A 124,424-nucleotide genomic window follows, 5' to 3' on the forward strand; every position below is an offset into this window, starting at 1 on the left:
GCATTAACGTCTAACGAAGGTGTCAAAAAGGACAAAGAGAATGATATTTGCCATCATTATGACAAACTTAGGCATTAGAGGAGGAACTACAAGGAGTACCTAACTATTGTGAGCAAGAAAAATAAGCTTATTAAAGTTCTTAATTCAGGTACTATTTGCTAAATAATTCCACTTTATATATTAAAGGTGATACCTCAAAGTTGGTTCTCGTATGTTTGAAATATTACAAGGACCAAAGATAAAGATGAGTAGGATCTGGGCTGAAGAGTGGACCACATGGATAAACTACCCAAAGCATTAAATGCTATATTAGATGGTTACACTCTTATTTATCTTGACATGTTGGATAATTTATTGGGATGTTTTTGAAGCATTAATTATGTTATTGCCATGGTAATGGCTAGTGAAACATTGGTCTTTAGCATTTGGATGAGGAAGCTGATATATTTCAAGTTTGAATAATTATGTCATATTTAATTATCCATTCTTCATGTTTATCCTTGCAATAATATTTGATCAATTATGAATTTGTTCAATTGATCAAAAGGTTGAATATTGATTCATATAAAATGGGACTTTCTTAAGAACAAAACATAGAGATGAATGTTCAAGAAAGAAACCAACTTCATATTGCGATATGATTTGGTCCATTTCTCTCCAACATATAATGCCCATTATAATATTCTAAACCAATATGATTCCAAGCATACATTGAGATGTATATATATGTGTAACATCATGGAATATTCAAAAGAGTTTGAATATTACTCTCACAAAAGATCTTGGATTTAGTGAGAGCACATGATGACAATAAAAATAATAATTTAAAAGAAGCCAAATGGCATAATACAGAGCGACATATGCATATGACGCATGCAGTTAGTCTAGTTGGAATAGTTCCAAGGAGCAAAAGGGACTATACGTGTATACAAATAAAGTCATATACATCCTATTAACAAGGGCTCTAATAGGAAGATATTCAGATCGTTAGTCCATGGAACTAATAAAGGGTTCGAAACATTGTTAATGTAACAATGGAGCCACACTACTAGAACCTGAGTCTCATTGGATCTAGATATAGTAATATAACATGATGTGATGCATAGACATCACGAAGATAAATAAAAGTAATTAACCACATTGAAAGGCACAAGTGAATCTACATGGATACACAATTGCTAAATGGATTAAATCCACATACAATGAGGTAGCAATTGGCTTTGTACTAGTGGGAGATGTTGGGATGAGCGTTGCAACCAATTAGGATTGGTTAAGGCTTGGTTCCAATCATGCAACAATATCATTCACGTTGAATGATTAGAGGTTTTCCTTCATCAATAAGACATCAATTATAATGAGTTATAAGTCTAATTGGATGAATTCTATGAGATTAATATGCCTTGCAAGGGAATTGTAATGGGTTGCAGTTATGAGATCCTTATGTAACAAAGCATATACTCAAAATGTTCCTAGTTAATGTATCAATGAGACTAGACATCAATGATGCTTATAGATTGGTATGTTCTATGTTCTTTACTTTGGAAGTAAACAATCAATCTTATAGATTGAAGTATAAAGATACCTGGAACTAAAATATAAGTGTCTACCTAAGAGAGCAAGTATATTGAACATGACTTGCTATGAGAAGTGCACTTGGCAATACATGCTAGTGTCTATGCAACACTTCTCATGTGTTAGTCGTGTAAATACTCTCTAAACTTGAGACACCAAGTTATCTTATATATGGAGTGCTATACTTTAATATCATCCTTACGGGTGCCTAACGAAGGATGCCTAAACAGGATACTTTGGGTAAACAAGTTACTTGGCAAGGTAACTTTCTGAATAATAATTAATTTTGTGTTTTTATGTGTTAAATATCACTAGGGTGATCTATAGGCGGAGGTATGTTTTGGTTGTTTAGTTTTAAAGTTTTAATTTTCTTTCCGTTGCGTATTTTTTAGCATGCCGTCCATAACCAAACCCATCACTAACAACCCTACATCAACTTTTTTCAAAATGTAGTTCTTTCAACAAATTTCCAAGACACAAGACAATTGAAGAGAAGAACTCAATGTTTTTTCCTTAGAAGGAATGAATGAATTGTTTTGAGTATCATTTGCGAGACGTCCAATGAAATAAGTTCATGCCAAAAATAGTGAAGAACATGAAAAGAGGAAGAAGCTATATCAGAAATGGTTGGATCTTGGATACTATTGGCCTACCATGGAAGCGGATGTGATTAATTACGCAAGGAAATGCCATGAATGTCAATTCCATGGAAACACCATACATGCTCTAGTTGTAGTACTCTACCATTTCTTAACTTGTATTCCTCACATCTTGTTACAAATCACTTAGCATTTCAAGGACTACTCTAATCTTTTTCTTTGCCACCTCTAGTGCATCTTAGTTTACTTGTTACAACAAGTCCTCTCTTATTACTAGAAGAACCCTTTTACAATTGGTGACAAAGACAACAACAAAACTGACAAAAAAAGTTAAAAAATCTTTATAAAAAAAAAAGAGAGCCTTGTTAACTAATTATCAATCATATTCCCTAAGTAACCACCGTCACCTTCTGCCATTCTCCATCCTTCACTGTCACTCATTTACCACCACTTAAAATCATCCTTAAAAATCCTTAAAACTAATTACTATGACACTCTCAATTTATAAGTAAGGGTAAAATGGTAAAAACTTGCTTATTGAGCTTAGGAAACCTACATAATTAGAATGAGTAGTGAGATATCTCATTGAAAAAATATGTTTTGAAAGATTATGAGTTAAATGGGACACGAGAGGAGGAATGAAGTTGAAAATGATAAGTTTTGGGAAGAAAAATTATGTTCTGTTGCAAAAGTATCGATACCTCAAGAACAAGTATTGATATTTAGAAGACAAAATGCCTCAGAAAGCATTCTGTGTCAAAAGTATCAATACTTGAAGATGAAGTATCAATACTTAGAAGACATAATGCCTTGGGAAGTATTATGTGTGAAAAGTATCGAGATTTGAAGAGTAAGTATCGATACTTAGTGGTTAGGATACTATGGAGGAAGCATGCCATGTGGACAAATATTAATACTTATAAAAAAGTATCAATACTTGAGATGCTGAGAGCCGAAAAAAAAAAAAGAAAAATATAAAGGCCTTGGGTTGAACGCCCATTTTATTTTCTCTTCAACCTAAGGAACACTCAACTCCTTTCTCCCCAATTTCAATCAAGCTTGATTTAAGGGACTTAAGCTAACATTCTAAACCAATTGAGGTGAGTTTCTTAAGCCATTGCACTTCTACCGATTAGTTTTGAAACTTAATTCTCACACTAAGGGTTTGTTTGGTAATCGTAAAATAACTTGTTGAAGGAAAATTTTTTATAGGTAAAATATCTTGCTAAAAAAAAATATTTTCTATTGTTTAAATAAACTGTCAAAAATATTTTTGTTATTTGGATCATCTTATAAAAAATATTTTTTACTCTTCATTTTAAAAAAAATATATCTTCAAAAAACATTAAAAACATTATAATCTAAAAAAATAATACCTTATCAATTTAATTAAACTCAACAAATAGATTAAATTATGCAGTTAGTCCTTATAATTTGACAAAGTAGTAGATTTAGTCCTTATACAATAATTTATAAAAATTGAATCCTTGTTTTTTCTAAAATTAACAATGTCAGTCTCATTGTTAATAGTATTAAAATTTTTTGTTATTTAAGTTGACATGGTATTTTCTTACTGATGTGACGTTGACTACGATAATTTGTAAATGATGATGTGGTATTTTTTTTATCTATTTCACAACTTTAAATTATCGAACTCAAAAATTCAATACTTCTTTGTCTCACAATACCTTTTCCTAAATCCTAAAAATCTATTCGTATTTTTTATTTGTTTATTTTCAAATTTTATTTAAAACCATTAGCTTATATTAGATAATTCCAGCTCTGCACTTATAAGATCTATATATGGTAATGTTTAGCTATGCCATGTTGGCACTACTATTACATCATTTGTGTAAATGATGATCGTTGTCATGTAATCAAATTTAACGTCATATCAACAAAAAAAATATCACATTAATACAACCAATCTCTATATCAATATAGATAATAGAAATTTTAAACATATTATACTGACATTATCAATTTTAAAAAGTATAAGGACTCAATTTGTATACATTATTATATAGAGACTAAATCCACCATTTTGATAGTGTATGGAGAATAATTGTATAATTTGATCCAACAAATATTATCCAAATACAATAGAAAAATGAGGAAAGATTACTCAAATTGCATACATATTAAGCCTACAATCTGCATAATATGTATTCAAGAAAGCAACAAACCATTGCAAATAAGATAGAACATAAAAACATACTACGTGACAGTTGACATAGCATTGAATTGACGATTATTACTTTATCGTTAATAAGAAGACTTAAAATAAAAGTACATGAATTTAATTGAATGTGATAAAAGTATAAAAGCTTAATTGACTTTTTTTTATATAATTTAGAAAATTATTTGAGTATTATCATTATTTTTTTATTGTGTTAAATTAAATTTTTATATTTTATTTTAAGCTAAATAAACTTTTATAATTAATGATGAACTACTTATTATTAGTTAAAATGTCATTTTGAAATTGTATGTCACATGACATGCTGACACTTTATAATTAATGATGTCAACACCACGATAGCGTCATATGAATAGCATGTGAGTGTAAAAATGATAATTAATATTTTAATTATTGATAAGTAATCAATAATTAATTATAAAAATTTATTTAAATAAAAATATAAATATAAAGATTTAATTAAACTCAATAACAAAATAAAAATTTATTTAAAATTTTTTAAATAGTTTTAAGACTTAAATATAATAGGGATGGATGGTTTGATACAATCATTTTCGTGAAGGATGATTATTGCAATTTCGAACTTGAGGCGCCAAAAAAATTACACCCCGTCCCGTTGCCCTTTTGCTAATATTTATCTATCTTAAAATATATAAATAAATAAAATAAAATCCTTACTGTGACACGTGGCCGAAGTTCGTTATCATCTAATCCATTTTAGACAATTTTCCGTCCCCCTACTTCTTCTCTTTCAGCAAAACCAGCTGAGTTCCAACGGCCATGACTTTCATGGCCTTGTCTTTCTCTTCACCTCTCTCTATCTATCCGCCTCGCCCCGCTTTCATTCCTCTTCATCTCCCTTCTCATCATTTTCCCGCTCTCTCTCCAAAACATAGGATAAGTATCCAATGCGCAACCAGAGACAACACAGAAGCAAACCCACCCGCAGCATCCACCCAGAGCTATGATCCGAAGAAAGGAGTGCCGCTTTATAAGCCTAAGTCATACGATGTTCTTGTAACCGACGCTGCTAACTCTCTCGCTTTTGCTCTTCAAGATGGCAAAACCCGCCTCGAGATTGATTTCCCGTATGTTATTCTATACTTCTCTTTTTTATTTTTTTTAATTCTTTTGGGGGTATTTTGAGGCCTACATAAGCTTTTTCTTGATGCCCATCTCCCCTTTAGTTATGAAAAGCTATTCCATTTTCTCTGATTTTATGACAAGCTTTGCCAATTTATGTTCACGAAATTTGCTGGCCAAAGTTATTTAGGCTGTTGTTTTGCTATGTACTTCATTCTATGCCCCCATTGTTTCCTAAAATTTAATGCAAAAAAAAAAGTTATAATTGATTGAAAATGAGTAACTTAATTAATTGTTATATATAAAAATAAAATCTACATTTTTAATTTCTAAAAGTTTCAAAAATATTGTTTGCTTCTGTATCCAAACGTGTTTTTTGCTTCGGAAATTAGTAGAAGTATCAAGTAAATCATAGCATTTCGATTTGTGATTGACTTTAGGAGTTCTGTTCCTGTAATGTCAATGTCGTGGTTCGCAATTGTTAGGGAAATAGGCAAACCTTGAGCTCATGCTCATGGGAGCACATTAAAAGTCCCATAGATACATGTTGCACACCATTTGAATCTAAAAGTAAAAACTAATAGGTTCTGGGGTACTTCATGTGTATATGCCACTTTTACATTCTACTCTTGGGAGGACACCAGAGGGGCTCAAAGAATGCGGTATCACCATAGTTGTCACACTCAAATGGAAACTTTGGCTTTGATATCACTTTTTTAGAATGCCGACTCAAGCAAGTCAATATGATAACAAATAAATTCGCTAGAATGATAACCAAACATGCTTAATAAATAATACATGATAAAAAACAGCCAACAAGAACACTAGATTTTATGTGTTTTGGCACTAGGTCTAAATCCACAGGCAGAGACAATGAGATATACGGGTGTTTCAAAACCCAAACCATACCCAAAGACCCTACACACCATAAAACCTGTAAGCCAAACTCTCAAACCCCTTAATTCCCTTTACTTACCAAAGGAACCAAGAAAGCTCACTTCATTTTTGCTCAAATTGCAATCCCAAAATTACCATTTTTTTTTATCTTTACAACCTTTCTTTTCCAATCCCATAATGTCCTTTGTTTTTTTCTCAAAGTGCCCTTAAGGCAAAGAAACATAAATCAAGGGAGTATGGGCGTGAGAGAATTTTCAGGGAGACAACAAGGACAACCAATTAAAAGTGGCAGGCATTATTGAAGGCAATGGGGACAAAGCTTTAAGTCCAACAGGCTAAATTTTTTCAACCCATTCAGGAAAAATCTGTACTTAGCTTGAGAAAGTTTCCTCCAAGCCAACTGTCACAGCAAAATTTCTCAAACATTGCTATAAAGGGTTCTTCCAAAAAAGAAAGCGTTAAGGTTTTCCTAGAAGTAGTTTTTGGGTTCTTCTGGAAGAGGCAGGGTTAGGAGTTCTTCTGGAAGAGGTAGTGTTCAGAAAAGGTGGTGTCGAGAGTTCTTTGGAAGAGGTACCGTTAAGGTTCTTATGGAATAGGCAGAGTTGCAAAGAAGTGAAACAGGATGGAGCAGACCCTGAAGTAATGAGTGTTATGGTAGGCGTTGGAACAAGATATAGGAAATATGAAATAGGAAGTAGGAAGGAATGAAGGAAGAGAGGAGGTAGGGAGAATTCTTGAGAAAGGATATGTGAACTTGCCAAAAGGTTGCAAATGAGTTGCCAAAGCCCCCCATGTGTATAGGCTGGAGGGTGTAATCAATGCAACCAAGGAAAGGATGCCAACTCATGAGCCATTAGAGTATTTTTTGATAAATGTTAAGGTTACTGGGGTTATTGTGAGTCTTATGACAGCTCATCTAAAAGCGAGCTAGAAAAAAAGAAGAAACGGGTAGCACTTGTGTGATTTAGGGAAAGGTTAAGGTGAAGAGCTCCTTAGTCACTTGTATGTTTGAGCCACCAAGCAAAGCTCTCTAGAACATCTCAAGAGCAGAAATAACCAAGAACCATGCCACTTGTTCCAGGGTTATTTTCACCATTCCGACCTTGTGTTCAATATGGTAGTGTGATACTTGTAAGACAACCTTACATAATATTGAGAAGATGATATATTAGTAGCCAAAATAAAATATCTACATTTGCATTGCCTCATCCTCTTGAACCAACATTGCACTCATCTTGGTGCTCCAAAGACTGGAGCTATTCTTTTCGGTGAATTTTCTTGACCTCACATTTGGCTTAGCAGATTTTGGTTACAGTGTGGCAGGTGCCATTGAGTATTGTCGGCACTACTGTACTTTGTTGCTGTAGTAGTGTTATGTGTTTTGTGGTCTTTCTAGAGGTGCCATTAGTTGGAAGGCTATGTTGTGGTATATCATGGCCTTTGTCTATGACTGAGGTGGAAAATATGGTGGTAGTGAAGGTAGTGTAGGAAGCTTTGTGTGCTAAAGGTCAGATTAGCAGTTTGAGTTGCAACAGGGTTCTACTGTTGTATTTTGTAATAGCCAAAGTGCTGTTCATGGGAAGACCAAACACATAGTTGTTAAATATCACTTCATAAGTGAACATGTATTGCTTTGTGATGGTGTGATCAGTACTTTTTTTTTTGCTGTGAAGAGAATCCTGCTAGCATGTTGACAAAAGGTTATCCTTGCTTGCAAGTTCATCTAGCATGCACTTGGTCATCATTTGCAGTTTGTGACAGCTGGGCATGTGTGGACGTGATGTAGTTTTGAGAAATTTGCTATAATGGTTAGCTAGAAGGAATTTTTCAAGCCAAAGTGGAGATTTGTTGTAAATTAACTGGAAAAGTTCAGTCTCTTGGAGTTAAAGCTCCCATCCCATCACCTTCTGCTCTGCCACTTCGAGTTAGTTGTCCTTGTCTCTCTTGAAATTCCCCTCATGCCCATAATATTTTGGTGCATTTTTTTTTTTTGCATTTTAAGGGCAATTTGGGAAAGAAAGGGAATTATGGGAATCAGAATAAAGAAAGCTGTGCAGATAGAAGGGGTAGTGATTTTTTGGATTGCAATTTGAGCTAGAAGGGAGAAGTGAGTGCCAAACCACATAAATCTTGGTGTTTTTGTTGGTTGTTATTTTTCATAATATTATTCTTGTGCATGTTTTGTTTTTCTTCTGGTGAATTTATTTCTTTCATGTTGACTTGCTCAGATCATTGCTCGAACAAAAATATTTGTTCATCATCAACTAAATTGTGTATTTCCATACAATTCTTTTGGTAATTTCTCTTTTTTCTGCAGTGAGACTTCTGGGGAATATGTTAATAGACATTAGGCACTAGGCAGTTAGCTGGCTATAGTTTCATGCAAGTAAAGATGTTTCTCTTAACTTATAGAACTTACTGGTATGAAACTGCATGAAGGGGTTTTGTGGTGATTCCTGTAATTCTCATGTATGCTTATTTGAGTGGATTATCTATTTGCCTTTTTATTTCCCTAAAAATTTGGTCCATTTTGTGCTTTTCTGCCTTTTGCAGGCCCTTGCCAAGCAACATTTCTTCTTATAAGGTATCTCTTTCATTTTTACATTTCTATATGGCTAGTTAATGGCCCTTCATGATTTTTCTTGCTCATTTTTAAAATTTTACTGCAATTATTTCTTTGATGCTGTCTTTAGCATTGCATAGGATGTTGCTTTGTTAAACTTCATTTCTTGCATCTGTTCATAATCTGTCCATTTGTTGAAACCAAAATATGGTATTATTAGCTTTGTTCTTGATGCAGTACATTCATGGATCATAATATATTGTATGATGATGATGATTATATCAAGCTGAAATGTTATTTTCTCTGAAACTAAGAGAAAGAAAAATAAAATCCTTACTACATAATTTTCTCTAATGTCTGAATATGTGAAGGGATCTTCAGATGAGTTCATTGATGCCAACATTCAACTTGCCTTGGCTGTTGTCAGGAAACTCCAACAAAAAAGGGAAACTCGAGCTTGCATAGTAAGAAGACGCTTTCATTTGCAGAAATGTTCCTTTTTTCCATTCCGAAGATGAGCTTAATTTCTTACTGCCTTTTCAGGTGTTTCCTGACAAGCCAGAAAAACGCAGGGCCTCTCAGCTTTTCAAAACAGCTCTTGACTCGGTAATAAAATGACTTAGGCAAGATTACCTTCTATATTTGTTGCTATTCTAGGTGGGCTCTTTTCATAGTGAGGGTTTTGTTGTTTATCGTTCACTGAAGTGTATGGGACATCTCATTGGCCCATTGGCATCATAAGCATTTCAGTCCATAGATAGTTTTGAGGGATTTATTCGATTTGCTTTTATATCAATAAATACTGACGCTAATATTTAAAGATGTGACCTGTAGAAAACTAAAACCTGTTTATTGATCCAGTTACAGCTTTCACATACAGTCACTATATTCTTTACCCTCTTGCCCTAAAATCAAAATCCTTTACTGATACGCAGAGTTGCCTTTTGGACTTTAAAGTGATTTTAATTCTTGATTCTTCACTTTCAGATTGATGGTATATCTATAGGTTCCCTTGACGATGTCCCTAGTGGTGCTGTCACTACATTCTTCAAATCTATCAAGAACACTCTGGATTTTGATTTTCAAGATGAAAATGAAGGTTTGTTGCTGAAAATCCAGGTCTATGTGAGAATTTTCCTCGCCATCCTACTAATCAATGAACTGGGTTGCTTCATAAGCTTCAAATATCCATCCTACCAAGCAATGAACTGGCTTACTTCATAAGCTTCAAATATTAATATCCTCTTGCCATTTTCCTACCTTCACACACAGAGAGATTGACTTTAACATTCTGCCATCTCTGGTGAATGCAGGTCGTTGGGAACCTAAGGAGCCACCAACTCTTTATATATTTATTAACTGTAGCACACGTGAACTTTCTGTTATAGAGAAGTATGTGGTATGTTCTTATACCGTATTCAGCCTTTAACCCTTTTCATGTGCCTATTTATTATCTAATTATACGTTGGTTCATGCTTGACCTTGAAACTGTTGGCTATTTCAAGTTAAGCTCTTCTGCTTTCTTGGGTCTGCAAATCTGATCAGTTTATATACTTGCATAAACATGTCAGGACACTGAGTATTTCAAACAAGAAAAAACTTGATGCCTTTCACCATGGGATATATTGATCAGTAAACTTAGTTCTAGGGGCATAACATATCAACACAAGATTGTGGGCGGTCTTGATCTGAAATTCTATTTGCAAATTATGAGAGCATTCCTGAATTTTATTGTGCTTAATATAAGAAGTTGAAAGAAGCTTGTAATAATTCTGACCAACTTTATGCTAAAAGTTAAATTAAATGATGGTTTTGTTTATCGTGATCTAAAATTCTTTTTGTAAATTATGAGAGCATTCCAGAAATTTACTGTGCTTAGTATCACAAAAAAATTGCCAAAAGTTTTTTTTAACTTTTCTGACCAACCTTTTGGCAGCTTTGTTTTCAGACTTCAATATCTAGTTGCAAGTGAATGCTCCTTTTTTCTTTAACCCCCCCACCTGCCTTCCTTTTTTCCTCTTCTCCTTTGTGTGACTGTGGTCTGAATGTGCAGGAGATATATGCCCTGTCAACCCCAACACTTCTATTCAATCTTGAACTTGACACTTTGCGGTATAAATTTTTCTACTTGTTCATCTTTTAATGATGATTCAATGATGAGTGAATTTACTTTTGACTGTCCAAGGCTGCTTATCTTTGCAGTGCTGACTTGGGTCTTCTGGGATTTCCTCCCAAAGATTTGCACTATCGATTTCTTTCTCAATTCATCCCAGCATTCTATATACGAATCAGGGAGTACTCCAAGGTAGTTAATAGATAATTAGCCTACAGCTTTTTGCTCCATTGAGTTTTATTTCTGATACAGTTTTATAATGAACATTTTCTTTTCAAATATTGTAAGACAGTAGCAGTAGCACCTTTTGTTGTGAATTACAGTGGAGCGCTATTTCGCCAATATCCTGGTGCGCAAATAAACCTTCTTAGCATTTATGCCATTTTAACTGTTCTATTTTTGTTCCATCATCGAGTGAGTATAAAAGAATGATTGGAAAAAGTTATACAAATCAACTATAGGCAACTTAATTCTTTTTGTTTCTTTTGTAAAAGAAAACATATGCCACAACATCCTTTTCCCCTCTTCAGTAATAGTTCCTCAAGTTTCATGTTTATCAATTTGTACATTTCTGAATCCTCATTTCTCAGAATTTTGTTTATTGATAAATAGAAGGTACTAGGTTTATTATCTTTAAATATATTTTTGGGTTTGTAAATGATAGGAAATAATTCTTTTTCACAAACTTATATTGCATAGCAATTCGGACTGCCGTATTGTTTTGGTGGAACTTAACAGTCCATGTCCTGCTTGGATGCCTGCACCTCTCAAAATCAATAAGTTCTTTTCTTTATGGACTGCTCCACTACTTTGGTGGCACTAGTTATGTACTGCATTTTGCACTTGCTAACAAAATTCTCTGCTCCCCACCAAGTTAATTTGGTGTCAATAATCTTGAGAGTGGGAAAGCCTGAATGCAGATAGGATTGTAATGAGAGCAAGAGGTGTATTCCAAATGAGAAAGATTATGAGACATTTGAAAGAATAGATGTCAACTGTTTAGCATCAGCTGCTTGTTAAACCTTTTTCCATCCATTAAGGAACTGGAGGATCCATTTTAGAGCAAGTATTTTCTGCTGCTACCCAAATGAGTAAAATATAAAAAGTAAAAGAATAGAAGAGAAGTGTAAACTCTTATGTTAAATTCTGGGAATTATCTAACATTTAGAATGACCTATTCGACATGTAATTGAAAAATGACAAATTCAATGAGATCACTTTCCATTTAACTACCAAGTGGTCTTTGAACTAAGTTACACCAATCCTACAGGGTTATGCCATCTATGCAAACAATTTTAATAGTGGGCATTATCTTTTTCCATACTGTTTTGCGTCTCTCCTTTAAATCCCCTGTTTTTGTCATTGTCAATGTGCAATATTTGACCTGAAAAAGGATGCATATTCCTTGGAATCAGATCTGGATGGGACTACATGTAGTTTGCATATCTCCTCATCTAGCTCAGAATTTGTGCAGGACCTTGGCAGGTGATGCTTAAGCAATCAGATGGTTCTTATGCCTGTGTAGCTGAGAGTGCAACACGCTTCACTCTTGGAGAGGTATGTACCTTCTATAACGTTTCAGCTCCAGGTTGTTTTCTCAGTTAAACATTCTATGCTTTTGGGCTTTTTATTTGGTTTTTTCTAGACCAAGGAAGAACTGTTGAGGGTCCTTGGATTGCAAGAGGAACAAGGAAGCCAACTAGAATTTCTTCGCAGAGGCTACAAGGTTCTCATCTATTTTAATTTCTCTTATATATATATATATATAAATTACTGAGTATTATTTTGAGATTTTTAAATTAAATGCTCAAAGCAATATCCTCTATACCTCTCCGAACAAAGTTTCAGCCTTGTTTTTCCTTTCAATATGGCCTCTTCAGGTTGTAATGTTCCACTGAACTTGAGCTTCTAATTCTCAGAAATTAGGTTCACATCTTGCGTGGGATTACTCAAAAATACACATATATTTTGGCAACATAGCGTGAATAGAAAGAACCTAGGGAAAACAGGTTGGAAATTAGGTTTCCTTTCCTGTAACCAAGTCATCTATTGTTGCAGACTTCCACTTGGTGGGAAGAGGATGTTGACTTGGAAGCATCTTCAGCATGGCGTAGTTGAGTAGCCGAAGGACAGTTAACCACAATGAGATGTCACCGTATATAGATGGTGAAGATGCTTGATATCTTCTTTCAAACTTTTTCTCTTATATTTCCCTGTAATTTATGCCCTTCTTTTACTCATGAGAATAAGTAAAAAGAAAATTCTTTTGCTTTCTTATAGTCTTCTTGATTCCCTCTAGTGGAGAAGACATTAATGGGGGGAAGAGAACTGCAATTCAAGTTTGTTCATATGACTTATTGATAAAACATCAGTCTTATGTAAGGTTAAACTTAAATTCCTGTTAGTTTTTGCAGTGAACTGTTTCATGCCATGTTGAACTAGTCTTTCCTGTTCTAGCTTTTGAAATGTGGGCGACTAGAATTTGAAGGTTTAAATACTAACCATTCAATGTTTAATGTAAAAGTGGACAAATTTTATATATATTATTATTCATTTGAAAGGACAAAATTTTCCCTATAATTTTGTTTCAGTTTTATTGTCTCAGTTGACTTGTTAATCTATTCATTTGATCGTAATGTTTATATGTATGGATGAATTGAGTTATCTATGAATGGATTACATTATTAAATTTATTTAAGGTATAATGCTTGAAAAAACCTTTTGAATAATTAAAATAAAATTCAAATAATTTCTTATTCTTTTGTTGCGTTCAATTAAGTTTATATATATTTATTATGGATCAAATAAACTTTTATAATTAACGATTGATTGATTATTATTAATCAAAATGTCCGTTATTATTTACTCATATGATGTTGACATGCCACTTGTCATTTCATGTTTATGTGACTACCATGGATGATAAAAATAGCATATAATCATGTTATTATACTATATTAATATATATTATGTCATTATTTACTATGACATGTCAACATGTCACATTAGTCTCATGTGATATAAAATGACAAATGAAGTTTTAATTAATGGCGATTAGTCAACTGTCAATCGATTATTTAGTCCTAAATAAACATATAAGAGTTTGAGATTTGAATGAAATAAAAGAAAAGTTCATATACATTATGAATTATGAATAGTAACTGTTTTCTGGTCAAAATTAATGTGAACTAAGGCAGTATTACTATACAAGGTTAAGTAACAGAAAACAAAAGAGGTTTAACATCTAGTATACACTTTTGTAAATTTTACAGCAACATTGAGCAAGATTAGCTCAGTCGATTTTATGGCCAAGTTCATCTGTGTCAGGATCATTGAAGTTTGGTTCTGGTGGCTTTGGCAGCTTCATCAAACTCTTAGGACTAGTTGTGCCTCGGTTCTTATTGCCGCGAACGTTTGCTGCAAAACGTGATGCAAATATAGTTGCACCAAGGCTGTAGGATTCTGCAGTGTTATTTCTTTGCTCAACCAGGGCCATTTCATCATCATGTTCTTCATCATAGTCCAGTTCCTTCTCTTCCTTACGACGAAGTTCTACAATTTTCCTTCTGGAATACTTACGCCATGCTGTTTGGATAAAGCAGGCAGCCCAAGTCCTCCATTGCTGTGAGTAGAATCGGAAGGTGTGCTGAACCTGCCTACTATGAAGTCGCCTAAATTGACTGGAAACAAATGTCAACTCCTCAGCTTCCAAGGCAAAAGCCTCCACCTCACTTAAAGCCTTCACTGTTCGAGTAGATGATGGTAAGTTGGAACCAGCTTTGGGGTCAAGCGCCCAAGTCAATAGCTCCTCGCCACAAAAGTCCCCTTCCTTCAGTAAACCTCTGTTGAAAAAGCCACTCCTCCCACCATCCGTGGTCACACTCTCAAGGCGGCCTCGTATAATGAAAAGCATCTCATTTACTGGATCACCTTCTCGAACTATGTAAGTATGTTCTGTGTATAAACTTGGTTTGAGTCGCTCACAAATTGCATCAAGTAACCTCTCGTCCATATTGGCAAACAGAGGAACCTGCATACCATATCATGCAATATAAGACAGACAAAGAACAAATATTAATACACTCACAAAGGATATGGTATACTTGCACCAAAAGAATTTTGTCTGTGACAGCACTGCTGCAGTTTTCATGACAATGAAATTGACAAAATCACTAGCATGCTTAAACCGGCCATCAGTAGCCAGAACAGCAAGCAATATCTCAGATTTGAAGAATATTTACTTGGCAGCGTTTAGTTATGTTCAATAACATGAAATGGTTAAACTAAGATTCGGTTACAAATACACATTCCCTTACAAATAATCATGCCGATAACTTTGGCCATACTCTTTGAAGCATACAGTTCTTCTATCTAGTGGCATAGCTTAAATCTCATAGTTTACAAGTCCATGAAAATACTATGTAAAGTCATATATGACCATAAAATAACATGAAAAGATTATTGATTGAAATCAAGAAAAAAATCTACAAAGATCCTTACCCTTCGCACCAAATTCAAACAGAGATGACGCTTAATATCCCTCCTCAGATCTTTTGGTAAACTCTGGACTAAGTTTTCTTCATCAACTCCTCTCGTCTCTAACCATTTGTATTGGTCATAACGCCTAACTCGCTCCCTGAGATCCTGTGGAAGTGCACGATGATGCATCCACTGCTCAGAATCACGCCTTTTGATCCTCATTTCCTCAAGACGAACAGTGAGAGACTGAAGGTAGGTCTGTTGCAATCACAAGAGACCTCAAACTTCAGCATTGTTGTATAGCTAACATTTTATTTTGTTTGTTTGCTCTTCTTTCAAAGATAACCATATAATATTCACTTGGAAGTTTACTGTCAGCCATTTCTGGCAGCTATGAGGAAATCATGCTCCTAAAGTAGCAAAGAAGAGAATTTAGAATCAAACAAAGCCAGATTTTGCTAATTCACAAAAGAAGAGGTATATGCAATCATACCCAACATAAGTTCTATAGAGAAATTTAATGTTTGGTCTATCCTTTTCTGTCTTTGCAATGGACATTGATTAGGTATGTAAGGCTTCATAAGCAACCCTACCGATTACTAATCTGAAGTCAACCATACTTGGTTAATATACACTGGAAATTAAGGGGATAGAAAGCATTTATCTAAATTATCCAAAAATACCATTCTGAAGCAACTTGTAGCAACATGGTATCTCAATAACATTAATCAAACATTTTATCTCAACTTATAGCTAACATTTTATTTTGTTTGTTTGCTCTTCTTTCAAAGATAACCATATAATATTCACTTGGAAGTTTACTGTCAGCCATTTCTGGCAGCTATGAGGAAATCATGCTCCTAAAGTAGCAAAGAAGAGAATTTAGAATCAAACAAAGCCAGATTTTGCTAATGCACAAAAGAAGAGGTATATGCAATCATACCCAACATAAGTTCTGTAAAGAAATTTAATGTTTGGTCTATCCTTTTCTGTCTTTGCAATGGACATTGATTAGGTATGTAAGGCTTCATAAGCAACCCTACCGATTACTAATCTGAAGTCAACCATACTTGGTTAATATACACTGGAAATTAAGGGGATAGAAAGCATTTATCTAAATTATCCAAAAATACCATTCTGAAGCAACTTGTAGCAACATGGTATCTCAATAACATTAATCAAACAATTAACTGACATGAGCATATCTAGCATCTGGTAAGTTGAATGCTATGGGTTTATGGTCTGAGTGGCATATATCCCCCAGACAAAGTGCTGGGTTCATGGTCTCAATGCTAGGTTCAAGCACTCCCAGGCTCATGACCCCCAAAACATTGCTTATCAGAAAAAAGAAAAAAACAAAAAACAAAGGATTTAATACTCATCTTGCAAGGGTTTTCAAATTTACCTGCATGTTTCCAATCAAAAGTGCAAAAAGGATAAGACCAAAAATAGCTATAGCTATGGAAAAGAGAACCTCTCCAGGATATGTGCTGGTTATAAGCCCCTGACCAAGTGTACTGCAGAAAATAAAATGGATATCAATGAGCAAATACAACTTCCAGGAGTCCAAGAAAAATGCAACGAGAAAGAAAAGAAAAGGGAAAAGAGGGCGTTAAACAGAAACTGCACAAAATCCGCAGGTGATAATAATTTTACCATGCAAGAAGCAACATCATGCATACGATTGGAAATATATAGAGAAAGTTGCCAAGAAAAATAAAATTCATTTTCCAGTAAACAAGGCCTTAATTTTCTTTGTTTCATCCTGTGCAGAATTGTCATTGAGAGTCTTGGCCTTATAGCTGTTTAACAGAAGTGAGATTCAGATTTACTCATTGAACACAAACATACAATCGACAATAAGATATGGAACATCTACACTTATGTCTGTAAGTGTTTGAAGACAAAGTGCAAACCTTAGATTCTGTAGGCCCCACCATAGGCAGTAACAGAATTTAGTGAAAAAGATGTTGGATGAAACAGTGCCAGATTGTATAGCTTGTGTGTAGATTCCGTAATTGAAGGGTGATGGTTGATCATGATCATCTATACCAGAACATTTACTACCAAGTATATTTTCACTGACCATTCGCCAGTCTGCGTAGCCCTGCATATGCTTGTTGCCACAGTACAAGAAATCTATGTTGCACTTTCCACTGCCGATACAAGCATTTCGCCAGCATGTGTCATTTCGCTCTACAGCCAGTAAGTACCAAAAAGCCCCCACTATCTGCACATTCCATCTCAAAGTAGTCAGATATTTGCTTCAAAACTGTCATACAAAATTGAGCTGGCACTAGCAAATTCAGAAAATAAGGAGGAATACAGGGTTCAAAATCAATCAAACATTTTAATCTTCCCAGGAAATTGAGTCAGACCATTGTGCTGACACAAAGACATGAGTGCTTGTGCTATCAATAGTTAGACATCCATAATGAGAGATCCAGGTCATTGTTGATCAGTTTCATAACAAATTGGGAACACCAAGACTATTGTTACATCTAAACTTGCCAGTGCACATAAGGAGCAGAAGGTGAGAGTCATATATTGCAAGAATAATGCACTCACTTGGACTTCTACTTACAAACCCTGGGATGTTCAAGCATCCAGAGTTCTCATGATCCATGGCTGCTTTCTCATTTACTCATGGATCCATTTTCTTTGAAATGGTTTCAGTATAACATTTAAAAAAAAAAAGGGCTACGAGTAAGATAAAATTTGACTTAAAAAATATACCAAAAATTACAGGTCATATAATTCTTGCAACACATCTAGATGAGTTCTTAAGTAAAAAGCAGCTGATATATTCTCATCTCTTTTCTCCCTTTTTCTTTTCCCTCTCTCTCTACAGATAAGGTGGAGGCATCCAGAACAGAAGGAAAGGAGAAACAGAAATTATTTAACAGCTTGTGCATACCAATTGCAAACAAAAACTTACATGACTAGCAAGCATGTACCATAGCAGATAGTATGCAGCACCAGACCATGCGCCTTCAGCAAAAGTACCAGCTGTCTTTTTCAGTTCTGAAGTTAATGGTATAAAGCGGACGAACCTAGGGACATACTGAATAAACACAATGAGTAGCAATGCCTGTTTCGTAGCCCATACCTCTGAACCTTTTGATCTGTGAAGAAATCTCCACACCACAATCTGCAGACAAGAAAGCAGTTAAGGGAGATGAAGCACCATTTCTCTTACTAAGCGATTCGGAACAGATACAGCTGTATTATGTTATACGTATTAATGCTACATTTATAATTTTACAAGGGAAAAATAGAAAAGAGAAGAAACTATAACCTGTAGGAAATGTAAGGATTATTTAGCAGGATGCTTATCATATAAACAACTATAATGCTACTTTTACAATGGAAATGTAGACTTGAATCTTTTGGTATAAAAACAACATCTTTTAAAGTCATTGCGACTTTTGCATGTGCAGATTAACTTAACAACTTACAATTCATTTTTCTGAAGCATTTAACAATTCAGAGACGACAAAGAAATGACAATATTAAGGCCGAACTTTTCGACATATTCAGTAAGTTTCAAGAAAAATGCTCACTTTTACCATGCATTAATTCTGTCTCTGCTAAGAAAGGCCAATGGCTTTTTATCCAGTGACATACTAAACACTATGCAACAATTTAAGTTAAGCTTGTCCAAGGTACTATCATAATATCTCTTCAAGACATTAGAATGGAGTTTTCACGTACAAATTGTTTTTCTCAATAGGATATATGAATGATCAGGATTCATGACTCATGGTAAAATGCAACAATGGAAACGTTCCCTGCTAATTTCACATTTTGATCTTTGGAATAAATGTAACAAAGCCTAAAGTGTAGGCAAGAATGCTCAGATCATCAGCATCACTTCTCAACCAGAATCTCTAGGTAAAGATATTCTCCAAACAACTAGGAATATCAATCAGCAAATATTGCGTAGTACCAGTGCAACTGGATGATTATACTTCCAAAAGAATTTTATAAGGTAGCTGATTGTAATTGAATTTTCTAATTGACTAGCAGAACTCTAGATATGTTATAAACATCTAAAGATTGGTGAAGCAAGTAGTTTCTCAAACCTGTGGCAGGGGGAGCACAGAAAGAAAATCAACAATGAAGTAACGACTTAAATATCGTGTGGCTATCTGTGCAGGATCTATCACAAGTTCACCTCGTCCAAAAACCCGTGATGATGGGGCAATATATGCTGTGCGGAACTGGAGACCCATGCGAATAAGGTAGAAAGTATCAATAATTGTCCGAATGGTTGTAGTTGTGACTCCCAACTTTACATCAATACCAAGGCAATTTGATACATGATTGAAGATGGGAAGATAGAAAAAAAGTGGATCCACAGCTACTGAAAGAATGCAGGATACAACAAAAAACTTATTCCATAACAAAAGAGATCTATCTTGGGGGTCAATTATCATTTTGTCTGACACTTTGAGATCTTCTGGGAACACAGCTCGTGTGACTCCAGATCTAAGAGAGCGACCAAATGTTAGAAGTCCTTCCGATCCTCTCTTCATCCCCATTCTAAAAGATTTTGATGCATTCTTCTTTCCACGGCCACCAAATGTCAAGCCCTCTATATTAAATCTACATTTCTTCATTACTCCAGTCCCAGATTGCATTGACATTGTGGAGTCTAAATCATCCAACCTAGAGTTAAAACATATGCAACAATCAGGTGCTAATATAAAAAAATTAATAATAGCCAATAACTTCAACCTCACTATATCATTTACTGAACCATAAATTCAGATAGCAAAGAACTACAAATAGATTGTCACAGTAAAAGATAGCCCGCTTTCCCAAAAATTCTTTCATGAGGAAATATCATAACTGTTAGCAATCGTTATCAGGACAATCATATTATATTTAGTTTCATAGACTTCACTCTTCTGTTTCACAATGCAACTCACTGTCAACTAACGACCAGTTTTAGTTGATAACACTCTTTTGCATTAGAGATAACCATGAGCACCATTCCTTTCCCTCCAGAATCATAGTGGAAACCTGCAGACTCTGTCAAAATGCTGACTATTCATAACAGTTGGACTGAAGAAGGATTAATTGTAGTAATTCTCCATCTTGAGTATAAATGGGGAAGTGTTAAATTTTCATATGAAGGGTAGCCTTTATTCAACAGTACTTGATAATCTAATTATAAAGTTTATGAGGTTGTTAGGCCTTTCAATTAGATCAAAGCTGCATTCTAAGGTATATGAAAGAAATAACCTTAAGCACAGCCTTCGTGAGAAGAAAGTAATAAAAATTCAACTTCTAAAATTACATTTGGTAAAAAAAAAATGATGACACTTTCATTTACATCCACTTATCAACCTTAGCAGGTGTTACAAATACATCAGCTAAAATGTGAATGAAAAACTAATAAATCATCTGAAGCAAACAGAAAGCTGTATACTATATGTTAATACCTTACAAATTTCTCCTTCTGACCTCCAATAAGCTGAGACTTGTAAGCACAATCAAACATTTTGCACAACTTATTACATATATGCCAACATTGAATCCCGGTTTTGTGGATGTATCTATTATTACATCAACTCCTGTGCAACAAATTTAAAGAACAATGAATACAAAAAGCACTGAGGGTAAGTTCCAGCCAATGGAATTGTGATCCTTAAATAAGATGTTAATACTGCAATGCTTTGGGCACCATTGCCAGGCTAGCTGATAAAAATTGCAGTAAACTGTGGTAAACTTAAGCATAATTTTGTGAGTTTATAGTACAGCGGTGCAATAACCTCAAGAAGATATATTATAAAGTAAAACAGAATATTAAGGGGCATTAATGAGACAATTGAATTTTCAAAGTTGTATTATATTTTCTAGAGTATCAGCAACAGCATTCTCACCTATTGCTTCTCTGTAACTTTCAATGGCACATGCATCATGACTTTCTTGATAAGAGATGTTATTCATGCAATCATGTAAAGTATTGCAGTGAAACTTCTGATCTTTAATTACAGAACCTCGAAGTCAAGTGTCCTAGACAAGAAAATATTCCCAGCGATCTTTTAGAAGAATAACCCTTTTATTGCAAGAGACTCTGACAAACAAATCATTGACTCCAAGAGATGAGGTTTTCACTAAATGTTTGGCAATTGGTAAGCAAGCAGAAATTCAATAAAAGTATAAATAAAATGTAGCAAGGGACCAAAAACTGATCCTCAAATGTCTCAACCTTGTCTGTTTAAAGACATACTCAAATGATAATTGACAAATATTACCCCTTAAAATTTTCACTAAACGATTTCTTGCATAAAGCTCTTTCTGCCAGTCCTCAGCAGTACTTAAACCGAAGAAAGTAGTTCTCCCCTTTGATTCAAGAGCAGAACAAACGATGGAGGTTATCATCAAGAACCAAGGCAGGGGCTTTTCAAGACACTTAAAATTGAATTTAGGTCTAAACTACCTAAACATAGCTCTAACTTACCATAACAACATCCTGAATAGCAGAAAGAAGGTTAATCCTCCACATTAATATAGTATGAAGAAGAATTTTGGCATTTTCAATTTCTTCTCAAATTAGGTGCAAAATTGGCCTAACATTTATTCAAGTTTTTTCCCTGGAAATTGAATCCCAACATCATTATAAATCTATGCCATCTTAATGCATTAACGGGTTATCACTCCTGAAATTCTTAACATTGGGTTTCTAAATTTTTAAATAGGAAAATGATTTCAGGTTTCATTTGGTGTATTAGGGAAAACCATTGTGAAATGCAGCAAATCTTTTCTTCTTAATTTTACTAGTTTGTGGCACTCTTTATCTTTTTCCATTTTACAACTATAATTACAAACAACTCTTCATCTTGTAGCACAGTATAGGCACTTGGGATTCATTAGAAGGATGCTGATCTTTAAAAGAACAGAAAAGACAAATAAAATAAAATAAAATAAATTCCAATTTCATCCATATTGATCGTAGATTTGGTAATATGTGGAGTATTCTTATTCATTCTACCCTTTCACATGATCCAAAATTTTGGGAATGTTAACAAAGATTATATAACCAGATAGAACAAAAAATGTAAAAGAAAAAATCTGGTAATCCAAGATAAATCATATATAATTCCGAAAGATTATCCGGCTTTTATGCAAGCTAAAAGAAATTGCATCTAACATGGTAAATTGTTAAAAGGAGAAGACATATATGTTACATTGCATAATATTGTATATGAAATCTTCTAAAAGCAAAAGTAAATTATGTATGAAATAACTTACAGCAATAATTTCCTGGTTGGTGCTATGTTGATACACAATGTAGGAGGATGATAGATGAAAAAATTAGGGCTTGAAGAAGGCAAAGAATGTGCCAAAAGAGAGACAAAAGTTTGTTTTATGGGAGGCTTGAGAGTTTGACAGTTATTATGGTTATTGTCCTTCCCAAAAGTTCCATGCAAACACAGGCATGGTTTCCATTCATATCAACATGTGTTGTGCCAAGAAAAAAGGAAAGGGGCATTCCATAAACCACCCAATAATACTATTTTAAATGCTAAAATTAATTGATAATGTAACAATAATCAATAATAACTTATAAATAAGTAACAAAATTTTTTGTTACATTTGAATAAGATCTCAAAAAGAGTAAAAATTCAATTTTGAATCTTGACCCTTTATCAAAAGGACAACATTAATTATAGATTGTTATGATAATATTAATATCTACATTACCATAAATATTAAAAGATTTAGGATTACTAAAATTAGATACTTTTGAACTTACATTCCACTTTTAAAACAGTTTAATTTATAGTATTAAAAAATCTTCTCTGTTACCCAAATAATTAATTAAAACAACCTTTTGGTATAATGCTCCTGTGACATTGCAAGGTATGCTTAATGCGAAAATGGACATTTTTGAAGGTGCTTGAAGATGATTGTGCGAGCAAAAGGTAAAATGAGGGACTTCATTATGAATTTCCAAGGAAATATCAAATTAATTTAAATACAATTATAAGCAATAAATCAATTTACTTGAGCTAGCTCAAATATGTAAATACATCAACATAACATGTGTATATATATATGTACCCTTCAACTACTGTTCATCCCCTCCCTTCTACATAGCTTTGAAATGAGGGCAACTCCAAAAACATATTCTCACAATTAGACTAGACAAAAAGGCTGAAATGTTCAGTATACAAGTAAGCCAGGCTAGCTCTTTTCCCAGAAATTATTATACCCAAAAGTTTTATCTTGTTATGCAAATTATGTCATCCAATGCTGCCTGCCATGCAACCAGACAATTATGAGTTGCTTGTACTACTCCACACAAGCTCTTCCCTTGGAGTGCTCCATAATGAGCCATGAATTATTGAGTATGTTGGTTTTATTTCTCATTCCTATCTTATCAGTTCCCGAGATTCTAAGGATGTATCTGTATACCACCAATTATATAGCATGAAGAAAAGAGGGAAAAGCATTTTGCCATGAGAAATATCCAGCATGGAGTTGTCACTATAAATCTGGCACATAGTCATGCTCATGCAACAAAGCAGTCAATGAGTGCAATCCATCATAAATAGAGCTTGATCCTGGATGCGTACAATCACCATTAATAAAGGCATGAACTCCATTCTTGAGTTCAATCCAGCTACACCCTGGTAGCTTCCTCACATTTTGTTGCCTCATCATATTTCTAACATCCAATACTTCTTCATATTTGCCAGCAGCTACATAAACATTGGACATCAATACATAACTACCACAATGCTCAGGCTCAAGCTGAAAGACATGCTTTGCAGCAACCTCAGCCATATCTGAATTTCCATGAAGCCGGCATGCTGCCAATAAGGCCCTCCATACAACTGCATTGGCCTCAGTAGGTGATGTTAGTGCCAATTGATAAGCCTCCTCAAGCTGCCCAGCCCGACCAAGCATGTCAACTACACAAGTATAATGCTCTATGGTTGGAACAACACCATATCTTGACTTCATTTGCCCCAGGATCTGACGCCCTAGGCTTACAAAGCCACCATGGCTGCAGGCTGACAGGACTCCCACAAATGTGACATCATCAGGCTTAAAATCACTCTCGCACATGAGTGAAAACATATCCATTGCCTCACTTCCAAAACCATGCATGCCATAACCCATGATCAAAATGTTCCAGGATGCAACATCCTTATGGCTCATCTTATCAAATACCAAGTAAGCCTCTCTCATACTCCCACATTTTGCATACATATCCATAATACCATTGTTAATAAGAACATCACCAATATCTTCAGAATTTCCATCTTTTGACAACCCATTAATAATCATATAGCCATGAATCACCCTACCATGCATCAATGCTGCCATCTGAGTGCAAGAAGGAAACACAGTGGTCAAAGTGATCAAGTCAGGCCGAATGCCATCCCTTAACATTCTACCAAAAAGTCTCAACGTTTCATCATGATCACCACATTGTACATGAACAGACATAATCGAATTCCATGAAAAAATATCCCTCTCAGCCATCATTTTGAAAATCTCCAATGCTTCACCAACAAACTTACACTTCCCATACATATCAATCAAAGCATTTGACACTGTAATACTTGAATCATACCCCATTTTCATGACAACCCCATGAACTGCCCTCCCATTCTCAAAATCCCCTATCATTGCAAAAACCGATAAAACACCCGTAACCGTGAAACTACTCATCTCAACCCCCTCTAAACACATCTTTCTGAACATTCCCAATGCCTCATCAAACCGCCCAACCTGAGCATACCCATTAACCATAGCATTCCAGAGCACAACATCTCTCACAAGCAATTCATCAAAGACTTTCTCGGCATCCTCCGTGAATAAAAACTTCAAATAACACTTAACCAAACCACTACCCACATACAAATCTAAGTCCAAACTTAGTTTAAACACCAACCCATGTATCTTCCTAACCTCTAAAACCTCCATAATATCACAACAACCTTTAAGCAAACAGGGAAACGTGTATTTATCAGGGAGAACACCAAGAACCCTCATTTCCCTGTAAAAGTTTAACCCTTTTAAGGGATCTTCATTTGTGACAAACCCAGAAATTATCGCATTAAAAGAAAAGATATTCGGGTTTTGAATGGTGGTTTGGAATAAGGAAAGGGCATGGGTCATTTGGTTGCACTTGGAATACATGTTGATGAGGCTCGTGAGGGATGCGGGGGAGGCGTGAAGGAAGCCATTTCTGAGCATGTAAGCGTGGAGTTGCTTGCCTCCCGTGAGGTTTTTTTGGTGGGAACATGATTGGATAGAGGCAATGCATGTGGAGAGAGTGTAACACTGTGGTGTGGGTGATGATGAGGAAGAAAATTTGGAAGAGGAACAGCAGAATGGACAAAGCGATTTGGGTTTGTTGTTCCTTTTGTTGATTGAGGGTTTGGGGAAGATAGCTCGTTTGTTCATTTAAGAGGAAAGGATCTAAAGATGAATGCTATCATACGTTTCTTTGCAGTTTGTTTAGAGCCAAATTTTCAAATGGCAGTTAGGCGGGACGATTCATGGATTCATGCGGAGAGGGCTGCGAATAAATATTCTCATTTTTTTTATTTACAATTTTTCATTTTCTAAGGTTTAATTAGGAATTTCCTTTTTAAAAAATTTTTTTATAGATATTAAAAAATTAATTTAGTACCTTTTAAAATTTTAATTTTTTTATAAAAGTAATATTCTATGATTTTTAATACCAAAAAATGAGAAAATAAATTCATTCAAAATCAATTTAAAATATAAAAAAATGTATGAGTATTAGATGTTTATAGAAGGGAAGAAGACATACTTTTAAAACCTTCAAGAAAATGAATAAATAAAATAGAATGGACTATGAAGGCAATATTACTTTACAATAGGTTAATTATTTAATTTGACACTTGAATTATGAAAAATATTTAGTATGGTGCTTTAATTATTTCGTTTATTACTTTTATATATTTTTAATAAATATTCATATGTTATATATATATATATATATATATATATATATATATAATATTAGACTATATCAAGAATACCACATCACTAAGAAATGAAATGTGTTTTAGGTTTATAAGTATAGGCTTTCATCCACTGAATAGGTATGTTTTTTAGATTGAAAATGTGAACTCGTGACTAATGGTATTAAAACTTATCAAACTTTATTGATGTGAGACCTCTCATAAGAGATTAGGATCGAAGTAGCCTCAGATCATGTGTATCCCTAAGTCATCTTAATTGTTTTTAAACACTTTGTTATAATCATGTGTATCCCTAAAAGTCCTCACTTGGAAAAATTACAATTTTTTATCAAAAGCTCTATATATTTTTCAGGGATAGTTGGGAGCAACATATTAGCCCCTAACAAAGTTCTTTTGTTTTTTGCCCAAACAATCTCTTTATTACTCCTAATAGACATTAATGAAACAACATGCTTAAACTAATGAGAATTCTCAAACAACATGCTTAGTTTAATGTAAGGGCTACGTGATGAAAGGTTATACACTGAAAACCTACCTCTCCTCCTACTAGCATCATCAACCATGTCCTCTTCATCATTAGCAATGTCTTCAAACTCATTAGAGTCATAGTACTCACTATGAATTCCCTCATTCCCTTTTTTTGATGGATTAAATCCATCCCCAACCTGCAATTACAAATACAAGGAGTCCTTCGTCTACTCCTTAAATCTCTTCTGTAATCATTCTAAACTTTTCCCTGACAGAAACCAACTCTTCATCCTCACTACCAATCAAATTCTCTTCAACATTTACAAAATAAGCCTTTCCAGCCTCTACTTTCTCCTCTTCATTAATAAATACAATTTCATCTATAGCATGCTTGATGTAAAATCTCTATTAGATCATGATTTACCATATATCCTACCATATCCAAAAAGCTATCATCATCGACAACTGCTCTAAGACCATTAGCAAGTGTACACCTAAGCTTTAAATAATAAATCTTTTTTATGTTTTGATAACCAGCATCCTTACACGTGCTTAATAACTCAAAATAACTAACCTTGTCTAGGTCAAATGTGAAGTCCTCCACTAAACCATTAACATACTTGAGGTCTTCCCTCCACCAACAAAACCACCGCCATAATGAAACCTTATGATGCGTAATTGATCATCCATTATGTTCAAAGTATAAAAACTGTCACGATTAGGTAATTTTTTTGAACATAGCGTGTAACAGCATCATTTTTTCAACAAGGCGTGTAACAATATCATTTTTAAACATAGCGTGTAACAATAACTTGCTACATGCCATTACTAGTTATCACAGAGAAGCTACACACCACTTACAAAATTTATTACATGCCATGTAGAAAAAATATTCAATGGTAACCTTACTAATGACAACTATTAAAGATAGAAAATGAACATGAAAATGCAAGGCATACCTAACTATTTCTGGTTTAGCAAACGACAAAAAGCTGACGACGACGGTAACCAAAAACAGGCAACGCTTGATAATCTAACGGTAACAGATACCAAGTTGAACGATGAGATCATAAAGATGAAAACAATCGGAGATAAGAGATGGATCAGAAAAGAAAGAACGCAGAACGTGGATAATTTGGGTCGATGGTGGGAAAACTAAAATGGTGGAAAATTTTAACAGATAAGAGTAATCAAATAAGGGAAAACAGAGTTGTTTTTACCTGGACAAAACGACGTCATTTGCCAAAAATCCAATTCACCTGCCATGTCATAGGCTAAAATCCAAGTCAACATCCATGCATGTACATGGATGCCACACCATCCACCTATCAACTTAGCCCTTAATTGTAAGGAATCGAAAATATTTAGACCTTGATTGTTACAATTGAAACGTTTGGCAACTAATTGTAAAAGTGCCTAAATGTTTAGAACCGATTTGAGCATTAAGCTTAACTTTTTTTATCTTTAACCTACTTTACCTTTTTCATTATTGTGCCTTTATCACTTAAGATTTTTTTATTATCTCACTTTCTCAGTTTCTCTTAACCTTCCAACCATTACTATTACCACTTTTCTTGACCTTCCTACTATTACTTTTCTTACTTCCCAATATTTTCTTAAGCTCTCCTCTTATACTCCTCCCTTAGTCTTGCTCCATTAACTACACAATATTGAAACACACTGAAAATTATCCAATCCCTAACAAAATTTAATAAAAATTCTTTTGTTGTACATATAGAAAAAATTGAAAATAAAAAGAAAATAATTAGAATAATAAATCTTAATTTTCTTTAAAAGGTTAACATTAATATCTAAAAAAGTTCATGAATTATTTAGGAAAATTTAAGTAAACCTTTATTCTTTTATTATATTTAATCAAACTCTTATATTTTTATTTTGAATCAAATAAACTCAAATATTTGATGGTTGATTAACTGTTATTAGTTAAATGTCACTTATTATTTTATATCACCCAATGTTGACGTAATATACTAATATGTTATAGTAAATGATGACGTGATATATTGATGTGGAATGATGACTGTAGACACCTAAAAATAATAATAATAATAATAAATAAATAAATAATTTTAAATTATAATAAAATAAACTAAAATATAAAATAATATAAAAATAAATAAAAAATATAAGGAAAAAAAAAAGGGATGGCTGGGCGTACGCCCAGCCATCCCTTCCCCAACCACCCCGCATGATGGGGTTCTGGCCACCAACTCTCTAGTGCTAGAACCCCATCGCCGGCTCTTTAAAGGCTACCTACAAAGAACAGGAGCAGGAACAGACAACAAAAAAAATCCTAGATCTACCAGCAGCAAATACCTAGCCACAAGAAAAAAATCAAAAAAGCAATCAGAAAAGAACAAAAAAAAGCAACCAAAAATTCGATCGGGGTTTCAACGGGGATTGGGTTTGGTTTGAGGGAGAGAGATCGGTGTCAAGGGAGGCTACCGGCTGAAAGTTGAAGAAGAGAAGAAGTGAAACGAAAAGAGAGTTTTTGCGGTGGTCGACGGGTAGAGAGTAAGTGTTCGGAGAGAGGCAGACGATTAGGGAGAAGAGAGAGAGGCCGACGAGTAGGTGTTCGGAGAGAGAGAGGTCGGCAAGTAAAGAGAAGAAAGGACGCCGGCGAAGAGAGGAAAGAAAGTTCTAGAGAGAAGGTAGAGAGTGGCGGCTAGAGAGAGAAAAAGAAATTGGAAAATGAATAAAAAAAGTTAAAAAGGGTTTTTATACCCAGGGGAAGGAGAGCAAAACGGTGTCGTTTTGGTGGAGTGGCAGAAGTTGGAAGGTCCAGGCCCAAACGACGTGGTTTTGAGCAGCCCCACAGGCACCAAACGGTGCGTTTTGAACTCTGTTTTGTGGATCTCAAGAGGCAGGTCGGGCGTAATAGATTTGGGCTTCCGCGGGTCGTCGGGTTGGGCTAATTCGAGCCCAGTAAGGTATAACCCATTTTCTTTGGTCTGGGCCTATTTCAATTAATTTGAAGATTAGCCCGTTTTGTTTTAAAAAATTTACTTTTTTTATTATGAATTAAACCACATTAGGAAAGTTAGCCATATATATATAAATGTCTCTTTTAATGCTAAAAATGATAATGATAGTAGTAAATAAAAATAATAGTAAAAGAAAAATAAATATATATACATAAAATAAATAAATAAATAGAAAGAAAATTCATAATACCTATAGATTTTTTTTTAAGAAAAATATATATATAAATAATAACAATAATAAAAAATATTATAAATATATTTAGAGGCTTGCAAATAATAAAAAAAATAAATGGAACAATTACTTGAGTATTACCACCTAAAAGGGGGGCAAAGAGTTGTCTCTTTCAGGTGGGTCACTTAAGGGCGGAGTTCGAAACGGACTTTCACCGAAGCGTCGGGATAAGTCCGAATTCTATACTCCTATACCCATTAGTCTAAATAATTATTGTTTAAAATAATATATAATGATAATGATAAATAATAATGATAAATATATGAATAAGTCAATAAATTACCTGAAATTATTAAGCATGTTAATATTACCAACCAACTAATTAATAAACACGGTCATGTAGATTTCATCATTTTATATTGTCATTGCATGCTATATTTATTTTGCAAATGGTGCGGGAATCCCGATGATGGGATTTCCCCGAGGAGCTTGTATAGACGAGTTTTTCCGGGGATATCTCTAGGTGAGGAGAATTTCGAGACTTCACCAAAGCGTTGGGATGGTCTTCGAATAATTTTCCAATAAAAGATTACCGACTCCATCATTTAAAATAAACAAGTCATGACATCATTTTACACTTGCATCATGTGCATACGTAAAATCAAACCAAATAAAAACTCTCAGTCAGTCAATTCAATAAAAATTTAATTAATAAAGTAGGGATTAACTTAAGAGAAGGCTATATATTAAGATAACTTAAGATTAAATAGTACCGTTCGTGGAACGGGCGTCACGGAGGTGCTAACCCTTCTCCGTGCGTAACCGCACTCTCGAACCCATCTCTAAAAAACGTGGACCAGTTCTCATTCTTTCGACGGGCCTAAAATTAATTTAGGACTTCGTCGATTAGAATCAGATTAATAGGTGACCAATCACACCTAGATAAAAAGATTGGTGGCGACTCCCACACGGATTTTAACTTTCGCCCTCGTCTGGCGGACGGGTTCCTGGACCTACACGTCACGACAATGACATGGTTATATGACATTTCACTCTCCATGTCAACCAAAGGACGAACCCACATTGAAGTGCATGGGCAGACCCCAAATTTGTAAGAGTGGTGTCATCTAACACCACTCAATTGTTAAAAATCAATACAAGTATATTACTTATCTAGAGTTTTATATAGTTAATGACATTAATAAACCCACTAATTTTTTTACAATTTTGTAAGGAGTGGGTTAAAGATTCCAAGTAAATTTATCAAAAAGTAATTTATATACTAATATTTAAATACTAAAAGATAAAAAAAATTTCCTTCTATAATTTAAGTTTTTATTAAAAAAGTTAAAACCTAAACTACTCTCCTCCTTCCTCTCCAAAAATTCAAGTCCTACTTTTGAAACCTATAATAACCTTTCCTCTTCTCAATCCTTGGTTACGTTTTTCACTCTCTCAAAACAACTCATCTAAGTTTTAATTATAAGTAATTTTCAACCTAAATTAAGTTTTCAAATACTTTATGTCTAAATATTTTTTGATTTATTTGATAGTTTGAAACCCAAACAGATTCTATCTAAGAGAATATAGTATTGCATGTCAAATAATATTTTGAAATTATGAGACTTTCTTTTTTGAGTTATTTAGTAGATATATTGTTTGATTATTTGATATTTGTATTTAACTTTATGTTGTTTGTAGATGCTTATACTTAGTTCTGATCAATGAATAGAAATTAGTCAAATTGTTAGTAGTTGACCTTGATAATTTGCTAGGCAAGATTATATTTTATTCAATTCTAATATTATAGTTTATGCTAATGAGATATGAGTAGTAATTTTAACAGGTTTTTGGATAAATAAGTCATGAAAAAATATTTTAAAATACAATAAATTGTCTCACAAGACTCAAGACATAACATAATTCTACTAATGATGGTACTTAACAATTTTCTAAGTAAAGTGGTATCAAATTTGATCTAAGTACTCTTCCAAAAGATCCTAAATTGAGGATTTTTTTTAATTATTATTATTTTAGTTATAACACCACTCAAAAAAATTTCTTGGTCCATACCTGTTGAAGTGAGTGGTGTGACACCACTCATTTCCTAAAATGTTTTAGTTGTTATACTATTTTTTTTTATTGAAAGTAGTTGTTATACTATTTACTTAGGGTTTTGTGTAGTTAATATATTAATGAACCCACTATTTTTTTTACAATTTTATAAAGAGTGGGGTCAAAGGTTCCAAGTAAAAGTAATTTATATATTAATATTTAAACTCTACATAGAGAGACAAAAAAAATTTCTTCTATAATTTAAGATTTTATTAAAAAAAGTCAAAACCTAAACTACTCTTCCTATCAAAAAATTCAAATCCTTCCTCTTCTTGCTCCTTGGCTATGTTTTTCACCTTCCCAAAATAACTCTTCTAGACTTCAATTATAAGTAATTTACAACCCAAATTAAGTTTTTAAATACTTCGTGTCTAAATAATTTTTGATTAATTTGAGAGTTTGAGACCCAAATAGAATCTATCTAATAGAAAATAGTATTGCATGTCAAATAATATCTAAGTATTTCTTTTTTTGATTTATTTTGTAGATATATTGTTTGAATATTTTATTTTTGTATTTAACTTTATATGGTTTGTGGATACTTATACTTGATTTTGATCAATAAATAGAAACTTGTCAAATTGTTAATTGTTGAACCATTTGCTATGCAAGATCATATTTTATTTAATTTTAATATTGTAGTTTATGCTAATAAGAAATAAATAGTAATTGTTAACAGGTTTTTGAATAAATAAGTCATGAAAAGATATTTTAAAACACAAGAAATTGTCTCAAGTCCTTTGCAACAATTACATAATTGTACTAATGATGGTACTTAATAATCTTTCAAGTAAAGTCGTGGTAAATTTGATCTAAAGATTCTCTAGACAGATTGGATTGAGAAAAGAAATTTTAATTATTAGTAATGACACCACTTAGAAAAATTTTTAAGTTAGCCCCTGATGTCAACATCATGTTGATTTTATATCAGTGTCATGTTAGTGTCATATCATCACCATGTGACATAAAAATGACTAATTATAATCATAAATATTTATTTGATTTAAAATAAAAATATAAAGATTTAACTAAACGTAATAAAAAAATAAAAATTTATTTAAATTTTTGTAAATAATTTAAAATTTTCTTAAAAAGCATTATTCCCTAGTCTAATCTTATTTGTTTTAATGGAAATGGTAACAACACCTAAGCTAAATTTGACTTGACTGGTTGAAAATTGAAATAGTATCTCTCTTGAGCCCTTTATACATATAGTACATTGTGTCCCATGGCAGATGGGTCCGCTTTAATTATGTTATATAGATTTGCCCATACATGAGTTGATAGATAAGTGATTTGTGGTAGTTGGGTCTGTAGCGTAGATAAGGCAATAGTTGTCCTCCCCACGAGGGGCGGAAAAAGAAACAATGAGATTCTCCATGCCTATGAATATTTTTTGACTCGATTTGCATGAGCCACCGCTCAAATAATATTCATTCTCACATGGCAAAGCATGCTGCGACCAACACCTTTAGTCAAAAGTTATGCCCCATTCCCCTTTTTCCTATTTTTGCTTCAAAAAGAGTCCTACTAGCTTTTGCAAGCGTTTCTCGTGTCACTTAAATGGAATCATACTATTGATTCTACCATCTGGTGCATGTGTTTACTCTTCTTACTTTTGTAACCACGAAATTAATCCGATATATATATATATGAAATTTTAAATCATATTTGATTAGAGTTTTTATCTACGTGCAACAACGTTGAGTTTTGAACTTTTTGTTCTATATTAAGTCATAATTTCATCTTACTTTGAATTTTTATATTATAAAATGGATCACGTGGGTAGTGTTTTCGGAATCTTAAAAGAGAAGACATCTTGTAACCTTATATTTTGTTTTAAGTACAGTTAAGGTGGTGTGAATGAGTGTTCTTATGAAGTTATTGAGAGATGGTGTACAAAGGTCTTTGACTTGATTTGGAAAACCATTGAAAGAGATTTTTGTTGTTCTTTAATCTGTGGAGGTAGACAAGACGTTGAACCACGTAAGTTTTTATATTTTTCTATTTGTTTGGGTGTTTTATTGTTGTTGTTTTTTGGGTTAACTTCATGACACACGATCGTAAGGTTCAACACCTAAAAATAGGCAAAAGAGATAGGATAATGATACTAAAAAATAAAAACACAACAAAAAAGTCCTAATCTTTTGCAATGATTTTAGTCAATAATGGTTCAATATTGTGAATTGTTGTTATCAATTCAGGAGAAAACTTATCCTAAATAGGGGCTGTCTCCTTATGTCAAGTTTCTTAAAATTTTCTCCCACAGATATATGGTATTGTTTTGTCCAGACATGGGGAAGCTAGTGTTGCATCAATAAATAGGACTTGTAGCATTTACTAGTAATTATTTCACAAGAAAACATCCAACTGTAGCTGCGGAAAACAGAATCCCTCAATATGGGCTCCATCTAAATCCTCTTTTTATCATTCCATGGAAGTTTCGTGTATGGATCTTATCCTTCAAACTAGACATTTGTCATGGATGGTTTTCTGATGATTCATCCAAACTTTTTTCCCTCGTACAGTTTGTTTATACATGCTTCAAACCTTATGCCCATGTCTTTTTATAATTTACCCTACCCCTCTTATACAACCTTTCTTTCCGTATCCTTTGAAAGTTTAATATCAATATATCTTGAAATGTAGTCTCAACTATTGTCATTTTATGTTCACGTTTGCATATATATTTCAAAAACATTTAGAACTAAGAACCGATGATGAAGTTTCATGAGACAAGCGAGCAATGACATTGAGGATAAAAAAAAAAAACAAACAGAGACACCAAATCAAATCGATCTATTTTCAAACATCCATGTCTAATTTCAAAAACTTAAACCAAACACTAGCTAAAACAATCACACACGAAAATGCTTTGGTTGAGAAACAGTCACTCAATCAAAAAGTGTTGGTGGTTTTCATTAGGAGAAGTGTTAATACATGGGAACACCCAAGGATGTAACTTTTCAATTAGTTATATGAACAGAAGTATCTCTCCTCATCGTATATTAACCTCATGCATCTTAATTTAAATTTTATAGAGCACAATGCCCTCGAATAGCATGTATCCTTAAAAAACCATCTATTAGTGGTGCCTCCCGAAGACAGATGGTGGCAAAGAAAAAAGCCCACAACTAGTAAAGTAAAGAAGGTAAATTTCAAAGACATCAATTGGTTAGGACTTGAGAGAGGATAAGGGAAAGAGTATCCAAAGCATCCATTCTCGAATGCTCAAATGTCACCTCCCCTTTTTTCCCTGTTTAAATATCCCAAAGGGCTGATTACTCTAACATCCCCACCCACCGCCCCTTTTGGTAAAACGAAAGACCCCACAAAGCATAAGCACCATCCATGTTCAGTGTTTCACAACCTGCCTAAGCACACACACACAAAAGCAGCAAAAGTTGAATGTGCACTAGACACCATTATCACAATAGCAACATGCCACCCATAACCATTTTTTGCAAGCCAAAATTTCCCTTTCCCTTTCTTCTCTCTTTTGACAATTACAGCCATTTCCTCGTTAGGCGTGTAAAGTGTAAAGGAAAAGATGTATACACCTCTAAATAAGTAGAAAGAAACGACAGAAACGACATCGCAAATCTGGTTCACAACTAGTGGTCGATCTGGCCACTGACTCTCTGTGAGGGTATTTTAATGGCCCCAGCATAGACCCAAGCTCCATCTATCTAAGTTGAAATTAGATAACTCTTAACAATTCAAAATGCATGAAATTTTTGTTTAGTATGGTAGGTGACTTCCCCTTTCAAGTGAGTACTTAAACTCTCAATCTTTTCACATTCAAGTATTCGACTCAATGATAAGTATACGTAAAAGAAAAAATTAATCGATGTGAGAGAATTGGGTAGTGAATGGGATCAACCATAAAAGAAGGCTTTTCATATTATCACCTTTTGAAAAACAAACATTCTAAAGTCAATCATTCCACACAATAAAAAAGGTTTTATAAACAAAATACAACAGTATAGTTGGGGTGAAACATTGTTTGTCTAATCATCATGACCTTCGGTGATATCCCATTTGGATTCAAATATAGTTGGAATGGTTACATCTTGATGGAAAGAAAACAACTGTATATCTTTAATTATTTACCAAGTATAATAGGAGAATGACATTTCAACATAACATCTTGCTGCTTTCCATAACTAACAAGTTAGTTTTTGCTACTTCTATAAGTTACACATGTAAACAATTCTTTGTGATGCATGCTTATTGTGTTGAAAATTGGTTTAAAACTAGGGTAGTGACAGCAACATCGTCACAATGTTAGTTCATTGCCAATGGAATTAAACTCTATTCATCAAATCATAATGTTAAGAGAAGGTGGGGAAGAGTTAGACTCAATCTTAGACCAAAAGTTGATGTTGTGGAGATGAGAGAGATAGGCGGTCTAACTTCAATATATACTTACCCAAGACTATAGTATGTCCGCTCCCTATCTCACTTCATCACTTTAGCTAGAATTGAAAGATTCATATTATTTTAATTAATATCTTTTATGTACATTAAACGCTGTAATATTATTTTTCTAGCAATCAAATTCTTATGATCATATTATATTGTAAGGCACAAAATGCCTCCTAATTATTATATAGGGATGATGCTATGATTATTTTTTTTTTCTTTTGAAATTTAAAATAAATTTATAAGTGAAAGAAACATTATTGTATTTATACTTAAAATAGCATATAGATGAGCTATTAAGAGTATTAATTAAATCCCAATCCATTTACATCTTTTCAACATTTCAATGATTATCTAAATAATAGAAACCTTTCAACTTATACCAACAACTTGATAAGAACCCAATTGTCTAATTATATTAACAACAATAATGTCTGAAAACTTTGATCCTCCAATGATAAATCATTCAAAGTTGAATGCTTATTTGCTTAGGCTAGTAACTAACTGATAAATTATCATTGTTTATGCTAGTAAGTTGGAAAATTACTAGCATTTTTATATTTCATTGCTTCAAAAGACTATCATTGCTTACACCCAGTGCCAACTGAATGCTTAAGTCTGCTGCAAAGTGCATAGGAACCTTTGAGATCAGACAGTTAAACTCAACTGCTGGGAACCGGACATGACACTAGCCAAATCCTCCTGTCTCGCAAAAAGGCTTTCAAAAATCTATTTTTGAATTTTCTAATGTTTGAAAGTCAATGGAAAATGGGTCAAAAATATAGAAATTGTTTTTCATTTCGTAAGAATGGAAGACTAGTTTTTCAAAAGCTTTCGTGCCTTTCGAGCTAGACCTGTCACTGGGCGTGACTTAGTCCGACTTGGCCATGACTTAAATATGTTTAAAATAATTATAAAATTAGTGAGTAAAAATTAAGTAGACGGACTTGACGGGGCGAACGTAAATGTTAAACTTATTTTGTAGAAATGTCCATTAGATTTAACCCGGTGACTTATGGTCACATTTAATTAACATTATACATAAATAATCCATTTCAAAAATAATGTCCAAAATTGCATTTTTAATATTAGATTTACTTAATAATGATACTAATTTTAAAAACAAAAAAATATTTTCTATAAAGCCATTCAAAGAACAACAAAAAATAATTTGTTTACATTATCATCCAAATATAAAAAATATTAAAATTTAAAAAAAAAAACAGTTGTCCGAAAAAGTACCTCATCCCCACGAAGGTGCAGAGGTTGAGCATTAGAATTTGCTTTAGTTAACGTGGAGCACGCGCAAAATATGGCGCGTGAAGTAAAACACATTCCCTCCATTTTCTTTATCTGTATTTTTTATTTTATTCCTTAGGTATGACTTTTATCCGCATAAAACTTCCTCTTCAGTCAAAGCTCGAAAGCTCCTCGGGGACCCTCCTTTTCTCCTTTTCATAATCCTCATTGCCTAATCACCACTACTGTAAACAGGGAAATCCCATTAAAATATATTATCAAAGACTCACATTATCAGATTTTCTTCTCATTATCCAACTGTAAAGCAACCTCACATTGGATACAGGCAGCAGTGACATGAACACTGAGAAGAAAAATACAAAAAGAATACACATTAAGAAAATAGGGCAGCAAAAACAGAACCCCATTTCCAACTTTTTTTTTTCTTCACTTCACCATAATCCAGTAACCAAACCAAGAAAAACTGAGATACCCAGAAACTGAAACAAGAAGAAAAAAACACCATGCCTTCAAGGCCTTTACCTCCAGGTCCAAACCTACCAAGACCAAGTTTCATCAGCAAAACAAGAGTCATATTCCTGATCCTAACCATCTCATCTTCAGTGGTTATTCTCTTTACAATAATTTACTTTCTTTACCATCTTTGGAACTCTCTTTCAAACCGAGCTAGAACCATCCCTTTTGACTCTAGTGCTCCTCTTAAGCTCCAAAGGTTTTGTTACAAAGAGTTAAAGAATGCTACCAATGATTTTGATGATGCCAATATTATAGGAAAAGGTGGTTCAGGTACTGTCTTCCGTGGCATTGTCAGAGATGGTAAACTGTTTGCCATCAAAAGGCTTGATACTGTTTCTTTGCAAACTGAGAGAGAGTTTCAAAATGAGTTGCAGATTCTTGGTGGGTTAAGATCACCATTTTTGGTTACCCTTTTGGGGTATTGTGTTGAAAAAAATAAGCGTTTGCTTGTTTACGAGTATATGCCAAATAAAAGCTTGCAAGAATCACTTTTTGGAGATGGTCATTTAAGCTTGAATTGGCAAAGAAGGTTTGATGTTATCGTTGATGTTGCTAAAGCTCTTGAATTTCTTCACTTTGGTTGTGATCCGCCAGTGATTCATGGAGATATTAAGCCTAGTAATGTGTTGCTTGATTCTGATTTTAGAGCAAAGATTTCAGATTTTGGATTGTCCAGAATTAAAGTGGAGGGTGAGTTCGGAGTGGATTTCTTTAGTCAAGATTTGGGAAGGAGTCAAGAGCTATGGAAGAGCCAAGAGTTATCTGGGAATTTGGGAGGAACTACTGGTGAACAGACTCCAGCAATTGGGACTCCTGTGGACAGTAACAACAATGAGGTAGACTTTGCACTTGCCTTGCAAGCTTCTTCTTCTTCAAAAAATAGTAAAAAATGTTATAATGTTAAGGCTCTGAATTTAAATTCTTTCAATTACAATGCTAACATAGCTAGTGAGAGTGATTGTAAAGTTGGGAACAATGGAAAAGGGAAGGAGGTTACTGGTGTGGATATTGCTGGTGATGATTGGAACACTAAGTGTGTGCCTTATGATGATGAGTTTGGTAGCATTGATCATAGTAAAGAGTTGAATTCTAGCGCTAGTTTGGGTGTTGATGAGGCAGCAAATACAAAACAATGGGGGAAGGATTGGTGGTGGAGGCAGGACGGGAGTGGTGAATTGTGTAGTAAAGATTATGTTATGGAGTGGATAGGGAGTCAGATATGTCCTTCAAATCCTGATTGGGATGATGAGAAAAAGGCCACTCCTGAAAAAATTGAGTTGGACAATTCAACTCAGTTGGAGAAGTTGGACGATGTTAATGAACCCCAGGTACAAGGACTTGGCTTTGAAGCTTTGGATAAGGGTTTTGAGAAGAAAGAACCAAAAGGAAGGAAAAATCGGAAAAAGAAACATAGGAAGATGCAAGAATGGTGGAAAGACGAGCATTTAGGTGAGATAAGCAAGAAGGATAGTAAGCTGAAGCAGCTTAAGACAAAGTGGAAGAAAGGATTTAAAATGCCATATTTTGATCTGGGAAGGCGGTTTTATTTTCACCGGAGAAAGAAGTTTGGGGAACCAAATCAAGATGACTGTGATGCAAATGGAGAGTTCAGTTTTAGAAGGGGATGGAGGAGAAAGAACAACAATTCTGTTGGAAGTGACATGTGGAGCGGGGATCTTTTTAGTCGTGAGCTAAGCAGCACAACAAGCATGAGGGGGACTTTGTGTTATGTTGCGCCAGAGTATAATGGCTGTGGCTACTTGATGGAGAAGGCTGACATTTACAGTTTAGGAGTTTTGATCCTTGTGATTGTGTCTGGTAGAAGGCCATTGCACGTTCTTGCTTCACCTATGAGGCTTGAAAAAGCAAACTTAATAAGCTGGTGTAGGCAATTAGCTCAATCTGGAAATGTGTTAGAACTGGTAGATGAGAGATTGAAAGATGATTACAATAAGGAGCAGGCAAGCTTGTGCATAAATTTGGCACTTAGTTGCCTGCAGAAAATGCCTGAGTTGCGGCCAGATATTGGGGAGATTGTAAGGATCCTGAAAGGGGAGATGGATCTCCCACCAATCCCATTTGAGTTTTCTCCATCTCCACCTTCTAAATTATACAGCAGATCAAGGAGAAAGCAGAAGGCAAATGCAGAGTAGTTTTTGGTAATCCTTTCAATTTTGCTTCTGTTTCTGCTGTCAAATTGGGGGGTTTGGTGACTGTTGAGTGTAATATAGCAGAGAAGAGTGGAAGCTGTTCTTCAAAATGTATATGGGGGACTGAAGGTGTGTATCATGATGATTATGTTGTTTGTATATTATATGAATGATTTGTACTTTCTTTTCTACTAACTTGATGCTGATGACTTAATTGAAGTTCGATATCTATCCTATATATCTCTGAAGCTTTGATGGTCTGTGTTTCCCATATGCATCTCACAAATTCTGTATATCTACTCAATATCCTGTAAGTCCCATATGCAGCTTTAGCCAGTTATGAAAATCTGATGATGTAATTGTAGCTTGATTTGGTAGGAGAATGGTATGCCCCTTCAGTCACATACATGAAAGAGAGACATGAAACGGAGCCCGTTAATTCAGTTAATATCAGTTGAAGTTTTTGCACCTGAATCTGGAATCCATTTTCTCAATCTTGTATAATTTGATAGTTTTTCTAGGTAGTAGTTTTGAATTTGTCTTAGAATCTTGAGCAAACGTTCATTTCTTTTGTTTGTTGTGAATACATAACCTGTTTCACAGCCTGTGGCATAGTTTGAAAACTGGAAGCATGGGTTCTTGTTTTTCTGCAAGCTACTCATGTACTGTCCCTCTCCTCTCTGCTAGATTCTGCAGCTTTCGCTATTGTTGGTGCATATTTTCAAAAAGCATTTCGGTGCAAAACTTTTTACCTGTAATGGTTCAATTCCATTAACAACACTCTCTTCACTAGATAACAAAAATGTAACAGATTACATCCAGCTGGTTACACAATCAAAGAACGAGAATGAAAGATTCAAACTCCACATTTAATGCTTTCCCAGGGAACAAGCTCTCACTATAATAAGGACAAAGACATTGCCCTTGAGTTTTGGGGTTGAATATTTTGCTGCATTAATGGAAAAGCTTCTACTTGTGCAATACCATATTTAAGTGTGTTGGTCCACCTGCTTTAAACACATTTTACTTCAGGTAGTTTCAATTCACCACTCATTTTAAGTTCCTTTGAGACACAGATGATTGCTGCTTTAATTTTTGGTTTCTGTTTGCTGCCTTGCTACCGCACAAGTCATTTTCCTATAATCATGACCACGGCCTAAAGCTAATCACCATAAATCATTGAACCTTGGGGACTACCATGGCTACCGGTCAGAGTAAACACACATGGTAACAGTGTTAACAGTAAAAACGAGTACTTTATCTTTGTCCTTTTATTTTTTTTTTTTTTTTGTGTAGGATACGAGATAAACTCGATGCATTTCATGTCTATCACCTTAGCCTTATAAAGGACTTGGAGAGGTTGGGACTTGGGAGTGAGGAATTCAAAACTTCCTTTTTCTTTAGAGGTAAAATGTGATGTGACTACCATGGCTTTTTGGCTATTTGCTAGACCAAAACAAATAGCAATTCAATCATGTATTGTATTTGAAAATGATGCTGTTACTGTTTTGGTTCCTTTGGGTGGATGAAATGTAGTTATCAGGAGTATGTTGTTTTTTCTTTGTTTTTGCGAAAGAAGACGGGGTCGGGTCTCAAGGCAAGGAAAACACATGCTTGACGCAAGGGCAACATTGCCTGCTCCAATCTATCTTCTTTCCCCTTCTTTTCTGACAAAACCTCATCAATACCAGAAGAACAGCAACCCGGTGGTTCATCCAACACAGTACTATATTTATAGATAGTGTACCTGTAACCTGTTGTAGTTTAAAGCAGAAACGACAAACCTTATGATGATCATGACATTTTCTTGTAAGTTATCATCTCGTAAATCTTAAATTTGCTTTGGAGCACTAGCCTCGGAGCAATAGGTTCAAACATGCCATCACACGAAACAGCCCAATGGGTTAATATAGATCTGTCTTAGAGCAGTTGGCCAAGAATTAAATATTTTTTCCTCTACGTTGAGGATGGGGTTTGACACCACCTCTTCTCTGCTCTATACTTATGGTTCATGCCTTGATGACTATTGGATGGGAGTGGGATGCTAACCTGGATTTTGAAAATATGGGGCCCTTCCATTGGTTCAGACATATATATTTTGATACCAGAGTCATTTCCTACTGAGCTCAAGAAGTGTAAATTGTCTTCTATTTGAAACAATTCACCATACCTCGCAAAGCTGATATGCAACCCCATTTCCAACTTCAGCTGCAATCCTTAAACCTATCCTCTCCTCCCTTCATAATAGCAGGCCATTGTCATAGGTTCCCATTTTCAGCTACCTGCTAATTCATTCCACAAAAATAGGACATAATTCTCCAGGCAAATAAAAACCCACTGAACCTAAAAGCTTTCATGGTTTGGTCAGGTTCGACCCTACTGCAACTTTCCATTAAGGATCAACTTCGCATAGCCTTGTTTTGATGAGTGAGGCAAATGTGCAGTGGCCCCAATGTCGAGTACGAATATGTCAAGCTGTTTCTCAGCGGCTCCCAAATCCGATACCAATGCCCCTAAAAAGAAGTCAGTATTATTATCGAAAGGAACGTTTGCTGGAGATATGTGACACCCACGTGCACGCAGGAGTGTAGTTAATTAATTTTTATTAGGAATCAAAAATAAAAAAAAATAAAAGTTTAAAAGTTTTAAAATTAATACATTGCATTTAAACAACAATAAAAAAATTTATAATAAAATATAATTTTATATAACATAAAAAAATAAAAACTTACAAAAAAGTTATGCTCGATAATATTTTCTAAATTCATTAAATATAATATATAAAATATAAATAATTAAATACTATTTATAAAATTTTACACAATAACTAAATAATATAAATAAAAAAAAAGATAAAAAATACTTTATCTTATTTAAATTCATAAGATCATAAATCTCTCTTTTAAAAAATAAAATGTATTTCAATAATTAATAATATAAGGAAGAATAAAGTAAAATAAAAGAAACAAAAAAAAAGAAAAAGAGAAAAAGAAAGAAAGGAAGAAAGAAGTGTGAATAAAATTAAATTAAGATAACATTTATTAGAACTTATAAAATCAATTTATTATTTATTATTTATATTAATTATTAAATAAAAAATTTATTTTAAAAAGCATTAAAAATATATAATAAATAAAATATTTCCAAATTTTTAAAGGACCACAACTTCCATAAATATATTACTTTTCAAAATTATTAAAATTATATATAATAATTAAAAATTTTCAAAAATTTCCCATAACCATGCCACCCACCGCCCGCCCCTGCCTGCACGCCTAAACAGATTGATTTAGGCAATTTATGCAATTGGTCAGTAACTAAACTTTTGCGTGTCAATCCTTTTTCCTTTTGACCAATCTAGACGTCAATCTTATTGGAGAAAAATCTGGCCAAAGAGGGTGCAGGGGTGATTGAAAAATCAAGAGTACCCAGTCCTCTCCCTCACCGTACCATAGCATTCTATGTATGGAGGAAATTTACCAACTGGTATGGCCAAAAAGCACTTCAAATGAGTCAGAGCACGCTCACATTGATAAAAGAAACTGGCCTTCCAGGCTTGGAGTGAAGAGCCAAGAGAAGAGGCAAATTAGTGAGAGTTCAAGTCGATCACTTCATCAATGAAAGACTACCAATTTGGCTAAATAAATTAAGAAAATGATAGAGAAACAAGCAGAAGAAATGTTACATTTTAGAAGTTAAAAAAAATGCGGTTCACTAAGCTTGGATAACCAACTGAAACTCCTGCTAGATCCACCCAGATCCAAACCATATAGAAGCTAATGCCACAACCAAAGCCCTCAAACCGACCACGCCCCCAGGCAAAACTATCGGCGCAGCGGCAGAGCTGTTCGATGTATGGTTGGCAACGGGTGAGGCAGCTGGTGAAGGCAGTGGATGAACAAGGACAGAAACTTTCATGCCATTGAAGCACTGGCCATTCCCACAAATGAAGTAGTACCTCTTGGACTCATTGAGAGGTATAAAATCCTTGCCACTGCTCCAGTTTCCTAGTGCTCCTTCTGTTGTGCAGTTGTCATACCCAGTTTGGTTCACTTCAAACACGTTGTATTGGTTCTTTTGGTACCTAAAGGCTGGAAGGAAAGACAGAGTTGAAGATGGTATTAGACCAAGGACCCTCTGCCTATGTCAGCCTCAAAATACAAAGACTAGATGAAATATAAACATTCACAAATAAAGGCAGTCAAATCAGAAAGCAGATTCAGGACAGATGGGTACTTTCGCATTACCCCGAAATCAATGTTTTGCACTTCATACTACCCATAATCATTTAGTAGTGTTTAACTTAGAAAACCCACCGTTTCCTTCATTTCTCTGAAAGACAAGAAAACGAAATGGTACAAAACTACAAATACAAACACAGATGGTTAGAGAGAGAGAGAAAGAGAGAGTACAGATGAGGTCTCCAACATAGAAGGTGTGGTTGTTGGCCCAAAGGGTGTAGTTGATGCCAGGGTTCCAGCCTTTGTTAGCACCGACAATGTGGTCAGTGGCGGTGACAGTGCCAAAGATTAGAACGAAGCACAACAAGATAAGCTGATTTGAGGTCGAATTCAACATTCTTTGGCTCACTTGTTGGTGTTTAGCAGTTAGCAGTTTGGTTTGGTTACCCTCTTTTGCTTCTCTCTTCTTTCTGATTTTTGTTTTTTTTTTGGGGTGGGGGGGGTGGGGGCGAGAAGCAACAATTATTGTGAGGGATTCAAAGATAATTTTGAGTAATGTGGGTGAACCGTGGGTCCCCTTCTTACCCGTTGGGTTTGAATCCAAATGTGACCAACTTCATTTTCTCCAATTTTTTAATCCCGGAAAATCATTTCCATCACAACATGGAATCTTTGCTCCATTATTTCAATCCAAGGTGGAACCCAAAGCTGAAGCACACTTTTAATTGCAGGTGCCAGGTGGTCCCTCCCATTCTGGACCTTCATTCGTGGGCTTCCCTTTTGGGGCCATTAAGCCCACCTCCTTCTGAAAGGTAGGCATTTGACTTTCCAATCTTCATAAGGGGTCTAATGTGAGCGCAAGACTTGTTGTATGGCCGTAGCCTTTACCCCAATATGGATTTGGTTGGTTTCAATGTGCAGAGCCTTATTCTCTAATTTTTTTAATTGTTTTTTATCTCTCTCCAATTCTTTTTTTTTTTCATTTAGATTAGATTGGACAAAATTATGCAATTTCAAGAACAATGGTAATTAAAAGTTTCTACTTTCACTCTAACTTTCTTCCATGAATTCTTCACCTTTGTATTATTATCATCTCTACTTGTTCTTAGATCTGAATCTAGGGTGATTTGTAGAAATAGTATAACATGCATAACTTATGTTTAGTACTCAAGTAAGCATGTGGAATTTCAAATGGCCATAGAACCAATCAAAACGGAAATCTTGCATGTCTCATGTTTTAAGAAGTCAAGATTGTTAAATCAATCCATGAGTCTTTCTTGATAAAACTTTATGTATAAATAAGGTTATACTAATTTAAGATATACCATAATAAGAATTTAAAATACAAAGCGTACCTAATTTCTAATCCAATATTTAACAGCAAAAACAATATTGACCAAATTGATTACCAATCTTCAACGCACAGGATCTTCCTCTTCTTTTCTTTGTAACTCTCTAATGAGTAAGATTATTATATTTTGCTCGATAGGAGAAGGGACCTACCTTTTCCATTATATAATGAATCCCTAGTCCCCTTTATCATAGGATATAAGGTTTCCTACATAAGCCTACATAGTAAGTCTACATTTATTATATTCACGTATCACTATTGCATACATGAATAAGCAAATTCATGTATCACTATTGCATGCATGAATTAATAGATTCATGTATCACTATTAATTACATACATGAATACGTAGATCTAATTAAAAGATATAATTAATTGTAACTTTATCAAGACCAAGTAAGCTTAGCCTATTTCAGAAAAGACAAAATAAATATAAATAATATAAATCCATAATTTTGTATTGAAAAAATTTAACACTTCTATTGTAAAACGTATAAAAAGTAATACCCTATTATGATTCTACGAAAGTAGCTAACCGATAACAAGAATATATGTGGAATTTGGTATTTTATAATTACAATGTGATTGCAAGGAAAATAATATTGTAGTGTTTGGTATATAAGCAAAATAATTATTACAATGAAGGAAGATAATATTACAGGGTTTGGTTTATAAATATTTTATTGAGAATGTAATTTTAATTTTTAGAATTATCCTTATCTATTAAAATGAGAAAATTATGATAAATAATTCTCTTCATAAGCCCAATTCAAAATATCTTTCATTATAATTTTAACTATTTTTAGTCAACTTTTGACATGACTTGACAATAATGCATTTTAAACAATTTCAAACAAATTAAAATGATTTTAGTTTTCTCTATCTCGCCATTTAGAAAAAAATTTTAAAATTAAATCTCAATTTCTCTTTCTTGCCAAATACTGTCTAACTCACCATCCGAAAGAGCAAAGATGACATCATGATATGTGTTTGAGGTTATTAGATTTATTGGTTTATTCATAAAACCCAAAAATTGAAGGTATGAAATTGATTAGACATATCTGTAAATTAAAATATTATATGACTTTGGCAATTTAAATCTGACTACAAACAAACAAATTAATTAGTTATTAGATATTGCATTACTGATTTTTAGGCATTGTGTTATTAGTTTTTAGATATTACAATACTAGTTTTTAGACATTACGTGACTGATTTTAGACATTGTGTGATTGATTTTTAGGTATTGCCTAAGTTACACAATGTCATATTAACTAGTTCAGCAATACCTAAAAATCAGCCATGCAATGCTTAAAAATTAATAACGTAATGCCTAAAAACTAGTCACACAATACCTATAAACCATCAAAACTACTGAATTCTATTTAATAAAATTAATAACTTCAAACAATACACCATATTTTATTTAACAATATAATTAACGGATATACTTACTTGGCAAAAAATGCTCGAAATGCTTAAAGGTTTTTCCTTATACATCAAAAATCACTTCAAAATACTTAAAATCTCAAAACGCTCAAAGGTTTTTCTTTGTATATTAAAAACCACTTCAAAATACTCAAAATACTTAAAGATTTTCTTTTCTGGCAATGAATACTCTAGAGATAAATAGTCTAGCAAAGAAAGCTCCAAAGATATGAGTTGATTTGTGGTACGGACCTAAACATATGAGTCAGTTTCATTAAGGGTAATTTCATTCAAAATTAATTTCTCTTAGCTAAAAATAGTAAAAATTATAAAGATGGTTATTTTCAAAAACACTTTATGTATGAGAGGTATTTTTGAAAAGAACTCTATTAAAATGTAAGTTTAATATACTTATATATTTTTATTATTAATTTTTATATAATATCATCTCGCAAATATATTTTTAATGTCATATATTTTATTTTCATTTTTTATTATAATCTTGTACATTTTTTTTATTTCTTAATATAATTTCCTATGTTATATAGTTTTTTTAATTTCTTTTTTTTTTGAAAGATCATATAAATTTTATTGACAATCACTATCGACCATCCAACAGAGAATGACTACTAAGAGTAATAAAGAGACATCTCTCAAAAACTATATATATATATATATATATATATATACATATATATATAATAAATTATAACATTACAAAATGTCTTTAACAAAGTTGAAAAGTAAAACTATCTTTAAAAATATTGTAAATTGCAATATAATTTGATTACATTGATTTTGGACTGTAATCGCATTACATCCATTGATTATAATGTAATTGTATTGTAATATTGTATTGTAGTGATTTGTTGTAATACAAATACTGTAATATAATTTAATTGGACACATTGCAGAGAATGTGCTTTCATTTCCTTCATACCAAACTTTCCCTTAGATTAAAGACTCTTATCTCTGATCTCATACTCTAAATTGAATATTTCACTCTAAATTGAATACCAAACTTTATCTCGATTTCAAATCTCAATCAACCACATGCAAAGTAAAGTAAACTTGAATTTGAATAAATTTTCGATTGTTTAAAGAGAATAACAGAAGGGTTAGGCAAAGGGTGAACTAGAGTTTAAAATAACCTAACTCATGGGAAGCACTTCTTGACACGTGAATATAATTTAATAGTTATTTTGACACATGTTTATAAAATTTTGTGTGACTTTTTTTTTTCATATATTTTATGTCATGACAATTCTTCCCATGGTTCAAAGAGTTAATGGTGTTAAAATTTCCATTTAAACAAGAACTCAATTAATTGTAAATAATTGATTAAAGACTTAATTGATTGTAATAAAAAGATATGGATTCATTTGGAAGCACAAGGATTTATTTTGTATTTTAACTTAATTATTTCAATAATTAGTGATTTATATCTATTTTCGTAAAGAGTGCGAGATCCATTAGGTTTTGTTGACAGAAAATATTGAAGAAAACATATGTATTTGATCCTATTACTTGATCATTACAAAGTTATTATAAAGGTGAAAAGCAGAAAAAATGGGGCCCAAGAAAAATATGTAATGTTGCTTGAAGAAGGTGGCAGCAATGCATTGAATTGAACCTTTGATGACCAGATTCATAATGCATCAAATTGACATTTTTATGTTTAGTCTGTGTGCATGAATTCAAGGGTCAGTCTTGATCAGGCTGCTGGCTGCTTATGGCGGATAGATCTCATGCATGACGACGACGTTTCAAATTACTTTAGCAATTAAGAACACTATATTCATTTAATTTGAATTTCCAAATCCGATGGAGTTATAATTCAAGATTATACATATGTATAAAAAATTGTTTATCTTATTTTATAACATACGACGAGAAATTTTTTATTTCATATCATAACTTTCACTTGTTCATTCATAATTTCAATTTGAGAATTTTAATATGAAATCTTAAATTTTATAGTTGAATGTGTTTTTGCTTGTTGACTTAACTTAATTGTAATCAATTTTCACTGTTTTAGCACGACGGCGACAAGGTTTTATCAATTTTTTTAAATGGCTTAAACCCTACTACTTATAAATAGCAAAGGAGAAGAAAAAAAAAAGGAAAGAGCAAAGAGCAAAGGAATAAGTGACGGTCATTGCCAAATGCCTTTTTTATTTGACAAATGAGGTACAAAGCTCATAAAAGATGAACGAGTTTGGATTAAAATCCAGAAGACTTCATGAATCACTTAAAGAAACCCATAGCCTCTACTAATTACTTGATAATTGGCACTGGGATTTTGCTTGTAATATTGCATGTATCGTGCTACACATGATTTTATCAATAAGAAAAATGAAAACAAAAAGAAACATACATTCCTGGAATTCAACTGGACTAATGATTGTTATTTCCTGCTGTGAACTTAAGCATCGCCATTGGCTTCAAGAAACGGGTAATCAGTGTAACCAATGACTGGATCTGAGGTGTAGAAAGTATTTCTGTCATACTTATTAAGAGGGGCATTAAGCTCAAATCGCCTCGGCAAATCAGGATTTGCCAAAAACAATCGACCATAAGCAACCAGATCCACACGGTTTTCAGCCACAGCTTTGTTTCCATCTTCTTTGGTGTAGCCCCCGGCAGCAATGAAAGTGCCATTGAAAGCTTTTCTCATAGGCAGAAGAGTATGAGGACATTCACTTACATCTCCCATCATTTTTAACCTTGGCTCGATCATGTGGCAGTAGAGAATTCCATATTTGTTCAAGGCCTCAACCATGTAGAGAGCTAATGCTTTTGGATCAGAGTCTACTGCTTCAATAAAGTCTGTAAAGGGAGATAACCTTATTCCAACTCTATCTGCACCTATTTCATTGGCAACAGCTTCAACTATCTCTAATGCAAATCTGCAACGGTTCTCGAGTGATCCACCGTATTCATCTGTTCGATCATTCACTTGATCTTTCAAAAACTGGTCTATAAGGTACCCATGAGCTCCATGAATCTCAACCCCATCAAAACCTATAAATCAGAAGGTAAAATTAGCATTCTAAGAAAGTAGGACATCAAAAGGGAAGCATTTATTGTTCCATTATGTCTGGAAGAATTTGAGAATCCTCAAAATATTTGTTCACAATCTAGGAGAAAAAAACTTACCAGCTTCCATAGCATTCCTTGCTGCAGTTCTGAAATCATTGACAATTTGAGGGATTTCATCTGTCCTTAATCGCCTAGGAGGTGAGAACTGAGCAACATCCACTCCATTGGCTCGAATTTGTGGTGTCAATGACTTGTCTGTAGAAGAGATTGGAGCTTGTCCATTTGGCTGAAAACCTGTACGTATATAGACATTGACAAGGGATAAGAAATTAGTTGGGCCAATGTCATCACATGAATATGGGAATAAATATTAAGCATATAATTCCATCATAGAATCAGAAGAGAAGACATAATGGATGTCTAAGGCAAGAACTGACCGTAGTTTGAAACCCTTCCAACATGCCAAATCTGACAAAAGATAATTCCACCTTTGGCATGAACAGCATCAACAATGGGTTTCCAGGCCTCAACTTGCTCTTTTGTCCATATACCAGGTGTATGGGCGTACCTTCATAAATTAGAAAGAAACAATTAAAGAAAGTCTCATTAAATTAGTTTTTGAGGTATAAAAAAATGTAAAATTTTAACTGTTTAAGTAGTTGCGGTACATATGTTATCTTTTTTATTTAAAAAAGAAACAGGTTTAAAAATTACCCTTGAGCCGTGTCAGAAACTCCAGTAGCTTCAGAGATCATAAAACCTCCTCTGGAAGTTCTCTGGGAGTAGTATAGAATGGCATGTGGTTGAGGAACATTATTGTAAGATCTTTGTCTTGTCAAAGGTGCCAATACAACTCTGAGAAAAAAGGAAGAAAAAGAAAGAGGTAAATGATAGAGTAAGTTATTTATGCATCAAAATTTCCCAGGCGAAGAACAAAGTGATGCACATAGTCAGCCAATTACCATTGGTTTTCCTAATGAACAACATTCAAGTTATGCAAACTTGGATTTTTCAACTAATCAACTAGCTATGGCTTGACAAAGAAAAACAATATGCTGACGGGGATTATCCAAAAGTTATACAAATATCTACTTGGACGAAAGTAAAAGTTGTGCTATGAAAAATGCAGGAAAATTTATGCCTTTATTACCTATGAGAAAGATTGAATTTGCCAAATTTGTAGGGAGTGAGAAGAGGTTGAGTGGTGATATTTTCTTGCTGTTGTTGTTGGGTTTGCTTTTTGCCTTCCATATCTGAAACTAACTGATTTGCTTGCCTTTGGCTTTGGATATGTAGTTGAGCAGCAGTGCAGTGCAAATGGGTAGAAGTTGTTTCTGCTACCAGAAGAAAAGAACTTTGCTTCGCTTTGGTTTTGGTTTGGGATATTTGCTGAGTTGAGTTGTGTAGCGAGAATGGAGTATATATAGCCTTAGGATGGGCATCTGATGACGTGCGAGTGTACGTGATGAGAAGTGTCATGTCATGGTTATGGCACACCCCTCTTGACCAAAGAAACAGACGCACAGTTTCTTTCCATGTGCTAATTCCTGCCCCTTTCTTTTTCTTTGGTAAATCATAACAATTATTTTGTAATTTATAAAAATTATAAAAGTTAAATTCCAACGAAATAAATGCTATAACTTATAAAAGGGTATTGGATGATTGTAAAAAATAGAAACTTAAAAAGCAAGAGTAAAAAAAGTTATGTATAGAAAAAATTTAAATATGAAGAAAATTACACATTTTATGCAGAGAAAATCTTTTATAATTTCAAAAATTAATAATGGATATACCTAGTGCCTAGTCTAGTCTAGATGATTAATTTAGCTACTCGATGAATTACAAAATTATTTTTTTATAATTACAAAAGTTTTTCTGTAAGTGCCAAAGTGATTCCAAACATCGTCGTGCATGAGACATCATATATTCCTCACTGGATGGCCGCCGCAGGGCTCCACAAGCCGTCAGCAGCCAAAGAATGACCCTTGAATTTATGCACACTCAGTAACATAAAAAAGTCAATTTATCCCATAATTAATTTGGTCATCTCAATATATATAATATAATATAATATATATATATATGTATATATAAAGGTTCAATTTAATGCATTCCGACCATAAAGCGTACTAGAAAATCTTGGGCCCATTTTATCTGCTTTTGAACTTTTGTGTGTGTTTTTTTTAATTAATAAAAACGAAAATGTTTATATATTTCTTTAGTAAATCTAACAAAAGTGCAAATAAGATGATGGGGACATAATCTTCTGGAAAATGAGTAAAAAATAAGACTGTTTGTGCATCCATTATTTATTTAATTAAATAATAAATAGATAAAAGTCATGTTTAGTTTGTTCTAGGGTTCTATAACTTATACTTTACTTTTGGATTCTAAAGTATTAATTTCTTGTTTTTTTTTATTTGTAGAAAATCAAAATTTTATTTTTTTTGTTGGCATTAATTAATAGAAATTATTGCAATAGTAAGCGTGGATAACCAACTGAAACTCCTGCTAGACCCACCCAGATCCAAACCATATAGAAGCTAATGCCACAACCAAAGCCCTCAAACCGACCACGCCCCCAGGCAAAACTACCGGCGCAGCGGCAGAGCTGTTCGATGTATGGTTGGCAACGGGTGAGGCAGCTGGTGAAGGCAGTGGATGGACAAGGACAGAAACCTTCATGCCATTGAAGCACTGGCCATTCCCACAAATGAAGCGGTACCTCTTGGACTCATTGAGAGGTATAAAATCCTTGCCACTGCTCCAGTTTCCTAGTGCTCCTTCTGTTGTGCAGTTGTCATACCCAGTTTGGTTCACTTCAAACACGTTGTATTGGTTCTTTTGGTACCTAAAGGCTGGAAGGAAAGACAGAGTTGATGATGGTATTAGACCAAGGACCCTCTGCTTATGTCAGCCTCAAAATACAAAGACTAGATGCAATATAAACATTCACAAATAAAGGCAGTCAAATCAGAAAGCAGATTCAGGACAGATGGGTACTTTCGTATTACCCCGAAATCAATGTTTTGCACTTCATACTACCCATAATCATTTAGTAGTGTTTAACTTAGAAAACCCACCGTTTCCTTCATTTCTCTGAAAGACAAGAAAATGAAATGGTACAAAACTACAAATACAAACGCAGATGGTTAGAGAGAGAGAGAGAGAGTACAGATGAGGTCTCCAACATAGAAGGTGTGGTTGTTGGCCCAAAGGGTGTAGTTGATGCCAGGGTTCCAGCCTTTGTTAGCACCGACAATGTGGTCAGTGGCGGTGACAGTGCCAAAGATTAGAACGAAGCACAACAAGATAAGCTGATTTGAGGTCGAATTCAACATTCTTTGGCTCACTTGTTGGTGTTTAGCAGTTAGCAGTTTGGTTTGGTTACCCTCTTTTGCTTCGCTCTTCTTTCTGATTTCTGTTTTTTGGGGGGGGAGAACGAACAATTATTGTGAGGGACTCAAAGATAATTTTGAGTAATGTGGGTGAACCGTGGGTCCCCTTCTTACCCGTTGGGTTTGAATCCAAATGTGACCAACTTCATTTTCTCCAATTTTTTAATCCCGGAAAATCATTTCCATCACAACATGGAATCTTTGCTCCATTATTTCAATCCAAGGTGGAACCCAAAGCTGAAGCACACTTTTAATTGCCGGTGCCAGGTGGTCCCTCCCATTCTGGACCTTCATTCGTGGGCTTCCCTTTTAGGGCCATTAAGCCCATCTCCCTCTGAAAGGTAGGCATTTGACTATCCAATCTTCATAATGGGTCTCATGTGAGCGCAAGACTTGTTGTAGGGCCGTAGCCTTTACCCCAATATGGATTTGGTTGGTTTCAATGTGTAGAGCCTTATTCTCTAATTTTTTTAATTGTTTTTTATCTCTCTCCAATTCTTTTTTTTTTTTTTCATTTAGATTAGATTGGACAAAATTATGCAATTTCAAGAACAATGGTAATTAAAAGTTTCTACTTTCACTCTAAATTTTCTTCCATGAGTTCTTCACCTTTGTAAATATGTATAAAAATTGTTTATCTTATTTTAATATGCAACGAGAAATATTTTTATTTCGTATCATAACTTTCACTTGTTCACTTATAATTTAAATTTGAGAATTTTAAAATAAAATCTTAAGTTTTACAGTTGAATGTGTTTTTCCTTGTTAACTTAACTTAATTGGAATCAATTTTCACTGTTTTAGCACGAGGGCGACAAGGTTTTGTCAAGTTTTTTAAATGGCTTAAACCCTACTACTTATAAATAGCAAAGGAGAAGAAAAAGAAAAGGAAAAAGCAAAGAGCAAAGGAATAAGTGACGGGCATTGCCAAATGCCTTTTTTATTTGACAAATGAGGTACAAAGCTCATAAAAGATGAACGAGTTTGGATTAAAATCCAGAAGACTTCATGAATCACTTAAAGAAACCCATAGCCTCTACTAATTACTTGATAATTGGCACTGGGATTTTACTAGTAATACCGCATGTATTGTGATACACATGATTTTATCACTAAGAAAAATGAAAAACAAAAAGAAACATACATTCCTGGAATTCAACTGGACTAATGATTGTTATCTCCTGCTGTGAACTTAAGCATCGCCATTGGCTTCAAGAAACGGGTAATCAGTGTAACCAATGACTGGATCTGAGGTGTAGAAAGTTTTTCTGTCATACTAATTAAGAGGGGCATTAAGCTCAAATAACCTTGGCAAATCAGGATTTGCCAAAAACAATCGACCATAAGCAACCAGATCCGCACGGTTTTCGGCTACAGCTTTGTTTCCGTCTTCTTTGGTGTAGCCCCCGGCAGCAATGAAAGTGCCATTGAAAGCTTTTCTCATAGGCAGAAGAGTATGAGGACATTCACTTACATCTCCCATCATTTTTAACCTTGGCTCGATCATATGGCAGTAGAGAATTCCATATTTGTTCAAGGCCTCAACCATGTAGAGAGCTAATGCTTTTGGATCAGAGTCTACTGCTTCAATAAAGTCTGTAAAGGGAGATAACCTTATTCCAACTCTATCTGCACCTATTTCATTGGCAACAGCTTCAACTATCTCTAAGGCAAATCTGCAACGGTTCTCTAGTGATCCACCGTATTCATCTGTTCGATCATTCACTTGATCATTCAAAAACTGGTCTATAAGGTACCCATTAAATCCATGAATCTCAACCCCATCAAAACCTATATATTAATCAGCAAGCAAAATTAGCATTCTAAGAAACTAGGACATCAAAAAGGGAAGCATTTATTGTTCCATTATGTCTGGAACAATATAAGAATCCTCAAATATTTGTCCACAATCTAGGAGAAAAAAACTTACCAGCTTCCATAGCATTCCTTGCTGCAATTCTGAAATCATTGACAATTTGAGGGATTTCATCTGTCCTTAATCGCCTAGGAGGTGAGAACTGAGCAACATCCACTCCATTAGCTCGAATTTGTGGTGTCAATGACTTGTCAGTAGAAGAGATTGGAGCTTGTCCATTTGGCTGAAAACCTGTACGTATATAGACATTGACAAGGGATAAGAAATTAGTTGGGCCAATGTCATCACATGAATATGGAAATAAATATTAAGCATATAATTCCATCATAGAATCAGAAGAGAAGACATAATGGATGTCTAAGGCAAGAACTGACCGTAGTTTGAAACCCTTCCAACATGCCAAATCTGACAAAAGATAATTCCACCTTTGGCATGAACAGCATCAACAATGGGTTTCCAGGCCTCAACTTGCTCTTTTGTCCATATACCAGGTGTATGCGCGTACCTTCATAAATTAGGAAGAAATAATAAAAGAAAGTCTCATTAAATTAGTTTTTGAGGTATAAAAAAATGTAAAATTTCAACTGTTTAAGAAGTTGCGGTACATATGTTATCTTTTTTATTTAAAAAAGAAACAGGTTTAAAAATTACCCTTGAGCCGTGTCAGAAACTCCAGTAGCTTCAGAGATCATAAAACCTCCTCTGGAAGTTCTCTGGGAGTAGTATAGAATGGCATCTGGTTGAGGAACATTATTGTAAGATCTTTGTCTTGTCAATGGTGCCAATACAACTCTGGGAATAAAAGAAGAAGAAAAAGAAAAGAGGTAAATGATTGAGTAAATTATTTATGCATCAAAATTTCCCAGGCGAAGAACAAAGTGATGCACATAGTCNGCTTCCATAGCATTCCTTGCTGCAGTTCTGAAATCATTGACAATTTGAGGGATTTCATCTGTCCTTAATCGCCTAGGAGGTGAGAACTGAGCAACATCCACTCCATTAGCTCGAATTTGTGGTGTCAATGACTTGTCAGTAGAAGAGATTGGAGCTTGTCCATTTGGCTGAAAACCTGTACGTATATAGACATTGACAAGGGATAAGAAATTAGTTGGGGCCAATGTCATCACATGAATATGGAAATAAATATTAAGCATATAATTCCATCATAGAATCAGAAGAGAAGACATAATGGATGTCTAAGGCAAGAACTGACCGTAGTTTGAAACCCTTCCAACATGCCAAATCTGACAAAAGATAATTCCACCTTTGGCATGAACAGCATCAACAATGGGTTTCCAGGCCTCAACTTGCTCTTTTGTCCATATACCAGGTGTATGCGCGTACCTTCATAAATTAGGAAGAAATAATAAAAGAAAGTCTCATTAAATTAGTTTTTGAGGTATAAAAAAATGTAAAATTTTAACTGTTTAAGTAGTTGCGGTACATATGTTATCTTTTTTATTTAAAAAAGAAACAGGTTTAAAAATTACCCTTGAGCCGTGTCAGAAACTCCAGTAGCTTCAGATATCATAAAACCTCCTCTGGAAGTTCTCTGGGAGTAGTATAGAATGGCATCTGGTTGAGGAACATTATTGTAAGATCTTTGTCTTGTCAAAGGTGCCAATACAACTCTGAGAAAAAAGGAAGAAAAAGAAAGAGGTAAATGATAGAGTAAGTTATTTATGCATCAAAATTTCCCAGGCGAAGAACAAAGTGATGCACATAGTCAGCCAATTACCATTGGTTTTCCTAATGAACAACATTCAAGTTATGCAAACTTGGATTTTTCAACTAATCAATTAGTTATGGCTTGACAAAGAAAAACAATATGCTGACTGGGATTATCCAAAAGTTATACAAATATCTACTTGGACGAAAGCAAAAGTCGTGCCATGAAAAATGCAGGAAAATTTATGAAGAAAAGAGTGCTCTTATTACCTATGCGAAAGATTGAATTTGCCAAATTTGTAGGGAGTGAGAAGAGGTTGAGTGGTGATATTTTCTTGCTGTTGTTGTTGGGTTTGCTTTTTGCCTTCCATATCTGAAACTAACTGATTTGCTTGCCTTTGGCTTTGGATATGTAGTTGAGCAGCAGTGCAGTGCAAATGGGTGGAAGTTGTTTCTGCTACCAGAAGAAATGAACTTTGCTTAGCTTTGGTTTTGGTTTTGGTTTGGGATATTTGCCGAGTTGAGTTGTGCAGCGAGAATGCAGTGTATACAGCCTTGGGATGGGCATCTGATGACGTGCGAGTGTACGTGATGAGAAGTGTCATGTCATCGTCATGGCACACCGCTCTTGACCAAAGAAACAGACACTCAGTTTCTTTCCATATGCTAATTCCTGCCCCTTTTTTTCTTTCTTTTTCTTTGGTAAATCATAACAATTATTTTGTAATTTATAAAAATTATAAAAGTTAAATTCCAACGAAATAAATGCTATAACTTATAAAAGGGTATTGGATGATTGTAAAAAATAGAAACTTAAAAAGCAAGAGTAAAAAAAGTTATGTATAGAAAAAATTTAAATATGAAGAAAATTACACATTTTATGCAGAGAAAATCTTTTATAATTTCAAAAATTAATAATGGATATACCTAGTCTAGTCTAGTCTAGTATGATTAATTTAGCTACTCGATGAATTACAAAATTTTTTTTTGTAATTACAAAAGTTTTTCTGTAAGTGCCAAAGTGATTCCAAACGTCGTCATGCAGGAGACATCATATATTCCTCACTGGATGGCCGCTGCAGGGCCCTACAAGCCGGCAGCAGCGAAAGATTGACCCTTGAATTTATGCACACTCAACAAAAATAAAAAGGTCAATTTATCCCATAATTAATTTGGTCATCTCAATATATAATATAATATATATATATATATAAAAGGTTCAATTTAATGCATGCCGACCATAATGTGTACTAGAAAACCTGTTTTCTTGTGCCCATTTTATCTGCTTTTGAACTTTTGTGTGTGTTTTTTTTAATTAATAAAAACGAAAATGTTTATATATTTCTTTAGTAAATCTAACAACAGTGCAAATAAGATGATAGGGACATAATCTTCTGGAAATATGAGTAAAAAATAAGACTGTTTGTGCATCCATTATTTATTTAATTATATAACAAATAGATAAAAGTCATGTTTGGTTTGTTCTAGGGTTCTATAACTTATATTTTAATTTTGGATGCCAAGGTATTAATTTCTTGTTTTCTTTTTATACATAGAAAATCAAAATTTTATTTTTTTGTTGGCATTAATTAATAAAAATTATTGCAATAGTAACTGACTAATCCTATAGCAGTTGAGCAGTTTTTTTTTTTTTTTAAATTAAAGTGTGCCACGATAACTTTAGAAATCTTGCACCTTTATTTCCAAAACTTCTGGTTGTATCATACACTATTTAATATTGCTTATAGGCACCCCATAAGCCAATCCATTTTATGTTAAAATTTTAATTTTTTTTCTAAATTTGTTATTTCATGATTTTTAATGTTAAAAAAATAAAAAATTCATGAAAAATAAATTAAAATATAGAAATGAGGGGTTCAAAAAAAGAAACGATGCTTGATGTTGGGATATTCAAAAAATTAATGGTGTTAAAATTTTCTCTTAAATAAGACTTCAATTGATTGTAACTAATTGGTTAAGAATTTGATTGATTGTAATAAAAAGATATGAATTCATGCGATAGATTTAATTAAATATAAGTATTTATTTTGTATTTGAGCTTATTTATTTCATCAATTAATGATATATATCTTTTTCATACTTAATTAGTGGTTTTACTTTTGGAAAGAGTGCGAGATCGCTTAGGTTTTGGTAACACAAAATATTGAGGAGAACATTTGTATTTGATCCTATTACTAAGAAAAATAGGTTTTGAAGTTTTGATGCACATTGGACCATGCAAGTGACGTCGTGGTCACGGTGGTAGAAGGCAGCAAAGCATCTTCACACTATGAAACACTTTTTGGGCAGAATGCATTGAATTGAAGTTTTAATGACCAAATTCATAATGCCAGGGTTTGACATTTCATTTTCAGTCACAGTGCATGACTGCCTGTGGGCTTTGGCGGATGCCTCATGCATGACGACAACGTCTCGAATTACTTTAGCAGTTACATATTCAATTATTAGAATTTCAAGCTAAGCTTTTTATTATTATTATTAAACTGTGCCGTGATCATTAATCACCCTTTATTAATTTTATCTTAAACTCAAAATATTTTTATGTTTGACCAAAGAAACGAAAGGGGCAGGACAGGAATTAACACGGAAGGAAACTGTGTGTCTGTTTCTTGGTCAACAGGGCTGTGCCAAAGGAAGGTGAAGCCGAGCAGACTGTGAAGTGACACGGCTCACGTACACTCGCACGTCATCAGATGCCCATCCTAAGGCTATATATACTCCATTCTCGCTACACAACTCAACTCAGCAAATATCCCAAACCAAAACCAAAACCAAAGCGAAGCAAAGTTCTTTTCTTCTGGTAGCAGAAACAACTTCTACCCATTTGCACTGCACTGCTGCTCAACTACATAATATCCAAAGCCAAAGGCAAGCAAATCAGTTAGTTTCAGATATGGGAGGCAAAAAGCAAACCCAACAACAACAGCAAGAAAATGTCACCACTCAACCTCTTCTCACTCCCTACAAATTTGGCAAATTCAATCTTTCTCATAGGTAATAAAGGCATAAATTTTCCTGCATTTTTCATAGCACAACTTTTACTTTCGTCCAAGTAGATATTTGTATAACTTTTGGATAATCCCCGTCAGCATATTGTTTTTCTTTGTCAAGCCATGGCTAGTTGATTAGTTGAAAAATCCAAGTTTGCATAACTTGAATGTTGTTCATTAGGAAAACCAATGGTAATTGGCTGACTATGTGCATCACTTTGTTCTTCGCCTGGGAAATTTTGATGCATAAATAACTTACTCTATCATTTACCTCTTTCTTTTTCTTCCTTTTTTCTCAGAGTTGTATTGGCACCATTGACAAGACAAAGATCTTACAATAATGTTCCTCAACCACATGCCATTCTATACTACTCCCAGAGAACTTCCAGAGGAGGTTTTATGATATCTGAAGCTACTGGAGTTTCTGACACGGCTCAAGGGTAATTTTTAAACCTGTTTCTTTTTCAAATAAAAAAGATAACATATATACCGCAACTACTTAAACAGTTGAAATTTTACATTTTTTTATACCTCAAAAACTAATTTAATGAGACTTTCTTTTATTATTTCTTTCTAATTTATGAAGGTACACCCATACACCTGGTATATGGACAAAAGAGCAAGTTGAGGCCTGGAAACCCATTGTTGATGCTGTTCATGCCAAAGGTGGAATTATCTTTTGTCAGATTTGGCATGTTGGAAGGGTTTCAAACTACGGTCAGTTCTTGCCTTAGACCTTCATTTTGTCTTCTCTTCTGATTCTATGATGGAATTATATGCTTAATATTTATTTCCATATTCATGTGATGACATTGGCCCAACTAATTTCTTATCCCTTGTCAATGTCTATATACGTACAGGTTTTCAGCCAAATGGACAAGCTCCAATCTCTTCTACAGACAAGTCATTGACACCACAAATTCGAGCTAATGGAGTGGATGTTGCTCAGTTCTCACCTCCTAGGCGATTAAGGACAGATGAAATCCCTCAAATTGTCAATGATTTCAGAACTGCAGCAAGGAATGCTATGGAAGCTGGTAAGTTTTTTTCTCCTAGATTGTGAACAAATATTTTGAGGATTCTCAAATTCTTCCAGACATAATGGAACAATAAATGCTTCCCTTTTGATGTCCTACTTTCTTAGAATGCTAATTTTACCTTCTGATTTATAGGTTTTGATGGGGTTGAGATTCATGGAGCTCATGGGTACCTTATAGACCAGTTTTTGAAAGATCAAGTGAATGATCGAACAGATGAATACGGTGGATCACTCGAGAACCGTTGCAGATTTGCATTAGAGATAGTTGAAGCTGTTGCCAATGAAATAGGTGCAGATAGAGTTGGAATAAGGTTATCTCCCTTTACAGACTTTATTGAAGCAGTAGACTCTGATCCAAAAGCGTTAGCCCTCTACATGGTTGAGGCCTTGAACAAATATGGAATTCTCTACTGCCATATGATCGAGCCAAGGTTGAAAATGATGGGAGATGTAAGTGAATGGTCCTCATACTCTTCTGCCTATGAGAAAAGCTTTCAATGGCACTTTCATTGCTGCCGGGGGCTACACCAAAGAAGATGGAAACAAAGCTGTGGCTGAAAACCGTGCGGATCTTGTTGCTTATGGCCGATTGTTTTTGGCAAATCCTGATTTGCCAAGGCGATTTGAGCTTAATGCGCCTCTTAATAAGTATGACAGAAATACTTTCTACACCTCAGATCCAGTCATTGGTTACACTGATTACCCGTTTCTTGAAGCCAATGGCGATGCTTAAGTTCACAGCAGGAGATAACAATCATTAGTCCAGTTGAATTCCAGGAATGTATGTTTCTTTTTGTTTTTCATTTTTCTTAGTGATAAAATCATGTGTATCACAATACATGCGGTATTACTAGTAAAATCCCAGTGCCAATTACCAAGTAATTAGTAGAGGCTACGGGTTTCTGTAAGTGATTCATGAAGTGGTCTGAATTTTAATCCAAACTCGTGCATCTTTTATGAGCTTTGTACCTCATTTGTCAAACAAAAAAAAAAGCATTTGGCAATGCCTGTCACTTTGTTTCCTTTGTTCTTTCTTTTTCTCTTTCTTCTCCTCTGATATTTACAAGCTAATCACATCTACTAAAAAAATGATATACTTGCAATGCCGATGCAAGTGAAAAAACTTAGATAGTAACTAGACCTAGAAAAAATTTGTGTGAAAAACAATCAAAGATAAAAAGGAAAAGGTCGAAGCAGCTTCATAGATAGTTACTGATGATCTTGTAGAGGTGACTATATTTAGATGTTTCTGTTTTCTAGTCATGGCTTATCACCATATGTTTGCAAAAATAGTTTTACTGATGAAACCAAAAAGAGCATCATGAGTAATGTGACTTATGGTGACCCATAGTGTTAAAAGCATTCAGTTTTCTCCTAGTACCATAATATAAGCCACATTTGCTTGAACAGGTGAATAGCAGAAAAGCAAGGCAACAAGCAGCCCAGGATATTTTATAAATGGGAGTAAAAATTCTAGATAAATATCTAGAAGAAAGCAAAATGCATTCTGCAATCAAGTCAGTTTGAACCATGCACCTGGCCCTGGCTTTAATTTGTTTCTCAAAGTGCAAAAATGCTTATTTTGCCCATTCTCTTAGTGGGTAGAACAGTTGACATTATATGACTGCCCATCATTTCACATGCTTCATGCTGTTCTTAGCCGCCAATAATGTAACTTGTACCTCTCTATTAACATGCCTGCCTAAACATCCATTTTGGAACTCTTTTCTTTAGGCTACATCAAGAAGTGGGTGAGTTTGTGAGGCATTCCAGATCTTTTTATCTCATTAATAGAAGAAATAAACATCCTTGACCAGAACCACACATCTCATCACTTTCAACCTCCCTCTCTAAATCTGACATATTGCAGCAGTATCCCTTTCATAAACTCCACCTACTTCAGATGCACCACCGGTAGCTCCTCATGTCCTAGGCATCAGTAAGTATCCCCAAATGGAAGAAATGCAATTTTCAGCCTCTAATAAAAACTTGCAGAGAAATTTTTAGCTTTGAACATGTAGACTTTAAATAGAATCCTTTTCAGAGCTCTTCTCATTTTTTATTAGCATTGACCTCTTCTTTCCGTCTCACTTTATTTCCTTTCCACAGATTTAATTTCTTACTTCTCTTACCCTCTCTTGGACCCCTCTGTCTCTTACTGCCACTGCATTGCTTTGGCTCCTCTAATTGCTTCTTAAGCTTTGGATCATCCCAAAAACCATAAGATCTCATCTCATCATAGTATTCCCTGGCTTTATCTAACCATCCAGATGTCACTAGACCTTCCACCAATGCTATGTAGTGACTGGAATCAGGGAGTACTTCAAAATGCTTCATTTCCGCCCAAATCTTCAATGCTTGCTCAGGTTGCTCCATTTTGAAAAACTTACCAAGAACTAAAAGAAAGGTATCGCCGGTAGGACCTAAATTGGCAACCTTCATACAGTTAAAAACTTCCAAAGTTCCTTCAAAACCAACACCATGAAGAAATGCATGGTAGGTTTCAATGGTTGGGCTAAGATTCTCTTCTTTCATGGTGGACAATATATTTCTTGCCTCCTCAAGCTTTTCTGCTTCACAAAGAGGACGTATCATTGAGTTGTAAGTGGCAGAATCTGGCTGCAACCCAGTTTCTTTCATTTTCTTCAGGATGTTCTGCGCTTCATTTAAGCAATTTTCACGAGTTAGGACATAAACCAAAGACTTGTATACCTCAATGCCTGGATCCCAACCTCTTTTCTTCATTTCATTATAGAGTCGCAGTGAGTCAAAGAGATTCCCATCTTTTGAGAAACAGGAAATCATGTGAGTATAAGAAGTACCATTTGGCATAATGCAGTATTTTGACATTTCTCTCCAAACTCTCTTTGCTTCAACTACATCAACCAAAATATTACACCAACCATTCAGAACAATGTTAAAGCCATCAGTCTCCAGAGGGAAGAGCTTCTTATTTTGAAGCATTATCTCTTCAGCCTCTTCAACATAGCCATAACTACACAGAGCATTTAGGAGGGTACGAAATGCTTCTTCATCTGGAGTCATTCTGAACTTCTCCATGGTATGGAAAGTTTGAATAGCCTTGCATGGATCACTTGCAGCAGCGTATCTAATTGACATCAAATGGAAAGGAAAAGAAACTTATGGGCGAGTAAAAGTTAGAATGATATACCCTATATGAATATTCATGAAATAAACTTATGGGCGAGTAAATGGTAACTCTTGTGAATAGCTACTCTTTGGAAACCTACATATTAAATGTTTCAAAACCGAAAGTAGAAATAATAATAAAAAAAAAAGCAAGGAACTCATTCCATCAAAAGAGGATATCAACAATGAAAAGTTATAGACAAAATTGCAGCAAATTCACAGAGAAAATTTCCAATTCTCTAAGCTGTTAAAAACCAAAAGTTGAAAGGAGAAAATCAAACATATTATGATGTTGCGAAAGCATAACAGAATCCATCGATTTCAATCAGATTCAAAACACATACCAAAGTCCAAAAACATCTGATTTGAATCAAGTTATCAATGTGGCCCACTACTAAATTAACATCAATGAATGAAGAACACAGCCAAAAAGTGAAGAAGAGGATTGGGAGGTGGGAGTGAATACAACAAGAATGATCACAAGGCATTGAGTCAACAATGACATCAAGCTTCAAGTATAATTGTAGATCTATTGGCCAGAAAAGAACACATTTTGTAGCAAGCAACATAGAGTTACAGTGACATATATACTGGACGCATTATAATTACCTTGTACGCTTATTAACAGCATTATAAGTTTGTAACTTAATTCAGTTCATATCAATTCTAACTGTATCAATGAGGTCTTGCCTCAACAGTAAATTGAAGGCCCTTGGATCTAGCATTCTCAAGTAAGTCCCACTTTACATGGATTTTCTCCAGTTATATACTGGTTGGTTTAGTTTCGTTCTTTATTGGTTTTTTCTCTTGTATGTAATAATTGAGTCATAAATGTTAATTGTTTTTTGATTGTAACTGTAATTTCTACCTATGCATGTAATCATATCAAAATAAAAATCATAGTTGTATCCAAAAATCAGCAATCACAGCAGTATGCACAATATAGGCTATGCTGTACAACCACTTATATGCTAACTAACAGGCAAACAAACATAGCCATACCAGGCCAAGATTAAAAGAATCACAAGAGAAGCTCACCTATCAATCATAATAAACATTGCTCGTCTTGTATCCATGGAAGAGCGAAATAAGTCACGAATCAAACACCAAGCCATGTTGAACTTCCTATGATTACCCAACACCCAGATCATCAACTCGTAAGTATTTTCACCAGTATTTCCACATTTCTCACCCCATTTAAAAGCCAAAAACGCAAGTCTCCACTCTTCCCTCAATGTCCCAATTACTGAATATACCAAATCTTGAGTTGCCTTGATCCCTGACTCATCAAGAGAAGCCATGGCCTCAGCTTCAGAGCTAAAATGGGCAACCCGTTTGAGCAAATGTAGCAGAGCTTGTTCTTGCGAGTCGGGGCCATGGATTGCTGGTGGAGTGAACTCAAATGGGTAGTTGAGAGTTTGGGTTGAGAGGGATTGTAGAGTGGAGAAACGAGAAGTGAAAAGGAGGGTCCGAGAGGATATAAAAAGTGTTTGATGAAATGCCAAAGAAGGAAACAAGAGTTGTTGGGTTGAGGGAGAAGGAGAAGGTGAGGAAATGGCGGCAGGGTGGTGGAGAAGAAACGGGAACAGGATTTGAGAGTGGGTTCTTTGGAGCCTTCTTGCTAGAGAAAGGAGAGCCATGAGCATTTATACAGAGTGTATCAAGGCGAGTGACATTTTGCTGTGGAAATTTGAACCCATGGATATTTATATGGCAATGACTTTTGAATTTATAAATAATTTTTTTATATTTCTTACATTAAAATTATAAATTTATGGTAAATGATGTCAAAATTTATTTAAATTTGTATTAAGAGGAGATTTTTAATAATTGGAGGAAATGGTGGAAAAAGTTTTTCCAAATTGTGGATAAATAAAAAGAAAAGAAATGCTATTTTATGTCAGAAAAACAAAATTTATATTTCTAATTAGACCATATAATTTATTTTTATAATAATTAAACCATATAATGCCTTATCATATGACAATAAGAAGTAAAATTGTAATGTAGGACAGTAAAAAGCTTTGAAAGTAACTAGATATATTATAGAATACATTTAACCAATGTAGTTTTAAATATCTTTATATTTAAGATATATTGCTGTTACATAATTTTGGTATATGAACCTTATTGATTTTTATTAATAGAACCATATACTGTATCTGCCTTTTTAAATTCTATTAAAATCTATACTAACAAATGTTGTTGTCATAATATTTACTAAATATTAAAGTAAGCTTTTCCCTCTTTTTTTTTTGTTATTGAATTTTTATTTATTTATTTTTTGCATTCATTTAAATGTTAATAATCCAACATAAAAAAAAGAAAAGAAATAAAGTCCAACTTTTCCACCCAGCATAAGGCTACACTTGGCTGGCATGACCTAACCTAATAACCAAACACTCCACCAAGAGAATGCCCATTGCCTAAAACCTCCAAGTAGCAAAAGCATTTTGCTGAAGCAGAGAGCAGCAGACGGAGAGAGAAAGCAAGGAAAGCCAAAAAAAAGAAGAAAAAAACACAACCTGAGGCAATTAATTAGTGGGTTTAGGGGCAAAATGGGAAACGAAGCAAAAACCACCCCTACCACCGCCAGCGGCAGCAAAGTAGGAGGAGGAGGATTCAGGGCGAGAATGGAGCATTACATATACAGCGGTAAGAAGAAGCACGTGATGGCTGGCATCGCCATCATCGCCGTCGTTTTTGGTGCACCTTGGTTTCTCATGAACCGAGGTTCGTTTCCTCTTTTCTTCTTCCTTGGGTTGTTTGTTTTTTTTTTCCAGCTTTGCATTTACTTTTCTGGGGGTTTAAGGATTTGGGTTTATTTTTTGGAATGAATGAAAAGTTTTTATGATTTATATATATGTAATGAACTAATGAAAGCTAGACATATATCATTTGCTTGACTGATTTTCTTGTTAAGTGAAAAAAATGCCTTGTCCCCCTTTTATCTATTAAGTTAAAGAATGGTTAGTAGTTGAGAACAGGAAATTTTCTTGGTGGGAAAAATTTCCTGCGTGATTTGAGTGAACGAATCTGCAGTTTTTGGGAATGATTCTAACCATTCAGTGATGCTAAAGAATTTGTTAAGGAATCAATCAAATTGCTGCAATGGCAACACGTCATTTCTTTGAAGTTGCTTTATTGGCGCTTTCATTTTATCAACGACTGGGGTTTGAAAAAGAAAATGAGAAGAAGAAGAAGAAAAATGAAAATGATTTTATGAAACTTAAGGTTGTTGGAGAGCTATACTGAAGCTCAATTGTGACTATTTTTTTAACTCATTTCTGTTAGCAGTAGAGGCTACTTTTCCTTCAATCAGCTGATAGCAGAGTGATTTCCTTCAATCACTCTCATTTTTATGATTTTATTGTTGATTTTAAATGTTTTTAAATTTTCTGTTTTTATCTTAAAATAAAAAGAATGTGTTGGTTTTTGTTGACATGGGTAATTAAAACTCGTATGGAAATAGCAGTACTCGTCTTGATGGAACTGGTTGCTGGTTTATAAATAAATAAATTTTATAAATACATACATATATATATATATATATATATTCCTTTTCTAGAAAATTGACATTATAAGCAAGTTGATAAATTTAGCAGGAGGACAATGAAGGCAAATTTTAAATCTGAAAGAGGTTGCCTATTGTATTTCTTTATCACATCTTAGCAGACCTTGAAAATGCTTTTCTTGGCTAGGATTAGCAAGGGTGTGCCTCTATGGCAATTCCTGCTCTGTCCTTAGAAATCACATTTTTTATGTGAGTTCACTATTAGAATTGTGAGGTAAAGTTTTTTCTGAAGGGGAAAAACTTTTACTTTGCCATGATCATTAGAGGAAATTGTCTTGTTCTTTCTTTCTCATGAGAGTATTATTTGATTATTGGCTCATTTTACAAGTAATCTCTAGTTCTTTGGAGATAGTTTTCACTTTAATAGAGAAACCCATTCATGGTAGGTCTTTCTCATTTTTAAGCAGATAGTAAATGTGGTTACTCTAAGGTGTGTCTTAGGACTCTGGTGGAGAATATATTTGTAACTTTCAAGGAATACAGTGATCATTTTTATTATTTCTTGATAAATTCTGGGTTTACCTCATTACAAATTTATTTGGGGGGCCTGTTTACTTTTGTTTTTGGTCTGAACTATTTCTCAGAAATTGTGTTTCGTTCTATCAAACTTGAATTTTCATTTTCTAAGTAAAAATGTTTAAAACCATTTATCTTCAATCTTTTGATGATGTAAATTTAACTTTCCTTCTTTGGCTTTTCTCAGATCAACTGTTCCAGGTATTGTGGAAATTGCAATTGATCATAACATGCCCATAACTTATAATATATTTAGGTTTATGATAATGCTGTTGGCTGTTGGCTGCTGTCAACATAAAGTGCCACTTGCTAGTTAACTACACTAACTGTAGATTGCCTTTAAATATTGCATATTAACCCAATGGAAGGGGGCTACTGTTACCTAAACCGTTTGGTTTTTGCTATATATGCATTTCAGAGTCAGTATGAAACGTTTTTGACGCTATAAGTGGATAACTGCAGGAAAGTTATTCCAGGCTAACAAATTTAGTGGTCTTTCAAGATGTCGCATTCTTAGTGTTTAGTCCAACAGCTGCATGAGCAGATTCATGGGTGCTTGTTTCATTTCCTTGTAAATTTTATGTTGGTAGGTTGATCACTTAAAATTAATCTAACAAATGCCTGATTCCTTGTAGGAACGAAGCATCAGTCACACCAAGATTACTTGGAAAAAGCTGACAAAGCACGGAGTCAACGGCTTTCTTCTTCTAAATAATAGTTGAGTTCTTTGATCAAGTTAAAGAGTTTCCTTCATCAACCTTTTGATAGTCAGCATAGAAGCTCGTGCTGCATGCTACTCTGTTCTTTTATATCCTTGATGCACTAAAACTGTAAAACCTGGAATGCTAAAAAAGGTAAAGGTCAAAGAAATAATATACTACTAGATGCTGCTTTTGACTTGTGGAAAGTAGTAATAGAAGGTCACCTTCAATGTGAACATTTGTTTCATATTTGTGATTATAAATTTGATTATGAATCAAAAGTTTTTCCCCTGGAGTTTGTTATTTCTTTCAAGAATTTATCGAATATTTAGGTCATTAATTAGTGCATGATCTTCTTGCATAAAGAGTAGAATTCGAATCTTTTTTTCTTACCTATAAAAAAAAAAACCTTAAAAGATTGGTTTAACTTTATAAAGTACCAATTTGTCTTCCAGCTGACTATCTGGTTCATATTTTTTGTCATGCTCGCTGTGTCAAAAACCAAGCATGATAACATTTTGGAAAATGTGCTACAGTTTTGCAATTGAAGCAATGTGTTACTCCTTTTCCTACTTCTAGCGTTGATGAAATCTTCTGAGTCATTAATATATGCCTTCAACTGAAACAGAGGAAGAAGATGAAAAATAAATTATTCCATTATAGACAAAGGAAGCTAAGGAGAATTTAAACACGTTGAAAGGTACTCTCTTCATACCGATATCGAGCTATTGCAGGCTGCTATCGAAGGAAACAAAGTGTGCTTCCTGTAACATCTCCAGCTCTTCTACACTCTCTACAGTGCTGTCAGAACTTCTCATTTTCTTATGGCGGCTTCTCGAAACTGCTTAAGCTTGTCTCTGGCCTGATGGATTCAGAGGTTAAGGAAACAGGAACTCCTTCATTTGATCCGAATCCCATGAAAGACTGATCATCAGAAAACGATGACTCCATCCTTCTCTTCCTATCAGCAGGACACATGTCTGCCATAGCTACGATCATCATTCATTACTTATCTCATCTCTAATCTAAATGGGTTGCCAAAGTGGAAAATGTATAAAAACATGTAACCACCTACGTTCACTTGCATGTACAAAAGGGAAGAAAAGAGAGAGATGTGAACATTCGAAACCTTCTGAACTTTACGAGTCAATGCAACAACTTTGCTCTTTAATCTGCGAGCACGTTCCAAGTTTAAGGTATTGATCTTTGATGTAAGCGCCTCTAGCAATGGATATGCTTCAATTTCTAAATCTTTTTCCTTTGGAACACCAAATGAGTTGCTAACATTGCTCCAAATGTAATCAATTCAGGCAGTAGAAAACGATGGACCGTAAAAAGATGTTTGTTGTATGGCCGATGGATGTTTTTATGAATAAAATGTATATGTAGAATTATTTTGTTAGATAATGAATTTAATGTATGTGATAGGGTTGTTATAGTAAATATTATTTTGATGATGATTGATGTAATTGTATTTGTTAAATTTTAAAGTGATCATTCTTATTATGAAATTTGTATTTTATATTATTTTGATGATTATTTATTTTTTTTGTCTATACTTTAATTGTAAGTATCACATATGTTTATTACTTTTGATTAATCTAGGCTAAAGATTGTGAATAACTTGGTTACAACTGTGGAGAAATGGTTGCAAAATTGAGTAAAGAAGAAAGCATGTGCAGCTTTTGTGTTCAATTAAAAAAGGATGCGTGTGAAGGAGATAGACACGTGTTCAATATTTAAGCTTATTTACTGAACTTTACAGTTTTACTTTTGTGTTTACCTGTTGTAAATAGGACGTTAGTTACTAACTACCTTTACTAATTTTTCCTCTTTGTAATTATAAAGAGGGTTCTTGTGATAGAGAGAGGAAACGTTGTAAATAAGTAAAAGAATGTGTCGAAGACGACGGAGAGGAAAATTAAAACAGTTCTTGAAGTATTAAGTGTAATGACAAGTAGAATAAAGTAAAAAGATAATTAAATAGTAGAAAAGAATTAGAAAGAGAAAATTTAGAGAGAGAAACTGTCAAGCTGAGAATGTGTTAGCTTAGAGGAGGGGAAGAGAAGAGTCCCTCCAAATGAATTGTGAGGCTCTATATATAGTGCTAAAAGTGACGGTTATACAAGAATAGGTTTTAATGCGCCTAATGAATGATATTATTATGAAGAATATTAATGTGAGTAACCGTTACTGTAATTGGATGTAGTAAGACTTGTTCTCAAGTAAAAGTAATAGAAAAGAGGTGTACAAGAATGTGTACAAGAGAATAAGCTGTACGAGAATAAGTACAAGAGAAGAAGCTGTACATAAATAGGTATATGAGAACAAGGTAAGAGGGTGAAACACTTATACTTCAGGAAAGGGTTAAGAAAAAGACCTCTTAACTACCTCCATATCTAAGCCACCAAGCCAAACTCTCCGGAACATCCCAAGATGAAAGTAACCCATGAACCCTGCCACTTATTTTGAGTTACTTTCACTGTCATCCAAGTGAAGTGGTTATTCTATTTGAAGTAGTTGTTTTACTTGTATTAGTTGTTCCATATTGAGTAATGCTTTACTCATTCTAATTGTTCTACTCTAAGTAGTACTTCATTTATTCTAGTTATTCTGCGTGAAGTAACGCTTCACTTGTTCTACTTATTCTGCGTGAAGTAACGCTTCACTTGTTCTACTTATTCTGCGTGAAGTAGCACTTCACTTGTTTTAGTTGTTCTCTGTACAATATTATGTTAATATTATGTTGTAACATAATTCTTTAGAGAATAACTATTAACTAAAATCAAGTATCTACATTTTACCCCCTACATAAGAATTTTTTGTCAAAACTAATTCTTATGTATTAATTTAAAGTATAAATTTTTTTTTGTACTATAACGTATTGTACTGTATCACTTTGAGCAGTAATGCCTTGGGCAGTACTGCTTTAGACAGTAACACTTTAGTTAGTAATGCTTTAGGTAGTAACACGTTACTGCCTTGTATAAGGTGTAATACCAAATTTTTTTTTAATGTCAATATCTTTTGTAATATTTGATTGATTATACAATAATATTTAATATCTTTCATAATATTTGATTGCATTTTTTTTAATGTCAATATTTTTTGTAATATTTTATTGATTATGTAATAATATTTAATATTTTTTTCATAAAAAAATCTTGATTCTATTTGTAATATTTTATTGATTATGTAATAATATTGAATATCTTTTTCATAAAAAAACTTTGATTTTATGTGATTTATAAATATTAAGTTATTATAAATAATTTTTTTAATTTATATTCAAATTTCAGAGTAAAGTCGATTCTTTTACGAATCTTTTCAAGTAAGTAAATTTTTCTTTCCTTTGTGATTTCTTGTTTTATTTTTATTTTTATTATTTTATTTTATTTTTTAAAAAATAAATTTTTCTTATTTGTTGCCCCCTACATGAAATTTTTTTTTTGCATATTTCTAAGTTAAAATATGAAATAAAAAACTTTTCATGCATGAGATGAATTTTTTTTATTGAAAGAATTATATATATATATATATATATATTCCAAGTAAAAAAAAATTGTTTAATTTTTGGAACTTACAGCTTAGAGTCATATATTCCTTGTGTCAAATTTTTTTTTTAAATGTAGTTTATTATTGTATTTCATGTTAGCTAGAGTAGGACAAACACTAGAGTATAGAAACAAACCAATAAACAAACACATAAAAGCTAGCAAAAGCTGCACGTCTCTCAACTTTTTTTTTTTAATATAATTTGACTTTGACTAGTGGTAGTGTCTTTTGTTTTGGTGTATTTTTTTTTTTTGTTTTACTCAAGCTTTTCTTTGATTTGTTGGCAGCAAAAGCTGCAAGTTGCAAATTTTTATTTTTAATTGAAAGCTAACACGATGTAGCCTAATGTAGCTTTAGGAAAGTGAACAAAAGAAGTAAATAAATGCTGAAGTAAAAAGGAGCAAACAAAGGCTGACTAACTTGTCAAAATTTTTTCTTTTTCTTTGATTTGTTGGCAGCAGAAAGCTGCAAGTTGTCATTTAATTTTTTTATATAAAGAACACGGTTTCTTTGATTTATTGGCAGCAAAAGCTGCCAACTACATTTTTTTTTTATATATATATAGAGAGGGGGGGAGTTTTTTACTTTGGGGGAGGCAAAAGCTGCAAAGTGCAGCAGTTTTTTTTATATGTACAAGGAAGAAGCTTTTACTTTGGGCTGCCGCGAGCTCTTTTGAGTAGAGCTGGCGGTACATCCTGCGAGCTCTTTTAATTAGAACTCGCGGTACATACGGCGAGTTCGTTTAAGCAATTTTTTTTTAAAAAAATTTAATTGATAATTATTTTTTTAGTTGATTTTTTTATTTTTTTGTTTTTATTCATTTCTTATTATTATTTTTATTATATATATTAATAATGAAATTTACAATTTTGATAAATTTTATTATTCTACTTTGTGAAGTTTTTATTTTATTATTTTATTATTTATTTATATATATTTTTGATAAATACATAAATAATAAAAAATTATTTGACGTGTATACTTATATCTTTTTTCATGATCATGTTTGTAGGTTTCTTTTCCATCTTCTCTTATGCCTAGGACGCGTCTCATTCCAAAGATCCATTATGATGAGCCTAGGAGGGTTGCAATAAGGAGAAAGACTACTGCACACAAAAGGAAGAATAATGATTCTGAATTAGTTGCTCCCAAGAAAATTAGAGTAGGAAAGAGTGGTGAAGTTTCTCATGTCCCTGAAAATTAGAAATATGAAATTATTAGAGAACGAGAAGAATATCGTTTTGGGGAAGAAGTTCGTGTTAGACAGGTTGACGAATATCCCTCTGAGTCTGTTGGATATGATTGGAATCGTCTATGCTCAGAAGCACCTCCTCATAGAATAAGTGGTATTTCAAGACAATCTATTCTGAAGTTCAAGTTTGAACGTGGTGAGTTTCCCCTTTCTGCTACTAAGTTAGGCTCCAATTCTCAATTTGTTCATGGTTGGGATGAGTGGATAACTAAAGTGTTGAAGAATCATTTTTATGTTAAACTTCTATCTTTTGTTGGGATACTTGATGATGTACGTATCACTTCCAAGCTCAATATTCGTAGAGAAAAAAGGATGGATGTGTGGCGTGCTATTATTGCGAGGTGGAGAACTTTTTCTCATACTATGATTACTGCATGGGGAGAATTTACCTTCACTCTAGAAGATGTATGTGTTCTCTTGGAACTTCTTTGTATAGGAAAGGACGATTTTCACTCTATTAAGCTTTCTGAAGAAGAGGTATGTACTCGAGACTTTTTCTTCGATCTACTTAAGAGTTTGAGTAAAACTTCGAAAGTTGCACTATTCTCCAATTAGATAAGGGTTTTTTTTTTATAAAAAGTTCAATGTTAAGGGAATTGAAATTGGTTCTCCTGAGTATCCAGAACATAAGCATGAGTTGGTGGCTTTAGTAATATTTTGGTTGGCACGATACGTACTATGAAGGTGTCCAGATGATGGTATCTCTTTAGTAGTTGTTCCTTTAGCAATAAAAATTGTTAAGGGAATACGTTTTCCTCTTGCTCCACTGTATTTAGGATCACTATATAAGAGATTAGACTTGTTCCAACTCAAAACTGTTGAGTCAGCTGGGCGTTACAAAGTTTTGACTTATGTGGATGTTTCCTTCATTCAGATGTGCCTATGGGAAAGGTTTAGTACTTGCGCTCTTGTGCCTAATGCATATCCTTTAGCATCTTTTTCAGTGAATAACCACTTATCCAGGAACAACTATAGAGCTTGGGTATGGCATGATTCTGTGATCCTGGAATTTATTATGATCGCCACCCTTTACAGTATGGAAAAATGAGTTCACAAGGTATTAACTTTTGTGTATGGGTTCACAGTTCCCTATTACCATCTATGATTAAGAGTTTCAGTTCAGGTGGGGATAGAAATATTTTTTCTGTTGAGGAATATTCTTCTTTTAGAGTGGCACGCCAATTTGGGTTTGACCAACCAACTCCGCCTGACTCTTCTTCAACTATCAGTTTTTCTTCTTGCGTTTCTTCATTCCTCATGGCAAAACTTTAACTCCGTTTAGATAAACTTAAGAGTTGTACTGTCCCAGCTTTTGATAGAGTTGGTATCCACACTTCTGGATGGTTTGTTTATTAGATGGAGTGTGTTGAAGAATTGAGATATTTTATTATGCCTTTGACTAATCCCAGAGCTTGTCTCTACACTCCTCCTATAAGTAACTTCGATGTATCCTTATGCTTGATTTTTCTCAAAAAGAAAAGAAATGTAAATGAAGAAGAAGATGATGTTCCTCACGCTCCTACTCATCAAACAAAACATGTGCATCGAAAAGTAAGTTCATCATTTACTTCTTATTTTACTTCTTTTTTTTTTTTAAATTCATTTCCTCATCATACTTTTTTTTTTGTAGAGAGAAACAACTGCGAGAGTAGGACTAAACTCGATTGAAGAAGAATAAAATTTTGAAGCTGAGACTGAGGAAGAATCATGTGACTCTAACCGTAGTGATGAATCTGATGATGAATCAGTTGATGTTGATAAAGCTGAAGTTGAGGGTGAGCCAACCCCTTTTGATGATTTCATTGATTTGGATGTTTTATTTTCAAATCATGTTCAGAACTCTACCATGAACCAGGTATAAACATATCACTATGTTACTTCGATTGATGTTGTTCTGTTCCCTTTTTTTTTTGTTACATTAAGATTATTCTTACTCCGTAGGCTATTCGAGATGAGGGTGTTCTTGATACTGAGACTATTCCTGTTGTTGAAGTTGTTCCTGAGTCTACTCCAAATGTCGAGGTTATTCATGATGTTGGAGTTGATACTGATGATGTTAGAGCTATTCCAATGACTCCTCATGCTTCTTCCTCCCCAGTGCCAGAACACAGAGATGCAAGTAGTGCTTTTGGCACTGAAGTAGTACATACTGAACAAAGTGGTAAGAAAGTTGACTTCCATGGCTTTCAAGTTTCATTGGAGTATGTGGCATACTTGGAGCATGTTTTCAATATAGAGGGAGAGTTTTGGAGTACCTCCTTTGTAAAGAATGTAGACGTCATTTGCTTAATGATGGAAGTGTTGGGTAGAGCTTTAGCCATTTCCCATGCTCCACTAATGAGTACTTCATCAGAGGAATTGCAATAGATGTTACAGGATTTCGATGATACTTGTAACTTTGGATTCAAGTTGGAGTGCCTCAGTGATTGTAGATCTAAAGCCAAGATTTTTCACAACAAGTCTTCATTGGAGAATGAGTTAGAAGATATTGTAGCGAAGATAGCTTTACTGAAAAAACATGAAGCTGAAGTACAAGAACAATTAAATGTATTTGCCCATAATAACTCTTCTCTATGGAGTATGTAATTGACTAGTCTTTTGCTTTTCCTTTGCTCTTTTTGAAAGCTTATTTGAGCTAGTACTTTGCTATTGATATATCATATTTCTTTTTCTTTTGCAATAATAATAATGTTATATGCTTGTTGCATATGTGTTCACATTTCATATTATTGTATGTGGCCAAAAGGGAACTCTCAACTTTACATCAAGGAGATTAACTCTAACTTGATATGAAGGAGATTAATTCAACCATTAAAATAAGTAAGCTTAAGAGCTGCGACCAATTTGTGAGTAATAAGCTAGGGCCAAGAAATGAGCGATAAAACTTGCGGCCAATAGCATAACATCATTACAGCCAAATTATGAGTGATAAAGCAAGCGACTGAAATATGAATAATTAATTATGGTCAAAGAATAAGCAATAAAGCTTGCGACCAATAGAAAAAATATCATTGCAGCCAAAATATGAGGGGTAAAGCTTGCGGATAAGCAGAAAGTAGGTTGTTCTAGACCATGTTGTTCTTAATCAATAACTCTCATGCTTGCATTTTCTTTTGGAATATTCCTTTCTGAAAAAAATCTATTCTTTCTCTACCTCTTCCTTAAATTGCATTCACTATTAAAATATTCATTCTATCGAAGCTAGTAGCTTCCCTTTATCTAAGAACCGTATTATTGGTTCTCCGTGCCTCTTCCACCAAGGTAGCAAAATTTGGAAGAGGTAAATTCTGCTAATGTAGCCTACACTCGTTAAACATTTTTTTTTGAATGCAAACCATCACCAACTCCTTTTCATCATGAGACTTTTGTATATCCAACACCCTTTCTCTGAAGTGTTAAATGTATTCCATGAGGTCTTTTATGGACTTTTGATATTCTCTTCCTAAATCAAGGAGATTAACCTTCTCTTGCGTAGGGAAGACTCCCTGAACTTCCACATCAATTGCAGTTTCTCCATTTCCTTCATTCCCCTTAGTGTTTACAACTAGGGGAATGGATCCATTTGATGCATTCTCATCACCATTAAGGTGTACTAGTTGAGCTTGAAAAATGGCGAGAATGGAGAATGTAAGTTAAGATATAGTCTTCAACATCTGCTTATTGTTGCCTTACAACATTTGCATTCTCTCTAAAAAAAGCTTCAATCATTTTCATTAGCTCTTGGATATAGGTGGAAATAGATGCATCTTGGTTACTAGAGAAACTGTCCATCTCTTCCAGTAACATAAAGTTTTTCTAGTAAGCTTTTACTTAATGTAATCATTCTTCCCTAGTGGAGTCACCAAAATGTAAAAAGGGTTTTTGTGATAGGGAGAGGAAGCGTTGCAAACAAGTAAAAGGATATGCCGGAGGCGGCGGAGAGGAAAATTGGAGCAGTTCCTGAAGTACTGAGTGTAATGGCAAGTAGAATAAAGTAAGAAGAGAATTAAAGAGTAGAAAAGAATTAGAGAGAGAATTTAGAGAAAGAAGCTCTCAAGTTGAGAATGTGCTAGCTTAGAAGGGGGAAGAAAAGAGTCCTTCCAAATGAATTGTGAGGCTCTATATATAGTGCTAAAAGTGACAGTTACACAAGAATAGGCTTTAATGCGCCTAATGAATGACATTATTATGAAGAATATTAATGTGAGTAATCGTTATTGTAATTGGATGTAGTAAGACTTGTTCTCAAGTAAAGGTAATAGAAAATAGATGTACAAGAATAGGTACAAGAGAAGAAGCTGTACGAGAATAGGTACAAGAGAAGAAGCTGTACGTGAATAGGTATACGAGAACAAGGTAAGAGAGTGAAACACTTGTACTTCAGGAAGGGGTTAAGAGGAAAACCTCTTAACTACCTTCATATCTGAGCCACCAAGCCAAACTCTCCGGAACATCCTAAGATGAAAGTAACCCATGAACCCTACCACTTATTTTGAGTTACTTTCACTATCATCCAAGTGAAGTGGTTATTCTATTCAAAGTAGCTATTCTACTTGTATTAGTTGTTCCATATTGAGTAATGCTTTACTTATTCTAATTGTTCTACTTTAAGTAGTACTTCACTTGTTCTAGTTGTTCTGCATGAAGTAACGCTTGTTCTAGTTATTCTGCGTGAAGTAGCACTTCACTTGTTTTAATTGTTCTCTGTACAACATTATGTTGTAACATAATTCTTTAGAGAATTGTTATTAACCAAAATCAAGTATCTACAGTAACAGAGTTTTCTTCTTTTACATTTCCTTGTATATACACCTTTTACTTTGTAAATTTCATTGTGAGTGACATGAAAAGATTTTCTTTCCACAAGAGTTTTTCTTAAGCTTTCGTGATTTTCCACATGATATCAGAGCAAGTTGATACGAGATAGGGACTTTTGAATGCAAATCTTCTTCAAATATGCTTGAGTTTTGCAATCGATTCAACTCATTCTATTTGTTGTTTGATTTCTAATTTTTTCCTTGCTTCATTAGTAGATGGTATATTTGACTCTATAGATTTGGTTTTGTATTGAGATTGTTTTTGCTTGGAGTTTCTCTTAGCTATTTTCTTTGAATCTTGATTTGTTGATATTGGATTACTGTCTTACTATTGAGTTTCTTGTATTTTGTTCATAGTTGAGAATTCACAAACCATAGCGAACAATTCTTCAAACCATAGATTTACCAATTCACATCTAAAGTATCCACAATCTCCCTATTAAGTACACCGCACTGATAATCATGGATCAGTCATAGTGAATCTCAAGCTTACTTCTAGTAATTATATAGCTTGGAGTATATCCTTTTTACTAGCCTTATCTATAAGAAATAAGGTTAGATCTTAATGGAATGATTGCTAAACCAAATGTAACAAACCCTTTGTTTAGCTCTTGGACTTGATGTAACAACCTGATAGTGACATGGCTTTTAGATTCTATTTCACCACTAATTGCATCAACATTCTTTTACATGGATAGTGCTTTAGAAATATAGAATACTTTGAAGTAGAATTTTGCACAACTTGATGACACACGTGTGTGCAATTTGCAATATACATTAGGTAATGTGAATCAATGAACTAGAACTGTAGATTCATATTTCATTGAGTTGAAAGACATTTGGGAGGAATTGAGAAATTTTAGACCATTACCACATTATGAATGTGGAAAATGTAATTCAGCTTGTTTCAATAAATACTCTAACCAATATAAAAAGGATATGACTTTTAAGTTTCTTAATGGACTTAATGAGTCATTTTCTGCAATGAGGTCTCAAATAAAATCAATGGAACCTCTTCCAAAGCTAGATAAAGCATATAATATGGATTTAAAAGAAGAAAATTAGAGAAGGTTATTGATACAGCCAAATCCAACTATAGAGTTATCTTCTGCGATAGTCACTGTGGACAACAAAAAGAAAACTAAAGTAGATTTAATGTGTAGTCACTGTGAAAAGAAAGGTCATATAAAAAAAAAAGTGTTATAGGTTAATAGGATTTCCTATAGACTTCAAGTTTATAGAAGGTAAGGGTAATTTCAAGAAGGCAAATTTGACAATTAATAAAAATTTTTTGCAAGAAGTTCTATGCAATCTGATCAAAATGAAGAGCTTGTTGGTGTGAATTCCATGTCCCAGATGTCACTCATTAAGCATCAACTTTAGAAATTGATGACACTTCTCAGTGAGAGTGGTATAAACAGTGATGATCATTGTGACAGTTTACCAGCAAACAAAACCTTCGTTAGTCAACTTAGCTTATGTAGGTAAAATTTTTGGTAACTCAATATTGTAAATAATCTTCCACCGAAGGTTTGTTTGGTAACCACAAAATAAGTTTCGAAGGGAAATCTTTTCTGTGTAAAATATTTTACAAGAAATTTAATATTTTTTATTGTTTGGATAAACTGTCAGTAAATATTTTTCGTCATTTGGATCATCTTTTGAAAAATATTTCCCCCATCACTAAAATTATAAAAATTATATAAATACCAATTTTCTATCATCTTTAGAGGTCTGAAAATATTAATATTTATTATTTGTATATAACATCTAAAACTTAATTTTCCACATTAAAAATATGATATAATAATTAAGTAACACAAAAATCCATACATCAATCAAAATCAATAATCGTACATAATAAAAGCATTCTACATTAATAATAAAACATATTATCAATCATCCTACAAATTCTTACTGCATATATACTTAAAAACATCCTACAAATATCCAACAAACATCTTACAAATATTATCCAAAACAATAAAACCTACTGGTAAGCCAAGCTCGGATCATTTTATAATATTTTGATTCCATTAATGAGGCATGAGTTTTTTGTACTTTAAGAAGCCCAGAGAGGCAGAAAAAATGATGATCCCACAAACCCCGGCAATTATGACGATCCTGATAAATGTAGCAGGGTCATCGAAAAAGGGTAGGTCAAAATTCATACCAAACACTCCTACTACTGTACCAAATATGGCAAGAGCCAAGGTTGTAGTTGTGACTAGCAGCTCAAACTGAATCAGCCGGTTTCGCTGACTATCCTGCAACCCAAAGTTGATCAAAACTTGAGATGCTTTCCACCAATATACACAATTCAAAGACAGCTACAAAATTTGATTACCAGCTGAATGTTGATAAAATCTTCTGTATCATCAATGTATTCCTTCATCTGAAATAAGAGGAATAAAATGTTGCATAAATCAATACCATCCGACCCAAAGGAAAGAAGAGAAGAATTTAAGCACATTGAGCTTGCTCTACCAACCGTTGTCAACTTATTCAGGCTGCTATCAATCAAAACAAAGTATGATTCCAGTAACACCTCCAGATCTTCTAAACTCTCTGGAGTGCTCTCTGAAGCCCTCATGCTCTTGCGGCGGCCCCACACGGTGGTTAAGCTATGTTTCAGCCTTTCGCCGGAGTCAGGGGGTGAAGAAACAGGGGAAACTGGAGCAGAAACAGAGGGTCCTTTCGATCTGAATTGCATCGAAGATTGATCACCAGAAAATGACGACTCCATCCTTGTCTTCGTCTTCGTCTTCTTCTTCACCGTAAGACACATTTCAGCCATATCATCATCATTATCCATCAAGTGCTCTATCGCATCTCTAACCTAAAACAATGGAATGGACCTCCAAATAAAGCTATCTATCAATGACTTGCATGGTTGTTTCAAAAAAAAAAAAATCATTGACTTGCACAGTTAAAAGGAGAGAGAGAGAAAGAGAGATGTGAACATTAATTATTCTATACCTTCTGAACTCTTCGAGTCAATGCAACAGCCCTGCTCTTTAATATGCGAACACGTTCTAAGTTGATGGTGGTGACCTTGCTTGTAAGCGCATCTAGTAATGGATATACTTCAAGTTCATGCTCTGTTACCTTAGGGATAAATATTAATCCAGTTACTAACGTGTTCACAAATGAATACATATATAATTAAATTTTCATTTCCCTCTTACGCACCTGAGAATCGAGTAATGCACAAACAACTTCAAGAGCAACTTCAAGAACCTTAAACTCAAAGGGCAATTCGAAGTATGCTCTACCGAGCACATCGTCAGGACCCCCTGCTTGCCTAATCTGATCATCACCTACTCCACTCTTCAGTCGCCTTTGTAGCTCTTCCACATGCTGCAAAACAGAGCTATCACGGGAATTTAAAAGTAAAAACTCGTCAGCAGTGATGATACATCGTATCTGCTCCATATTTACAACAATAGCCTTCTCCCTAACAAGGATCGTTGAGGGGTAAACAAGCAGAGGATCGAGAAGCCGTATATCCCGAGCTGGGAGATCACAATGATGCTTCATAGTGAGCTTATCAACCTCGATGACCTGGGAATTCCCAAGCGCATCAACACGGATCCAATTTCTGGGGCCTTGTCCTAGCCTCCGGTTGTGGAGGTAATAAAAACCGCCTCCAAGCTTTATCTTAGGAACGGCATGATCTCCATTGTTTTCTGGCAATGCAGATTCGGCCATGCCTTACAAACCTTTTTTTTTTTTTTTGATTTGGGGAAATGGATTCGAATCTTGCTCCAGATACAGGGTGCATAAAGCACCTCTCCAAGCTTTAATTTATACAAAATCTTGGGAAATTTCTTGGAAGAATAAATCCATACTTTCTTTTTCCTAGACGTATGAAACTTTAAAAATAAATTATAATAGATAAGATCAATTCAAAATTAAAAGGCCCACACCCTAATTTATAATGAAAGCCAGCGCTATATTTTATTTTTATTTTTTTTAATTTGATTTCACATTTCTATGTCTTATATAATCGAAATGTCTAAACTTGATAATTTTGGACACAACATGTGAAGACACGGAGTTAAACAAATTTGAATTTAATCTTAACGTATTTTGTATATAATTGTATATGACACGTTTAAAACACGAAAATATTTAAGACATGAAAATTTTCATATTTTAACGTGTTAAACACGAGTGACACGTTTAAATATGTTTAATTAATTATATTAATCATGTTAGCGTAGTTAATCATGTTATCATGTTTAAACGTGTATATGTGACACGTTTATCACCTTATTAAAAATTAATAATCAAAAACTATTTTAGCCTTACTTAAATAATTTTAAAAAATAATTTTAATAATTTTTTTAAATTTTATAAAGATAATAATGTAATTATGTTATGCCTAAGCCCTAATTTTGAACTTTTGTTTTGTTATATTTGATGTTGTTATTATTTTGTTTTGTTATAATTATTTTTAAAATTATTGATCTTAAATTTAAGTAATAAAATTATATTTAATTATAAGTATTTTTATTTAATCATGTTAATCATGCTATTAATCGTGTCGTGTCATATATTGACACGTTTAACAAATATGTTAATCGTGCCATGTCGTGTCGTGTTATACGATTATTAAACGTATATATATATGTATTTTAGATTTAAGATACGAATATTATTTGTGTCGTGTTTATGTTTAATCTTAACGTATTTCTTGTCTAATCGTATTTGATACGTTTAATATGCGAAAACACAAATTACCAGGTTTAGAAATGTCAATTGGTATCATAATAAGTTATAAAGGCAACAACTTAGTTAATAAAGTTGGGTGTAAATGACATCAACTGATCATATAAAAAAATATATATATATAAATCTCATAATATTTTTATCAAATTTAGAATTTTAATTTTTTAAATTTATCTAATAAAGAAAAATTGTTAACACAAGTTATTAATTGTCTTAACCAGATTAATGTTTGTCAAGTGGTTATCATTTGGTAAAAGATTAGCATAAAATTTTCAAAAATCCTTAAACTATTCAAAAAATTTTATATAAGTATTTATTCTTTTATTACATTTAATCACGTCATTATATTTTTATTTTAAGTTAACAAGCCCTTATGACAAATAGGTGCCATTTTATGTTATGGGTATTAATGTGTAATAGTAGATGGTAATATGGTATAATGATATGGTCATATGATATTTTTAACTATTTATTTTAGTGTTACATGAGTATAAAATAAAAAATAATATTTTAATTAATGACAGTCAATCGTTAATCGTAAAAACATATTTGATATAAAACAAAATTATAAAAACCTGATTTGACACAATAAAAACATAAATATTTGTTTGAAACTTTTTAAATAATTTACAAACTTTTTAAAGTATTAGCTTAAAAATTTGCACATGATTACCATTACTTTCACTAAAGTAATCACTAACTTTATCTACCAATTTCCTTTAATTACATAAATTTAAAATGTTAAGATCTCAAACTGATCAAAATAGTAAGGTGTATCCTCAAATAAAATTTTTCTGCAACATTGAATCTTAATTTGAACATTTAATCCCTTCTATATAAAATAAAATTTGAGAAAGAAAGAAGTAGGGAAAAATTATAATTTCTTATCACTTCCATCCAATTATTTGTGAATTCAAGATTTTACATTAAAAATGATTAAAAAGTAATTATAAAAATAATTATAATAAAAAAACTAAAAATTAAGAAGTAATGAACGTTGTCACTCGCCATTCGCTTGGCTCCACCAACGACTAATACATACCATAAAACTACACGGAGAGTGTGGATTTGAGTGGCAAGCGCGCCAAATATTGTGTTGCGTGCACAGGATTGGAGGCATCGGATAGCGGTAGCTGGAAAATGCTACTCCATTAACCAAAAAAAAAACTGATCTTATTTATTTATTGTTGAGGAAAATGCTAGTCAAATTTGGCTGCTTGACTTGGTAAGATTAGTAGGTACTAGGTGATTGCCACTAGATTTATAATCCCATTCACCATGTAAGAAGCTTCCAAAAATTAAAATTAAAATCCATTAAAAATAAAAACTGGTCCCACACATTAATTAACGTTGACTTTTATGCAGCAAAAAGGCCAATAAGAGAAAGCACACATTTATAACATATTTAAAAGAAAACCCCAACGAGAGTTTTCAGAATTGATCACGCGGAGAGTAGAGAGAGAAAGAGAAAAGATGTTGAACCCAAGAGAGAGAAAGAGATCAGGGTTTACCTTGTGGAGAGCAGATAAAGAGAAAGAAAAGATGTTGCAGCAAAAAGAGGGGTTGCAGAGGGGTCTGTGCGCAACGTCATATTTTAATTTGGATGTAAAAGGAAATTATATTTATATAATTGCATAATTTTATTTTTAAATAGACTAATTATATTATATAATTGTAAAAGTAAAATATATAATTACATAATTTTATTTTTAAATAGACTAATTATATTATATAATTGGTGTTACATTTTAATTACTGATCCATTTTTAACCAGTTATAATTTTGCTTTTCACTTTTATTCTGGTTTTCTAACAACTTTTCAAAAAGTAAAAAGTTTGCACTAAAAGGTGAATAGTAAAAAAAATAAACTAAACGGATTTTAAATGATCAGGAATTTAATATTGGTGGCATGACATATGTGTTCTTTTACTTAAATTTTAAATCCCATAAAGTAATCAGGCATCCGTCCTCTCGTGAAGTGGGAACATCTATGTACTTAGCTTTTACTTTGAACTTCTTTTTGGTGAATATGTATGTTGGATGCAATTGTGTTCACATCTCTATTGTAAAAGCTTCAAATCTTATAACATAAATCTATGTACACTAACTAGCATAGTAAAAGAAACATAATTGTATTGTGTTGAGTTATTAGCAAAGTAAATTCATATTGTTATATAAATGTTATAATACGTTGTAATAGAAATTATTAACAAATAATAATGGAACATATGTTAAATTTTATGTATAACAAATTATATTAATTCAAGATGTATTACCACAATAAGAATTTAGAACATAAAAGTGCACATGATTTTTGATACATGATTAAATAATATTGATCAGATTAATTGTTGAAATTCAGTGTATTAAGATCTTCATTCTTTTTTTTTTTGTAATAACTCTCCATTAACTGAGAACTAATGTGGTTATAGACAAAAGAGAAGATCTAGCCATACTTTTATATAATGAATCATTAATTCCATCCATAATAGGATTTAAGGTTTTTACCTACACATTTAAGCCCACTGTTAGAATTGTTAGTTCAAATATAATAAAATGTACTTAAAAAGAGGTGAATTGGATTTATAAAATTTTTTTTTCACAAATCAAATTTTTAACGACAGTTGTAGTGGGAAGAAGAATTAACTACTCTTATGAGTTCACATGATATCCCTCGGGTGCTTGGTGGGGACTTCAACGTTGTAAGAAGTCAAGATGAAAAGTTAGGTGGCCCTATTAATGAGATTGCCTCAAGTCAATTTGTGGAATTTATTGAGGAATTGGGCTTAGTTGATTTGCCAATGAGTGGTGGGGCTTTCACTTTGTGCAACAATAGGGAAGCAGCAACCTTTTGCCACTTACATGGATTTCTTGTTGCCTTTAAAGTCTTGGATAGTATGAAACAACTCCAACAAGAGTGTCTTCTTAAGTTTATTTCGGATCATAACGCCATTGCTTTCATAACTGATGTTACAGAATGAGGCTTTAAACAGTTCTTTTTTCTTAACTGCTAGCTAAACAAAGCAAGCTTCCAAGATGTTAGCTTTGAAATTGACTCTAGTTTTGAAATGACAAAATCCAATAATCTAAATTGCTTTAGAACTAAAATAAAATGTCTTTAAAAAGGAAGAAAATTCCCTTAAATGTTTTAAAGTTATCTATGAAAGATAAAATCATTTAAGTGCTTTCAAAACAAGTTCCAGTAGGGAAGAATCAACTTTTGAAAAGTAAAGTCTCGATTCTTATAAAATAAAAAGTAATATTTTTTCTCTGTAACAAGAAGGAATTGACTTGTGAAAGAATGAACCATCAATTCTTTGGAAACAAAAGCACGAGGAAGAGGCGCTGAACAGAAAGAATTGACTTCTCAAGCTTCCAATGATCGATTCCTTGAGCCAAAATGAAGAAAGATGGGAAACTTGTTGAATAAGATAAAAAAGGAGAAAAGGACAAATTTTGAGCGAAAAGTTTAATTTTGAAATTTCAAAGTGGCACTCAAAAGACAAGAAGAACTGACTTCTGAGAAGGAGAAAAGTCGATTCCTGCAAAATAGAAAGTTTAGGACTTGAAGCAAGAAAAGAAGAATCGACTACTTGATGGAGTAATGATCGATTTTTCGAAAAACAAAGAGCACCAAGCTCAAAATTAAAGCAAGAAAATTCGACTTGTGAAGAATGGAAGCATCGATTTCTTGGAAACATAATGTCCTAAGGTACAAAAGAATCGACTTCTCAAATGGGCAATGATTGATTCTTGAAGACTAACAGACTTGACTCTGGTGGCCCTAGCATTTGAAATTTTGAATTCTCTTTCTTTCTAACAAACATATTTTGAGAGGCTATAAATACCTCCAAGAACTTCATTTCAAAGTAAAGGAAAAAAACAAGAAAGAAAAGAGAGAAGATCTTTACTTCAAAAAGAATAGAAAAGCTTCCTTTATCAAGTTTATACCTTTCTCACCATACAAAATCCTTTCAAAATAGAGCATCAGTTTTGAGCTTATATTTTGATAACTCTATGATATAGAGTTATTTGGATTTAACTTTGATAGTAATTTAGCTAAGTTATTGTGGTAATGCATAAAAATTAGTAAGGTTTATTTAATTATTTTAAGTTAATTATGTGAGTTAATCTAATCTTAGTTAAATTTGTACTTAAATTGGTGTTAATGTACCTAAGATATGTTATTATTGATTAAATTGCTGATTTTGTATGTGTGCAATTAAAAGGGTGAAAAGTTGTCAAGTTAAGTGTTCATGAGATGCAGACCTTTACTGCACATGTCCTAGTATTTCGACCATAACTATCTCTACAAAACTCCAAATACGATGATTCTTGGACTATTGGAAATCTAAGAGAAAACGCTACATCTTCATGTTTACCACTTCACCCAATTTGACTTGGAAGGTAGACAAAACCCTTGTTGAAGTTGAAACACTGTAGTAGTCCAAGCAAGGCCTTAACCTTAAAAGAGGTATCACGGTGCCCTTACTTAAAAATCATGTTTTTTTTTGCCACTTAAATGGTTGAGGTCGTGGCCTTGGTGAAGGTACGGGGTGACTTACCTAGTCTGATGAAGAAATCTTTGTTAAATCGGACTTTTTTCTTGATGCGAACTTGCACCCTATTTATGCAACCTTTTGGAGGACTTTTGGAGGCACAAAACACCAAATTTAGAGCTTAGATTTAGTCACAAAAATCACTGAAAAAATTCTCATTAGAGTTGAGAAGAAATTGAAGGATTCAAGAAAACTTAGAGATCAAGATTTAAACTGTTGGAGTTTCTTTATTCTTTTTGTAATTCTTTTATTTTCTTGGTTTGGTTTCAATGTTTAACTTTATTTGATGATGATGTCTGACATTATGAGGAACCAATTTAGTTATCTAAGATTATGATTGAACTCAATACGTAGTTTAAATTATTTATCTCTCTTTTATTTATGTTTGATGGTTTTGAGTTGTTTATTCTATTCTGCTCTTAATGCTTTTAATTGTTTGATCACTAATTAGATTGAATTGAAAATCTAAGTTAAACCTTGATGAAGGAGATTTAGGTAAACCTAAAATAGAATAGTGTATGATCGAATGCACTTAGTTGATTAAGTGGTTTGATTTGCATATAAGGTAAATATATACCTATAAGCTATATGTAGCCAAGATCAAAGCATGAACTTAATAAATCTTTCTTCAATATAATTTACATAGACATATAGTAAGTTAATTGAGAGAGATATTTTTATGAAAACTCGATAGAGACTTATAAATAATTTAAGACTTTAGGTTAGTAACTTAATCCATTAAAATAAGTTAAGAGAGAAAGAGAGAGAGACACAATATTTAGATGAAGTATTGAGGGATATCATAATCTTAAGTCTGGTAGTTGATTGAGATTTAAAAAAAAAACAAATTTGCTAATTAATTTTAGATTGGTTTTAGTTTTAGTTTGTTAGCTTTAATTTTTCTTTTCAATAATTTTAAATTTAATTGTTTAGATAAGATGAGGGTGTATTAATTTTAGTAGTTAGTAAGTATGGATTAATTTAATTTTCCGTGGGAATGAATTCTATTTTCTTCTATATTACTTGTTAAACGATATGTGCACTTATGTGGATAATTCGACAACATATTCCTTGATCTTTACTTCACTCTCTTGTACTCCAAATCTGTTGATCAACCTATCTAAAGGCAAAAATCCTTGTTATACCTCCTTGAAAAGGTACATAGGTTATACTTAAGCCTTGAAAAAGTAAGCTTGGTTATACCTTCATTGGAAAAGGTAGATAGGTTGTGCTTTAACCTTAAAAAGATAGTGATTTGTTGATAGGTTGTGCTTAATCTTCAAAAGGCACTTGACTGTAAAAGTTATGCCTGAATCGAGTTGAGAAAGGCAACGGTTAATGGATTCAAACTCCTTATGATATCAAATGAGAGGATGTAGGCATTGTGAAGCCGAGCCTCTATAAAAATTATGGCTTAGTTCTTTTCTCTCTTCCTTTCCAACTTAAACTTGTTTCACTCATTTTCCTTTGCACTTATATTAATTGTTCGTCTAGTTTAATGCTTACTGTTTTGATCTGTAACTGTTTTCCAAAGAAAGGTGAAACTTTTAGTTGAAAACCAATTCACCCCTTTTTGCTCATTGTAAGGTGAAACTTTTAGTTGAAAACCAATTCACCCCTTTTTGCTCATTGTATTACAAACTTTTTTATCTAACAATTGGTATCATAGCAAGTTTTGAAATTTTGCAAGTTTAACCACCTTTGAGAGATCCTAAAAAATAGCTTGATGTGCCAAAGATAGTTACAACAAACCTTGTGGGTGAAGGCCAATTAATGATGAGACCTTTGTTATTTTCCAAAGAAAACTCTCTTCTGGAAGATGAGGTTCAAAAATTTCATTAAATCAATCGATTTAGAATTATGGGATATTATTTTGGAGGGATCCTATATTCTTAGAAAAATTGAAAATGGCATGAGGGACTTCAAATCTATAACCAAGTGGAGTAATAAGGATAGAAGGTTGGTTTAGTTAAACCACAGAGCAATGAATATCTTGATGTGTATACTAAATGAAAATGAACTTAACAAGGTAGCCAAGTTCACCTGTGCTAAGGGCATATGGGAGAATTTAAAAAGAGGTTATGAAAGCATTCCATAAGTATGAGAGTCAAAAGGTGAATTATTAAAACTACAAAATGAGTCACAAGATGAAGTCGAAGAAAAACACACTAACAATTAATGCCTCATGGGAATTGATGATTCAAAGGAAAAAATTATGTGTTTGAAATCTGACACTCAAGACAAGGGAATGTGGAATTTAGACAATAGATGCTTAAGGCATATGATAGGGAGAAAAGAAGATTTCAAGCATCTAAAGCCCAAGAAAGAAGGAGAGGTAACCTTTGGTGATAACTTAAAAGGTAAAATTCAAGGCATTGAGACATTTGGTCAAGACTCTGCTTCTCATATTGATAATGTGCTGTTTGTGAAAAGACTTAAATACAACTTACTAAGTGTGAATCAATTATGTGATAAAAAATTTAGAGTAACCTTTGAATGTCTATATTACTATGTTATAGATACTAGAACAAATAAAATTCCTTTTATAGGAAAAAGAAAATGGAATGTGTATGTTATTTATCTTGATTATTTTTCTTCCAATAATATTTGCTTCATGGAAAAAAGAAGTTGAGGATTGATGGTTATGGCATAGGAAGTTTGGACATGCAAGCATGCATATCTTATCTAAATTATAATCCTTGGATCTAGTTAGAGGATTACCCAAAATTAGCTTTGAGAATGGCAGGTTGTGTGATGCTCATGGTAGAGGAAAACATAGAAGAAGCTCCTTCAAACCTAAGAAGGATGTTACTACAACTAGAGCTCTACAACTCCTGCACATAGATCTTTTCAGACCTACTAGGACTAGAAGCTTAGGTAGCAAAATATATGCTTTAGTCATTGTTGATAACTACTTTAGATATACGTGGGTATTTTTCTTAGTAGCTAAATATTGTTTAATTTTCTACTCACATAGGTATACATATTGAATAGATAATATATTGGCAAATAGAATGTCAATCCCACAGAGAATTGATCTAAAATTTAATTAAGTACTAAAATTATCACAATTTCGTCTTATTCAAATAATCAAACTCAAATAATTAATTAAACTAAAAATTAAATAAAACTAAATCACAATAAACTAAACTAAAAATTACAGCAATAATAATTAGAGAAAAATCAATCTAAATAAGCCTAGAATTACAATATCCCTCACACTTCATCTAAATTTTACCTTTCTCTCTTAACTTATTTCAATGGATTGAATTACTAACCTAGAGTCATCAATTATTTATAAGGCTCTCTCAAAATTCTCATAAAAATATATATTTTAATCAAAATACTATATCTCTATGTGTATTGAAATTAAAACAGATTCATTAAGTTCAAACTTTAATATTGGCTATATACGGCATATAGGTATATCTCTATCCTATACACAAATTAATTTATTCATCCAAGCAAATAAATATAATTATATGCTATTCCAACCTTGGCTTACACTAAACTCCCTTTTTCAAGTATGAGGACATTCACTTACATCTCCCATCATTTTCAACCTTGGCTCGATCATATGGCAGTAGAGAATTCCATATTTGTTCAAGGCCTCAACCATCTTTGAAATGGAAGAAAATTCCCCTAAATATTTTAAAGCTATTTGTAAAAGATAAAATCATTTAAATGCTTTAAAAACAAATTCCAACAAGGAAGAATTGACTTCTGAAAAGTGAAGTCTCAATTCTTGTAAAATATACTTCTTTATATACTTTGTTTCCCTCTAAATACTTTCTCTTATATTTCTTTTATATTTATTCTCTTAATATTTATTGCATAACAAATTCTAACATCCATATAATGTAATTCTAAATAATAAAGAGCTAATAGTATCATAATCACTCTAAGTAACATCCTTTATTGATAATCATGACACTAAAATCATCAAAGTCTTTGACTCAATGATAAATACATATGTCTCTAATTTCAAAAACTAGATTCGAATCTCACACTTTTCAAATCTACCAAAAAGAATAAAATACAACAACACAACTCTATCTCTTAAATTTCCTTAGAGCAGCAGAACCTTCCTCCACTTGTAGAAACACACTAATGCACAGTATAAGATGATCCCACAAATGCTAGTAATGATGAGGACCAGCTTAATTGTATGAGAATCATTAAATAATGGTACTGGAAAGTTAATGCCAAATATTCCTATTATTATCCCAAATATGGCAAGAACAAACGTGGCCGATGTGAGTAGCAACTCAAACTGGATCAGTCGGTTTCGAAGATGATTCTGCAAAGCAAAGTAAGTAGTTAATAAAATTGATGCAGGTTTTACATCAATAAGGGATGAGATAGATCTTGAGATTATAAGTAAAAGTCTTTCTTCACTTAATAAATATATCTTTTAGATCGAAAACATGAATTCCTGACAAATAATAGCATAATGTACCCAATTCTTAATTGATGTGAAATAAGTGCAAACTAATATGATTTAATTTTTTTTAAGGGTGAAATTGTCAATGCAACGAAAGCATTGTATAATTGAATGAGGCAAAATGTCACAAATTTTAAATCAGCAAGAGACTTGCCACCTCTGCTCCTTTCTTTACTCCTCTCTTTAGTGTTTCGAAAGTAAAATAATTCTAATATATATAAAATCATCTTTTTTTCTTAATCTTTATGTGTCACATCAAAGCTCGGTTCTGTTAGCTTATTTATTATTTATTTTTAATCAAGGTGAAACTCATGATCACTTTTTTTTTTATTGGGAGAGGAGGATTCGAATTCTTGCTCTTTAGGTAGAGGATTATGCACTAACTAATAAGACAAATGTTGGGATGCAAACTCATGATCACTTACCATCTGAATGTTGAGGAAATTTTCTGTGTCATCAATGTGTTGCTTCAACTGAAACAAGAGGAAGAAAATTAAATTAATAAATTATTAGTTAATTTTGCAGAATTAGACAAGGCAATAAAATTGGAAAACATTGACCAAGGTGCTCTCTAGCTAGAGAACTGCATTCATACCGTTATCAACTTATTCAGAATGCTATCAATGACAACAAAGTGTGCTTCCAGTAACGACTCCAACTCTTCCACACTCTTCGCAGTGTTCTCTGAACTCATCATCATGCTCTTGCGCCGGATCCTTAAGCTGCTCCAGTTTTTCGTCAGGCTTCGGAAGCCTGAGGGTGAAGAAACAGGAGGACATATTATAGGATCAGATGCTTCAGAGGCTCCTTCATTTGATCTGAATATTCCCACCAAAGAAGACTGATCATCAGAAATTAATGATGACGATTCCATCTTTCTCTTCTTCTCAGTAAGATACATTTCAGCCATATTTTCATTGTCATCCATTATATTCTCTACCTCATCTCGAATCTAAAACCAAGGTAGGAAATTAAGTACTAGAGAAGATTAAGAAACGAAAAGGAGAAAGCCAGGTGATCCAACATATATATTCTATACCTTACGAATTCTTCGAGTCAATGCAACAAGGCCGCTCTTCAATCCGCGAACTCGTTCCAGGTTGAAGGTACTTACCTCTGATGTGAGCTCGTCGAGCAATGGATATGCTTCCATTTCTAATTCTGATGCCTTGGCAACGTCAAATGATCACATACCATATCAGTTACCATCACTCACATAATTAAATCGAACATACAAAGGAATTATTTTAGTTTTCCCTTATTAATTTGTACCAACCTCAGAATCAAGAGAGCCAGAAACAACGTCCAAAACAACTGCAAGAGCCCTAAACTCGAAGGGACTATAGGAAGACGTGCTCCTAAAACTCCTGGAACCGCTGCCTCCTGGGTTCAATTCAGCTACTCCAGTGCTTCTTAGTCGTTTCTGCAGCTCCATCACGTACTGCAAAACGTTTCTGTCAAGGGTATTCAAGAGCAGGACCTCGTCAGCGGTGATAATACACCGCATCTTCTCCAAATTAGCAACGATAGCCTTCTCTCTACCAAGGATGGTTGGGGGGTAAACAAACAGGGGGTCAAGAATCCGTAGATCACGAGTTGATATACCACAACGACGTATTATGGTCAACTTGTCGATCTCAAGTGCTTGGGAATTTGCCGACGCATCAACACGAATCCAAGATCGGAGGCCTTGGCCTGTCTCCGGGAACTCCAATACATCCATGCCTTGGAATGGAAAGGTCGAGGTTGAGGCAGAGAGCTCGCACAAAGCATCTATATATAAGGTGTTAGATATGTTGCAATGCATATATATATATTCGAGGTGTTTTTTAACTTCGCCATCTTTCTTCCCCACAAATCAGTAGGCATTTCTTCCTTTCCTTTCATGTCAATCATGACGTTTTAATTGAATTAAAAAAGGCACACAAAATCCAAAACAAGTGATACCCAGAATAGTGATGATGTGGACTTAAAGAGTAAATAATTAATTCAATCACCGTTCCCCTTTTGCTGAATATAAAGTAAAGAAAAGCATTGGTACAACATGGTGAGTCAACTTGCCAAATTGTAATATTTATTCTATGTGGGATTTCTTATATACGACGTTGATGTAGCAACAAGGGACAAGGGGTTCGTCATCGCATAGCTAATCCTTTTGTATTTTTCGAAGGCGGTCAATTGGTAGAGATATACATGTAAACATGCACGTACAAGTTCACCGACGATGGTACATTTTTCAGACACTTGATGTCAGCTTTCACCGTTTCAGACACAACTGCTGATGGTAGAGGCTAAAACCACCTCTATTGAACTTGGGAAGGCAGGCCTGTCTCTCCCAGTTTCGAAAAAGACATATGTTTCATTTTCCTCCAATTGGCATCTTAATTAAATACCTTTTATTATTATTATTATTGTTGTTGTTATTTCTGTAAATGTATGGAGTAATAGATGTCTGCTTGATTCACCATTTCAATATTTTGTAAATAAATTAAGTTGTTTTAATTCATAGCGTTTATTTTCAACGAGCTGTTATGCGTTGATGAAGCACCAACTTGGTGGAATCGATTCACCATTTGAACTCTCCCCACCGATGTGGCCAACCGGAAGGAACTTGCATGCTGGAAACACTCAATAAACATATACAAAGAGTTGATAATTTAAACTTTTAACTTCAGGTTCGATCCATCACATCTTTTAATAAAAAATATTTTAAATTTTATTATTTTTTTAAAAATAATAATATTTTAATATAATATATATATATATCATGATATCATATCATGACATATTAACAAATTATATCAACATTACATTACATAAAATGATAAATGACGTTGAATTAAAAATATTAAAACACGAGTTTAACCAAACGGAATTGAAAAATAAAAAACTTAATTGAACTTAATTTTCTGAATACATAGTTGAGAAATCCTTTTTAAGTATTGTATATCTTTTAAAAATATTATTATAGCATGTTTGATTCACATAATAATAAATAATAAAGTAGAAGAGAAATGAAACTATGCATTTGATGGCAGCGGTGTTAAAAGGTAATGAAAAGATATGTGAAAATCGAGTTGGATAGGTATTGATGTATTTGGTACATTGAAATAATATGAAGAAAAGCTTGGTGGAGTGGCCTGACAGTCGTTAATTCTTACCACCATTACACCTGTTGGGGGATTATCTCTTGCAAGTGTCATTCCCCCATTTCCTGTAGCTCAAGAGATTTTCCAGATCAACATGTGCGAGACTGCGATTAAAGAATTGGCTCTAAAAAAGAGAGCCCTCTTCTTTGGATTCCTTTCATCCATGTACCAGGTACATAATTGATAACAACAATGATGGAAAAACTGCGTTTTTTATTTCCTTTATAGGGGCATAAGTCGTCTGTACTTGAAGAACCACACAAATGCACAAAATATGATGATCCCACATATCCCAGTAACTATGAGGACCCACTTAAACGCACCTGGGTCGTCAAACAATGGTATTGCAAAGTTCATGCCAAATATTCCTGCTACCACCCCAAATATCGCAACCACAAACGTCGCCGTTGTGAGTAGCAGTTCAAATTGGATTAGCTGGTTTCTAACATTATCCTGCAATCCAACGTTTCTCTGTAAGTTTCATATGCTTTTCCACAAGATTTCTCCTTTCCCAAAAGACGACATCATCAGTAGCAGCAGTGGAGGAAACGGAGGGGGTCAAGCATAAACCAAAAGAAAAACAATATTTCTTGGTAACAAACTTTTCTATCAAGAAGAAAAAAGCACATACCAGCTGAATGTTGATGAAATCCTCTGTGTCATCAATGTATTCCTTCAACTGAAACCAAGAAGAAAAAAATAATGTTTTATAACAATCCTAGAGAAGATGAAAAGGACTTAGACTGCAATAAGTGCTATGCCTACCGATGTCAACTTATTTAGGGTGCTATCAATGACAACAAAGTATGCTTCCAGTAACATCTCCAGCTCTTCTATACTCTCTGTAGTGCTCTCTGAACTCCTCATGCTCTCATGGCGGCTCCTTGCAATGCTCAAGCTTTTCTCCAGCCTGCGGGTTTCAGGAGGTGAAGAAACAGGAGAAACTGGAGCAGAAATAGAGAGTCCATCAATTGATCTGAATCCCATCAAAGATTGATCACCATAAAATGATGACTCCATCCGACTCTTCTTCTCAGTAAGATACATTTCAGCCATATCTCCATCATCATCCATCAGCTGCTCTATCTCATCTCTAACCTAAATGGATACCCAAAGAGTGGGAAAGTATCAGGAGACGTAAGGCTATCATTTACAAGCAAAAAAGAAGGGGAAAAAAAGAGGGGGGGGAGAGAGAGAGAGAACAGAAGAGACGAATACTCTATACCTTCTGAACTCTTCGAGTCAATGCAACAAGTCTGCTCTTTAATCGGCGAACACGCTCCAAGTTTAATGTGCTGATCTTTGATGTAAGCTCATCCAATAGTGGATATGCTTCAATTTCTAATTCTGCTGCCTTTGGAACATAAAATGAGTTACCAACTTGATCAAAAGTAATCAAATGCATACAACAGAATATGTTGATGGTACAAAAAGTGATAATTCCTAAAGAAAGGACCCAGCAGACCAACTAGGAACTGTGTTAATTTCTAAAATGTGATGACTAGAATGGACACAGCTAATATATGAATTAGTTGTCAAATTTTGATAGTCCAATTATCCAAGAAATCCATTCTAATCACTACTTTTTCATTTGATATATCCCCTGCATCCACCAAGATGCCAAAAATCCATATCATTGTTCAAACATAATCAATACTTAGGAGGACTTAACAAAAAGTGAAAAAAAAAAAAGAGATATCACATAGGAACTGTGTTTGAAACATGTGACAACACAACACACTACAATAAGAGCACAAAGGGAAACAGAATATATTAAAGATTCTCTCTACGAAATATGAGTTATGGCATGACTGCCTTGTGGCATATTTGGCTGGGATGAAATAAAAAGGTTACTTTTAACTTTAAGAAATACAAGACAAAAGAATGCCATGAAAGTCATTCATGATTCAAGAAAAACAAACAGAAAATCTAGATACAGGATGGCACTATACCCTCGCAATTCAGTTTAGGAATTAGCTGCCTCTAGTCCCAGTGCCCTGCCTGGGCAGGAAAGTTCACAGCAAAATTGCATATTAAAGGTTACCTCTTTGAGTTGATTCATTTCACCTACACAGGTTCAACCTCAAATTCTAATAAAGTGGAAGATTTCTTGCTAGGACAAGCTACGGAGGCTTTCAACAATTTATTTCAGCTGGCCCCACATATTATCAGATCCACCATAACAGGTGATCATGATTCTCTCCAAAAAAAATCTTGATGGGAGAGGTCTCAAAACTCAGAGTTCTTTCAGTTGCTGTCCCCACCCAAAAGGAAATACACAATTTCTAAAATTTTCTATATTCTATCATAGACAATTTAAATCCATCATTCCAGTCTCAAGAATTTTTTTCCCCTTTGATTAGTTGTTACTTTAAACGGAATAAAAGGTTGCTCCAGATACAAATTTCATGACAGCTACTAAAGAATCTGCAATTAATTTACAAATGCATCATCCCAGTCTCAAGACATCTTTTTCCCAAGACAAAAATTATTGATTTATTTGTAGTAATCCCCCTTAAAATTTGTGAGCGTCTCCATCCACACATAAGATCACCTCATAGATTACCACCTTAGAGACAGGCAGATAAAAACAAAATTTCACATTCTCTATATCTAATGTATTGCATAGCATGCACAAATAAATACATAGTTTTTTGCAGAAGAATGCATACAGATTGGGTGAAATTTATCAATCAAATACCCACAAGACATAATTATTTAACATGAGACAATGATGCTCAAAAGTTTTTAAACGAAGAGAAGAATGGACCTTAAGAGAATATACTTTTTTCTAAAACTTTGTTTAATCAATTAAAATGACATTCAAATTTTCTCTCAAGTCCTTAAGCAATGCAAAGAAGCATAAGAAATTGGTTTGAATCAAACTGATGATTGCTAATTATTTAATCTTTTAAAAAATCACTTTAAACTAGTTAACTTTTCATTTAAGAATTTCTATTCACTATCCAGGAAAGGGGAGAAAGTAAAGATCAAGAGTCTTTGAAAAAGATCCCAGAAAACTAATCCCAAAATATCTACAAGTAGCTAGGATAGCATGTTGTCAGAGACCTTATCTAGGAATAAGAAGAAAGGATCGAAGGCTTGAACTTGCAGGGAAAATTATCTTCCATTCTCAAACTTCCATTTTCTCTTATGGCTTTAGAAAGAAATAGATTAAGCTCAAAGCTTGGAACTTAGAGAACTGAAATATCCATGGTAGCGCCTTTTTCTCTCCTAGGGAACTAGAGGTGGATAAACCTTACCCAACCTAATTCACCTGCACAACCCAGCTGAAGCCCAAACCAGCCCAACTGAAATTACTAAAAAAGTCAACAAGCCAACCTTGGCCCAAGCTTGTAAAGACCTAAACCTTAAATGAACAGAACCCAAACCCAACCCTAATTCAAATGCACTTACTATTTGCTTGCAGAGCAAAATAGTACAATGTGGCAAGAATTGACCTGAACTTACAAGACTAGCCCAACCCACCAAAACACAACCCAAAGGAACTCCAAAGCTTGATGAACCAAAGCTGAAATGATCAGGAAAAATCAAAAGTCAAAACCTAAAAATGACCCATTCCATAACAACCTAACCGATCCTACGCAATCTTCCCAATAGACACCTCTATGGGCAATCAAATAGATCAAAGGTACCAGATTACAGCTTATGTGTTATTGATGTTTCGCTTCACCTACCCATCAAAATTCTTACTTCTCACAATACCTTCCAATCGAAACGTCTTAAAGTATATTTAAAAATATCAGGTACCCTATAGATATCTATGCGTCTTTTAGTTCAAGGTGAACTCAACCAGACCATCAAAAGTATGTTGATGGAAAGAGATAATAGCTCAATACAAGTTCTCTGGACAGCATTCTTTAATCTTTAACCTAGAACATGACTCCATACTTAAGAAGATAATGAACAATATATTTGTCAGGTATGTGCCTGCTAGTCAGGTAAGATTCAAAAAGAACATCAAAAAATATGAAGACTAATTCAGCACAATTTCCCTAGATGTACTCTTAATCTGTATCAAGGAGCATGAAAAAATTGAGTTTTAAAGAATCCTTACATAACAAAAGAAATAACAATGAAATATATTTTATTCTACACTAAAGCTAATGGGAGACTTTACTTAACAAACACATGTGCATGTATTGCAGAAAAGATCTTTTGCAGCCAGGAAATTTGAATATAGCAGCCAAATACAAATACAAAAAAAAAAATGCCTCTTCTCTATCTCATTTATATTAGTGTCTTAACAATCATTGAGAACGAAGAAAAACCCAGTCAAAAGAAAATAACAAGAATGTGCAAATATTATTTCATATGACTTGGTGTTATATGCCTTATGTCTTTTCCTTAATTTTACATTAGCTCACCCAACAATCAAAAAGAAAACGAGCAACTGATATGTCTTCCGGCCAATTTCTTAAAAAATAAATAAATAAGAGTCATCAAAACAAAACTGATACTTAATCACAAAACAAAAAAAGGCATTCTTTATATTAAGGGATTGTCTATGTTTGTGGCAAAAAGAGGAGGGGGTGGGAAGACGAGGAGAGAGAGAGAGAGACAGAGGATGCTGTCAAGTCCAACAACATTAATCAGTTTTAAGAAACCTGACACTTGCATCATACTACACATGCTTCTTTTTAGGTTCAATCTCCAATTCATGAATTGAAACAAAAATTTTCAACCATTCCATTTTCAGCAGGCTATATTCTCAGGTGAATAATTTTAGGAGAACAAGTCTATACTCAAAGAAGTACCATTTTTTAAACATCACTCATTAAATTCAAACACAAGAAGACATTTTAGTTTCCCCTTTCACGCACCTGTGAATCAAGGAATGTACAGGCAGCTTCCAAAGCAACTTCAAGAGCCCTAAACTCAAAGGGCAAGTAATCGGGGGATGTGCTCCCAAATGAATTGTCAAAACTCCTACTGCTTCTTCTTCGGTTCAACTCAGGACCCTCTGATTGCCAAACCTCACCTACTCCACTTGTTAGTCGCCTTTGTAGCTCCACAACATACTGCAAAACATAGCTATCAAGGGAATTCAAGAGTAGAACCTCATCAGCAGTGATAATACACCGTATCTGCTCTAAATTTACAACAATAGCCTTCTCTCTACCAAGGATTGTCGAGGGGTAAACAAACAAAGGATCAAGAAGCCGTAGATCCCGGGCTGGTAGATCACAACGACGCATCATAGTGAACTTGTCAACCTCAATGATCTGGGAATTCCCAGATGTGTCAACACGGATCCAAGATCTAAGTCCTTGACCCCGCTTCTTTAACCCCAATAAATCCATTCCTTGGAAAGGTTGACGTCCAGAAGCAGATGCCCGATAAGAAGCATCTCTAAGGTTTACAGCCGATTGAGGTTTTGGTGGAAGCAGACGCTCTTTGAGGTCTGCCATTAACGTATGATTCTGAAACACATTACAAAACCATTAAATGACAGCACTACACAAACAAGTTCTCAAAAAAGACCATATAAAAATTGGTTTCAACAAGCCCACTTTTCCAACTAAAATCTGAAAGCTACTAATTTATATCTGTATAAAAAAAATCATTAACCAAGGACCATTTTACTTTAAAGCTTGAATATACAATTATACAGTTAGATTAATCATGTTTGTTTATGCATTTAGACAAAGTTACAAGTACAGTTAGAAATTACAATCATAATCAAGCATTACATCTCACATAAGAAATCAATTAAATAAACCAAATAGACAAACCAGCATATAAATGGACAATTCTAATTTAAAGCTGGACTAAACCCACATACAGAGGGACTTGACGCTGGGACCTCTTCCTCTCCACTGGGACAAGGCCTCATTGGCTTTTGTTTATGCATTTAGAAGCCTTAATAATAAAACAATGTTATTTTTACACAGCGTGAGATTAAACATCAATTGAACCATGAAAAATTCAGTATAAGAATGACAAAATTACATCAGGAATTCAGGATATCAACTAAAATGCTACCTCGAGATAGCCTATTACCCTCCATAACCTTATAATTGAACTGAAAAGGAACCATTAAAGCAAAAAGAAATTGAAAATAAAGAGCAATATCCATTAGCTTCCAACTCAGGACTCAAGCATAAGTAACTAATGAAACAGCAGTGAATAATCAAATTATTTCAAGGAGAAAAGAAACAAACTGACCTCGAATAAGTAAACTAAGATTAGCTAGCTACCAGATGAAGGTGAAGAAGATATAATCACAGCCGTTAAATAATTAAGCTGCGAATAAACGATTAGATTAGTAAATCAAATTATGACAACACCAAAGATTACAGAAAGGAAAAAGGAAACCCTAGATTTGGAAAAGCACCTTGGCAGCAGCGGATTATCGAGGACAGAAAGACGTAAGGAGGAAGATTGTGTAAGGAAGAGAGAAACTCCCCTTCAAATGCGAAATTTTCATTTAATACCTTTTTTTATAAATAAAATTAAAATAAAATATAAGAGGGCGGTGTAATTATTACTCAATTAGCTAAAGCCGAGAATCTTACTGGAGAATCTATGATTGAAGATTTTGGTTTTAATACATTAGAAAAAAGGGGTACGATGCGAAGAGAGTTTTCGTTGGTTTGTTACTTCTGTTGGTCTGTGACTCTCTCTCTCCCACTCTGTATGCGTCTGGGTTTTTCAAGAACAGGAAAAACGATTAAATACTGTCCACAAAAAATTACATCTCTTTCCTCTTCGCAAGTGGCAAACTGTTAATGGGTTTCCCGGTTCGGTTGGGTTGGGCGGGCTATCCATCGATTTTTCCTTTCTTTTAACTCAAAATATGGAAAATAATAATAATAATAATAATAATAATAATTAAAGTAATTTTATTAGCAATGTAAACAAGTAAGTTGCACACTTGTTTTATATTCAATCAAGAAGATACTTGAATTTTATTAAAAGTCGAATAAAATCATAAAATATTATTTAAAAGTAAACTTTAATAGTATAGCATTATTCACTAATTACCCTAATCTATTATATGTATAATTAAATAACTCAAACAACAACTTGAATAATTAAAAATTATATAAAAGATTAATTTTATATTTATTAATTTATAAAAAAATAGTTAAGATGTCCAAAGTTATGTTAAAAGTAAAGATATTTGAATCTCACAGATTTTAAATTTTTGAACAAGTTCAAGTTTAGGTTATATTAAAGATAATATTTCAAATTTACTCGAATCCAAGTTGGGTGTTAAACGTTTTATCCAAAATTACCTCATAATCGAATATAAGATACCTGAATTTTATATTTTCGGGTCAAATGCTCTCAAATACTCATATAATAACAATCCATTTACATCTCAATTTTATATCCAATATATCTTTGTACAATACAATTACAATGTACTCTTATTCTTTTGTTTTATTCTTCCCTTTATTCCTTAAGTTAGGAGGCTTTAAAATGAGAATACTTTTTTGAAGTAGACCTTGGGATTATAATTAAAATTAAATAGATACTTCAAACACACGTAAAGACAATAATTCATATAATACTATGTATTATTGTTCTATTAAATTTGTTGCTTTAATATTTGTGTAACTTCTAGGAAAAAAAATCAAATAAATCAATAACAAGACATTGGATGTCTTATCATTTTACGATTTTGATGAAAGTTGATTGTTGGGTATTAAATTGTCAAGAAGATAACAATATAACATTTGACATGTATATATATATATATAAATATCAATTAAAATTTTAAAAAAATGACAAAGTAAATTTAATCTACAAAATATTTTGTCAGAAATGATATGCTAATTTTTATAATTACTTTTATGTATCAAAAAATTTTTATAATTACTTTTATGTATCAAAATAAAAATTTAAACACTTATATACTTTTTATAACGTAATCATTTGTTCGAGCTGCAACAAGTTAATTAGACAATATTTCTTTGTCTAGATTTACAAACAAATTAAGCTTATATTAACAAATACAAAGCCAATCAAGGAGGAAAGCTAGTTTCTAGAATATACAACATAATCAACTTAGAATTTTCAAAATAGAAAAGGAAAGAAAGAAATATTGCTGCTGCCTCTAATTCCATAATAACAAAGTTGAGGTTGATAGATCAATCTTTGCAGGTTTTGCTCCCTCCAAGCAGAGTTGATAGATGAGTCTTCATGCCTAATTGGCAAATGCTCCACCCACCCCCCTTCCTTGAGACTTGAAAGCTTTGGCCCAATAAAAAACAATCCGGCTTGTGGCCCTCTAATCAAATTAGAAGTGAAACAAAGCTGAAGGATTGCCCGGGAGGCAGGGATGGGGAGATTAGTCTTGCGCATACAAAAGCAAAATGCCCTATCCTAGCTAATTATAGGAAGACATGAAAATACTCTTAGGAAACAAAGATTATGTGTCACAATTCATATCAACTTATGAAGTATTGTTTATTTTAGTTTGTTGGTTTTACAGTTTTATCTCACAAAAAATACTTTAAAAGTTGAAAATAGTATGAACCTTAAATCGTAGTGTCACTTTAATACTACAATCGATGTAAATTTCATGGCTCCTGTTGGGACTTGAACAAAGATCCACTTTTCTCATCGACACATCACTAGTATTTTAAAGTCGTTCCTGCTACCAATTGACATGGTCTACTTTAACTTGCAAAATATTATCAACTTTAACTTGCTAGCCTCATGATTATCTCCAATTGAAAATGGTGTATGTAAGATTCAGAGCTTTCAATTGGGACCATGACACTATGACAAACGAGGGATAACGACCACTAATTAAAGTTTTCATATGAGCTATGATTGTATAGATAGAGGCAAAGACAGTGTTAATGTCACACGACATCTCTGTGAAGGCAATAGCCACCGGAAAATTAAGATGCATTGTACCCTGTCGCAGTATGAAGATGCTTTTCAAGGTGCCAACGCCCAATGCTTTTGTCGTGTTGGCATATTCCTTGCCTAATCCCATCAATGCGTTTGATCAAACCATTTCATGCTTGTGTAATTTAGGTGTCAATCTGTGCCTATGGGCCATATCCTGCTTTACTTGTTTCCTTTTTTTTCAGCTAGTCCATTGCTTTTGCACACACTCAAATTCTACCAAAACTTTATAGCAAAAGATGGAAGTGAAGATAACTCAATTTTATTTATATTTCTGATGCTTTTGCTGAGCATAATAAATTGAAGCATCAAGCCTTTGTTCTCCCAGCTTAAGGCATATATATACATACATATATACAAAGACAAATGATTCATCCCAGAATCATTATGTACAAAGGGACAACCACCATTTTTGGGGTGTTGCAAAGCTGTGGGGTCATTACTCCATGCATAAGATTAATTTACAATTTTTGTTCAAATGTAAGGATTAATATGGGATGAGTAGTCACGGATTCCGGCTCCTTCCCATCCCATCCATTCTTCCCACATATCCCAATCCGGATCGTCCATTCCTCTCATTGGCTCATCGATCCCTTCATCATACGCCTCGTACATCCGTGACTCGTTCGATTCCCCTCTGAAATTGCTCATCACAATCTGCAAAGCACCACCAATATCAGATCACACTTGTATCCTATTCTGCAATACATGAACAGAGGATGGTCCCCTGACAGGTGTGGACAAAACAATACTTATCTCTACTAAATGTCAATTATTGACTCCCCAGGTAAATGGTTTGGGTCAGAATTAGGGGGGTGGCCCCATCTACATCATTAGGGGTGGCTGCATATTACAAACCATCTAATTATACCGTGTGTTTCTTTAACAAGTTAAAAGGGTAGAAATCATCCAAACTGAAACACCGTTCTCCATAGTAGAAGAAATCAGTCCTGGACTTGACCAATAATTTAGTGCCACGTCGTTTGCACTCAATCATTAGTTTCTTTATTTCCTTTTCTTCTCTTTTCTTTTTGGCTCATATTAGATACTCCTTTTAATTTCTGATTCATAACATAAAGGGAAAGAAAATAAAACTAAATCTTAATGATACACAAAACTGTTTGTAAGTAGTATCTGATATGAGGAAAGAACACATACATCGTAAGCTTCATTAATCGTTTGAAACTGAACCCCACAATTGCTTCCTCTGCAAACGTCCGGATGATACTGAAACAAATCAAAAACACAAACCCCATCAATCGACCAATAAATTCCCACAATCAAATCAATACAGGAAATGAGACTTTCGTTAGAAATAGAAAGAAGAAAGAAGGGATTCAAAGTACCTGAAGGGCAAGTTGCCTGAAGGCCTTTTTGACCTCAGATTCAGAGGCACCACGTTGGATCCTAAGGGTTTTGTACGGATCCATCACCGAAGACGCCGAGCAACGAACTCTAACTCTGTTCACAGTCTTCTTCTTTCCCTTTCCCTTAACTTGCATCCATGAAGAAGAACCGTTCCTACCAATCATCCCGACAGCACTCGCCATTGTCAGAAACAAAATGAACCCAAAACTCAAATATTAAAAGCCAAAACAACCCAAAGCTCGAAAATGAAAAAAAAAAAGGCTGCTTTTGGAAAATGGAAAGGTTGATTGATAATCCAAAAGGAATAGAATAATAATAGAGATGGAGGGACTGTTCAAATGGGGAGGGTTATATTTATAGAGGGAAATGTTGAAGGGAGAGAGGGGAGGGTCCTTATCCAAAGGGTCCGGCTAAGGGGTGACGTGTAGGAAAGTCATGGTTTGTGGGGTTGGAGAAGAGAGAGAGAGTGGGGAGCCAAGACTTATCTACTTGGAAATAAGCTTGGTCCGACTCAGAATGGGTGACTTCTGTTTTGGCTGTTTTTTATATCGTCAAGGTTTACCAAATTTCGTAACGTGAAAGGTTTATTTTAAGTATATTCTCTATCTTCTGTTATTTCAATCATTCCCTCTATCTTTTATGCTTTTCTATTTTAAACCCTTTTAACTAAGGAATTTTCCATTTTATTTTTTATTTTGAAATTATAAAATATTAAATGAAATATTGATTTTTTTTATTTTAAAATTAATATGCAATAAACAAATCATAAGCAAATGATATGCAGGTTGTTAGGTAAGGCCTTCATTCTTGAATCCTTCCCCAACAATTAATAAAATCATCAAATGTATGCTTGTAATTTAAGGTATTAGGTAACTACATTTGACCTTAATTTTTGTCATTGAACACCTAACTTTAAAAACATTATTTTTTTGGAAGCTAAGATTAATGAACCCATTTTATTCCATGATTTTTATATGATGGAAAATAATGTCACACTCTGATTTTCTTCATTCATTATTAAGATAGTATTTGTAATATATAGCCATGCATGATAAATTCTACCTTTTTTCTTTCTTTCTTTTCCTTTTTGAGGGAGCAAAAATTAAATAACATTCCTTAAGTTCAATTCATGGTCAAAATTTTAAAAAATAAAAATAAAAATTCATCATTAACAGTTAATTTTGGAAGTCAAAATTAATTAATTCAAGTCATAATAACTTTTTTTTATTTTTAGAAAAATTGGCGAGATTATCATTATTTAATTGAACTAATATAACAAGATTAGTTAGCAAAATGGGAACAAATTAATTATCTAAAAAGAGAAAAATAAAAGAACAAACCACAAATCAACCTAATATGGAAATGCACTTGGGCCTGGCCCACGTGTATAAAAAAAAAAACCCTAACACGGAAATGGGAGTTTTTGGAAGATTTGCTGTGTGACTTTTTGACACGTTGGTGATGTCACTGGTTGGCACGTGGGTGTCCCTGGTGCACATAACAAGACAAGATTTTGGTTAAGTCATTGGCTGGTGTCACGGGCTCAAGTTTTGATAGATCTATTAGATGGGATAGATGACTTTCTATACAGTCAAACCATTAATTAAATTTTTGTATTTATATATTTTATTTAATTTATTTTTAAAAAAATTAAAGTAATTTAATTTTTTTATTTTAAAAATTATTTTAATTTAATTTTTAAACGGTATTTAATTTTATCATTAAAAAGGAAAACGTCAACACTGATATAGTTGGTATATTTGATGATGTGGCATCCATAAATGATAACATGACATACCACGTAACACCGACGTGATGGCATGGCAGTGTCATATGGCATTCATATAAAACTTGACTAATTTTGACTAAATTTATCTAAATTTGATTTTAGGTATGAATTTTTTTTCGAAACTTTTTTAAAGAAGAGAATTCAAATTTAATTTTTACAAATATGATAAATTAATGCACATATTCTACAATCAAATAAAGTAAAAAAAGATTTATATATATATTTTTAGCACCATAAATCTTTTATACTTAAATATTTAGCTTGTTAATAAGTATGTCTATCATCTATTTAAAGATTTGTATTTTTAAATTTTTTTTTTAATTTAGTCTCTCAATATCTCAATTTTGATCAATTTAATCTCTATACTATATATATTTTTCAATGTAGTCCCTATGACATAACACAAAAAATATATTTTCAAAATTTTTTGATCTGCCATGTAACACTGACATGTTAGCATGTTAAGTGCTACATCAGCATTCACGTCATCATATTAGTGCCATGTGTAGACTTGTCAATATGAGCCTGGCCCATAGGGTCGACCTTTTTTTATTAAATATGGAGTGGGTTGGGTCTGACTATTTTAGGCCTATATTATAACCGAGCCTAAATGGGCTAGCCGGTTTGATTAGGGGGCTGACCTCGGTTAGGGCGGGCCAACCCGACTGGCAAAAAAATTAATTATGGATAATTACTAATTAGCCAACTAAGCCTAGTAAGACCAAAGTCCCAAGAGGCCCAACTACCCAAGAGTAAGATCCAAGACCAAAAGGCCCAATCGCCCAAGACCCTAACTGGCTAACTCCCTAACCGGCTGCTAACCCAGTAACCCCAAATCCCCTGTCGCTTGACTACCCGAGCCATCTGTTCTGCACCACTGCTCGACTTTTGGACAAAAATTCCCCAAATCGGTAAATCCCCAAATCTCTCACCGCCCGACTACCCGAGCCATTTGTTCTGCACCGTCGCTCGACTTCTGGACAAAAATTCCCCAAATAGGCAAATCCCCAAATCCCCCACAGCCCGACTGCCCGAGCCATCTGTTCTGCATCGCCGCTTTACTTCTTGACAAAAATTCCCCAAATCGGTAAATCCCCAAATCTCCCGTCACCCGAGTCCTGACTGCCCGAGCCATCTGTTCTGCACTGCCGCTCGACTTCTGGACAAAAATTCCCCAAATCGGCAATCGCCTAAGGCCTAACCACTAGATCCCAAATCCCTTGCCTAAGTCCTCTCTCGTTTTGCTTCCCGTTCCCAACTATAAAGCTTCTCGACTTCTACTATCTCTGTAAGTCCTCACTCCTCACTTCCCGGCATGATTACGGTTATATTTGTCATGGGATAATAGCTATTTCAGCATTGGAGTTTTTCCTTTTTGAGCATGCATTGCAATAATGTTGCTAATGCTGAGAGTGTGGAAGAACAATCTTTAGTTTGGGAAACGACACCATATTAATTGGTTCTTTAAGTAACCAAATCTAGTTTAAGGGATTGTGAGAATGGTTTGTCATTGTGTTGTCAGATAATTAAATACTAACTTTGAACTGCTTTGTTTGCTAATTCTTTGTGTATGTAACGAAATGTTTGCTTTTAGTTTGTGCATTTTTAAGAGTAGACGTTCATTTTTAATCTTGTTCACCACAAAACAACCTTAACCCCTTATGCATTCACCAACAGAAAAAAAAAAAATAGTTGGGCAGGTTGAGGTAGATTTGAGATTACTGATGGATATAAAACTAGTCATTCAATACTTGCAGTAAGTAGTAAATTTCACTATGAATTGTGAATTTGTGAAATGTTAGAAAATGAATTCACCCTTGTCTACAATCCAACTTTTGAATTGGATCAATCAATTTTTATAAATTTTTAATATTTTTTTATTCATGTTTATGTTATTTAAAGGTACCAGTAATGGATCAATCAGTTGAAAACTATATAAATGTGGATGATGACGTGAACATTTTGAATGAGGATGAAATTCCCTCTCAATCTCATATATATGAATCTAAACAATTGAATAAGAAGGCCAAAAAAGAAACTTCAAATGTTTGGAATTATTTCACTAAAATAGGCAAAAAGCAAGATGGAGTAGAAAGGGCAACTTGTAACTATCGTAAGGGGGAGTATAAGGTTGGCCCTAAACTTGGTGGCTCTAATTATGGCACTTCACATTTGAGTCGTCACATTGACACTTGTAAATTCATTTCCTATTTTAATCTACATCAAATGCTAATGGATTATGAAGGGAAAGTAAAAGCTAGAAAGTTTGATCCTAGGATTTCACGTGACATGCTTGTTGAAGCCATAATTAAGCATGACTTACCTTATACTTTTGTTGAATATGATAACATTAGAGTTTGGGCTAAGTATGTAAATCCAGATGTGGTGATGCCTTCTAGAAACATTGTTGTATTTGATGTCCAGAGAATTCATTTGAGAAAGAAAGAGAAACTTAAACAAGCTATGGCCAAGGTACCTAATAGAATTTGTTTGACTTCTGATGTATGGACAACATCTACTTCTAAGGGCTATATATGTTTGACTACTCACTTTGTCAATGAAAATTGAAAGTTATGTAGCAAGCTACTCAATTTTTGTCATATGCCTCTTCCACATACTGGAGTTGAATTAGTTGCTACTATATTTGATTGTTTGAAAGAATGAGGAATAGATAAAAAAGTTTTCTCTCTTACTTTAGATAATGCTTCTGCTAATGATAACAAGCAAGGTATCTTGAAAGGCCATCTTCATTTGCAAAGTAGCTTGATTTGTGATGGTGAATTTTTTTCATGTACGTTGTTGTGCTCATATATTAAATCTGATTGTTCAAGAGGGCTTGAAAGCAGTCAATGAAGCATTGTTTAAAATTAGGGAGAGTGTGAAATATGTAAAGGCATCGGATGGGAGGATGAAAAATTTTCAAGAATGTGTTCAACATGTTGGTATTGATGCAGGTGTTGGGTTGCGTTTATATGTGTCAACTAGATGGAATTCAACCTATTTGATGCTTGAAAGTGCAATCAAATATCAAAAGGCTTTTGCTAGCCTCCAATTTGTTGATAGAACTTATAAATATAATCCATTTGATGAGGAATGGGGGAGAGCAATGATAATTTGTGAATTCTTGGAGCCTTTTTATGAGACCACAAATTTGATATCCGGTTCATTTTATCCAACTCTCAATTTGTATTTCATGCAAGTTTGGAAAATTGAATCGATTCTAAATTAGAATTTGCATAATGAAGATGAGGTTATCAAGGATATGTCTCAAAGGATGAAAATGAAATTTAATAAGTATTTGAAAGATTATAGTGTAGTGTTTGCATTTGGAGCTAGTCTTGACCCAAGGATGAAGCTTGATTGCTTAGGATTTTGCTAGTCTAAGATTGAAGCTTCTACCTGTCATGAAAAGTTAGAAAATGTGAAGATAAAGTTGTACGAGCTCTTTGAACAATATGCAAGCAACACTTGTACATCAAGTACATATTCTCGCTCAACGAGTAATTTGCCTAAGCAAGCTAGAGGGGGAACTAAACCGAAGAGATCAAAGATCTTTAGTATAAGTTTTGTGTCTTTCCTTTATCTTATTACATGAGAATTTATGTTACTTTATTTATATTATGATAATTATTTTTTTTGTCTATGTATTTAAAAATTGTAGGAGTTCAAAATGTTTCAAAATAAAACAATTTCTATTGCTGGAAAGTCTGAGTTGGATGTTTATTTAGATGAGGCAAAACTTGATTATGAAGTGTTTGAAGATTCGGATGTACTTAATTATTGGAAGGATAATGCTAAGCGCTTTCTTGATCTTTCTATTATGGCACAAGATGTATTGAGCATTCCGATTACTACGGTAGCCTTAGAGTCTGCTTTTAGTATTGGTGGTTATGTTCTCACCAAGTTTAGAAGTTCCCTCCACCATGAAAATGTTCAAATGCTTGTTTGCACGAAAAATTGGTTGCATGGCTTTTCTTTAGTTGCCGATGGTATTGTTTATTTTATATATTTCAATCTCTTTAATATTTAATTAGTAAATTAATAATTTTAGTTAAAATTAAAACTCACTATATCTTTTTTTTATGACAATGAATATTAGATGATAATGATTCAGAGTTGGAGACATCATTGCTATCCAAACAAGACTTAAATGTTTTGGTTGAGGATGAAGATTGAGAAGAACATAAATTAGTTTTGAACTTTATAAATATTTGATTATGTAGTTATGTAGTTATGTTAATGGAATTATAGTTTATGTAATTGTGTTAAACATTGAAATTTTATTTATATTTGATGTAGTGTATTTACTTATTTATGTTTGGTGTAAATTATTTGTTTCTAACATGTTTTTATTATTCAATTTATGTATTAAATCATTGCATAATTTTATTAATGAAAATTAAAAAAAATATTTTGAAAAATATGGGCTGGCCCAACCCACCCCATAGGCTAGCAAAGGGTAGGCTGGGTTAGGGATTTGGCAGCCCATATAAAATATGGGCTAGCCCGATCCTGTCCATATTTTTTCAGCCCACAAGGGCTTGGGCCGAGCCAGCCCATATTGACAGGTCTAGCCATATGACACTGTCATGTCATCACATAAGTACCACATCATCAAAATATGCCACGTCAACGCGAACGTAGTCCCTTTTAATGACAAAATTTGATGCTGTTAGGAAAAGGGATTAAATTGAAGTAATTTTCAAAATTAAGAGATTAAATTACTTCGATTTTGAGTACATAAACTAAATTGAATAAAATGCATAAATAGAGGGACTTGGTGAGTATTTTGGCCCATTCTATATTATGTGCAATATTTTCATTACACTAATTCTTTTATTCACATAGAAGAGGAAAGGGAATCTGTGTATACTTTGATCTTGGTATCTCTCATAAGATCGTACATCATTCAAGATTTTAAATCTATTTTAATACCATTTGTCATAGACTTAAGCTTTCAACGCAAAAAACATTTAATGATAAAATACTTTTATTTATAAATACAAAATCTACCTCATATCTAGACTTGATAATTTTAGACACAACACGTTAACACGACACAAGAAGACACGAGGTAAAACAAGTTTGGGTTTAGCCTTAACGTATTTCATGTATAATCGTATCTGACACGTTTAAGATACAAAAATTTTCATGTCTTAACCTATCAAACATGAGTAACACGTTTAAAACACGTTTAATTAATCGTGTTATCGTGTTTAGACATATATACATGACGCGTTTATCAACTTGTTAAAAATTAATAGTCAAAGGCTATTTTAGCCTTACTTAAATAATTTTAAACAATTATTTTAATAAGATTTTTAAATTTTATAAAGATAATAATGTAATTATGACATGCCCAAATCTTAATTTTAAATTTTGTTTTGTTATATTTGATATTTTTATTATCTTGTTTTGTTATAATTATTAATTTTAAATTTAAATAATAAAATTATATTTAATTATAAATATTTTTATTTAATCGTATTAAACATGTTAAACATATTAATCGTGTCGTATTATATATTGACACGTTTAACAAACGTGTCTAAATGTGTCATGTTGTGTTACACAGTTATTAAACGTATATGTGTACGTATTTTAGATTTAAGGTACGCATAACATTCGTGTGTGTTCTTATTTAATCTTAACGTGTTCGTATCTAATCGTATCTGACACGTTTAAGATATCAAAATACAAATCGTCAAGTCTACTCATATCTTCTTCAAATGAGATTTGTGACAACCCTGGTGACGGCAAGTTAAGAACTAGAAAAGGGATTCCGGTTTTTTTTTTTTTTTAATTGTACATAAAACTGTAAACAGATCGCATAATGTCTCTGCCCAAAATAAAAAAAAATTGGATAAATAATGTAAATAAGTGATAAAGTTTGTTGGACCATATATTTTTTGAACGAGTGGATAAGTAGATTTACGTGTTTACACGTGGTTCACATGCATTTATTCAGAATTTAAATCTGAATTTGTCTTCATTCCAGGAACTTTCCTCGTATCCGACGCCCGTGAGTATGCCACATCAGATTTCTGCTTTTTTTTTTTAATTTTACCTTTTGTTTTCTCTCGTGCACGTTTAATTTCTGCGATACTTGAATGTCGGCAAATTTGTTTTAGGATAACGTACAGCTTCCATGCACGTCGCGTGGCATCATTTGATTTATTTAACTATATTTTGACACACGTGATTTAACAGAAAAAAATAGTTTTCTTTAATTGTATGTGCAAAAAATGAAATTTAAAAACAAAATCAATTTAAATCCTCTTTTATACAAGACTAAAATTAATGAGATTTATTTCTTTCATTTTATAAATTTTTATGTGGCTTAATTATGTGTCAAGTAAATTCTCCAATTAATATCACTTCACCAATGCTATCAAAATCAATAAGATGACAATGATATATTAGAATAAATAATAGAAAAGTAATAAATGTATGTATTTATTATTTAAAAAGTTGAATCAAATCATTCTTTTTCTTAAATAAAAAATGATGTAAAAGTAAAATTTCTCATAGACTTATAAAAAAAATTTACTCAATAATAGGTGTATGTCACTACAAAAATATAATTTTTCACCTATCAAAAGCATTTTGACCGAATCTCAATGATTCTATCCATAGTATAGTACGAGGATAAACAAGATGAGATGTCTAACCAAAGTAGGATAGAAAAGGGTCGAACGGTATGTTGAAGGCAAGGGATATTTAAATAACATTCTATATGAGATTACTTTTTTTTTTAATTATTTATTAATTGTTATTAATTAAAACATCATTTGTCATTTTATATATATATATGTGATGTTAATGTAAAAATTAAAAATACCACATGATCATCTTATCATAACACTTCAATATATTACCTTATCATCTATTATAATATGTTAATATATTATAATTACCATGGTATAAAATAACAAATAGCATTTTAACTAATGACAATTAGTCAATTTGTTGGTTGTAAAGCCTTCTTCAGTACAAAATAAAAATATAAGAATTTGATTGAACGTAATAAAAAAAATAAAATTTATTTGATTTTTCTCATATAATTCAAGATTTTTTTAGTAAATATTACGTCTTTGTTCTTTCAAATTTGTACAATATTTATTTAAGAGGACCACCAATTGTAATATGGACAAGATGAAAACATTGACTGTAATTTCCTTGAAAAAGATTGAGATTTTCATTTAGACCATTAATTAAATTTTTTTTGCTAACTTGGGTCAAGGGATAGCCCGATCGATGTTACCTTGTAGACATTAAGGCATTTGATATTTGGTATTTGAATCGATCTCAGCCCTTAGCGTACGTTGTTTATCAATTTTAGAACTAATTATTGTACCATGGAAGTAACTAGTAAGTATAAAGAGATAAGGTAATAACCATATCTCCCATTGTACAATGCAAACATGAGACAAAAATATAAAATATCAATATTTCCCTTGTGTGGAATCAGAGGCTTCTGCTTCTAATACCATCGAGTGAATAATATCTCACAAGAACAAAGGGAATAATGTAGCCAAAAACAATGTGACAATTAGATGGATATTTATATATAAAAAAGAGAGTTGAAATGAGCCAAAAGTGTCTTCTTCCAAAGGAAGAAAATTTTGAAGAAGCTTCAAGCAATAAGAAAGAGAGGCATCACTAGTGCTTGAAGCAAGTTGCCTACTCCCTTGTGCTTATCTCTGTGGGTATTCCAAAATATCCTATTGAGAGTTTGGTAATGCCATGCTCACTATTTTTATATGTAGCCATCAACATCATACATAGAAGAAAATAAACTTTAAATTTATTATATTAAAATTAAATTATTCTATACAAGCACAAATTTTTTTCTTTTTAGTTCTGTTTTTTTCAGTAATGTGTTGAATTGCTTTCAAACAAACTTCACTTTTGCGCTGTATTTTATACTTCCTTACTAGATATCTTCTTCGGTTATATTATTTAAATAAGTATAATGTTTAAAAAGGTTTCTAAATTGTTTTAAAAAATTTAAATAAATCTTTATTCTTTTATTACATTTAATCAAACTCTTATATTTTTATTTAAGTCAAATAAGCTTTTATAATTATTTGTTGACTAAATACCATTTATCATCAATTATGATATCACATGTCATTTTATATCACAAGACATTAATCAAAATGCGATATGCCATTTTATATCATATGACCATGTTATTATGCCACGTTTATCATCAATTATGATATGTCAACATACCACATCATCATGAATTTGAGCATTTGGCTCATTGGTTGGTACATGATCCTTGTCTAAAAAGTAGGATTTGAATTCTCCCATCCCCAATTATATATATAAAAAAAAAAATATACCACTTCATCATCAATTATAACATGTTAGTATGTCGTGTCAACGCCACATAGTATAAAATAAAAAATGATACTTTGAGTAAGTTAATCATTAGTTATAAGGATTTGTTTTACTTAAAATAAAAATATAAAGGCTTGATTATACAAGATAAAAGCATAAAGATGTATTTAAATTTTCTTAAATAATCTAAGAATTTTTTAGATATTACGTCATTTAAATAAGTCAATCATTGTCGTTGATTTTTCAACTAATATGTGCTTTGGTTAATTATATAAAAAACCTTACTTTCTAAGGGTAATTATGTACAACTTCAGTTTTCTTTTTCTTTTTAAAAAAGAAAATCATTATAAGAATTCAAAGCATGAATTAATATCATTATTTAATTATTTATTTTATTTTTTTGGTATCTTTTTATTATTCCTTTGATCCCAAAATCATGTAATCTGTTCAAATTATTAAAATTTCCCAACCCACAGTATTTCTCTTTTCTCCCATAAGTAAACAAGGTTAGGTAATTAGCAGTGTTTCTTCTTTGACACATTCAAGAGAAAAATGTTTTCTTGGCTTGGTGTCACTAATTTCATCAAAAGAGACTTCCGAACTGATTGATGTTCTTGAACATGTTGCTGCCTTCAAGAATTTCTTTAAAAAAAAAAAAAATTGCCATTTTGATTAAAGCTGTTAGCTAGATAAGTTCTTTCTTTATTTTTCTTTTTTATTATTCCTTTAATTAGAGCCTTTATTTCTTTTGAAAACGAAGCCACGATGCTGCTACCCTTCATGTCCCAAATGTATTTGGACAAAAAAATTGTGCAAAGTACAAATAAATATAAAAAAATTGTGAAAAGGTTACATAGAATAATAGTTTTGTCAGCATTGTGGAGGAGAATTCGAGCTTCCTGTGGTAAAAAGGAGAGGAGAACATCCAAGTGAAAAGAATGCATATTTTTCTTTTCTCCTGTTTGTTTCTGTTGATTTTTTTGGCAATTACTAACACTAATACTAATTACAGTAAGTCAAGAAAACCTTTTTATCTTGAGCGTGTTGGACAGTTGATATGATTTTGAGGCAGGGAGAAGAAAGAGGACATGGGATCGATGGAGATACCCAGGGGATTTGCATTCCTCTTTAACTTTATAAATTCCACATTAACCATCCAAGATTTCCAGCCTAGAATCTCTGGGATGAAATTTGAAATTTTCATTGCTGAGCTGTCTTGAGAAAATTATATTTATCTTTCATTATCTTTTTCATTTAATATTAAAAATTACAAAAACAAATTGGATTTGTAGATGCATTAAATCTTAATTCCATTAAACTCCCAAATTTGTAAGCATAAATCAAGAGCGGGGCAGAAGTCTACCAACAGTTGAACTCCTTTTCTTTTTAACAGATAAACCAAAACCCTAACTTAGTGTCTTTTTCGATAAAGGAAAAGTCCTCACTTTCGAAACCCCTGTTCAATCAAAATTAGTGTGAAAGTTGGAAACTTAACTTGGGTTTTTACTGCTTTGGTTTTTGGTGATTGCGTGTTTGTTGAATTGCCTGTTGGAACGTTAAACTCTGCTGATCATGGCTAAGTTAGTGAAACATGAAGGCAACAACATTGATAGACTCAGTGGTCTACCAGATTCAATTATATCTCACATCCTGTCATTACTTCCCACAAAATATGCAGTCCGCACCTCCGTTTTATCAACTAGATGGAGGTTTCTTTCTACTTCAGTTTCTACTCTTGATTTTTATGATTATGAGAACCCTTCTGAAAGGTTTATGAACTTTGTGGATAGAGTGTTGTTGTTTCATAATGCGGCATGTATTAAGAGATTTCGTCTCATTTGTGGTGGATTCCATGAAGATGTCGATGCTTATAGAATTTGTGGTTGGATATCTTTTGCTTTACGGCAACGTCTTCAAGAACTTTATTTAGAGATACGGATTGGAGACCCAAGGGGTATGTTGCCTGCGAGTCTCTTTAGGAATAAGACACTCACGAAATTAGAGCTAGATGTTTCAAAGTTTGTTATGACCATTCCTACTAAGGTCTGCCTTCCAAGTCTTAAAAGTCTCCATCTTGACTGTTTAGAATTTGTCGATGATGATTCAGTTCGAAGGCTTTTCTCTAGTTGCCCTGTGCTTGAAGACTTGTTTATATGCTCTTGTCTCTGGCGCAATGTTAGAGAGTTAAATATTTCTAATCCTTCACTCAAGAGATTGACTTTGAACCTTTTCGGTGATTGTGGCCGACTTTCTCATGTTGTCATTGATGCCCCAAATCTTGTCTACTTCAAATTCTATGGGACTTTACTAGAGAGATATTCATTAGTAAACCTACATCCTCTTGCAAAGGTTGATATGAGAAATCTAGTTAATCTTGGAGAAAAATTGGTCAACCAAGATGCTGCAATTAATTTTTTTAATGGAATTAGTAATGTTCGATCACTTTATTGCAATGATGATTTATTGTGGGTAAGTTCATTTACTCTTTTTTTGTTGATACTACATTTTGAAATATAGTTGGTACAAATGTTCTATAATTGATAGTTGCAAATGAGACCCAAAGGGATACTTGTAAATTCTTACTTGATGAATTTATGTTTTTAAGTAGTGTAATATCTTGGATTCACAGTTTTATTGTAATTTATAATCTAACACAACTTTTTTATTATTATTATTGTAATTTTAGCATCTAAATTTGTGCAACAAGCCCGTGCCTGTGTTTCACAACCTGGTCCACGTAGAGATTAGAAGAAAGTGTTTGAGGCAAAAGACTGGACTGGCTGAGTTGCTTGAATGTTCAATTAACCTGGAGACTCTTATTGTTCATAATGTATGAATTAAAATATATCTAACAGTTACTCTAGGCATTTGTAAAGCTGCAAACACTTAATATCTCTTTTTTCTTTTTGAGGTTCAGGGAGCTTTCGGAGATCTATTCTGGCATCGACCTGAAAATATACCTTTTTGTCTCTTGTCTCACCTTAAGGTGATTGAAATTTATTCATTTGGTGGTCATATGGAAATGGTTGAGTATTTTTTAAAGAATGCAAGAGTTTTAGAGAAGCTCAAAATACAAATGGCCCTGAAAGTGAGAAAACAATTTGAGATTGCCAAGAAATTGTTGATGTTGTCAAGGGAATCAAAGATATGCCAAGTGGAAGTGGTCTAATATCCTTCATCTTCATCAATTTGGAAGTTGTAGCCTTTTTTGTGCGCAGATTTACTTTTGGTGACAGAAGAATTTATTCTTCTGGTTTGGGATTCTCTGTTTCAGCTTGAATTCTGTTTTATGAGGCATAAGCTGTATGGATTATGGCTGATGTTGTTGAGATATAGCAGTGAATTCTTTCAGTGGTATATATATATATATATATGTAGCTTGATTTGACTGTAAATGAATCCTTATCATAGTTACATCCTACAAAACACTACCTATATTCACATTGAGTCAGTGATTTGTTCATTATCTTAGTTTAAGTAATGTAAAGGCATCTAAACTGTGCATGGATTCAATTGGGTTCGATGAATGTTGCCTAAGACAAAGGCAATGAAAATGCCATTGCTTTTTTTGGTGAGAGTTGAACACATTATCTTGACAATTTTTTAATGCTGAGGGGACATTAAGGAAGGAATTTATATCTTTCCACCATAAGCTTTTATACCCTATCTTGGTGTGGGTCAAGGGAGTGAATGGAGGCTAAGCAAGGCCCATGCCGTTAGAAAAATTACAAAAACAAAGGAACAAAATAGAATAATAAAGAGGAATGTATCCTCCCTGACTGTAGAAACAGACCATGACGAAGGCTGAAACGGTCCCCCAACTAAATGTCCATAGAAAAGAGAGAAACGGATAGAAAATTTGGCATTCCCATCCCATTTCGCCTCTATATAAGCTAATGCAGATAGCACAATATGTCCACACTGTTCGGGACTTGGGGAGATAAAGCAGATGGCAGCAACGTTTACTAGAGGTGCTCATACAATTAATTCCATATTTTCCAAGTAAGCTTTTCCAATTTTTCCTAAGAAAGTTTTCATCTTTGCATTATGTTTTGTTATCATTTATGAGTTAAAACATTACATAAACTATTAATTATAGTATCAATTACACATATTACAAATTATTCATTAGTATCAAAACATGAGAAATTGACTCCGTTGAGAGTTTATGAAAACACGAGAAGTCGACTGCATCGATAATTTACTCATTATAATATCAACAAGTTGAAGTAATTGGTCTTGAATTTAAAACTTATCAATGGTTTGTCTTAGTGCTATCCTAAGATGGAAGTAATTACATCCAATAAGGAACCCTAAAAATAGATTTGGTAATATTTATATTCATTGACTATATTAGGTAAGTTAGCTTGGTTATTCAAGCATGTTTATTTGTCTTATAGCATTAATGCTTGTGTTTACATTGAGAAAGCAGGCCAACAATAAGAAAGTACTGCAGCAAGGGCAACAGTAGTGGTGATACACTACGTGAGCCCATGAAACTGGAAGCTGAGGAAGTGAAGAAGAAGAGCACGGGAGGTCACCATGATGGGAGTTGCTGGGTTCCCCATGACCGGACTGGAATATACTATCCCAAGGGCCAAGAGAAAGTGATGGCTGATGTTCCTGCTGCAGCTGGGAAGGATACTCAGATCAATTGGTTCTCATAGCACTAGGGCTATGCCAGAAGCCGGCGTCGTTTATGTATTTTTATTTAAAATATAATTTATAATAACTCTTAGATCAACTCATGCAATTAGTTTTTGTACTCTATCAAAGGATTAGATTTAACTCTTATATAATAATTTGTAAAATTTGAATCATATACTTTTAAATTTGATAATGATAATCTAATCATTAACGGTGTTAAAATTTTTTCCATTATCAATATTAACTTGATATTTGCTTGCCCTAATGTGGCGTATTGTTGTTGATTGAATTTTATGACATACTTTCCAAGAATAATGCAATGATTGTGCTGACATGGCATTGATCAAATACAGATATGAATTTTAAGTGATGATGTGATGTTGATGAGGTGTTATTATATTGTTGACGTGGTATTTTTGTAATTTACACATAATAAATGTTAGTTTTTGGAAATGAATGCTATTGTGTTTTATGCTAAGTTTTTTTAATTTACATATCAATGTGTATTAGACTTGACAATTTTAGACACAACACGTTAACACGATACAGAAAGACATAAGGTTAAATAGATTTATATTTAGTCTTAACGTATCAGACACGAGTAACACGTTTAATTAATTGTGTTAATCGTGTTATCATGTTTAAACATATAAACGTGTTTAAATGTGTATACATGACACATTTATTAACTTGTTAATTATTAATAGTCAAATATTGTTTTAGTCTTACTTAAATAATATCAAACAATTATTTTAATAAGATTTTTAAATTTTATAAAGATAATAATGTAATTATGTCATGCCCAAACCCTAATTTTAAATTTTGTTTTGTTATATTTGATGTTAGTGTTATTTTGTTTTGTTATAATTGTTTTTATAATTATTGATTTTAAATTTAAATAATAAAATTATATTTAATTATAAATATTTTTATTTAATCGTGTTAAATGTGTTAATTGTATTATTAATCATGTCGTGTCATATATTGACATGTTTAACAAATGTGTTACTTGTGTCGTGTTATATGGTTATTAAACGTATACGTGTACATATTTTAAATTTAAGATACGAATAATATTCTTTTGTGTTCGTATTTAACCTTAACGTATTTCGTGTCTAATTGTATTTGACAAGTTTAAGATACAAAAACACAAATTGTCAAGTCTAATGTCTATGTTTATCAACCCTACATCAATACAATCATTACATCATTTTTAAAAAGTCATGTCATAAGATGTAATGCCATATCAACAAGAATATAGTATGTTACTATATTCAAATACCATGTTAATATAAACAACGAAAAAATTTTAATATTGTTGATGATTGGATTGACATTATCAATTTTGAAGTGTATAGGGACTTAATTTTTATAAATTGTTTTATATATGAATTAAATTTACTATTTTGACAAAGTATAAGTATTAATTGCATAATTTAATTAAATATTAAATTATAATATTGATTGAATTGTATAATTTGTTAATTTAATATTTAAACTTTGAGCTTATGTACTAATCCAAGCGAACTTATTAAGATTAAGGCCTAACAAATCAACTTTTGAGAATCTCAAATTCAAAAGTCCGACTCAGTCACCTTCCAGCGTGATTGATAAATTAAGGCAGATAAAATTGACCCACCACTTTTATTGTGATTGAGCCTCACCCTCACATGTCACCTATAAACCCATTCAATAATAATTTGCTACCTCTAATTAAACAAAAGGGAAATACTTTGTTTTTTTTTAAAAAAGAAATATTAATATTTTTGAGATGGCATAAACTTAAATTGCTTTTTTTTTTTTAGAAAACAAAAACAAACATAAACTTGAATTACTTATAATATGTTTGGTTGAGTGGAATGGTTTTCTCTCAACCTAATTTGGTTGGGAGGAATGGCCATTCTTCGGAATTGCTTCCTCCCAACTTAGTGTGGTTGGGAGGAATGGCCATTTAGGGAGAAGTTGGAATAGCCCTTATTGACTCTTCCCTTGATAATGGCTATTTTGGAAAGGAATAGGTTAAAAATGTTAATAGATAAAAATGCTTTTCATTAATTTTAAAAATTACCATTATATACAAGATGCATTTTATTCAGTTTTCATAATTTTTTTCTTTCTCTAACCATCTACCTCTCTCATTCTCTCATTAAATTTCCTCCACCACCGATCGCTAATGGGAGTGTTAGATTGATGCTCCTTTACGTTGGCCACACCTTTGGTGGGCGACAGATGAAAAGAATGAAATGAAAAAAAAAAACCTTAAATGAATTTAAAATAAAAAAGTGTAACTTTTAATTATCAATTATAAAAATTAAAATAAAATTTTAATACAAATTATAAAAACTAATATTTTAAATTTAAAAATTAAATTAAAATTAAAATTATAAAAATTAAATTTTAAAAATTAAATTAAAATTTTAATTATAAATTATAAAATATTAATATTTTTAAGATTAAAGAATAAAATAAAAATAATGATATTAATGTATTAATTATTAATATTTTAAATGATATCTAAATTATTTATGTTCTAAAAATTAAAATAAACAATCATATTAAAATTTTAAATAACAATTTATTAATATTTTAAATAGGGATTAGGGTTTAAATTGAAAATAAAATATTATAATACAAGACATTTTTATCTTTTTACTTATTTTTTTGTTATTCAAGAGCTATTTTTACCAAACAATCATTAAAAAAAATCATAGCAACAGTTCCTACCCTATGCCATTCAATAAATAAAACTATATAACATCTATTCTTATTTTATTCTATTTTTGCATAATAGTTATTTTATTTCTCCTTTATTCCATTCTACAAATCAAACATTGAATTGCCAAAAAAAGAGGGAAGTGGTAGTGGTACTGAGAAGTGTTTACAGTTTAGGTTAAACCCAATTGACACCTTTAAAATCTTAGATCGATTCAAATTTGATGAGCTCATTTAAGGTAGATTTATTATTAAATATAAAAAATGTATATCAATATAATAATATTTAAATATTTTAAAAATAAAATTAAAATAAATAATTATGTATTCAAATAATAATATCCCATGCCAAAGCCTAAAAATATATCCAAGGATGGACTTATGTCATGCCAAACTAGATTCTGTTAAAGCCAATTGTTCGGGTTGTATCAAGTGACACTGAAACAAATCGAAAACAAGTTCGGTTGGTTTCCTCTTAAAGCCAAAATTTTAACTTCATTTTATCAGTTGTAAAATTGAAAGATCTAAATTATATACAAATAACATCTAACATCTAAATAAGAACATTCTCAAAAGAAAAAATAATATATAAGATTGATTAGGAAGGTTAAATAATTCTTATTAAAATAATATATATATAAATTTAA

At 33.2% G+C, this 124,424-nt stretch overlaps 17 protein-coding genes and 1 pseudogene across 24 annotated transcripts; 7 read left to right on the top strand and 11 right to left on the bottom strand.

Moving 5' to 3' along the window:
- On the top strand, positions 5,086-13,483 carry LOC18595439 (protein LOW PSII ACCUMULATION 3, chloroplastic). 6 transcript variants are annotated; one of them, XR_001928570.1, is made up of 12 exons: positions 5,087-5,459; positions 8,905-8,935; positions 9,286-9,378; positions 9,458-9,520; positions 9,902-10,013; positions 10,228-10,313; positions 10,968-11,026; positions 11,100-11,219; positions 11,320-11,376; positions 12,502-12,584; positions 12,673-12,753; positions 13,086-13,483. XR_001928570.1 is itself a non-coding variant. In XM_018123852.1 (12 exons), exons 1-12 carry the CDS (start codon positions 5,152-5,154, stop codon positions 13,010-13,012), a joined length of 1,146 nt encoding a protein of 381 aa, XP_017979341.1. In that variant the 5' UTR covers positions 5,087-5,151; the 3' UTR covers positions 13,013-13,483. The 6 variants fall into 6 exon arrangements, 5 of the variants coding, with proteins under 5 accessions (XP_017979342.1, XP_017979341.1, XP_017979343.1 ...); XM_018123852.1 differs by having other exon boundaries at positions 11,117-11,219; positions 11,316-11,376; positions 12,947-13,483; XM_007023379.2 differs by having other exon boundaries at positions 5,088-5,459; positions 11,117-11,219; positions 11,316-11,376.
- Positions 14,197-21,486, bottom strand: LOC18595440 (putative cyclic nucleotide-gated ion channel 8). The gene is made up of 8 exons (XM_007023385.2): positions 21,398-21,486; positions 20,957-21,088; positions 19,592-20,177; positions 18,445-18,657; positions 17,423-17,736; positions 16,912-17,023; positions 15,528-15,764; positions 14,197-15,057 (listed from the first exon to the last, which is right to left on the bottom strand). Exons 2-8 carry the CDS (start codon positions 21,013-21,015, stop codon positions 14,320-14,322), a joined length of 2,259 nt encoding a protein of 752 aa, XP_007023447.2. The 5' UTR covers positions 21,016-21,088; positions 21,398-21,486; the 3' UTR covers positions 14,197-14,319.
- LOC18595441 (pentatricopeptide repeat-containing protein At3g14730) lies at positions 23,440-26,022 on the bottom strand. Its single transcript, XM_007023386.2, has one exon. It carries the CDS (start codon positions 25,938-25,940, stop codon positions 24,009-24,011), a length of 1,932 nt encoding a protein of 643 aa, XP_007023448.2. The 5' UTR covers positions 25,941-26,022; the 3' UTR covers positions 23,440-24,008.
- LOC18595442 (putative receptor-like protein kinase At1g80870) lies at positions 38,223-40,859 on the top strand. Its single transcript, XM_007023387.2, has one exon. It carries the CDS (start codon positions 38,437-38,439, stop codon positions 40,600-40,602), a length of 2,166 nt encoding a protein of 721 aa, XP_007023449.1. The 5' UTR covers positions 38,223-38,436; the 3' UTR covers positions 40,603-40,859.
- LOC108660460 (lamin-like protein) lies at positions 44,100-45,277 on the bottom strand. Its single transcript, XM_018122635.1, has 2 exons — positions 45,012-45,277; positions 44,100-44,690 (listed from the first exon to the last, which is right to left on the bottom strand). The coding sequence occupies exons 1-2, from the start codon at positions 45,175-45,177 to the stop codon at positions 44,344-44,346; spliced, it is 513 nt and encodes a 170-aa protein (XP_017978124.1). The 5' UTR covers positions 45,178-45,277; the 3' UTR covers positions 44,100-44,343.
- Positions 49,718-52,095, bottom strand: LOC18595445 (putative 12-oxophytodienoate reductase 11). Its single transcript, XM_018123992.1, has 5 exons — positions 51,752-52,095; positions 51,316-51,456; positions 51,039-51,169; positions 50,719-50,895; positions 49,718-50,583 (listed from the first exon to the last, which is right to left on the bottom strand). The coding sequence occupies exons 1-5, from the start codon at positions 52,078-52,080 to the stop codon at positions 49,985-49,987; spliced, it is 1,377 nt and encodes a 458-aa protein (XP_017979481.1). The 5' UTR covers positions 52,081-52,095; the 3' UTR covers positions 49,718-49,984.
- On the bottom strand, positions 53,021-54,127 carry LOC18595443 (lamin-like protein). Its single transcript, XM_007023388.2, has 2 exons — positions 53,777-54,127; positions 53,021-53,459 (listed from the first exon to the last, which is right to left on the bottom strand). The coding sequence occupies exons 1-2, from the start codon at positions 53,940-53,942 to the stop codon at positions 53,113-53,115; spliced, it is 513 nt and encodes a 170-aa protein (XP_007023450.2). The 5' UTR covers positions 53,943-54,127; the 3' UTR covers positions 53,021-53,112.
- Positions 54,901-58,165, bottom strand: LOC18595444 (putative 12-oxophytodienoate reductase 11). Its single transcript, XM_007023390.2, has 5 exons — positions 57,814-58,165; positions 56,527-56,667; positions 56,250-56,380; positions 55,930-56,106; positions 54,901-55,790 (listed from the first exon to the last, which is right to left on the bottom strand). Exons 1-5 carry the CDS (start codon positions 58,146-58,148, stop codon positions 55,276-55,278), a joined length of 1,299 nt encoding a protein of 432 aa, XP_007023452.2. The 5' UTR covers positions 58,149-58,165; the 3' UTR covers positions 54,901-55,275.
- On the top strand, positions 60,286-62,609 carry LOC18595446 (annotated as a pseudogene). Its single transcript, XR_001928540.1, has 5 exons — positions 60,286-60,558; positions 60,854-60,994; positions 61,141-61,271; positions 61,415-61,591; positions 61,727-62,609. The product of XR_001928540.1 is annotated as a putative 12-oxophytodienoate reductase 11 (transcript).
- On the bottom strand, positions 63,012-66,429 carry LOC18595447 (pentatricopeptide repeat-containing protein At1g80880, mitochondrial). Its single transcript, XM_007023394.2, has 2 exons — positions 65,782-66,429; positions 63,012-64,702 (listed from the first exon to the last, which is right to left on the bottom strand). The coding sequence occupies exons 1-2, from the start codon at positions 66,387-66,389 to the stop codon at positions 63,646-63,648; spliced, it is 1,665 nt and encodes a 554-aa protein (XP_007023456.2). The 5' UTR covers positions 66,390-66,429; the 3' UTR covers positions 63,012-63,645.
- On the top strand, positions 67,146-69,877 carry LOC18595448. Its single transcript, XM_007023395.2, has 2 exons — positions 67,146-67,476; positions 69,469-69,877. The coding sequence occupies exons 1-2, from the start codon at positions 67,302-67,304 to the stop codon at positions 69,546-69,548; spliced, it is 255 nt and encodes an 84-aa protein (XP_007023457.2). The 5' UTR covers positions 67,146-67,301; the 3' UTR covers positions 69,549-69,877.
- On the bottom strand, positions 81,129-82,986 carry LOC18595449 (magnesium transporter MRS2-1). The gene is made up of 5 exons (XM_007023396.2): positions 82,330-82,986; positions 82,117-82,245; positions 81,629-81,976; positions 81,485-81,532; positions 81,129-81,404 (listed from the first exon to the last, which is right to left on the bottom strand). The coding sequence occupies exons 1-5, from the start codon at positions 82,846-82,848 to the stop codon at positions 81,174-81,176; spliced, it is 1,275 nt and encodes a 424-aa protein (XP_007023458.2). The 5' UTR covers positions 82,849-82,986; the 3' UTR covers positions 81,129-81,173.
- LOC18595451 (magnesium transporter MRS2-1) lies at positions 92,500-94,597 on the bottom strand. Its single transcript, XM_018122762.1, has 5 exons — positions 94,151-94,597; positions 93,914-94,042; positions 93,470-93,826; positions 93,300-93,347; positions 92,500-92,730 (listed from the first exon to the last, which is right to left on the bottom strand). The coding sequence occupies exons 1-5, from the start codon at positions 94,595-94,597 to the stop codon at positions 92,500-92,502; spliced, it is 1,212 nt and encodes a 403-aa protein (XP_017978251.1).
- On the bottom strand, positions 95,874-102,694 carry LOC18595452 (magnesium transporter MRS2-1). Of its 2 annotated transcripts, XM_007023399.2 has the most exons (8): positions 102,563-102,694; positions 102,382-102,453; positions 102,213-102,290; positions 100,868-101,467; positions 97,249-97,377; positions 96,789-97,121; positions 96,655-96,702; positions 95,874-96,476 (listed from the first exon to the last, which is right to left on the bottom strand). In XM_007023399.2, exons 4-8 carry the CDS (start codon positions 101,453-101,455, stop codon positions 96,246-96,248), a joined length of 1,329 nt encoding a protein of 442 aa, XP_007023461.1. In that variant the 5' UTR covers positions 101,456-101,467; positions 102,213-102,290; positions 102,382-102,453; positions 102,563-102,694; the 3' UTR covers positions 95,874-96,245. The 2 variants fall into 2 exon arrangements, with proteins under 2 accessions (XP_007023461.1, XP_017978913.1); XM_018123424.1 differs by having other exon boundaries at positions 102,382-102,694.
- Positions 105,153-106,701, bottom strand: LOC18595454 (chaperone protein dnaJ 8, chloroplastic). The gene is made up of 3 exons (XM_007023403.2): positions 106,259-106,701; positions 106,071-106,139; positions 105,153-105,569 (listed from the first exon to the last, which is right to left on the bottom strand). The coding sequence occupies exons 1-3, from the start codon at positions 106,460-106,462 to the stop codon at positions 105,387-105,389; spliced, it is 456 nt and encodes a 151-aa protein (XP_007023465.1). The 5' UTR covers positions 106,463-106,701; the 3' UTR covers positions 105,153-105,386.
- Positions 111,740-112,245, top strand: LOC108662414 (zinc finger BED domain-containing protein DAYSLEEPER-like). The gene is made up of 2 exons (XM_018122763.1): positions 111,740-112,058; positions 112,169-112,245. Exons 1-2 carry the CDS (start codon positions 111,740-111,742, stop codon positions 112,243-112,245), a joined length of 396 nt encoding a protein of 131 aa, XP_017978252.1.
- Positions 117,991-119,587, top strand: LOC18595455 (F-box/LRR-repeat protein At3g59200). Its single transcript, XM_018122764.1, has 3 exons — positions 117,991-118,887; positions 119,105-119,248; positions 119,336-119,587. The coding sequence occupies exons 1-3, from the start codon at positions 117,991-117,993 to the stop codon at positions 119,585-119,587; spliced, it is 1,293 nt and encodes a 430-aa protein (XP_017978253.1).
- LOC108662514 lies at positions 120,328-121,492 on the top strand. The gene is made up of 2 exons (XM_018123035.1): positions 120,328-120,420; positions 120,851-121,492. Exons 1-2 carry the CDS (start codon positions 120,368-120,370, stop codon positions 121,083-121,085), a joined length of 288 nt encoding a protein of 95 aa, XP_017978524.1. The 5' UTR covers positions 120,328-120,367; the 3' UTR covers positions 121,086-121,492.

The sequence above is a fragment of the Theobroma cacao genome, chromosome 6 (assembly GCF_000208745.1).
Source record: "Theobroma cacao cultivar B97-61/B2 chromosome 6, Criollo_cocoa_genome_V2, whole genome shotgun sequence".
Taxonomy (NCBI): Eukaryota; Viridiplantae; Streptophyta; class Magnoliopsida; order Malvales; family Malvaceae; genus Theobroma; species Theobroma cacao.

Bases quoted from the DNA above. Each gene is read 5' to 3' on its own strand.
- LOC18595439 (XM_018123852.1), top strand. From the start codon at position 5,152: ATGACTTTCATGGCCTTGTCTTTCTCTTCACCTCTCTCTATCTATCCG. The intron at 5,460-8,904 runs GTATGTTATTCT...TGCCTTTTGCAG, and splicing joins CGCCTCGAGATTGATTTCCC to GCCCTTGCCAAGCAACATTT. The intron at 11,220-11,315 runs GTAGTTAATAGA...AAATATTGTAAG, and splicing joins GAATCAGGGAGTACTCCAAG to ACAGTAGCAGTAGCACCTTT.
- LOC18595440 (XM_007023385.2), bottom strand. From the start codon at position 21,015: ATGTTTGATTGTGCTTACAAGTCTCAGCTTATTGGAGGTCAGAAGGAG. The intron at 17,737-18,444 runs GTAAGTTTTTGT...TGGAATGTGCAG, and splicing joins GGTACATGCTTGCTAGTCAT to ATAGTGGGGGCTTTTTGGTA. The intron at 15,765-16,911 runs GTAAATTTGAAA...TGATTGCAACAG, and splicing joins TTTTGATTGGAAACATGCAG to ACCTACCTTCAGTCTCTCAC.
- LOC18595441 (XM_007023386.2), bottom strand. From the start codon at position 25,940: ATGAACAAACGAGCTATCTTCCCCAAACCCTCAATCAACAAAAGGAAC.
- LOC18595442 (XM_007023387.2), top strand. From the start codon at position 38,437: ATGCCTTCAAGGCCTTTACCTCCAGGTCCAAACCTACCAAGACCAAGT.
- LOC108660460 (XM_018122635.1), bottom strand. From the start codon at position 45,177: ATGTTGAATTCGACCTCAAATCAGCTTATCTTGTTGTGCTTCGTTCTA. The intron at 44,691-45,011 runs GTACTCTCTCTT...CTTTCCTTCCAG, and splicing joins CTATGTTGGAGACCTCATCT to CCTTTAGGTACCAAAAGAAC.
- LOC18595445 (XM_018123992.1), bottom strand. From the start codon at position 52,080: ATGACACTTCTCATCACGTACACTCGCACGTCATCAGATGCCCATCCT. The intron at 51,170-51,315 runs GTAATTTTTAAA...TAATTTATGAAG, and splicing joins GTTTCTGACACGGCTCAAGG to GTACGCCCATACACCTGGTA. The intron at 50,896-51,038 runs GTCAGTTCTTGC...ATATACGTACAG, and splicing joins TGGAAGGGTTTCAAACTACG to GTTTTCAGCCAAATGGACAA.
- LOC18595443 (XM_007023388.2), bottom strand. From the start codon at position 53,942: ATGTTGAATTCGACCTCAAATCAGCTTATCTTGTTGTGCTTCGTTCTA. The intron at 53,460-53,776 runs GTACTCTCTCTC...CTTTCCTTCCAG, and splicing joins CTATGTTGGAGACCTCATCT to CCTTTAGGTACCAAAAGAAC.
- LOC18595444 (XM_007023390.2), bottom strand. From the start codon at position 58,148: ATGACACTTCTCATCACGTACACTCGCACGTCATCAGATGCCCATCCC. The intron at 56,381-56,526 runs GTAATTTTTAAA...TAATTTATGAAG, and splicing joins GTTTCTGACACGGCTCAAGG to GTACGCGCATACACCTGGTA. The intron at 56,107-56,249 runs GTCAGTTCTTGC...ATATACGTACAG, and splicing joins TGGAAGGGTTTCAAACTACG to GTTTTCAGCCAAATGGACAA.
- LOC18595447 (XM_007023394.2), bottom strand. From the start codon at position 66,389: ATGCTCATGGCTCTCCTTTCTCTAGCAAGAAGGCTCCAAAGAACCCAC. The intron at 64,703-65,781 runs GTGAGCTTCTCT...GATGTCAATTAG, and splicing joins ATGTTTATTATGATTGATAG to ATACGCTGCTGCAAGTGATC.
- LOC18595448 (XM_007023395.2), top strand. From the start codon at position 67,302: ATGGGAAACGAAGCAAAAACCACCCCTACCACCGCCAGCGGCAGCAAA. The intron at 67,477-69,468 runs GTTCGTTTCCTC...GATTCCTTGTAG, and splicing joins TTGGTTTCTCATGAACCGAG to GAACGAAGCATCAGTCACAC.
- LOC18595449 (XM_007023396.2), bottom strand. From the start codon at position 82,848: ATGGCCGAATCTGCATTGCCAGAAAACAATGGAGATCATGCCGTTCCT. The intron at 82,246-82,329 runs GTGCGTAAGAGG...TTTATCCCTAAG, and splicing joins GTGCATTACTCGATTCTCAG to GTAACAGAGCATGAACTTGA. The intron at 81,977-82,116 runs GTATAGAATAAT...CCATTGTTTTAG, and splicing joins TGACTCGAAGAGTTCAGAAG to GTTAGAGATGCGATAGAGCA.
- LOC18595451 (XM_018122762.1), bottom strand. From the start codon at position 94,597: ATGGATGTATTGGAGTTCCCGGAGACAGGCCAAGGCCTCCGATCTTGG. The intron at 94,043-94,150 runs GTTGGTACAAAT...GACGTTGCCAAG, and splicing joins CTGGCTCTCTTGATTCTGAG to GCATCAGAATTAGAAATGGA. The intron at 93,827-93,913 runs GTATAGAATATA...CCTTGGTTTTAG, and splicing joins TGACTCGAAGAATTCGTAAG to ATTCGAGATGAGGTAGAGAA.
- LOC18595452 (XM_007023399.2), bottom strand. From the start codon at position 101,455: ATGGCAGACCTCAAAGAGCGTCTGCTTCCACCAAAACCTCAATCGGCT. The intron at 97,378-100,867 runs GTGCGTGAAAGG...TATGTTCCAAAG, and splicing joins GTACATTCCTTGATTCACAG to GCAGCAGAATTAGAAATTGA. The intron at 96,703-96,788 runs GTAGGCATAGCA...TCTTGGTTTCAG, and splicing joins CCCTAAATAAGTTGACATCG to TTGAAGGAATACATTGATGA.
- LOC18595454 (XM_007023403.2), bottom strand. From the start codon at position 106,462: ATGGCGAGTGCTGTCGGGATGATTGGTAGGAACGGTTCTTCTTCATGG. The intron at 106,140-106,258 runs GTACTTTGAATC...GATTTGTTTCAG, and splicing joins TCAGGCAACTTGCCCTTCAG to TATCATCCGGACGTTTGCAG. The intron at 105,570-106,070 runs GTATGTGTTCTT...GGTGCTTTGCAG, and splicing joins CGATTAATGAAGCTTACGAT to ATTGTGATGAGCAATTTCAG.
- LOC108662414 (XM_018122763.1), top strand. From the start codon at position 111,740: ATGTTTCAAAATAAAACAATTTCTATTGCTGGAAAGTCTGAGTTGGAT. The intron at 112,059-112,168 runs GTATTGTTTATT...AATGAATATTAG, and splicing joins CTTTTCTTTAGTTGCCGATG to ATGATAATGATTCAGAGTTG.
- LOC18595455 (XM_018122764.1), top strand. From the start codon at position 117,991: ATGGCTAAGTTAGTGAAACATGAAGGCAACAACATTGATAGACTCAGT. The intron at 118,888-119,104 runs GTAAGTTCATTT...TTGTAATTTTAG, and splicing joins GCAATGATGATTTATTGTGG to CATCTAAATTTGTGCAACAA. The intron at 119,249-119,335 runs GTATGAATTAAA...TTTGAGGTTCAG, and splicing joins AGACTCTTATTGTTCATAAT to GGAGCTTTCGGAGATCTATT.
- LOC108662514 (XM_018123035.1), top strand. From the start codon at position 120,368: ATGGCAGCAACGTTTACTAGAGGTGCTCATACAATTAATTCCATATTT. The intron at 120,421-120,850 runs GTAAGCTTTTCC...TTGAGAAAGCAG, and splicing joins ATTAATTCCATATTTTCCAA to GCCAACAATAAGAAAGTACT.